Here is a 144,179-nt window from a genome sequence, read left to right as displayed (position 1 = left end):
TGCACACAATCTACATATTTCACAACTGCACTTTAGTGTCAATGCCTGACTCATTTAATCAACACATAAGCAAAGACTGGCTTCTAATGCTACTAAAACTTGACAACATGACAAGTTTTAAAACAGTTTTCTGTCAGCAAATACACTATGTTACCAAACGCTTCTCTGACAGTGGTTTCCAAATGTAGACAGACTCACAGTGTGATTCTAGACAAGCACCAGTATTCCTAGGAGTTTACCAAAACTCATTCACTACACTGGAAGTGATAAGGGAACTGCACACAATCTACATATTTCACGACTGCACTTTAGTGTCAATGCCTGACTCATTTAATCAACACATAAGCAAAGACTGGCTTCTAATGCTACTAAAACTTGACAACATGATAAGTTTTAAAACAGTTTTCTGTCAGCAAATACACGATGTTACCAAACGCTTCTCTGACAGTGGTTCCCAAATGCACACAGACTCACAGTGTGATTCTAGACAAGCACCAGTATTCCTAGGAGTTTACCAAAACTCATTCACAAGTCTGGAAGAGTTAATGGTACTGCACACAATCTACATATTTAAGTACAGTACATCAGTGTGAAAGCATGACTCATTTAATCAACATATAAGCAAAGACTGGATTGTAATGCTACTAAAACTCTCAACATGACAGATTTTAAAACAGTTATCTGTCAGCAAATACATGAAGTTACCAAGTGATTCTCTCACAGTGATCCCAAATACACACTAACTCACAGTATGATTCTAGACAAGCACCACTATCCCTATGAGCTTACCAAAACTCATTCACTACAGTGCAAGTGGTAAGGGAACTGCACACAATCTACATATTTCACGACTGCTGTTTAGTGTCAATGCCTGACTCATTTAATCAACACATAATCAACGCATAAGCAATGACTGGCTTCTAATGCTACTAAAACTTGACAACATGACAAGTTTTAAAACAGTTTTTTGTCAGCAAATACACAATGTTACCAAACGCTTCTTTCACACTGGTTCCCAAATGCACAAAGACTCACAGTGTGATTCTAGACAAACAACACTATCCCTAGCAGCTTACCAAAACTCATTCACTACACTGGAAGTGATAAGGGAACTGCACACAACCTACATATTTCACGACTGCTGTTTAGTGTCAATGCCTGACTCATTTAATCAACACATAATCAACGCATAAGCAATGACTGGCTTCTAATGCTACTAAAACTTGACAACATGACAAGTTTTAAAACAGTTTTCTGTCAGCAAATACACAATGTTACCAAACACTTCTTTCACACTGGTTCCCAAATGCACAAAGACTCACAGTGTGATTCTAGACAAGCACCAGTATCCCTAGGAGTTTACCAAAACTCATTCACTACACTGGAAGTGATAAGGGAACTGCACACAATCTACATATTTCACGACTGCTCTTTAGTGTCAATGCCTGACTCATTTAATCAACACATAAGCAAAGACTGGCTTCTAATGCTACTAAAACTTGACAACTTGACAGGTTTTAAAACAGTTTTCTCTCAGCAAACACACGATGTTACCAAACGCTTCTCTCACAGTGGTTCCCAAATGTACACAGACTCACAGTGTGATTCTAGACAAGCACCAGTATTCCTAGGAGTTTACCAAAACTCATTCACTACACTGGAAGTGATAAGGGAACTGCACACAATCTACATATTTCACGACTGCACTTTAGTGTCAATGCCTGACTAATTTAATCAACACATAAGCAAAGACTGGCTTCTAATGCTACTAAAACTTGACAACATGACAAGTTTTAAAACAGTTTTCTGTCAGCAAATACACTATGTTACCAAACGCTTCTCTGACAGTGGTTCCCAAATGTAGACAGACTCACAGTGTGATTCTAGACAAGCACCAGTATTCCTAGGAGTTCACCAAAACTCATTCACTACACTGGAAGTGATAAGGGAACTGCACACAATCTACATATTTCACGACTGCACTTTAGTGTCAATGCCTGACTCATTTAATCAACACATAAGCAAAGACTGGCTTCTAATGCTACTAAAACTTGACAACATGATAAGTTTTAAAACAGTTTTCTGTCAGCAAATACACGATGTTACCAAACGCTTCTCTGACAGTGGTTCCCAAATGTACACAGACTCACAGTGTGATTCTAGACAAGCACCAGTATTCCTAGGAGTTTACCGAAACTCATTCACAACACTGGAAGTGATAAGGGAACTGCACATAATCTACATATTTAACGACTGCTCTTTAGTGTCAATGCCTGACTCATTTAATCAACCCATAAGCAAAGACTGGCTTATAATGCTACTAAAACTTGACAATATGACAGGTTTTAAAACAGTTTTCTCTCAGCAAATACACGATGTTACCAAACGCTTCTCTCACAGTGGATCCCAAATGCACAAAGACTCACAGTGTGATTCTAGACAAGCACCAGTATTCCTAGGAGTTTACCAAAACTCATTCACTACACTGGAAGTGATAAGGGAACTGCACACAATCTACATATTTCACGACTGCACTTTAGTGTCAATGCCTGACTCATTTAATCAACACATAATCAACGCATAAGCAATGACTGGCTTCTAATGCTACTAAAACTTGACAACATGACAGGTTTTAAAACAGTTTTCTCTCAGCAAATACACGATGTTACCAAACGCTTCTCTCACAGTGGTTCCCAAATGCACAAAGACTCACAGTGTGATTCTAGACAAGCACCAGTATTCCTAGGAGTTTACCAAAACTCATTCACTACACTGGAAGTGATAAGGGAACTGCACACAATCTACATATTTCACAACTGCTCTTCAGTGTCAATGCCTGACTCATTTAATCAACACATAAGCAAAGACTGGCTTCTAATGCTACTAAAACTTGACAACATGACAGGTTTTAAAAGAGTTTTCTCTCAGCAAATATACGATGTTACCAAACGCTTCTTTCACAGTGGTTCCCAAATGCACAAAGACTCACAGTGTGATTCTAGACAAGCACCAGTATCCCTAGGAGTTTACCAAAACTCATTCACAACACTGGAAGTGATAAGGGAACTGCACACAATCTACATATTTTACGACTGCTCTTTAGTGTCAATGCCTGACTCATTTAATCAACACATAAGCAAAGACTGGCTTCTAATGCTACTAAAACTTGACAACATGACAGGTTTTAAAACAGTTTTCTGTCAGCAAATACACGATGTTACCAAACGATTCTCTCACAGTGGTTCCCAAATGCACAAAGACTCACAGTGTGATTCTAGACAAGCACCAGTATTCCTAGGAGTTTACCAAAACTCATTCACTACACTGGATGTGATAAGGGAACTGCACACAATCTACATATTTCACGACTGTACTTTAGTGTCAATGCCTGACTCATTTAATCAACACATAATCAACGCATAAGCAATGACTGGCTTCTAATGCTACTAAAACTTGACAACATGACAAGTTTTAAAACAGTTTTCTGTCATCAAATACACAATGTTACCAAACGCTTCTTTCACAGTGGTTCCCAAATGCACAAAGACTCACAGTGTGATTCTAGACAAGCACCAGTATCCCTAGGAGTTTACCAAAACTCATTCACAACACTGGAAGTGATATGGGAACTGCACACAATTCACGACTGCTCTTTAGTGTCAATGCATAACTCATTTAATCAACACATAAGCAAAGACTGGCTTCTAATGCTACTAAAACTTGACAACATGACAGGCTTTAAAACAGTTTTCTCTCAGCAAATACACGATGTTACCAAACGCTTCTCTCACAGTGGTTCCCAAATGCACAAAGACTCACAGTGTGATTCTAGACAAGCACCAGTATTCCTAGGAGTTTACCAAAACTCATTCACTACACTGGAAGTGATAAGGGAACTGCACACAATCTACATATTTCACAACTGCACTTTAGTGTCAATGCCTGACTCATTTAATCAACACATAAGCAAAGACTGGCTTCTAATGCTACTAAAACTTGACAACCTGACTGGTTTTAAAACACTTATCTGTCAGCAAATACACGATATTACCAAATGCTTCTCTCACAGTGGTTCCCAAATGCACACAGACTCACTGTGTGATTCTAGACAAACAACACTATCCCTTGCACTATATGAAAACACATTTCTTCATCTAGAAGTAGTACTACATTTTAGTATAGAAACATAACATAACTCATTTCACAAATTCATAAACAATGACTGGTTTCTAATTCTACCAAAATATAAAAACTGCACAGTTATCTCTCTACAAACACATGAAAAACACAAATGCCAATCCCAGAATGGTTTCTACATGCACACACATTGTAGAGAAAAAAAGTACTCCGTACACTTTAGCAGGAAAAATACATTAGTCTGATTAAAATCAAAATAGTCCACATACATCCCCTCACAATTAAATAACTCATCTTTCAAGTTCTTTTCTAGATTAAGGAGTATATCAATCACTCACCATATTTTCTTTTACAGAATCTCTACACTGTGCACCTCTCAGCAAAAGCAAAGAATGGAAAAGTTTCCCTTTCATTTTCCACACATATACATGTAATCACAATCCTTCACACATAAACTCAAAAGCAAACACACATTTCTATTGGTTAAACATCGCAACCCTTTCCAACTGAAATACATTTCAACTCTTCCCCCAATCTGCCTTCTGCCTGTTACCATAGAAACAGGTCATGGAACACTGCACTGAGCTCACAGGTCACAAGTTCAGCACACAATGTTCCTACACAAGACAGGAAGTGTGCTTGACTTTTCAACATATCAGCTTATCAAAAATATATAGGGTAGGAGCGGAGCGGAGCTGGCCAAAAGTTTGGAGAATTTCGTGAAGATTCGTCAATCGGCGCCAAATAAATTCCCAATAGAATGTTGCGAATCTCCTATGGAAAATAGGTCCTAACTATAACTATCTACTGGCGACCGCCAGTAGATAATATATATAGATATATATATATTCACTTAAAAAAACATAGGTTTCACACACGTTATAATTCTCCAAACTTTTGGCCAGCTCCGCTCCGCTCCTACCCGCTCCTACCCTGAAAGTTTCGTGGTGATTCGTCAAGCGGGGGCCGAGAAAAAAGGGGGGTCCCAAAACGCGTTTTCCCCATGCAATTTCCCATAGGATCTGTTGTCGCAGCTACAGCCCAAACCGCTGAACGGAATGACACCAAATTTGGCAAAGAGGTAGTCCTCAGTTCGGACTCGTGCCTTTTGCATATTTGGTGTGAATCTGTTCAGTAGTGGTGTCTTTAATAAAATCCAGATTTTCTGGTCAACAAAGTTGGGGAAAATCTACATTTTATGGCAAGACCGGAGGCTAATCTTATTGCAAGTTTAAAGCCTTTTCAATAGACATGGAGCAGCGTTCTCAATAGGTCTAAAATAAAACTTGCAAAAAAACCATATCATTTGACCAATCAGCACATTTAAGAATATTGTTCAATGAACCTCCATGGAGAAGGGCTTGAGAAGCAGAGGCACCACGGATAGAGTGAGCGTCAAACATGCTAACATTAACATCAGACATTCTTCTCACTTCTTTAACCCATCTTGCTAAAGTTGAAGGTGATACAGCTTTATGAGGTTTCCTGAAAGAAATCAGTAACTGTGTGATGTTGGATCTTAAAAGAGACGTTTTTAGTTCATATTCGTTAACACATCTGACAACACATAAATTAACATAATCATCGAAATAAGGATAGAAAATTTTGAGAATTAGTCTTTGTTCTATTATTTCAATAAAAACATATACCTTCTGGAGAAAAAACTCTGTTTGAAATATCTAAGGCTTTAACATCGGAGACTCTTCTAAAAGAGACTAAACAGAGAAGTGTTGTCAGTTTTGAGGAAAGCAGTTTAAGGGAAAGAGAATCATTTGAATCCAGGCTGTCTATAAGTTTTAAAACTTTAGAAACATCCCACAGGGAATTGTATCTAGAAATGGGTGGTTTTGAAATTCTGATACTTCTTGAAAGTCTTTTAATAAACATTTTGACCTACTGAGTAGCCATTAACCAAAACATGACCAGCAGCAATAGCAGAGCGATGAACATTGATAGTTCTGTAAGCTAGGCCTCTTCCAAACAATTCTGATAGATAGTTAGCTGCCTCCACTACATCCACCGAATGGGATCAGAGTTCCTTTCAATATACCAGCAAACCCATTTATGCCAAGCCAATCGATAGATTTTATGTGTTCCTGATGCCCAAGACTGTTTAATAAGGTTTGATGCTTCTTCAGAAAGTCCTGGCACTTTCCATAGATTCCTGAAATATTCCAGGCCATAATTCTCAGTTCCCCACCTAGAACTATATCATGCAGTTCTCCTGAAGGGCCTAGAAGAATTTCCGGGAATATCGGAAGTAAAACCGGGTAATCCACTAACATTCCTAACAACATAGGGTACTACACTTGAAACTTCCAAAGGGGGGTTACAAGGATCAGAGAGACCTTCCATTTGGAGACCATTGCAGCTACTTGGGTAATCATCGAAAAGGGAGGAAAGGCATATCCTTTCAGAAACCTCCAATCTTGTCTGAAAGCATCGACACCTGTGGATTCTGGATCCGGGTGCCAACTGAAGTAAGTCTTTAGTTGGGTATTTAATCTGTCTGCAAAAAGATCTACCTGGCAAGGACCCAATATGTCCATCAGAGCTAGAAAGACTTCTCTGTTCAGGCGCCAATTGCTTGAATCTATGTGGTTCCTTGAAAACCAGTCTGCTTCCATATTGTTCAAGCCAGGAATGTATTCTGCCTGAACTACAATTTTCTGTTTCAGACAATAGTCCCAAAATACTTTGGCCAAGTCTGCTAGATCTTTCGATTTCGGACCCCCGAGCTTGTTGACATATCTGACCGCTGAGACATTGTCCATTCTTAAAAGAATGGAGCATTTTGCAGAATTCTTGGTAAAGCTTTTTATAGCAAAGGAGCCTGCTAGAAGTTCCACACAGTTTATATGTAAAGTACTTTCTTCCTCCTTCCAGAAGCCACCAGTAGAAACTGAGCCACAGTTGGCTCCCCATCCTGACAAACTCTCATCCAATTCTATCACCAGGTCCGGGAGAGACCCAAAAATTGCTCTCCCATTCCAGGCTTCTATATTTTTTAACCACCAGACTATTACTTCCCTGGCTTCCTGGGTGAGAGATATTTCTTGCGAATAGTTCAAGCCATCTCTTAGGTTTTTGCTCTTTTAACTTGGGAGCACCCGATAGTTCAAAGGACCAAGAAAAATGGCTTGAATCGTAGAGGAAAGTAGGCCTATGATCCTTGCTAGCATTTGAAGGGAGATCTTGTCCAAGGATAGTACATTTCTTAATTCCTTTTTTATACGTTTTGTTTTTCTCTTGGACGTTTGAGTTGACCTCGGATAGTGTCTATCATGAAACCTAGAAATTGAGTGGTTTGGTTTGGAATTAAGCAAGACTTTTGTCTGTTTACCACAAAACCTAGATCCTCTAAAAGGTTTATTGCCAAAGTGGTGTGCTCTATCACTATCGATTTGACTTGATCCATTATGAGAATGTCGTCTAGATAGATAATTAGAAGTACCCCTCGTTCCCTCAAATAAGCTGCCACTGGCCTGAGGACCTTGGTGAAACACCAGGGGGCTGAAGAGAGGCCGCAGGGTAGGCAAACGAACTCCCATATTTTTCCAGCCCATCTAAAACGGAGATATTTTTGGTGATCTTTGCAAATAGGAATTGTTAAATAAGCATCTTTTAAGTCTAATCTTGTTAGCCAGTCCCCGGGTTGTAGGATATCTTTTATTAGGTGAAGACCTTCCATTTTGAAGTGGTGGTACTCCACCCAATCGTTGAGGTTCCTTAAATTTATAACTGGTCTCATACCTTTCTCTTTTTTCTGTACCAAAAAGACATTTCTTATAAAACCTTTGGTGGACTCTAGACATTCCCTGATGGCACCTTTCTCTAGATGGTCTTTTACCTCTTGATCTACTAATTTTGATAGATCATCATCAAACCTTATGATTTCTGGGATATGATCTTGGAGAGCTTCCCCCACAAAATCTATCTGATATCCCAAAACAGTCTGCAACACCCAAGGGTCTTTTGTTATTGATAACCAATTTCCTGAGAATTGAGCTAGTCTCCCACTTATCTTTATAGGGGTAACAGAAGGGTCTAGACTTACCTGTGCCTCTTGAACGACGGTCTCCTCGAGTGCCTCGTCCTCTAAACCCTTGTCTCTGAGGGTAGAACTTGAGTAGGAATATTGGGACTGGTAGAGGTTTGGTCTAAAAACTCTCTGAAACAAGGTCCTTGAAATAGCTTGTCCTCGGCTGGGAAATCGACCTCTTGATTGCCCGGCCCATCCAAAAACACGCCTGTCGAATACCTTTTAAATGTCTCTTTGGGATCTTTGAATTGAGCTAAAAGCTCCAACGTATTTAGACATTTGTTTTATAAAGTCATCCCCGAAGAGTAAACCATTAGCCTCCTGTCCTCCTTCATTATTAGAAAGTTCCACCAGTTTGGGGTTTATTTTAAGGAGGATACTTTTTCTTCTTTCGACATTTAAGGCAGTGTTAGCGTTACCTAGGAGGCAAACTGCTCTTTGTATCCATTGTCTTAGTTCTTCGACATAAAGGGGTGAGTTGTTAACAAAGGCATCTTCAGTTAAATCAAAGATTTTTGTGAGGCGACCGGAGAGATCGAGGAGTCTGTCCTGAAACATCCGAAGACCTTTGTCCAGGCCTTTCCTGGGGTCTCTTCCACCTTTAGAAATAAATGCGATTATCTTTGGGTCCAGATCTGGCATTTGAGTAATCTTATTAGGGAGGGAGGGTCTAGGACATTCGGATCTGAGGCGTAGTCAGACCTCCTTAGGTATGTGTTTCCTGAGCCAAAACTGCATATAGTTGGCCACATGTGCAGCTGGAGTCCATTCAGGGGATAAGGGGTGTTTAAGTAAGGAAGGATCGCACATCAGTTCTCCGAAGGGCTCAGTAAGTTCCCCTAAGTCTTCATCCTCCAAAATAATGAGTTGTTCGTTGTCCTTTGGAGGTAGGGGATCAGAGGCATCTGAATCAAAATCAGAGGAACAGCTCAGTTCCACCTCAGCGCTCCCCGAGGAGTCGTCACATTGCACAACCTTATGTTTGCGAGCGTTTAGTTGCACTTCTGATTCATTAGATGGACCCATCCCATGGTCCCCTTGTGTGTCCTCTACACTACCAGTATTCATGTGCACAGATATTTTCTTTGAATCAGATAGCTTACCCCTTTTATACCTAGGACCAGCTGGTTGTAAGTTTTTGCGCTTCCTGTCAGTCTTACCTGCCAGCTTATTAAGTGGGTCTTCATTGGCAGACCAAAAGCTCTCTTCGTTCGAGTTTCTATTTTTATCTAAGGATATATTTTCTAACTTTTAATCCATTTTCTTTTCAAGGTCCCTTGAAAAAGTTTCAAACATTTGTTTTAATTTGTCCTCAAGGGACTGTTGGGAGGTGGAGGGGGTAGCCAGACTTGGTAAGTCATGATGGTCCATGTTAATAAGCAAAAAAGTCTAGAGAAAAGCAACAAGTAGAAAAGAGGGGGTTAAAAACGGCTGGCAAAATGTAAGAAACGCTATGAGGGTTTAACTGTAACAGCTGATCAACTGTCAGTTTCATTTGAAAGGGGGAAGGGCGTGCGATGGTTAGGAGTCAATGAAAAGTATCCCAAAGGGTTAAAATGGCCGCCACTATGTAGGCACGTAGAGTCCTACAACTCTTTCCCTTGTAGAAGGATATTAGCAGTTGTCCTACAACTATTTCTACGCTTTTTAAATATTTTTTTGTTGCAGGTGAGATGCAGGCGTGAAGAGAGAGAGAGGCGAAGCGGTCGAAAAGATTCCTCTCAGACGGAGAAGGAAAAGGGGAGTGGAAACTGGATTGCTGCACTGCCCGGCCGGGCAGGAGGCAGGCGATCACACGTCCACATTCGGAGCATTATTGTAGCACCTAGCAACGTGGGCGTGTTGCGCAAGGGTAACCTAGGAGGTTACGATGGTGCGCAGTCACGTTGTTAGTCCGGTAAGATATTTAAAGCGGGTCTAAGGGTCACCTTGCTACGGGGAGTGAAACAATGGGGGGGGGCACAATAACATAGAAAGTGAGTTAAGGGGGTACTTAAGCAAGAAATAGGAAATAGTCCGTGAGTGTGTCTCCATAAGTACGGTAGTTTGTCAACAAGAGCGATAGTAAGAAACAAAGGATAATAAGGTACAATAAGACCAAGAGAGGCTCACAATTAGAGGGCAAAGGTATGCATCAAGGCGGAAAGCGGAGAGATAAAGTTAAGCATGTGTAAGGCAAGGAAAAGCATCGTAAAACAGAGAGTTTAAGAGGGTACTTATCTCAGCTGCGGTAGCCAAAAAAAGAAGGATGAGTTACTAGTGTTCTGACCTTTAACCCCTTCAGTGCCCATGACGAGCTGGACTCGTCATGGGCTGCGGTGGCGCTGTGCCCATGACGAGTCCAGCTCGTCATGAACTCCGCCCGCTAATGCAAAGCGCGGCACTGGGCGGGGAAAGGGGCAGGCATGCAAGGGGTTAATTGGGTTAGAATTTCTTTGTGTCACAATGCTCTATGTTCTTTGAAGTGGCTGTAGTATGCTAATTAAAAGAAGATTGCAATAAGATTAGCCTCCGGTCTTGCCATAAAATCATTTAATTTGTTTTTTACAATGGTAGTTTTTAAACAGTTATTTTTGGCATTATTAATTAGATTAAATAATAATATTTTTTTATAATATTATTTAATAGGTTTAATATTTTACACATATATTTTTTTTTTTACATGTTAAACATTGTTATATTGTTTGCATGTTAACAATATTAATTTGGTATATATAAGCCCTAATCTGCCCGCCACCATAGCGGAAAATGGGACCGACTGCCAGAGTTGCGGAGGTAGAGAGCAAAGAGGAGGGGAGAGAGTGGACACTCCTGTATCGTGCCCTGCTGAATGAAGAAGGGGGTAGATGTGTGACTGTTTACTCAGACAGTCGCTAACGGTCTGCCTAGCTACTGAGGACCTAGCTCAAGAAACTTGCGGGGAAGCCAAAATGATTCAGGGTCTCTTCTACATAGGGCCAATTGAAGTGACCACAAATACCAGTTGAGGGTAAAGGAGTGGAGTTTATTACCGCTCATCTAAACAGCTTCCAGGGAATGACAGCAAATAACATTCCACAGTTTGAACCTATACATTCCATCCCCAAGCCGATATCAGAACCCTCAGTCTGTGATGACATAACAACCCAAGATATTACAATATCTCCCTTTCTCACAGAATTATTAAGGAAAGAAGCAGTCCTTGAATAAAGAAAATTGCATAAAGAATTAACTGCACAATACACAAGAAAACTCAATATAATGATCAGCAAATAAAACATAAAACATGAAGACCTTAAAAATTAAATGAAAACTGAAAATTCTGCAAATGCACTTCATACATCCATAGATTAAGAACAAGTCTCGACTCCCCTGTTCCACTTCATAAATCCATGCGTTTGGGAACAACTCTTTTGCGATTACTCTTCCTCACTGCTGGAGTGGAGATGTTAAAAGCAGTTTCCGCACTCAAATTAATTACCCCACCATCCAAACCCATTTGATGTACCAAATGATCCGGCATTCTATAAATCCTGGAAACATTCCACCAATTCTTCCCATTGACTCTCACAGCATAACGTGACACCGCATCAACACACATCGGTTGACCATATTTTGAGAGACCTTTGGGTACATTATGTGGGTTTTTAATTTTGACCCAATCTCCTACCCTAATTTTGTGAGACCAATCTTCTTTGTGACCCTTTTTGTCCTTTTCTTTCACAACCGTCAACCCATATGTAGAAGGGTGTGTCTTACTTTCTACCCCTTTTAAAGAAAACGTCTCACTCTCAACACTTTCTTGTACATCAGAAAACGACGACTTAGACAATAGTCCCCACTGTCTCATCCAAGCTGGACACATGTTGAATGTAGCAACTCTCCCTCTCAATAGCTCAAAAGGACTTTTCCTACCCTCAGCACCCGGTGTGGTGCGATGAGCCCACAACATACTCTGGACCGCTCCCTTAATATCAATCTTACTGGAAATGGCCCATTGCACACAATCCACCAAAATACGGTTCATGCGCTCAATGAAACCATTACCTTGTGGGTGGTAAAGAGCTACACGCAGATGGTTAATACCAGACTGATTCAGAAAACTTGACATTTCTTTGGAGACAAACTGTACTCCATTGTCTGACACCAACTCCTTAGGAAAACCTTCCCTGGCAAAAAGACTCCCTAGAAACTTTGTAACTTCATTCGTGTTGGGATCAGACATGAAACAAACCTCCCACCATTTACTATAGTAATCTGCAACTACCAATGCAAACCTATATTTGTTGGGCAAAGCATTAAACGGCCCAATAAAATCCAATGCCAATTTCATCCATGGACCAGTAGGTAAGTCAACTCTCATTTTGGGAGGAATAATAGTCTTGATAACTTTGTCACTTGTACAACAAGTTAAGCAACTCTCAACCATTTTCTCAATATGACGATCCATTGAAGGCCACCAGTAAATTGACCGAATTCTACGTTTGGTACAAGTTTGACCCAGATGCCCTTCATGTCCAGCCATAATTATACGGTCTCTCAGACTTGTAGGCGGTATAAATCTATCACCACGTAGAATCATCTCCCCACCCTCTAAAGACAACTCATCAGCCACTTTCGAAAACGGTTGTATTTCACAATCCAAATGCTTTTCCTTTGGCCAACCATTTATGATGTACTTTCGCACTTCTTTCAGAACCAAATCGGAATGTAGAGCATCAAACCACTCTTCCTCCTTGAAGCATCCATCTTTGCACGCATCAATACATGCAATCAAACATTCCTCATCCTCATCTCCAGTGATTTCCTTTCTATCATCCGGTATCGGTAATCTAGAAAGGAAATCCGGTCTGATGTTTTTTCCTCCAGGAATGTGTTCAACAACAAAATTATATTGCAAAAGTTTAGAACTTAATCTAGTAATCCTGGGAGTGTGGTCCTTCACCACCACGCCATTGAGAATGGGAATAAGGGGTTTGTGATCAGTTAATAACCTGAACGATCTACCCCAAAGAAAACTTTTGAACCTTTCAATCGCCCAACAACCAGCAAGAAGCTCTCTTTCAATGACCGAATAGTTCTTCTCACTAGGACGTAGTGAACGAGAAATAAAACCAACTGTATGTTCAATATTGCCCTTCATTTGAGTCAACATACCACCGAGACCATCTAAACTTGCATCCACCGATACAATAGATTCAAGAGAAGGGTCAAATGGAGTCAAAATTTTGCAAGCACCAAGTTCACTTTTGATATTATCAAAATCTGTTTGGCATCTTTGATCCCATACAGACATTGATCCTCTCTTCAAAAGTTCTCGTAAATGAGATGTTCTAGCAGCAAAATTAGAAATGAATTTTGAATAAAACTCACACATCCCCAAGAAAGAGGAAACCTGCTCTTTAGTCTTGGGAGATGGAACCTTGACAATTGACTCAATCAGGCCTACTCTAGGAAGAATGCCCTTGCCTGATATACAATGTCCTAAATAGTCAATAGAATCCACACAAAAAACACACTTACTCAGGTTACCTACAATACCCTTTTCTTGTAGTCTATTCAAAACCTCTTCCAAACTCTTGTCATGTGATGATTTACACAATCCTGCCACTAAAATGTCATCTTGAAAGACAACTGTGTTTTTCACACCCTTCAACACTTTTTCCATGATGCGTTGAAACACAGAAGCAGCCGAAGCTAGCCCAAACGGCATTCTTCTGAATTGGAAAGTCCCAGAAGGGGAAACAAAGGCTGTTAAATGTTTAGATGAAGGATCCAATTCAACTTGGTGGTAAGCCGAAGATAAGTCTATCTTCGAAAACCATTTAAACCCTTGGAACTTGGCTACGATGTCATCAATGCGGGGTAGAGGGTGTGAATCCACCCATATATTTTTGTTGAGACAGCGTAAATCGATGCAGACCCTGAGATTCCCATTTTTTTTCCTTGTGACCACTAAAGGACTCAACCAGAGTGAGGACTCAATGGGCTCAATCACGCCTGTTTCACACATCTTCTCCAACTCTTTCGATAGATCCTCCCTGACACTCAAAGGTACATTCCGCAATTTATGTTTAGTTGGAATAGATCCCTCTTTTACTTTAATAAGGTGTTTAAAACCCTTGATTAAACCCAGTGTATCACTGAAAACCTTTTTAAAAGTAATTCCCCAGTTTGAAAATTCTTCATGACCTGTAACTTCATTAACAATTGAAACAGGTTCCTTTGTGCCAGGTCTAAGGGTAATTCCAAATAAACCTTGGTGGTACCACCCTAATATGTTTAACCCCTTTATGGCAACATATATCTTCCCAGTGATAACTCTCTCTTTGAAAGCCAACGTGGTTTCAAAAAAACCCTTAAGTTGGATCTTCCTTCCTTCGTATGACACAGGACTTCTGTCCGGAGGTTCCAGGTGCCTATCACCCCACACCGACTCAAACAACTCTTCAGTGATCATTGTCATACGTGCCCCTGAATCGGCCAGTAATTTCAAGCATTTACCATCAACTATAATGTCAGCCATGGGATCCACGCACTCCTCACCTTCATCTTTGACCACTAACATTAGATCACTCATAGAACTTACAACTTCTGTATCACATTGCTCTCTGTCATTTTCTTCCCATACAACGTTTATGTTCCTCTTAGCAGTGCACATTTTTGCAAAATGACCCAATTTCCCACAATTTCTGCAGGGAGCATTTCTGGCATATTCGTGAATTTGGAAAATGTACAGGAAAACCACATTTGGGACATACATTTTTCTTTTGACTAAAAGACTGTCTTTTATCTTGTCTAACTACAGACGGTTTCCCTTTCATGTCATTGCCATTTTTCCCAGTGCCAACATTTCTCTCTAACCCATTTTTCTCTTCATTTACAACACCAACAGTTGACTTATCTGACCTAAGCTCATTAGACGATGTCTGAGATAATTCAATACTTTTGACAACAGAGACTGTTTCCTCTAGAGACGGATTTTTTAGGGTTAATAATTTCTGTTGAACTTTTTTATCTCTGCAACGTACAACAATCTGATCCCTGATAAGTTGAGATGTAAAATTCTCGAATTCACATTCAGAAGCTAAAATACGCAATGAAGCTACATATGACACTATACTTTCTGAAGTTTGTTGTTCTCTTGTAAAGAATTTGTGTCTAGCAACAACCAGACTCTTCTCAACATCAAATTGTTTTTCTAACATAAAAATAGCTTGGTCGAAGTCATTCAAAGGTTCATCACCCTCAGCTACTACCGGTAAAGGTAGATGCTCCAACACCGCCTGACCCTCGAAACCTAGGTTGTGTTCAAGGATGAACCTCTTGCGTTCAGCGCTAAATCTAAGACCACCAATGGCCCCTAGATATTTAGTGAATGCCCTGTACCACACTTTCCACTCCACTGGCGGATCCCCTGGAAGCTGAAGAAAAGGAGCAGGTGCTTGTACACTCTGCATGGTAAGTATAAACAATTACCAATACTTGGAGTAAATAACTACCCTTAACTCTTCCCCACCTAATGTTATACTGAAAAACTTTCCCTTCTTTCTGATTAACCAAAATTTGTAGAAATTTCCCTATATGTACTAGATCTGAAAAAGCATATGGACACTTTATGCACAATCCTCACAATAGAATAAAAGAAAAGGAAATCTGATTGATTAACCAAAATTTGTAGAAATTTCCCTATATGTACTAAATCTGAAGAAGCATATGGACACTTTATGCACAATCCTCACAATAGAATAAAAGAAAAGGAAAACTTTATGCACAATCCTCACAATGGAATTAAAAGAAAAGAAAAAAAACTAATATCTTATTCCACTAGATGGCGCTCTAACATTACTATTATGTCAGCTGGACTGAAAGCACTCGTTGTTATAACTTTACAGAGACGAAGAAAATAAGTAACTGACACGTAAAAAAAATACTTGGACAAACTCTCGATGTCACATGAGCAACAATAGGACATAAGTCAAGAAGGACTGTCCTCAGCCTCAAAAATCGGATACGATCACCAAAACAGGAACAGAATCAGCGTGACAGACTTCACCACATAGACTTCGCTGAAACTGACGCTTGACACCGTGATCGCCGATAAAACTCCAACGTTGACAGTCACACACCCGACTTGGCCAGCTGCCTGACGTAGAGACGAACACCACCGGAGTGACGTTGACGCTCACGCTTCTAGAGTCACCAATACCCCTTGGACATTCCACTGCGTCATCAAAGACAGAAATGCCTCACTGGGGAAAGAGCTCCGTCCGCCAACGATCACCACAGGCTTCTCAACCGGAATTCTGCTGCGGAGAAACACCCAATCATTGACAGAAGCCCATCGCCACCAATTTCACAGCAGGCATCATCAGAACAGCAAGATACTCCGAATCAGGCGCCTCGGCATCCAGAGTAGAGCAGGTAGGACGTCGTTCCTTTGGTTTTTTTTTCCTTTTAACATCGATGTTCGTTTTGCCAGGAGGTGCTGATGGCAATTCTTCTTCGGCTTTTTTTTTTTTTTTAACGTAAGCTTGTCCCAGAGTATTTGATTGTCGTTGAGCTCCGCCAAAGAATGTCTCTTGTAGCCATAAAAAGGGTGACGTTCCTCTTTTGAGAGAGAAAAAAAAAATAACTTTACTCCATCCAGTCTTAACTCCTACACGCATGGGTTTTTAGATGAGCGAAGAATCCCATACCGTCGCCAATTGAAGTGACCACAAATACCAGTTGAGGGTAAAGGAGTGGAGTTTATTACCGCTCATCTAAACAGCTTCCAGGGAATGACAGCAAATAACATTCCACAGTTTGAACCTATACATTCCATCCCCAAGCCGATATCAGAACCCTCAGTCTGTGATGACATAACAACCCAAGATATTACACCAATGCACCAGATTAAACGTCTGTTTGGCATTGATAGAAGGGATCATGCGCTCATTGTCAAAGCGCTGTGCTTTATCAATCATATGAGGTAAACGCTTTGTATTATCAGAGCATTGTCAGTTGGGCACAAAACCCACATGGGTCTGGGTCTATCAGCCTCGGAAGGAGGGGGGACAGGCGTGATGCGAGAATCCTGGTAAAAAGCTTGAGGTCCACATTAAGGAGGGATATTGGCCTGTAGGAGGCACACTGATGCCCTTCTTTGCCTGGCTTTGGTATTGCAACCACTGAGGTTTCAAGCATAGTTGGAAGGAGTGAGGATGAAGTTCCTACGGAGTTATATACTCCAGTGAGAACGGGGGCCAGTATAGAAACGTTATAAGTATTTCGGACAACTAATTAGGTTGATCTCCGGAATTGCAGCTTGTGAAACAGGTCAAAATTTCTTTGGGATAAATACTAAAAACACAGTTGGGTTTCACACCATAGTCGCATCCTACAAAATACATGAAGAAGCAGGATCGGGCACCATCACGAGTACTAAATCTTGTTTAGTAAGCCTTGAGGAAGTCACTGGATGTGACGAAACACGTGTCGGCTGTTCTCGCGCATCTTGATCAAGACTGTGTAGCTTTGAATTTTCTGTACAATATCTCCCCATTTGTATGTTCCTTGTAACAGAGGTTTTTACAGTCTTGAGTGAAATTGTTATGTTTTAAGAAATCTGCATAAATTAAAGTAAAGAAAGTATTCTGCATGAACTCATCTTTGTTGTTTGCCAGTGACATATTGGTGATGCAATTTTGTGAAGTTAACGTACTAAGGTTCCACATTAGAAGGGATATAACTTTTAGAGTGCCGGGGTATAACTATGTTATATATTACTCCTGCAGTCTTGGTGGGTTGGGAGGAAAAGAGCTAATAGAGAATTGCTTTGGAGTGAAGCCTGCGAGTGTCGCCCAAAAGGAGGTGGGTTTCTTGAAGGAGGCAGATATGTGCTTCCGTGTTTTTGAGATAGGACAGTATGGCATGCCTTTTGACTGGGTTGTTGAGGCCCTTGCCGTTCAGTGAGACTATTTTAAGAGGTTGGGTCATATAGATAGTCTCCTGGAGATGGCTATGGAAGGTCCTGAGGGGAGGGTGAGTCAGGGGCTACAACTGTAAGGTGAGAGAGAGGGCACCTGGGGCCAATGACATGCCAGGGAGGTGGGGTTAGTCTAGTGATATCTGGGAGTGGAGGAATGTCCTTCAAACCCAATTCAAAACACCAAACAAATACCAGTACTTGAGAAACATTGTTAATGTCCAGGGCATTGTAACCCATGAAAGAGGGGTGGAAGAGGCCAGCACTGCCTGTCCCGCTGCCGGCCCCACCCAGGCTTACCCCCAGCAGACAACAGAACATTTAATGGCAGGACCATTAAAGCAGCTCTAGTCCAGCCCCAACCCAACTCCTGACAGCAGAATATAGTTCTTTTCATGCTGGACCAACAGTATCTTCTTGTAGGAAGGCTAAGACCACCCTGCCGTTACTGGCAATTGTCTCTGGATCCGGGTGAAGTCGTGTCGAGGAGCGAACCACCGTCATCCATGTATGAGTCACAGGGTATCAGCCGGAAAGGATGGCTTTCCACATATGAGGCAATGTTCTGGCCCTCAGCTTTGATTTGAGATTCAAGAGTTTTGCAAGTAAGGTTGGGAGGGAATACATCAGGTTGGTCAGTGAGAGGATCTCGTCATCTGCATAGAGGCTAATTTTATGGGAGTCCTTCCCATATTTAATACCCTCAATTCTTGGGTTGTCTCAAATTTTTTTATCCTTCAGATAGAGAGCAAAAAGAAGAGGAGACAGGGGGCAGCCCTGACTCGTGACTTGGGGGATTGGGAATGAGTCAGATGACGGCCTGTTAATTTGAACGAAAGCCCGTGGAGCATAGCAATTGGAGCTGACCCACCATATGAAACCATCTCCGAACCCGAAGTGACGCAGTGTCTCGAAGAGGTACTTCCAGCGAACCCTGTCAAACACTTTTTCTGCATCTATTGACAGGAAGAGTACCTCTTTGCGTGATCTGTGGATCCCATCCATGAGGTGTAGTATAAAGCCTGCTTGATCTGCGTCCACAAGCCGAACCATCAGCTGATTTAGCCAAGCCGCTAGTATTTCGGTGAACAGTTTTGCATTGAGTAAATAGATAGGCTGATAGGATCCACATTTACACGGGTCTTTATCCGGCTTGAGAATTACTGATATTGAAGCTTCTAACATGGAGTCCGTAAGCGTGCCTGTTTCCAGGAACTAATTGCAACAATAGTGTCAGCAGCAGTGCTATTTCCTGGCAGAAGGTTTTATAGAAGTGAGCCCGGGAATCTGTCTGGGCCCGGGGCCTTCCGGTTTTTGAGGCGGGCTATAGCTGAAATGATTTCCTCTATATGTATCAGGTGATCAAGCTAGGCTGCAATCGATTCCGGGATACGGGTCACCAAGCAATCTTGGAGGTATGTATGGAACTGTGGGATAGGAGGGTCTGTGTCAGAATAAAGTGTTTGGTAGAATGTTTTCAACGTCTCTACTATCTGTGCATCGAAGTGAACTTCCTCCCCGTTAGGCCGCTTTATTGAAGTTATGGTGTTCACCATCGCTTTAGCCCTGAGTCTTTGCGATACCAGTATGCCACACCGGTCACTACTGGTGAGGAGAGGCGAGAATATTTGAGAGGGTTCTTGGTGAGTGTTCAGGGCATAATATTAGCTAATGTGAAATATGTGGATCCCCATTGCACTCTAACCGCTAACATACGTCCCTTTACCTCTAGTGATGTTGTGCCTACCTTGCCCTGGAAGTTTGCTCCTAGAAGGATAGCGACTCAGTTTTTTTGGAAGGACCTAAGGACTAATATTGCTGTGGGAAGCGTCAGCATGTGTGCTGTATCCCTTGACAACAGGTGTGTTTCCTGAGGGAGGCATAAATCCCCCCCAGAATTCTTGAGAAGGGAGAGGAGCGCTGCACGTTTTACAGGATGGTTAAGGCCTCTAACGTTGAGGATATGATTTTCAGGTCTTTACCTATATTGCATCTGGGGGGAGGTTGGAGCTATAGTGGTGTCTAGGCTGGGAGTGGCTACAGGTGGTAGGCAGCCGCGCTGTAGTATCATCGCATCGCCATTTAAGGCTATTGTTAGGGGTTGGTTTGAGAGTGTTAGTTCGTGCCATTTGACTATTGGTGCAGGAAAGGCCCATCTCCCCCTGAAAAACCTCAATTAAACTACAGAAAATAAAAAAGGCAAGCAAGAAACGACAACAGTTCATCAAGGTGCGACATGCCATCGGGGACCTCAGCCCATGGCCTTCTGGGCATCTGTGGGAAGTTCTCTGCCCTGGTGTATTCACCCATGGTCTCAATTTGTGTGTGAAAGAAGCCAAGGAGCCCATCAAGCTCTTCCCTGGATATGCTCCCCACGCGTTAGTCCAGTTACCATCAGGTGGAGACTGTTTGCCCCACCTCTCTAGCTAGGGAATGGATGACCGCTTCTCTTTCTTTCGCTATTGTGTCGCAGTCTGACAGAGGGCTTTCCCACCTTTTGCCATCTGTGGGGTCTGAATCTAGAGCTGTTCGTGCGATTTCTCCCATCGTTTTGGGTATTGGGTTCTGGCAGTCTCAGGAGATCATGTGCCTCTTTCAGCAAGCGGAGTTGTCTCGTCTGGCCTTCATATCAGAAGGTGATCTGGAAAGGGTGCCCCCATGAATATGCAATTCCTTTTTCTCTAAGCGGCCATCATTTTGCCTATTGTTTTCTGTATGAGTCTGGGGGGGCCTCCCGCCTCAGCCTCAGCATGGCGGATGTTGTTGTGCCAAATGTGATCTGCCATTGGATGTGCTCTGGATGGTTTTGTTGTTTCTGTGCTAGAGTATGTGTGTGACCCTCTTGGGGTTCAAGCCCTCTGCCACAATCAAAGGTTTATGGATGTGCTGGGCTGTTCAACACTACTAGGGGGCCAGAGCTGAATGGTTTGGGCACTGGGGCACCCTCCTGAGTCAGCGAGTACTCTTTCATCCTCTAGTATAGGGTGTGACCGTGATGCCCCTAGCAGGGTGTTGTGACTCCCTGGCTCCCCTACATGTGCCCCAGCTGTGGCAGATACTCAGCTACCTGTTTATCCCTCCCTGGGGGGGCAATAGTGTGTCTCTGCTCATGTACTTCTCAGGGCACAGGGTAGCACATCCTATTCCCAAGCAGGTGCCTGTTCACGCTGATAGCACACTGTAGGCCTCAGCTGTCTGCCCTCCCGCTTGTCAACAATAGCAGGCCCTCTCGGTACAGGCTGTGGGTTGAGAGTACACCTCAGGCTGTGTAGGGTCGGCCGCACACCCAGAATCCTCTCTTCTCCCATGCCATGGGCCCTCCACAGATGCTGTAATTGGGTCCTCGCCTAGGTCCCAGAGGGTGCACTCTGCTTCACTCCGAGCCAAGCCCTGTCCTGTCGTTTCTGGGCCCTTCCACCACCACCATGCTCTCCATGCCATTGGAGTCAGCTATCCTGGCTGATGAGGGGTGAAACCCCGAAACCGGTTCTAGGATGCTTGTTTCCAGCCCAGGGAGGACCTGGCCTTGCAGTTTGGGCTGGACTGTTCCCATTGGGCACAGGGTCAAGACTGATTTGCATATGGCTGGGTTCAAACTGGAATGGAATGGTGAGCAAAAAAATGATGGATTTAGGCCCAGATCTCTGTACTGGGTTGACTATATGACATTGTTCTGCATTCTGTCCATCAATTGTTCTTTTTGAATTTGTCACGCCGAGTGGGACGGATATGCCCAGACATGGGTCCCGTGCTCTCCATGCCACTGGAGTCAAGCTAACCTGGCTGATGAGGGGTGAAACCCCAAAAACAGTCCTAGGATGCTTGTTTCCTGTCCATCAATTGTTCTTTTTGCACCTTTCACTGCCCCTGCCAGCTTCACCCATCTCCAACACTAACTGCATGGGGCTAGCGTCCCCTGGGTCTCTCCAGTGCCTCTGGTGTTTCGGGCATCAGCGCCCCCCTCTCTGGGGCCGATGTAGGCCCAATGGCTCGCCACAGTGTGGGCATGATTCTTTGCTCCGCTGCACAGACTGCTGGGCAGCGACACTCCACTTCAGGTCCAGCTCCAGCTGTGCTCCCACCCCCGCTACTTCTGTGGGACAGAGGCCCAGAACAGGTCCCAGCTGGCAGTGGGTGACACCGGAGGGGCCAGGGTTTTCCAGGGTAACGTGGGGGCCCCCACCAAGGGTCGGAGCCCACCTCTGTCTCACTGCAGGCCCCTTACTTAGCATTGCCTGCTGCGGCCCTCACCTCACCCGGTCAGGCTGGCTCCCCTCGATCCATCTCTTGCAGGGGTTCACTTCAGTGGTCCTGCCACTCTCAGCAGTCCCCCAGGGGGTCGCACTGGGCTCAGGATCAGGTCTGCAAGCACCTCCACCAGCAAGATTCCGTGGGGAGACACAAAAGCATGACTCATCCGACTGCCATCTTGGCCATGCCCGAGGTGTTTTTTTTAAAGCAAAGGAAATTGTATTTACTTTCATTGAAACTATTTACGTTTTTATTTTTCCTTTTATGTTTCCGTTTTCTCAGAGCATTTCTATTTTTTTTTAAACTATTTTTGGGGTTTCTGAGGGTTTTATTATTGAGAGTATTGCATCGATCAATTCTTTTTCCTACGGTTGTATTTTTCCTTTTTTCTTTTTAGCTTCACTATTTTGATGGATTTGTATTTGGTTCAAGATAGATTTTTAGGACGATCTACTGCTACAAAACTGTAAGTAATCTTTAATTACTATGGGTGGGAAATGTTTCTGTTTATGATTTATTTTGATGATTGTTTTTTAAATTTAATAGTTAGGTTATGTCATATGATTTTGTGTAAATAGTTTTAGGTAAAATGACATAATTATAATTATTAATATACAAAACTAGTTATAGGTTATTTGCTAAATTTGTTTATTTTTATTAGTGTATTGTGTTTGGAGTGTAATGATTTTTATAGTATAGAATTGGCTATTGTATCTAGATATTCGAGGCCTTGGGTGTTTGGTTATAGTCTATTTTTGTATAGTATGTGTTCGTACATTGTTTTAGTTTGTTTACTAAGTTTAGGACCTATTTTAGTTATGGATTGCTCTAGCCTTAAATCTTGGTAGCTTTGCTCGTTTTTGATAGATTCAATTAGTTTGTGTAGAGTTGGCTGTATTCTTCCTACTCTGGCTTGGAAGGCATTATGCCATCCTTCTACTGCATTATTTGTTTTAGCTTTTTCTGCTAGGGTGGTTTCATAGACATTCCACCAGGGGATGAGTAACTTGGGTTGTCTTCGGTTTCCTGATCTATGTAGTCTCCCTACCCATGTATCTTCGAAATAGTCGAGCAAGGCTGTTAGTTTGGTTTTGTTGGCTTGGTAAAAAGGAGTTTCTATGAGTAAATTGTAGTAGTATCCTACCTCTGTTGTGGGTACATAGCCTATGGCTATTAGTTTTTTTATTCGGTATGCAAAGTTGCTGCTTGTTGAATATTCTACACTTAGAGGCCTATTATTATGTCGGGCGGAGACACCGTCTCGGAAATGGGACCGACCGACCTCCGGCCAGCAGTCCGCCCTCCTGATTAGGATGCGATTGAACACTGTCCGGTCGCATTCTGACATTTCCCGAAGGGAGCATGTGCTACAGGCGTAAACCGCCCGTAGTACATGCTCCCACAGGGAAATGAGAGATGGCGTTAATCCATGCACTCCATGGTAAGCACCTCAAGGTGCCTGCCACGGAGTGCAGGGATTAACAGGGGGTACCATAGGTGCCCCCTCTGCCCCCAACCGGAGGTCGCAGAGGCTAGGGGGCCCTGCTGGGTGCCCCCATGCTCGCTCCCTGACATGCTTGCCATGTCAGAAACCCTGCCTGAGGTACAACATGGTTTTGATTTTTGGATGTTGGTATTGGTGGAAATGTTGAGAGTTTGTTTTGTCTATTGTCATAAAGAATGAATTTTTCATCTTTGTGTGTGACTGTATATTCTGGAAGAATTTCTATGTCAGAAAAATATTTGGGGGCATGGTCTTTGAGTGCTTGATGTTTTTGTTCTGGCTAGGAGGTGTTTTAGGGTTGGGATGGAAGGTAATTGTCCAGTTACTTGTTATGGGACATGGATTAGGACATGTTTTAAGATTTGTGTGCTAGCTTGCTGTGAGCAGCTGCTTGCCTCTTTCATGTTTTGTAAAACTCCCCTAAACTCTATTTCTGTAATGTTAGGGGGGTGGTTCTGTTCTTTGACATTAATTACTGTTCTTTTTCTGGTGGTTTCTCTCCTATAGCAAGACGTGGAGTAGTATTTAGTACATTTGCAATGTATATTATTGTTTGATATTTTTTCTTGTGTATAACTGTTGCAAATGTAAGACAGTAATGAAGAAATAAATGTAGCTCTTTCGGTTATTTTCTTTGTATTTCTGTGAACACATTTTTCATAATACTTATATGTAGGTTGTTTTTAGGCTTCTGATGCTTTTTCGATATTTTTTTGTGGTTTTACCTGATTTCATATTTTTGGATATTTTTATTAAGGTGTTATACTTTTTGGGAAGTTTAGTTCAGTTCATGTCTATTTGTTATGGTAGATTCAGTTGATTTTTTTGATGTTGTTTTCATTAGGAACTTTTGTAGGCTGTAGAAGGGAAATAAAAAGGAAAATATCTGTTAGTTTATTTTGTTTGTTAGGATTGTATTTACATATATTTATATAAGGCTTACAAATCGGGCTATACTTACTTGATTTTTTGTTAATGTTGATTTTCATATTTTTCGGGGAACCAATGCTGCACAGGAAATTTCTTTCTAGTGTAGACTTTTGGTTATGTTTGTAAATCTGGAATATGAATGGAAAGAAAATGCATTTGTTTATTAGGTTCATCTGTTTCATTAGTTTTGATTTCAGTTAGGGTGATTTAGTTATTTAAAAAGTTTGTACTAACTTTGAATAAGAGTTTTCAGGTTTAGTAGTATTTGTAGATTTTTTTAATTGGGTTGTTAGTCTACCAGAGTGTCGTTCTTCTCCAATGTTTGAAGAATTTGAGGTAATTTTAGGTTAATTAATTAGTTACTTTCATAGTTCATAGTGTTAGTTTAAATAGTTGCAGCTTCTATTGGTGTTTGTTGTTGTAGTTTAAATGTATTGGTTGGATCAAAGTCAGTTTGATTATTTTGCTGGTTATAATTTAATTTCTTTTAATGTTTAATGTAATTTGAATTTTCATCTATAAATAGTTTAGTCTTTTGTAGTTGTTAATATTTTTTGATGAATATTTTGTTGTTTGAAATGTTTATGTTTTTATTGTATTTTCTAGGGGTAAATATATTTATGTATAATGTTCAAAAGTTATGTTTAGGTTGTATTAAAATGTTGTCGATATTTTGTATGTCGATGTTTTTGCTGGATTATATGTTATTTTACATTTTGCAATATTTTTGTGCAGCTACATATTGTAGTCAATATTTTTGTGGTCAATATAATTTTAGACAATTTTTTTAAATCTATATTTGTGCATTTTTACTTTGGGGCTAGGTAGTTGATATTTGTATAGGCGGTATTAGTGAGTCGATAATTTTGAAGCTCGATGTTTTGGGGGTCGATATTATGAAAGTGAACCTTTGGGGTACAATAAATGGAAAATTTAGTTTCCACAGCAAATCTTGCCCAAGTAGATTTACTGGACTAGAGTTACATACTGCAAACTTATGAAAATCTCCATATGTCCCAATCTGTAAGGAGACAGGTTTGATCACTGGACTGAACATTAATCGATTTGAAACTCTTGCAACTTGGATTCTGTCTCCAAAGACGGGTAGGTTTGCAACTTCCATTGTTCTCACAGTGGAATAGGTAGCACCAGTGCCAACAAGAAATAAAACAGTAGTCCCGTTTACCTTGCCATCAACATAGGGAACACTCTTGTCTGCTTCTAAGGATGCGCCAAGCATGCATTCTTTCTCCCCCATCAGGCACCGTCATTGTGACAAATCTGAGTCTGCGTCATCAACTTGAATCAAATATTGTGGGCAACATTGGGATTGGAATCAACCTGTGCATTTGTGTGAAATCCCTTATTTATATTATATCTCTGCACCTGACCATTCATATGAGCCATCCGGGCTTGATGCATATTTAGGTTTAGATAATTCTGTCTTTCAGACTGCTGATTCTGCATCATATCGTTCACCTGTGACTGTGCATTCCTACTCTATAATGCCTGTCCATTCATTTGATTTAGTGGTTTAAATTGACACTCGTGTTCCCAATGCCCAAACTTACTGTGAATAGAAACACCTGTACCTCAGCCCTGAGTCAATACACTCTGTTGCTTTCCACTTCCTACTCCTCGCATGCCAGTAATCACTTGACCATTGCACTGTACCAGCACAAACGTAACCTCTCTTTACACCCTTCATTTAAGCCTACACCAGCTTCTCTTTAAGTCTCTTATGTTTAATCTAATTCATCTCTACAATATTTGGCATATCGGAAAATTTTGTCTATTGGTTTGCTTTGCCAGCAAATTAAATGGGATTGTATCATAGCGCTAATTTCAGGTCTCAATCCATACACAAACTGATATACAAAATGTCTGATGTCCTCTCCGATCACATTTTCCATTCCACTGAATTGTTTGAATGTATGCAAAAGTTGTTCATAATATGTACGCATCCTCTCCTTCAATTTCTGTGCCATCCTGTCAATCATTACCCAATCTATTTCCTTAGGAGACATTTTTCCTTTCAAACAGTTGATTGCTTGATTGTAGTTTTTCATTACCTCAGGTGATGGTGCACCAATTTGTCGATGCCTACAGGCAGGTTCAGTCTTGGGCCAATCAATAGCAATTTTATATTCGGCCCATAAATACCAAATAAAGTATCCAAATCATTCATGCCCTCATTGTCCTTATCACTGAAATCCAGTCAATGAGTTTTCTGTTGTGATTTTGTTTTTGTATGTCCATCCTATATTTTTGTGATAGTTCAGATAACTTATCATGGGTATTTTTAGCTCATCCAGTGATGTCCTTGCATACACATAACTATTTGTCATCCTGATAGTTGACAATTCTAGCAGGACTAATAGTACCCAGTATCACCTCTTCCAATTCCACTTTATCTTTGGCTATATCAAGTGACTTCTCCCTTTGATTGCTTGGAACAATAGTTCTCTGAGCATCTGTGTTTTTGCAATGGTGGATGGAGCTATTTCCTTAATCCAATCATAACTTACTTGTGGAGTAGAACCTATCCATCTTTCTGGTGTATTCCTGTGCAATCCTTCACTTGGTCCCTCAAGACAAGGGATAGAAGGCAATTCAGAATCTTATGTGCCTAACTGTAGAGTTCTCCCTGTCAAAATCTGTGTTCTTTTGCTTGATGTTTCTGTTTTTCTTTCAACCAAATCTGAACTTGGGGTTGGTCTTAATTGACTATTTGATATATTTGGCTGAACTAAATTCACACTTGATTCTAATCCTATTTCTCTAGGGTCAATATCAGAATTTGGAATCATCGGTATCTGATATGATTGTCTCACACTCAAGTTCATAGGAATGGTACCTATTCTAATCCTCCCCGTAGGAATGGTCAAAAAGGTTATATGCTGTCCTCTATTCCCAGACTGATAAAGTTGGACTTCCAGGTCCTATTGTTACTGGAACTGAAAGGGCATCAGGAGTATTCAATGACGCAGGATTGTTAGGTTCTATTTCTCTTGGAGTCTCTATTCCCAATAGAAACGGATTTCATGGATTGGGACTTTTAAGCATAGTAGGTGCATCTGGTACTATTCCTGTAAATAAATATGGTATGCTCTAAGGCTGATCCTCATTATTTGGAGGAGGACAAGTTAACAATATCTCATTAAAAGATTTGTCATCTATTTCATTCTAACTCTCATCAGTCAATGGCAATGCTTGAGAGTCCTCAAGATGTTTTTTCTTTATCTTGCACTTCTATCCTTCTCCCTTCTCTGCAACTAATACAGGATACACATGTGTTCCTTTTCCAATGTCTGTTCTCCAAGCTTTCTGTTGTGCATCCCATCTAGTCTCAGCATACCTATTTAAGGTGTTCTTGTACCTTGCTTTTTTGTTTGATTGGCAACATGTTGTCATTCTGCTACAGCTTTAAATTATATACGTCTTGGGGTGGTTTAATTTCATACAGCTGTCTCCTCAATTTGTCAAGAATTTGAATGTTAAACGTTCCACACCATGGAAAAGCTAAAGGTCAATTTTTTTCTATATATTTAATCCAATTCTCTAACCATGTACATGTATGATAACCTCTCTCTTGAGTCATATATAAAGCTGGTGTACCTCTGGTGCTATCAGTACCCCTTTTGCTTGTGGGTACCGGCACATCTCCTTGTAATAGAGTTTTTATCTTTTTAATTTTCTTTAAAAAATGTTTGATATTGTATACAAAATCTGTCTCAATAGCTCCAAAGTATATTCTTTTATTTTTGTCCAAACAACCTATCCCAGCGTGGCTTCACATTAGCCAACCAATAGTACCGTGACACTCTGTGACGTCACTCAACTCCCTTGCAGCAATCCCCCCATCTTTTTAATGTCTCCAGCACGTACTTCACCCAGCAATAATGTTATCAAAGCAGAATGTCATGAAAAGATGTTACAAAGCAGGAGTAAAAAAAAACCTTACAATATAAACTCTTGTCTGCTTCACTAAAAGAAATGTAGGCTTTCACTCACTCAAAAAGTATCTATCACACACTTCCAAGCAAAGCCTCGACCAGCGCAACCTCACTTGAATTCTTACAGTTCTTCTCTGTGCACTGAGAACAACTGTAATGACTGTATTTCTTCACCCTCAAAAGATCTCTTCTCTCGTGGCACTGCAGATGAAGTCTCACACACAGCACCTTCAAACCAAAGCAGAAAATCTAACTCAGCATATTCCATACTGAGGCCACCCTTAGGTGTATATCCCGGGCTCTTAGGCCATTTCGGACCTGATAACCACTTAAACTTAGCAATAAATGTACTTTACTTAACCATAAGCAGTCAAACCATAATCATATTACTGCAATCTAAGCTTTAAGCAACAGTAACGAGCAAACCCTATTTCTACTCACCCACTGTTTTCGTTGTTTGACCATACTTCTTCAAGACTGGCACTTGATCACCTTTACTGAACTTGGACTTTGGGTCAACCCTATGGGAATCTCAGTAGACACTCCCCTTATATCCTAAAACAGTATACCATCCGGCACTCAACCAAAATTACTGCAGTAATGTTTACTAGGTCCTTTACTTTTTCTCTTACCATCAATTGGTGCTATGATGGATTTTGCTCTGTGCTGAATGGGGTTGGATATTCAGGGAATAGGCATTTACCCAATGAGGACCAGGAATAGGATAACTGTATCTACAAACTTGAAATTATGATCACTACAAACCCAAATCTCCTAAAGCATCATAGGGAGGTAGGGATTATACAGACCAGAAATTCTGTTATAGCTAAGAGCAATAATAGCATCAGAATTTGGTGATCAGAAACTGCCCTATTGCATTTCTTTTTATTATTTGGTTTATAATATTAAATGTAAACATGATTTACATTTAATAAATCTATCATTCAGCTTTAAATTTAGTTATATTAGGAAAGGTAAGAATTCGAAGAGGAGAAATCCATCTAAGCTAAGAGAGACCCCCATGTGCACACATCGTATGCATCAGTCTGGATAGGTAGCCAGGAGAGCCTTCTGCAAAGACTATCAGGAAAGTTCAGTAGCCATTTCGGTCCGATAAGACAGAAATCTGTCTTGTTTGCCACCGTAACAGCAAGGGTTGCAGCAGCACGGAAGAAACGTCTCCAAATTCCCTTAGGATAGGCAATTATACTCCTGGGGGGCATCACCACAGTTTGTCAGACTACTCAGTCCATTGGTGAGAACATATAGGATGAGTGTGTTGTGACAGTAAAGAAGACACAAATCTAGAAAAAGAGGTAGATTGTTTACTCAGTTCCTCAAGTTATTCAATCATGTGTCACAGTGAACAATGCGGAACAAAAGGGGGTGGTTATGGACGGAGCATCAGAACCAATCAAACACTCACACCCAGTCAACAGATCTGGGTTTGATCCATCACCGTTCTTTAGCCCACTCTGCCACCCCAGTTCAGACTGAAACCGGTCCTAGGAAGCTTGTTTCCGGTCCAGGGAAGACATGGCTTGGCAGTTCGGGCTGGACTGTTCCCATGAGGCACAGGGTCAGACTGATTTGCATATAGCCATGTCTGAACTGGGGTGGCAGAGTGGGCTAAAGAACGGTGATAGATCAAACCCAGATCTGTTGACTGGGTGTGAGTGTTTGATTGGTTCTGATGCTCCGTCCATCACCACCCCCTTTTGTATCACAGTGAACAATAGCACATTTGAGAGAGAGGCATTACAGTTTGAAAGGTCACTTTCCCAGGCAGCGGTTCCAGAGTGTAGCAAAAATTGTAACAAGTGCGCTGCTCAGTACAGGAGATGTCAAAGAAAACAAATATTATTTCATTACAGTTGGCAATACAGTAGAATGTCCTCATAGGCTTTGGTATTACCAGTCCATGATTTCACTGTAAGAATAAGGCCTGCATGACTATAAGGTATTATATGCAAGATTATTGTTAATTATTAATCACACATTAAAAGGGAAATTAAGCATATATGTTAAAATATATGCAATTGATGCATCAATAATCATTTGCAGAGAGGTGTGGTGCGGTGTGGTGCAGCGACCAGGGCAGCTGACTTCAGAGCACAGGGTTTACGGTTCAATCCCTGGCGGCAGCTCAGCACCGTGTGACTCTGGGCAATACTTCACTTAATTTCCACGACGGCCCCCAGCACCTTGAGACCCATAAGGGTGAGTAGTTCATGCTTCACAAATACGAATTTCAATATGGTTGAAATTAATATATGTAAGTATAAGGTACTCATAAAATTGTGCAAGCACCATTGTGTACATATAACTGATAATCTATCTAATAATTTTCATTTATGGGTTAATCTACTAATCCATATGTAAAATACATGCTGTAGAAATTTAGTTAGGTGTGAATGTGTAACACCTATGTTATAATCTACTTATTGGTATATTCCGTTTTCCCTCTGTTCTGCCTATTTTAGAATGTTCCATACCCTTTGTTCAGAAGGTTCTACAGCTGCCTCCAGGTAACTGGAATCTGGGGTGGTGAATGGAAGCAATAAAGAATCCTTAACCTTTTTCCAGTGATGTCTATTATAAGACTGGCGGTGATCGCTGTGTGGGGACAGCTTCACCCTCACCACTATCTTATTCTCCAGTTGCAGCAGTTTCTACTTAGATCCTTACCTTTGTTGTGACATTACCTGTTCTATTCATCAGAGACCTTCCTCCTTGTGACATTACTTCAAATGTGTGGCTGGAAAGTGGTCGTTTGTGTTCCTGGCTGGGCCATGAAGGATTCTTGCGTGTTTATTTCCTACACATCAGCGCTATCCACCTCTACTGTGCGGCGCTACCGCCACAGTCCATCTTTTTGTCTGTTCAGAGGGTGCATGGTAGTCCTTGGGTACTGTGCCATGGCATTTCTTGAGTTTGTAGTCCCTCTACTTTTCCTCACTAGTTCAGCTGCCTGTGACGCATTTCCCAGCCATTTGGGATTGTGCTTGAACTCTCCTCAGCTCTTGCTGAGATCATTCCTGGTAGTCTTTGAGTCCTGTGCTGTGGCCTCCTCAGCATTTTGTTAGGAGGATTTCAACTGCTATGACTCTTTCCCTGTGCAGTTTGGGAATACGCTGTATTCTTCCTCAGCTCCTTCTGAGATCGTGCCTGGATGTTTGCAGTGGGCGTTCCATGCCTCAGATTGGCTCCAAAACATCCTAGGTGTGCCTCAGCGGATAGGAGCTGTCTCCCCTGATCCTGCCACGCCTCATGGCATCTGAACTGCTAACTCTAGCACCATGTCATCTTCACCTCAAGGCAAAGGAATAATTTTCTCCACATTCTAGTTGCACTTAGGTGTTGAGAGGCACAGCAGTTCAGAGTGGCCTGTCAACTTTAAGTTTAATACTGCCATTCTTCTGCATCTTGCTGATAGGCACAGCTCTGGGTGTCGCCTGTCAGTTACCCTGCCCTCATTTGATTCCCTCTCCAGTTCTTCAGTCTTGCGCTGATAGGCAAAGCTTTTGGCATCTACTTGTTAGTTCTTTGTCTTACGCCTGTTCATTTTCCTACTTCCCTGCCCACACCGATAGGCACAGCTGTTGGTAATTTCCTGCTAGCATCTTCAAGTGTGTTTTTCTGCTGCCTTTCCACTGCTGGCATTTCCTGCTGGATCTGACCACCAAGGTATCATTGTGACAAACTCTCAGCAACCCAGGTATTCTGTACAATTTTCATTTTCTGTCCTTATTTAAGTTTTTTTTCTAGTGTCTCATAATTGTGCATTCAGTGAATTCTTCTACTTATTTTAGTATTTTTCTGACTTTATCTGCACTCTTCCGTGGTGTTGTGAGTTACGTATTTGTGGTGTTCTCCATGTTAGCTTTAATTCCTCTTATTTTCATGACTGCAACTAGTATGTCACAACCACCTCCTTTCTCGAATGATGTAGGAGAACCTAATCTACTTTGGAAGCAATGGATAGGTTTGCTAGAATCACATCTCATTGTTATAGGGAGGGGACATTCTACCCATTGTGCAAACTACACACTTTACTCCATAATTTAAGTGTTGAGGGCCGCAAGACATATGACAAAATCTCTGTGTCTTCCCAAGGCAGAGATGACAGTGATGAGAACAAAAATGTGCTTCATGTTGCGGTAAACAAATTGGCAAGAAACTTAATGTGGTGTTAGAGAGGCACAAATTATTTCCTAGAATACATGGAAAAAATGAGAAGGTGAAAGTGTACACCACAGTCCTGAGGGGATTAGCTAACACTTGTGAGTTTGAGATCTTAACGGACTCGCTAATCAGAGATCAATTAGTCAGATGTATCAACAATTCAAAAATTCAAGAGAAATAACTAGTAGTAAATCCAGACCCTAAAGAAGCCATTGATATTGCAGTAAGGATTGAGCACACTTCTGACTACATCAAGGAAATGAAATAGGGTGGTGACGTCAATACCGAGGCCAATATCATAAGTAAACAAAGTGCCAGCAGGGATATAAGAAAGAAAAAAACTGGACAATTGTCTCATACAGGAAAACCCAAATGTTATAGATGTTGGAGCCCCAACCATCTTGCCAACAGTGTGTCTTGTCAATCTAGAACAGTTATATGCCACAAGTGTGGGAAGAAAGAGGATTTAGCGAGGGTTAGCTAAGAGCAGCGTTCTAAATCTGTATTAGCTGTAGAACAAGAATAATCTGAGGGGGATAAGTTTGTATTCCAGCTACAAGATGTTAACAGTACTACGAGTTTTCCATCATGCAGAATCACTCTTGACAAGAAGCCAGTCACAGTATTCATGGACTTGTGCTCACCCTATACCCTAGTGAACAAGAATGTGTTCTTCCACATGTTTCCTGACTTCCAACATAATTTAGAAACTCCTTGTATTATGCTGGGAGGTTACAATGGTGATCCAATACCGTCGTTAGACATAAGTACCATGCACATTGCGTTCAAAGGTTGAAACACTGTCGGGAAGATTTACATAACCCAGAAAGGGTCAAATTTGTTGTGATGGGGCGACATCAGAAGGAACTCAGGATCAAGATAGACCCTAACTGTCCTGATCAAGTGCTGCTGGTAGATCCATCTATGTGTGGTATTGATGTGTGCAGTGACTTTCCTAAAGTGTTCATGGAAAAATTGAGATTATTGAAAAGTTATCAACATTGCATCAACTTAAAGTCTAGAGCCAAACCGGTAGCTCATTAAGCTAGACCCATTCCTCATATGATGTTTGCTCGGCTTAAGGCAGACCTAGACAGATTTTTAGAGTTGGCTGTAATTGAGCTCATAGAGAGCTTGCAGTGGTTAGCTCCAGTACTCCTAGCAACCAAAGCTTCTAACAGAGAAATCAGATTATGCAACGGGATCTTAATGCAAATATTTGGGTTGATAGACATCCCCTACCATGCATTCATGAGGTACTCACTTTGATTAAGAATGCCAGATGCTTTAGCATGTTGGATTTATCCTCTGATGCCCACCAGGTGTAGTTGCATCCAGAATCCCGCCACCTCACCTCTTCTGTTACTGGGCTGGGGGCTTTCCAATAATTATGCATGCCTTTTAGTTTAACGTCCACTGTGGCCGCTTTCCAGAGAATCATGCAATATGTTTTAAAAGACAAACCTGGGAAGCTATGTTTCCAGGATGACATTTTAATCCATGGAAAGGATGTGATTGAGCATAATGATATGCTTATGAAGGTGATTTACGTAGGGCAGGTCTTACTCTTAAAAAGGAAAAATGTTGTATTGGGAAGGTGCAGTAGAATACCTAGATCACAATATATCCCAGGATGGCATCAAACCTAAGTTAAACCTGTTGGAGGCTATTCAGAGCACAGCTGAGCCTACCAAATTGAATGAACTCAAGTCCTTCTTAGGGCTTTTGGAGTATTACTTTAAATGCATACAGAACTTCGCTAGCATTGTAGAGCCATTACATAAACTACTCAAAGTTAAGACTCAGTTTCTATGGGACAAATAATTTCACTGTGCTTTTTTTTCAGTAAAAGTGTTAATTGTATCAGCCCCTGCACTGGGTATATTTGACCCCACCAAATCCACCGTTTTGTGCACTGATGCAGGCAACAAGGGCTTGGGGCAAGTTTGACTCAGAAGGTTGATGGTCACACACAGGTGGCTGTGTTTGTTTCCAGAGCGCTCAAGGGGGCTGAAAAGAACTATTCTGTGATGGAAAAAGAGGCTCTTGCTTGTTACTGGATGGTCAGGCATTTAAATGTTTTCTATGGGGCATACCCTTTACTATTAAAATCATAAGCCTTTAATGTGTGCCTCTATCCTTAAGGGTTCTGCCAGGACTACACCTAGAATCTCTAGATGGATTTTGGGTTTGGAAGGCTATAATTTTAATGTACAGTATCTGCCTGGTGAATAAAATGTTGTGGCGGATTTTCTCTCCTGCACACCGTCAGAATTTGAAGGAGACAGCGATATCGAAGAAGACAAAGAAATTGTACTCAAAGTGTCAAGCGTGAATAAACCTGAGTGGGAGGAGTGTTTGTTATGTGACTGTGAGATGAGTTCTTTCAAGGAATACATAACCAATGGCTGGCCAGCTAACGGAGGAAGCGTTGTGCAACCATTGTCCAGGTACTGGGAGGTCAGGTTGGAATTAACTGTGAATGACGGCACTGTTTATTAGAGGAGAGAAAATGATTATCCCAGAGAAACTTAAAGAGAAAATCATTGATATTGCACACAAGGGACATTTGGGGAGCAGTCTTACCAAAAGTAAATTACGTCAGGATTATTGCTGGCCGAATATTGATGCTATGGTGGACTGTAGAGTGAGAGAATGTCTAGAATGCATTAAAAGTGACAAAATGTACCAAAGTCAGGAAGCCTCCTCTTTCTCCCGTGGAGGTTGCTAATACCGTTTGGACCAAGTTAGCACTTGACATAATTGGTCCTCTCAATCTCAATCTCAATCTGTTGAATGAAAGGTTTATCCTTGTATTAGTAGACTACTACACACATTGGGTGGTCTCAAAATGTGTCCATAACATCGACACTAACTCCCTTATCAATTTTCTAGAAAACGTATTTTGGTAAGTGACAACGGCGTGCAGTTCTCCTCTGATTGCATGAAAGAAATCTTAAAGGATCGCTAAACACAGCAGCACAAAACTGCCCTTTATTGTAATTGTGCAAATGGTTTGGTTGAAAGAATGTATCGTATGATTAAGGAATGTTTGCATTGAGCAGAAGTAATGGGCATACTCACTAAAATAGCCCTTTAGGATACATTATGGGCTTGCCGCACTGCACCTAACAGCATCAAATGAGTCAATCCTTTTACATCCTTAAAGGGCAGAATTCCTAAAACCAAGTTATCCTCTACTTGGCTAAAAGAGGAGAGTAGATGTGTGATGACTATGAATGTCATATCCAAGAGAATTCTTGAGCACCAGGATAGGTACAAAAACAGGTATGACTCCAACAATCATGTAAAGTCTGCTAAGTTTTGTGAAGGACAGTGGGTCCATATTTATCTCTCTAAATCATGCAGAAGGGACGTGTCCAGGTACTTGGAGCCTCTCAGAATAACTAGAGTGGGACAACATGTTGTATTGCTGGAAAATGGTCAAACTTGGGGTTTGGACAAAATAGTGCCACACAAGCTTATCTGTTGACACATCATGGACTTTAGTACTGAGAAAGTCCACATGGGTGCTCAGCCACAGGTTCTCTATAGATCTCAGAGTACTAGAGTTCCTCCTGTTTGGCAAAGTGATTTTAAAGCCAAATAGATTTACGTAAAAAAATGTCTTATTCTGATTTTGTCATGGACTTTGCCATGGTTTACTTGCATTTCATGTTTCTCCTTTTTTCTTTTTTCCATTCCTTCTTTTCCCTCTCTATCTCTTCTCCAACCTGGCATGCTTTCCCTCATCTTTAGTTCTCCACCAGTGTTGGTCCTCCTTCTATTTTCCTTTTGTTTCCCTGGCCAAGGAGATGTGTTATTGGTGTATTCCGTTTTCCCTTTGTTCTGCCTATTATAGAATGTTCCTTGCCCTTTGTTCCGAAGGTTCTACAGCTGCCTCCAGCTGACTACAAGCAGTGATGGTGAATGGAAGCAATAAAGAAACCTTAACCTTTTTCCAGAGTACGGCTTTTTATAACAACCTACTTATCTTTTGTCATTTTCGGTATACACGTTATTACATGAAATTACATTTAATTGATTTTCACATTAAAGTTGATTTATATTGTTCAAATTTTAGACTTATAAATGTTCGCACATATGAATTTCAAATTGATTCATCAATAAACGTCATAACATGGACATCTATCATTCTAAAAAATTCTAACATATTTTAATAAATATGACATATTTTTAATAATGAAATCACAACTATATTATTCAAATGTCTATATATATATATCTATTCTTCCTTTTTTCTTCATTCTTTAACGATGCAGTAAGTACATTTCATATTGTCCTAAGGTGTGACTTGCACACGTTTGTCATTTTTCTCACGAAAGAGTGTCATAAATCATCTGTTTGTAATAAAATCCTTTTGATGTAATCTCTGCTCTATCAGTATGCTGATACTGATGAGTGTGTAGACCAAGAAGGCTGCCTTCTGCTCTTTGCTGGGCTCTTTTTCTTGTATTCCCTTCTTTCAAGTTTGACAACGTTTTGGTTTTGTTGTGACATTGTCCCACGAGATGGTTATCTTCTATGTTAAGAAAGTTTGAGGTTTCCCTTCTGGTGGACTTGTAGCTGATGCACCAGGTGTTGGAGATGAAGCAGTTCTCATGCAGGGAGGAGTTTGCGCCTCCCTCACACATTGTAGGTTACTTAATGCGATATAGGCTTACACTAGAGTAATATCCTCAGTTCTTGTTAATATGTTCCCTTTCATCCTGTACCTAGCTGCTCAGCCAGAGTGAGTGTTCCGTGTAGAATGTTAGTGTGAGTGGAATGCTTGGGTGCCTGTGTGTGTGTGAGACAGTTGGGAAGATGGGCTGAGCAGCTGGGAGGCTGCTCCTGGTGGGGCTGTTCTATGGATCTTAATAACTTGATAAATATCATAAAGACATCTCTCGGCTACGTCTGCTGTGTCACCTTTATTCATGGAACCAGCATACTACAACTAGTTACAGGGATATCTTAAATTTCCAAGCACAGAGAATGAAGTTAGCCCTTGCCACGTATTTCATACTCTTGTATTCACCAGAAAGGCAAATGAGCCAATTGCGATGCGGCTCGAAAGGCTCTAACCGATGGTCGGAGCCTTACAAACCGCATCATAATGGGCTGTTCAGTTTACTTTACAACCACCTAATAAGGATCAAGGCGGTCGGAAAGTAAACCAGACAGTCATTCCAGCTGGTTTCCGGCTGGCTTCCGACAGGCTCGTAGAGCCTGTTGCGAAGTTGGAATCCAGCCATTATTCTCAAGGGCGAGCCCTTCCGCCCTTGAGATTACAGTTCATGGTTTCAGACATAGTTTCCATGCCGGCCTGTCTGACATGGAAACCATGTAAGAAAGCATGTTTGGGGTTCCTCGGCAGGCCCCCTTAGGTGCACGGCCTCCGGTTGGTCACCAAGTGTGACCCCCTATTGATCTCTTTTGGTGCCTGCTACAGGATGCAGGGATGAACCACGGGAAACAGCCACTACAACGCGGCCATTTCCACGCATAACAGTAACCACGCATGCATTACAACGCATGCGTGGTTACCACAATAGCCTTTCCCATGCATACTTTTACTACGAGATATGTAGTAAAGGTATGTGTGGTAAAGGTAACGGGGCTTGAGGAGGTCTCCCCCAAAAAAATAAATGGGAGAAAAGGGGGTTTGGGGCGGTCTCCCCCCCCCACAAAACAAACTCACCAGTTGAAGTCCCGATGTGGAGGCAATCGGCGTCGTTAGAGGAACCGGATAGACACTTCTGGTTCCTCTTTATGACGTGCAACATGACATCAGAAGAGCTTGGAGAGGTAAGGGGGATATTAGTATTTAATTTAAAAAAAGGGATGAGGGGGTTGTGTAGAGAAGGGATAAAATATTAGGGTTAAAGGGAGGGGTATTTAAAAAAAGGGTTTGTGGGTGGGAATCAGAGCAGTATATGGAAAAGGGGAAAGGATGGGAAATAACCTTTAGCAAGAAAATGCAATTAACATGCATGGTTTAACAACGAAAAATTTTGTAAAAGCATGCGTGGTAAATGCATTTTCGAGGAAAAGGTAATGCGTACTAATGGCATTCTCGTTGTAACGCATGCGTGGTAAAGGCATGCGCTGCAACGGAATGCGTTGTAAAATCATACAACCATGAACCACACCTCCCATTTCACTATTGGAGCATGCATTATGGCCGGTTTGCGGCCGTAATGCATGTTGCCGTAGGGAAATATAGGAATGCAACCAAACAGTGTTCATTCGCATTCTAATGAGGCGGTCAGGACCGCCGACTGGGTGTCGGTCCCAGGACCGATTCGGTGTTGGGTGAAAGTAATTACATCCGAAATCGATAATCAGCTCCTTAGTGTTAAGAAAGTGATGCGGCCAAAATTATTCAAATTGTGTTACATATTCGTACAACTTAGCTTATATCACATTGTGACATCACAGCTTACAGTACTGAAGGACTCCTATTATCCTTATGGAATTCACAAAAAACGCACTGATATCTACATTAAATTTGCATCAAGACAATATAACCTCAAATAAAATGTGTTAAATTGTATTTGGGCCCTCTCTATAATTTATTGTTTTAGATAACCTTTGAAATCTACTTGAATTTCTCACACTTGTTGGTCCATCTGTGTTATAGCATTCTCTGCATTTGTGTTTCCCCAACTTTAGATGCAATAAGCAAAGTGGGCTCTGGTGGCCCAGGGTACCCACCTTTCTGAGAGCCCCATTATTATGCTTTGAGAATAGTTCCAGAGAGTGGCATAATGCAAACAATGATTGGGCTCTCTGTAAAATATTAAAGGGCACTCCCAGCTCTTCAATATCTCATAAATATTCAATGGCTTTGCACTGAATGGAGGCCTCCTGAACACTGGGGACCGCTTAATGTTTTGGGGGCCAACAAAGAGGCCTGTCAATGATCAGATAATAGTTGCTGCGGCATGAATGAGCTAGCAAGGGATAATTAATTCAGAGTTTATCCATGCGGGGGTGCCCAAATTATGTTTGGTCCAAATGGTCCAATGGTACAAATACCATGTGTATTAAGCTGAAACAAGATTTCTACAGAAGTAATGTTGAAACCTACCATGTTATATCAGGAGCACCTCAAACCCCTAATTACCACATTATCAATTTCATTCAGTTTTCATGAGCACAAATCATTTTCTCAAACACAAATTGGAGGTAAATCAAAAATATATGAAGTGTTAAACATTTTACTCATCAATTCTTAGAAGAGGGGAGAATCCTTTAATGATCAATACACACAAAAGAAATGTTAGAAGTAACGCCCACACGCAAGTAATGAGCGAGAAGGTGTTTATTCTCCAGAAGCAACTGACAAGTGAAGCACACCAACATTCTAAGGTGAGCTTCACTCAAAGATTCGACTCGTGGAATGTACCGTTGGGAGGAAGGTAAAGGGAAGGAAATGGGTGAAGGAAAAAAGGGAGGACAGGGTGAAGGAAGGGGACACTGGAAGGGTTAAATACATAGTTACAACAAGAAAATGCATAGAATGTATGGAAATCTCACTGTTAATGCAGAGTTGTACTTTGAAACTGTAAGGAAACAGAGCTTGCAGTTGTATGTCACAATATTGTAAAACATATTATCTGAAATAAATCAAGTGATCTAACCATCTTTTCTAAAAATGGTGCTCTACTGGAGGTAGATTCTCTAATATAAACTTCCATGGGGCCACATTTCTGTATAGGACAAGGTATTTTTAACAAGTTATATTTATGCTTTCAAAGTCTTGTACCATACTCTTACTAGTCTGTGCACCTGGCCCATGCCATTCCCTGCATACTATGTCTGAAAAAACAAATATTTCTGGATATGGATCTTACTTATAGACTTTCAGAGGTGGAGTAAAAATTTGAGGATGCAAGTAAAGACACAGATTTCTAGGTCTGAAATCAAGAAACTGAAACAAAAATAGGAAGATTTATGGAATTGGCAATTTAAGATTTGTTGATCTTCCTGAAGATTTTGATGGTGAAAAACAACATTGTCAAACATTGAATGATTTGATAACAACTACTGTCTTAAAATGTAATTAAGAATGTGACCTATCTGTTATCATGTTACACCTGTTTTCTGTTATCAGGTTACATCAGGTTACATGGAGTTCCTTTTCATAAAGCTACATTTATCTACAACCGCAAACAGTCCTTGCCTTTTTTTATAATTATAAAACCAAGGAGGAGATTTTGGCCAAGGAAAGAACTGAACAGTTATTTATATAAAACTCTGAAATTGGTTTTAGAATGTTTCCTGATATGGATTCTAAGACTATGCAGTTGATTCCAGCTAGTGGGAAGCAGTTTGCCTGTTACAATGACAATATACATGGCAAAGCTTTTATTGATCCTGTAAGGGACGTGTGAGCAACACATGATGGAATCCCATCTCCTAGAATGAAGAGCAAAGTCTGAGTCTTTAAGCCATTAGACTCATTTCACAGGATCCAGTTTTGGACCTTTGCAAGACAATAAGTAGTCCCCTCAGTAACAGAAAATATGGGTGCTATGTGTGCTTTTACATTTAAAAGAAATATCATTTGATTTTTAGAAAATGCTTCTTTTTTATGCAATGTTTGCCTTCATACAAAACGAATTGACCATTATAAAAGATATTAGCAAAACCCAAGGGCAACAGCCAACACCATACCTATTGGCTTGGCCAATGCTTGTTTGTAATAATTGCCCTTGCTTCTTCTTCATTTAATTTTGCAGATACTCAACTGTTGCTTTGTTCCTTTCACTCCACTCATAATATTTTAAAAGTGTTTCCATTTTCTATGAAATAAATGTCTGCATTTAATAATTATCTCTATTAGTTTTTTTATTTATTCCTTAAGCTAATTGGGGACAATCAATCATTCAGAAAAATATTTATATGCCCAATAATGCACAGAGGATAATGAATCATAGTTTTAAAATATGATGTTTATTTTGCTTCACCCCCTGACATAACTAATAATAATATAAGGATATCAACTTCATGAACATTAGAGAAATGCTCTTATGAGGTCACTGCCTGACCCTGTCATGTGCCCTTTTCCTATATTTTTACCTTTACCCTTTTCTTACACAGCCACCTTTTCTCATCATTACCAAGTTACCTCCCTACCACCCCTTCATCCCCTTCTATTTCCTTCGCTACTCTTTTCCATTGATTCTTCAGCAACTTGTTTCTTGGGCTAGTCACCACCGATTGGTTTACTAACACCATTTGGTTCCTCTATGGATGCTGGTTGCATTTCTACATATTCTTGATTTAGTGATGATTCTTCTACTACATATTACTCTTGTGGTGTGGATGTACTGCTTATTGCTGATTTGGTGATGGTTCTCCTACAGCATATCCCTCTTTTGGTGCTGCAGTCTGTACTCCATTTTGCTGACTCGGTGATGGTTCTTCTACTGCATATCCCTCTTTTGGTGCTGCGGTCTGTACTCCATATTGCTGATTCTGTGATGGTTCTACTGCATATTCCTCTTTTGGTGGTGGTTTATGTACTGCATATTTCTCCTTTCGCTCTGGTTTCTCTTCTTTAAATTTCCTTTTGTGTGTTGATGCCCCTTTACCTTCATGTTTACCCTTGTGAGGCGCTCCACCCTCGGATTTCTCCATCAATGTGGGGTCTTCTGAAAGAAAGAAATAAAGCCAATCAATCTCCCGCTAGGATTAATGTGTGTCACCTTTACGAAGATAGCCAGCCCTGTACTCTGGTGCTTAGTCGCATGCTCCTATTGCCCCTGCATGTAGATTCCCTTGTTCAGACACCTGTCGTCTGTAATATACCCAGCAATTCAGCAAGTCCCATCACGTAAACATCTACATTTCAGCCTCCTTATCCCAACACAGCAATACTATGAGTGCTCAATAAAACAATATCACATTATAGCATTGACAATATTCTTCAGTCAATCCAACAAAATTGCCTACTTGCCCTGACACCCTATGTTGTTTAGTATGCAGGTCCACATGGAGTCTGCCTCACAAGATGGTGGTTTCCCAGCTTTTATAGTGGCTGTTTTTTGGATGAGTGCTGTTGTTGGGTGTTTCAGTGCTGCTATTTTATTTTAGCTTCCCAAGAAGGATGCTTACAACAATCAATCAATTCTGGGCAAAGACTTCATCTTTACAGAGAGCTGTAAAGATCCTCGGCTAAGATTACAAATGCACATACTTACATGATTGTAGTGGGAGCTAAATACAAGGCAAGAAAATACTCTAAACTCATTCCCATGATGCACTGAATAAACAACTCTAGCCAGTGGGACAGACCTCCTGGAGGCGGCTTTGGTAGAATCTATTCCAGTTCTGTTTGCTCTCTTAGTGTGGACAGCATTGTATACAATACTTCACAGAACCAATCCTCATGATTCAGTGGCTTTTATGTGAATCCCATTTGCATTACTCTTATTTGTGGCTTTCTTCCCATTTTATGTTTGACCTGCCCACAGGAGTTTTTTGTTTTTGTCATTGATAGATTCATCATTGGTCTTGCTCCAGATGCAGCAATGTATTTATGAAAACAGAGCCCATTAAAAGCTAGCTCGCTGCATCTCAGTGCCAGCTTAATGTCTCTAAACAAACTCCAAAAGAAATGTGGAAGATAGAACCTCATCTTTACAGACATTAAAGACCACTGTAGAGAAGCATTGGGGATGCCCAACGGGTTTTGCTTGCACATACATGTAAATGCGACTGATTAGCATTGACAATGTGTGTGTTAAAAATGAGGTCAATAAATTAATATTACTACACTCATTTCCAATTCTGTAAAAGCTGTGGTTTTCATAGACAGTTAAGCAGTTCTGGAAAGGAACACAGTTTCAATAGTTCAGGGTCATGAGCATTTATTCTCTTTAGGACTAAAACATGCCTGTGGCAACAGGACTATTTCCTGGTAGAATGCAAAAAGAACAGATGATGGACAGAACGCTGCATTAATCAAACATTAACCCCCAGTCACTGATCTGGGTTAAATCCATCATTTGTTTGCATGCCATGCTATTCCAGTTTAGACCCAGCCATATACAAATCAGTCTTGATCCTGTTCCACAAACTGAGGTGGAATAGTTAGCAAAAGAACTATGGATTTAACCCAGATCTCTTGACTGGAGGGTGAATGTTTTTATTTGTTCTGAATTCTGTCCATCATTTGTTTGTCTTTTGTTTTCATGGTTGAATGGGCAGGTCATAAAAACAAATGGTTCGTAGCCTCCTGAGCAGTTTTCCTGAGTGCCATAGGGCCAGTCCAACCTCCATGTAATTAGAATGTGTACCAGAGTCACCCAGACAGCAGCAAGCATGGTCAAGATCTGGAAAGCTTGCTTATACCTCTCAACAATCCCATCTGCAATCTACTCCCTCTAACATGCCATGTAACTAATATGTGGTCGATGATGCTGTCCTTCAAAAGCTCAGAGTGAATCTTTTTGCCCCAGGGCCCTTCTTCATACATCATATATACTTAGTCAAAAGATCTTGGTAGTGTGAGCTCTTAGAGTTTACTGCAGCAACTCAGATGTCTACACTCGAGAGGTCTGTCACAAAACGGTTAGATACCGGAGGGTCAGAGGGAACATTTTTAAAGACCGCACAGGATTATATCCCCAAACAAAGTATTAAAGACACTGAAAACCCTGAGGTCTGAGATAGCAAAGAAGAAAGATAAAAAGGTGGTGTGTGAAATGAGAGACAAAAACCTAATGTACGTGGTGAAAGGGCAATCCCTAAGGAACGTAATCACTCACTCACCCCGGGTAACAAACCCCATCACATGGGATTTTCATCCCAAAGAAAAATCTCCTACTCTCAGGGGGCCGCTGGCCCCTCTACGAGAGGTAAGAGCTCAACGATGTTTAAGTTTTGCACTGAAAAGTGGACTGAATCCACAAATGAAGAGCAGGGTGTGAGTAGGGGATGCAGTGCTGATGAAATAATAGTGCAATAAGAGTGTGTTAAAACTAGTTACGGGACGGCAAGGAGGAATCTCTTAGACACCGCCGTACCGATGCTAGATTAAAAAAGTGAGAGCCCCACTAGTTCAATATAACCAATGGAGCAATATATGAGACAATGGTCAACATGTTTCAGCCAAGGCGCCTAACTAGGCTCGGCTTTCATCAGGACCTGGTTAGCTACTGCAAAAATGAAAGAATAACGTATCAAAGGATATCGTGGGCACCCCAAAGTTGCTTGTAGGGTGTACGGCTCCTCAATGATTCAGACATCACCTAAACAAAAAAGATACAGTGTAAGAATGTTGGTCCCAAATGCTGAGTAGTAACAGGTGTGAAAGTGTAAACTATAAGCAAGGACCACTCACCCGTGAAAACTGGGTGGAAAATTGACCTCCACCTGGCTATCGCTGAGGAAGGAACACCGCTCTGAAAAAAAGATGTAAGACTACTGAGGAATGGGGTGCTTACATGTCATGAGCGAGTGTGAGAAACGTGAGTAGGTCATCTAAAAGCGAGGGAAACTGACAAAATCGGTGAATGCACAGTATGTTTATAGATACAGAGATCACCGTTTAACAACAGGTGTTGAAACCGTAATCTCTCCTGTTTAAATCGGTCTAAACAATAACAAGTTGAAAATGACTGTACAAGTGTACAGCAATGTCATGATGTGTGCCCAGACATATCGATGAAAGGTGGGAGATTAGCCGCCTTCATAAAAACATAATTGAACTAAAAAAGAATTAGAAAAGAGAGACGGTGTGAGCCCAGCGTCAGAAATCCTACCTCTCCGTCGGGGAACCGGGCTGGAATGAGCCTGCAGCCGGAGGTCCCGCGGGGTTGGACGGAGAAGGATTAAGAAAGAATGTGTCATAACACATAAACCAATCAGGGGACTAGTTTCACATGCTGTGAGTGGGGAGAACCAATCAGAAGTGCTGATGCACCTGAGTGGCAGTTGCCAAGGAAACAGGTATGCAGCTGACGGGTTGGAATTACGCTGTCAAAAAACCAAAGGAATGCGCGCCACGATTAATTAGGGAAAAAGGTGGGGGCGCTCCTTCACAGGGTGTGCGGGTTAATTAAGGGAATCTAGGAATTAGAGGCGTAACAATGCCTCGAAGACGCATGGAGATGCATATTGGGCAAAATAAAGTAAGCACATGCTGAGTAATTAAAACGGAGATACGCTAGTTGAAACGGCACTAGCTCCAAAAGCGCGGGTCGCTCCGTGAGTGTGAACTCGCAGGGATTGGTGTGAACTGATGCTAAAACACCGGATTAGACAACGCGGTCGAAACTAGTTAAGAGTGCACTAGGTTCGCCGGGAAATAGATAACCAAATGAAATTAAAAGCTCTCGATATGTAGGGAGGGCAAAACAAAAAGAAGACTGTCAGAATGGAAAGAGAGTACAGTCGGTGGTTGGCCAGCAGCCTGGGAAAGTGCATGCCATTATGCGGAAGCCCAGCAGAGCAACCGCAAAATGTGTACAGTAGCAAAAAGTTAATAAATATACTTGATGGGTGATGCCCATGAGCACGGTGTGAAACAAGGGCCAGAAGGTTAGCTCAAGCCATGAAAATTACAAGGATAGCCATGGAATATCGTCGTTCAGTCCCTGAACGTGTGTCTTCAGTTTGTACACCCACCTTTGCTCACGTTTGAATAGAAAGGAAGAGCTATCTGTAAGATGTGGTGGTATGTAGGGTTTATCAAGGACTGTCCAGTGTAGGTCATTGGGAGCATGATTGACCTCTAGAAAGTGGTTGGTGAGTTTGGTAGAGGAACGACCACACCGTATCGTGCTTTTGTGTTCCAAAATACGAGTTTTAATACGACGGGTGGTCATTCCAACATATCTCAACCCGCACGGGCAGGTTATAAGGTAGATCAAATTTGAGCTATTGCAATTACTGTGGCTTCTAAGAGTCCACGGTCTGCCAGTGCCAATGTCTATCTCTTTGGTCACCGAGGTGTGGCTGCATGCCGCACAAGAACCACATGGATAGTGGCCCACAACTGGAGGTAGACCCCACAGGGTATGTTGGGTGCCTGTTTGGTTAGTGCGTGGGCGAGTGTGCACCAACTGGTCTCTGATGTTACTGCTGCGTTTGAACGCAATAAGGGGTCTAGGCAGCCCTACATCGCCTATGTTCAGAATTTTCCAGTTAGATAAAATGATTTTTTTGAGTTGGTTGGAAAATTGACAATAGGTGTGCACGCAGGTGAGTCTGTTCTCAGGTGTCTTGGGGACCTTAGGTGCCAGAAGAGTCTCCCGATTGTTATTCGCGGCGCGTTTGGATGCTCTGCGGATCAAATATTTAGGATAGTCTCTGGCCAATAGTTGTTTAGATAAATTACTAGCATGTTCCTTGTACTTATCAGTTGAGGAACAATTCCTTTTGAGGCGTAGAAACTGGCCGAAAGGCAGATTGTCCCGCAAAGCCCGTGGGTGAAAGCTATCATACTTCAAAAGTGCGTTCACCGCCATGGGTTTCTTGTATAGCTCAGTACTCAAGCCGCCATCAAACGGGGTTATCAAAATGTCAAGGAATGGTAGCTGAGTCTTAGAGTACTCACAGGTGAAGTTCAAAAAGGGGTCACAGTTGTTAAGCCAGTTCTTGAAAGACAAAAGTGAGGAAAGGGGTCCCTGCCAAAGTACGAACACGTCGTCTATGTACCTCTTCCATATCTTGATTTGATTTCTGTATGGATTGTTGGTACTAAGCACATGTTGTTCCTCAAAGACATGCACGTACAGATTTGCCAGGCTGGGAGCAAAAATGCTCCCCCTTGAAGTGCCTGACACTTGCAAAAACAACTGTTCCTCGAATTGAAAAAAGTTCTCTTTCATGGCGAGCTTCGCACATGACATGATGAATGAGACAGGAGTGATGGAGTCTGGTGGATTAGCCAACAGGAGAGATTCGATGACATCTAAAGTTTCATCCTGCGGAATGCATGTGTACAATGACTCTACATCAAATGAGACTAAGAACTCTGTTTCACAATCAAAAGACAAGTCTTTGAGTAGGATCAGGATGTCCTTGGTGTCCTTGAGGTACGTTGGCATTTTAGCCACAAAAGGGCGTAAGAAGTGGTCTGCAAATGCCGACAGTGGTTCCAATAGGGACCCTAGTCCTGAAATTATGGGGCGGCCAGGGGGAGGATTCACATTCTTATGTACCTTGGGAAGAATATAGAAATAAGGTACAATGGAAGTGGTGTTAACCAAATATTGAGCTTCATTGGAAGTGATCCAACCATTGGTGCTGGCTTCATTCACTAGGATCTGAATGATCTTTAGTAAGCGTTTAGTGGGATCTTGAGCAAGAGGTTGATAGAAGTTGGTGTTGCCCAACTGTCGCAAGCATTCGGAGCGATAAGCGGTGGTGTCCATGATAACGGTGGCACCACCCTTATCAGCCGGCTTGATCATGATGGAGTCATCAGACGTGAGGGAGCGTAAGGCTAGGCGCTCTGACTTGGTCAGGTTTTGATATTGGCGGTTTTCTGAAGCACAGGAGGAGGATACCTGTGAGGTCACCGCTTTCTCGAACGTGAGTACCTGTGGAGGGACTTGACTGGGCAAGGGATTAAAGGTGGATTTATTGCGCAAGCCCGTATTCAAGTCATGGTCATCGAAAGAGGTACTGGGTTCAGCACGAAAAAAGAAATTCAAGCGAATCTTTCTGAAGAAATGAGCGAGTTCTTGATTTATGGAGAACAGATCTCCTTTGAAGGAAGGAACAAATCCTAATCCTTTGTTCAGGAGGGACCTTTCATCCTGTGTTAGAACTCTGCTGGATAAATTGATGACTAGGTTGTGCTCGTGCTCGTGCTCGGGACCACTGGAGTGTCCCTTGAGCTCGATGACGGAGTTACTTGTTGTTGATCTGCCCAATGGACTTGGTTCCGTCTCCTTCCCCTTGACCTTCCTCGGCCAAACCCTAAAAAAGGCTGACTGGAATACATCTGTGGAGGAGGGGGATAAGGACAAGGTTGTCCAAAGGGAGGGGGTTGTCCAAACGGAGGAAAGGGGGGATAGTTGAAAGGGGCAGGCGGCCATCATTGAGAAGGATACATAGGGTTAGGTACGCCTCTCAGGTTTCTCCTGTTGCCCCTGCCTCTCCTTTTGTTACCTCTCAGCGAGGAATCTTCACCCGAGGCAGTGTCTGACCCACTTGACCAATCATCACTGCCTGATGTAGAGTAGTCGGACCCATACCTGCGGCCCTGGCGATTGAGTTGAGGCGGCACGTAGTCAGCACTAGTGTATGGGTACACTTTCTCTAGTGAAAAACGGGCCAAATCTTTTTTAAATTTGGTAATCTTAGTCATCAGTACCGAGTCCTTGAATTCTTTGTTGTGTTTATTGGATTCCTCTTGTTGTTTCTTGAAAAGAGCGCCAGTGAGTGTCACTTTAATTTGTGATTCCAGTGCCTGGATCTCAACTAACACAGCATCGGCAACTCGTTTGGCAGTGCTTATGATGAGGATTAGCCAATCTCTGGTACACTTCCAAGCTATTAGGGACCAATCATTGAGAAAAGTTTTGTCGTCCAGAAACAATCTGGGAGCATTTGTCACAATGAGTCCTGTAGGGGCACAATTGGCTCTCAAATATTCGGTCATAATAGCTCCGTGGATGTATACTCGTGAATGTGATTTTTTTAAAGTTAAAACCTTAGTCCAATCAACCTCAGCGCTGATTGAGGGGCCTTGAAAGGTATCCATGATACTTGGTGTATCTAAAATGGCCTGAGCTATGGTATCATCAAAGGTTAAACCAAGGCGTTCTGCCATGATTGTAAGAATAGCTATTAAGTGCAAACAAGGTAAAGTCAGTCTCAACCAAGGAATCAGAAGAAAAGAACCCACAGGAAGGAATATATATGTGTGCGAACTGCGCACACCGGGAGAAGAAATCAACCTGCAGAAAAGACTTATTTCGCAAAACAGTTAAGGCACTAACTATGTGCCGTACTAAAGACCCACAGCCATAAGCTGTACATGAAATCTGTCACAAAACGGTTAGATACCGGAGGGTGAGAGGGAACATTTTTAAAGACTGCACAGGATTATATCCCCAAACAAAGTATTAAAGACACTGAAAACCCTGAGGTCTCAGATAGCAAAGAAGAAAGATAAAAAGGTGGTGTGTGAAATGAGAGACAAAAACCTAATGTGCGTGGTGAAAGGGCAATCCCTAAGGAACGTAATCACTCACTCACCCCGGGTAACAAACCCCATCACATGGGATTTTCATCCCAAAGAAAAATCTCCTACTCTCAGGGGGCCGCTGGCCCCTCTACGAGAGGTAAGAGCTCAACGATGTTTAAGTTTTGCACTGAAAAGTGGACTGAATCCACAAATGAAGAGCAGGGTGTGAGTAGGGGATGCAGTGCTGATGAAATAATAGTGCAATAAGAGTGTGTTAAAACTAGTTACGGGACGGCAAGGAGGAATCTCTTAGACACCGCCGTACCGATGCTAGATTAAAAAAGTGAGAGCCCCACTAGTTCAATATAACCAATGGAGCAATATATGAGACAATGGTCAACATGTTTCAGCCAAGGCGCCTAACTAGGCTCGGCTTTCATCAGGACCTGGTTAGCTACTGCAAAAATGAAAGAATAACGTATCAAAGGATATCGTGGGCACCCCAAAGTTGCTTGTAGGGTGTACGGCTCCTCAATGATTCAGACATCACCTAAACAAAAAAGATACAGTGTAAGAATGTTGGTCCCAAATGCTGAGTAGTAACAGGTGTGAAAGTGTAAACTATAAGCAAGGACCACTCACCCGTGAAAACTGGGTGGAAAATTGACCTCCACCTGGCTATCGCTCAGGAAAGAACACCGCTCTGAAAAAAAGATGTAAGACTACTGAGGAATGGGGTGCTTACATGTCATGAGCGAGTGTGAGAAACGTGAGTAGATCATCTAAAAGCGAGGGAAACTGACAAAATCGGTGAATGCACAGTATGTTTATAGATACAGAGATCACCGTTTAACAACAGGTGTTGAAACCGTAATCTCTCCTGTTTAAATCGGTCTAAACAATAACAAGTTGAAAATGACTGTACAAGTGTACAGCAATGTCATGATGTGTGCCCAGACATATCGATGAAAGGTGGGAGATTAGTCGCCTTCATAAAAACATAATTGAACTAAAAAAGAATTAGAAAAGAGGGACGGTGTGAGCCCAGCGTCAGAAATCCTACCTCTCCGTCGGGGAACCGGGCTGGAATGAGCCTGCAGTCGGAGGTCCCGCGGGGTTGGATGGAGAAGGATTAAGAAAGAATGTGTCATAACACATAAACCAATCAGGGGACTAGTTTCACATGCTGTGAGTGGGGAGAACCAATCAGAAGTGATGATGCACCTGAGTGGCAGTTGCCAAGGAAACAGGTATGCAGCTGACGGGTTGGAATTACGCTGTCAAAAAACCAAAGGAATGCGCGCCACGATTAATTAGGGAAAAAGGTGGGGGCGCTCCTTCACAGGGTGTGCGGGTTAATTAAGGGAATCTAGGAATTAGAGGCGTAACAATGCCTCGAAGACGCATGGAGATGCATATTGGGCAAAATAAAGTAAGCACATGCTGAGTAATTAAAACGGAGATACGCTAGTTGAAACGGCACTAGCTCCAAAAGCACGGGTCGCTCCGTGAGTGTGAACTCGCAGGGATTGGTGTGAACTGATGCTAAAACACCGGATTAGACAACGCGGTCGAAACTAGTTAAGAGTGCACTAGGTTCGCCGGGAAATAGATAACCAAATGAAATTAAAAGCTCTCGATATGTAGGGAGGGCAAAACAAAAAGAAGACTGTCAGAATGGAAAGAGAGTACAGTCGGTGGTTGGCCAGCAGCCTGGGAAAGTGCATGCCATTATGCGGAAGCCCAGCAGAGCAACCGCAAAATGTGTACAGTAGCAAAAAGTTAATAAATATACTTGATGGGTGATGCCCATGAGCACGGTGTGAAACAAGGGCCAGAAGGTTAGCTCAAGCCATGAAAATTACAAGGATAGCCATGGAATATCGTCGTTCAGTCCCTGAACGTGTATCTTCAGTTTGTACACCCACCTTTGCTCACGTTTGAATAGAAAGGAAGAGCTATCTGTAAGATGTGGTGGTATGTAGGGTTTATCAAGGACTGTCCAGTGTAGGTCATTGGGAGCATGATTGACCTCTAGAAAGTGGTTGGTGAGTTTGGTAGAGGAACGACCACACCGTATCGTGCTTTTGTGTTCCAAAATACGAGTTTTAATACGACGGGTGGTCATTCCAACATATCTCAACCCGCACGGGCAGGTTATAAGGTAGATCAAATTTGAGCTATTGCAATTACTGTGGCTTCTAAGAGTCCACGGTCTGCCAGTGCCAATGTCTATCTCTTTGGTCACCGAGGTGTGGCTGCATGCCGCACAAGAACCACATGGATAGTGGCCCACAACTGGAGGTAGACCCCACAGGGTATGTTGGGTGCCTGTTTGGTTAGTGCGTGGGCGAGTGTGCACCAACTGGTCTCTGATGTTACTGCTGCGTTTGAACGCAAAAAGGGGTCTAGGCAGCCCTACATCGCCTATGTTCAGAATTTTCCAGTTAGATAAAATGATTTTTTTGAGTTGGTTGGAAAATTGACAATAGGTGTGCACGCAGGTGAGTCTGTTCTCAGGTGTCTTGGGGACCTTAGGTGCCAGAAGAGTCTCCCGATTGTTATTCGCGGCGCGTTTGGATGCTCTGCGGATCAAATATTTAGGATAGTCTCTGGCCAATAGTTGTTTAGATAAATTACTAGCATGTTCCTTGTACTTATCAGTTGAGGAACAATTCCTTTTGAGGCGCAGAAACTGGCCGAAAGGCAGATTGTCCCGCAAAGCCCGTGGGTGAAAGCTATCATACTTCAAAAGTGCGTTCACCGCCATGGGTTTCTTGTATAGCTCAGTACTCAAGCCGCCATCAAACGGGGTTATCAAAATGTCAAGGAATGGTAGCTGAGTCTTAGAGTACTCACAGGTGAAGTTCAAAAAGGGGTCACAGTTGTTAAGCCAGTTCTTGAAAGACAAAAGTGAGGAAAGGGGTCCCTGCCAAAGTACGAACACGTCGTCTATGTACCTCTTCCATATCTTGATTTGATTTCTGTATGGATTGTTGGTACTAAGCACATGTTGTTCCTCAAAGACATGCACGTACAGATTTGCCAAGCTGGGAGCAAAAATGCTCCCCATTGAAGTGCCTGACACTTGCAAAAACAACTGTTCCTCGAATTGAAAAAAGTTCTCTTTCATGGCGAGCTTCGCACATGACATGATGAATGAGACAGGAGTGATGGAGTCTGGTGGATTAGCCAACAGGAGAGATTCGATGACATCTAAAGTTTCATCCTGCGGAATGCATGTGTACAATGACTCTACATCAAATGAGACTAAGAACTCTGTTTCACAATCAAAAGACAAGTCTTTGAGTAGGATCAGGATGTCCTTGGTGTCCTTGAGGTACGTTGGCATTTTAGCCACAAAAGGGCGTAAGAAGTGGTCTGCAAATGCCGACAGTGGTTCCAATAGGGACCCTAGTCCTGAAATTATGGGGCGGCCAGGGGGAGGATTCACATTCTTATGTACCTTGGGAAGAATATAGAAATAAGGTACAATGGAAGTGGTGTTAACCAAATATTGAGCTTCATTGGAAGTGATCCAACCATTGGTGCTGGCTTCATTCACTAGGATCTGAATGATCTTTAGTAAGCGTTTAGTGGGATCTTGAGCAAGAGGTTGATAGAAGTTGGTGTTGCCCAACTGTCTCAAGCATTCGGAGCGATAAGCGGTGGTGTCCATGATAACGGTGGCACCACCCTTATCAGCCGGCTTGATCATGATGGAGTCATCAGACGTGAGGGAGCGTAAGGCTAGGCGCTCTGACTTGGTCAGGTTTTGATATTGGCGGTTTTCTGAAGCACAGGAGGAGGATACCTGTGAGGTCACCGCTTTCTCGAACGTGAGTACCTGTGGAGGGACTTGACTGGGCAAGGGATTAAAGGTGGATTTATTGCGCAAGCCCGTATTCAAGTCATGGTCATCGAAAGAGGTACTGGGTTCAGCACGAAAAAAGAAATTCAAGCGAATCTTTCTGAAGAAATGAGCGAGTTCTTGATTTATGGAGAACAGATCTCCTTTGAAGGAAGGAACAAATCCTAATCCTTTGTTCAGGAGGGACCTTTCATCCTGTGTTAGAACTCTGCTGGATAAATTGATGACTAGGTTGTGCTCGTGCTCGTGCTCGGGACCACTGGAGTGTCCCTTGAGCTCGATGACGGAGTTACTTGTTGTTGATCTGCCCAATGGACTTGGTTCCGTCTCCTTCCCCTTGACCTTCCTCGGCCAAACCCTAAAAAAGGCTGACTGGAATACATCTGTGGAGGAGGGGGATAAGGACAAGGTTGTCCAAAGGGAGGGGGTTGTCCAAACGGAGGAAAGGGGGGATAGTTGAAAGGGGCAGGCGGCCACCATTGAGAAGGATACATAGGGTTAGGTACGCCTCTCAGGTTTCTCCTGTTGCCCCTGCCTCTCCTTTTGTTACCTCTCAGCGAGGAATCTTCACCCGAGGCAGTGTCTGACCCACTTGACCAATCATCACTGCCTGATGTAGAGTAGTCGGACCCATACCTGCGGCCCTGGCGATTGAGTTGAGGCGGCACGTAGTCAGCACTAGTGTATGGGTACACTTTCTCTAGTGAAAAACGGGCCAAATCTTTTTTAAATTTGGTAATCTTAGTCATCAGTACCGAGTCCTTGAATTCTTTGTTGTGTTTATTGGATTCCTCTTGTTGTTTCTTGAAAAGAGCGCCAGTGAGTGTCACTTTAATTTGTGATTCCAGTGCCTGGATCTCAACTAACACAGCATCGGCAACTCGTTTGGCAGTGCTTATGATGAGGATTAGCCAATCTCTGGTACACTTCCAAGCTATTAGGGACCAATCATTGAGAAAAGTTTTGTCGTCCAGAAACAATCTGGGAGCATTTGTCACAATGAGTCCTGTAGGGGCACAATTGGCTCTCAAATATTCGGTCATAATAGCTCCGTGGATGTATACTCGTGAATGTGATTTTTTTAAAGTTAAAACCTTAGTCCAATCAACCTCAGCGCTGATTGAGGGGCCTTGAAAGGTATCCATGATACTTGGTGTATCTAAAATGGCCTGAGCTATGGTATCATCAAAGGTTAAACCAAGGCGTTCTGCCATGATTGTAAGAATAGCTATTAAGTGCAAACAAGGTAAAGTCAGTCTCAACCAAGGAATCAGAAGAAAAGAACCCACAGGAAGGTATATATGTGTGCGAACTGCGCACACCGGGAGAAGAAATCAACCTGCAGAAAAGACTTATTTCGCAAAACAGTTAAGGCACTAACTATGTGCCGTACTAAAGACCCACAGCCATAAGCTGTACATGAAATCTGTCACAAAACGGTTAGATACCGGAGGGTGAGAGGGAACATTTTTAAAGACTGCACAGGATTATATCCCCAAACAAAGTATTAAAGACACTGAAAACCCTGAGGTCTCAGATAGCAAAGAAGAAAGATAAAAAGGTGGTGTGTGAAATGAGAGACAAAAACCTAATGTGCGTGGTGAAAGGGCAATCCCTAAGGAACGTAATCACTCACTCACCCCGGGTAACAAACCCCATCACATGGGATTTTCATCCCAAAGAAAAATCTCCTACTCTCAGGGGGCCGCTGGCCCCTCTACGAGAGGTAAGAGCTCAACGATGTTTAAGTTTTGCACTGAAAAGTGGACTGAATCCACAAATGAAGAGCAGGGTGTGAGTAGGGGATGCAGTGCTGATGAAATAATAGTGCAATAAGAGTGTGTTAAAATTAGTTACGGGACGGCAAGGAGGAATCTCTTAGACACCGCCGTACCGATGCTAGATTAAAAAAGTGAGAGCCCCACTAGTTCAATATAACCAATGGAGCAATATATGAGACAATGGTCAACATGTTTCAGCCAAGGCGCCTAACTAGGCTCGGCTTTCATCAGGACCTGGTTAGCTACTGCAAAAATGAAAGAATAACGTATCAAAGGATATCGTGGGCACCCCAAAGTTGCTTGTAGGGTGTACGGCTCCTCAATGATTCAGACATCACCTAAACAAAAAAGATACAGTGTAAGAATGTTGGTCCCAAATGCTGAGTAGTAACAGGTGTGAAAGTGTAAACTATAAGCAAGGACCACTCACCCGTGAAAACTGGGTGGAAAATTGACCTCCACCTGGCTATCGCTCAGGAAGGAACACCGCTCTGAAAAAAAGATGTAAGACTACTGAGGAATGGGGTGCTTACATGTCATGAGCGAGTGTGAGAAACGTGAGTAGGTCATCTAAAAGCGAGGGAAACTGACAAAATCGGTGAATGCACAGTATGTTTATAGATACAGAGATCACCGTTTAACAACAGGTGTTGAAACCGTAATCTCTCCTGTTTAAATCGGTCTAAACAATAACAAGTTGAAAATGACTGTACAAGTGTACAGCAATGTCATGATGTGTGCCCAGACATATCGATGAAAGGTGGGAGATTAGCCGCCTTCATAAAAAAATAATTGAACTGAAAAAGAATTAGAAAAGAGGGACGGTGTGAGCCCAGCGTCAGAAATCCTACCTCTCCGTCGGGGAACCGGGCTGGAATGAGCCTGCAGCCGGAGGTCCCGCGGGGTTGGATGGAGAAGGATTAAGAAAGAATGTGTCATAACACATAAACCAATCAGGGGACTAGTTTCACATGCTGTGAGTGGGGAGAACCAATCAGAAGTGCTGATGCACCTGAGTGGCAGTTGCCAAGGAAACAGGTATGCAGCTGACGGGTTGGAATTACGCTGTCAAAAAACCAAAGGAATGCGCGCCACGATTAATTAGGGAAAAAGGTGGGGGCGCTCCTTCACAGGGTGTGCGGGTTAATTAAGGGAATCTAGGAATTAGAGGCGTAACAATGCCTCGAAGACGCATGGAGATGCATATTGGGCAAAATAAAGTAAGCACATGCTGAGTAATTAAAACGGAGATACGCTAGTTGAAACGGCACTAGCTCCAAAAGCACGGGTCGCTCCGTGAGTGTGAACTCGCAGGGATTGGTGTGAACTGATGCTAAAACACCGGATTAGACAACGCGGTCGAAACTAGTTAAGAGTGCACTAGGTTCGCCGGGAAATAGATAACCAAATGAAATTAAAAGCTCTCGATATGTAGGGAGGGCAAAACAAAAAGAAGACTGTCAGAATGGAAAGAGAGTACAGTCGGTGGTTGGCCAGCAGCCTGGGAAAGTGCATGCCATTATGCGGAAGCCCAGCAGAGCAACCGCAAAATGTGTACAGTAGCAAAAAGTTAATAAATATACTTGATGGGTGATGCCCATGAGCACGGTGTGAAACAAGGGCCAGAAGGTTAGCTCAAGCCATGAAAATTACAAGGATAGCCATGGAATATCGTCGTTCAGTCCCTGAACGTGTGTCTTCAGTTTGTACACCCACCTTTGCTCACGTTTGAATAGAAAGGAAGAGCTATCTGTAAGATGTGGTGGTATGTAGGGTTTATCAAGGACTGTCCAGTGTAGGTCATTGGGAGCATGATTGACCTCTAGAAAGTGGTTGGTGAGTTTGGTAGAGGAACGACCACACCGTATCGTGCTTTTGTGTTCCAAAATACAAGTTTTAATACGACGGGTGGTCATTCCAACATATCTCAACCCGCACGGGCAGGTTATAAGGTAGATCAAATTTGAGCTATTGCAATTACTGTGGCTTCTAAGAGTCCACGGTCTGCCAGTGCCAATGTCTATCTCTTTGGTCACCGAGGTGTGGCTGCATGCCGCACAAGAACCACATGGATAGTGGCCCACAACTGGAGGTAGACCCCACAGGGTATGTTGGGTGCCTGTTTGGTTAGTGCGTGGGCGAGTGTGCACCAACTGGTCTCTGATGTTACTGCTGCGTTTGAACGCAAAAAGGGGTCTAGGCAGCCCTACATCGCCTATGTTCAGAATTTTCCAGTTAGATAAAATGATTTTTTTGAGTTGGTTGGAAAATTGACAATAGGTGTGCACGCAGGTGAGTCTGTTCTCAGGTGTCTTGGGGACCTTAGGTGCCAGAAGAGTCTCCCGATTGTTATTCGCGGCGCGTTTGGATGCTCTGCGGATCAAATATTTAGGATAGTCTCTGGCCAATAGTTGTTTAGATAAATTACTAGCATGTTCCTTGTACTTATCAGTTGAGGAACAATTCCTTTTGAGGCGCAGAAACTGGCCGAAAGGCAGATTGTCCCGCAAAGCCCGTGGGTGAAAGCTATCATACTTCAAAAGTGCGTTCACCGCCATGGGTTTCTTGTATAGCTCAGTACTCAAGCCGCCATCAAACGGGGTTATCAAAATGTCAAGGAATGGTAGCTGAGTCTTAGAGTACTCACAGGTGAAGTTCAAAAAGGGGTCACAGTTGTTAAGCCAGTTCTTGAAAGACAAAAGTGAGGAAAGGGGTCCCTGCCAAAGTACGAACACGTCGTCTATGTACCTCTTCCATATCTTGATTTGATTTCTGTATGGATTGTTGGTACTAAGCACATGTTGTTCCTCAAAGACATGCACGTACAGATTTGCCAAGCTGGGAGCAAAAATGCTCCCCATTGAAGTGCCTGACACTTGCAAAAACAACTCGAATTGAAAAAAGTTCTCTTTCATGGCGAGCTTCGCACATGACATGATGAATGAGACAGGAGTGATGGAGTCTGGTGGATTAGCCAACAGGAGAGATTCGATGACATCTAAAGTTTCATCCTGCGGAATGCATGTGTACAATGACTCTACATCAAATGAGACTAAGAACTCTGTTTCACAATCAAAAGACAAGTCTTTGAGTAGGATCAATGATTGGTCCCTAATAGCTTGGAAGTGTACCAGAGATTGGCTAATCCTCATCATAAGCACTGCCAAACGAGTTGCCGATGCTGTGTTAGTTGAGATCCAGGCACTGGAATCACAAATTAAAGTGACACTCACTGGCGCTCTTTTCAAGAAACAACAAGAGGAATCCAATAAACACAACAAAGAATTCAAGGACTCGGTACTGATGACTAAGATTACCAAATTTAAAAAAGATTTGGCCCGTTTTTCACTAGAGAAAGTGTACCCATACACTAGTGCTGACTACGTGCCGCCTCAACTCAATCGCCAGGGCCGCAGGTATGGGTCCGACTACTCTACATCAGGCAGTGATGATTGGTCAAGTGGGTCAGACACTGCCTCGGGTGAAGATTCCTCGCTGAGAGGTAACAAAAGGAGAGGCAGGGGCAACAGGAGAAACCTGAGAGGCGTACCTAACCCTATGTATCCTTCTCAATGGTGGCCGCCTGCCCCTTTCAACTATCCCCCCTTTCCTCCGTTTGGACAACCCCCTCCCTTTGGACAACCTTGTCCTTATCCCCCTCCTCCACAGATGTATTCCAGTCAGCCTTTTTTAGGGTTTGGCCGAGGAAGGTCAAGGGGAAGGAGACGGAACCAAGTCCATTGGGCAGATCAACAACAAGTAACTCCGTCATCGAGCTCAAGGGACACTCCAGCGGTCCCGAGCACGAGCACGAGCACAACCTAGTCATCAATTTATCCAGCAGAGTTCTAACACAGGATGAAAGGTCCCTCCTGAACAAAGGATTAGGATTTGTTCCTTCCTTCAAAGGAGATCTGTTCTCCATAAATCAAGAACTCGCTCATTTCTTCAGAAAGATTCGCTTGAATTTCTTTTTTCGTGCTGAACCCAGTACCTCTTTCGATGACCATGACTTGAATACGGGCTTGCGCAATAAATCCACCTTTAATCCCTTGCCCAGTCAAGTCCCTCCACAGGTACTCACGTTCGAGAAAGCGGTGACCTCACAGGTATCCTCCTCCTGTGCTTCAGAAAACCGCCAATATCAAAACCTGACCAAGTCAGAGCGCCTAGCCTTACGCTCCCTCACGTCTGATGACTCCATCATGATCAAGCCGGCTGATAAGGGTGGTGCCACCGTTATCATGGACACCACCGCTTATCGCTCCGAATGCTTGCGACAGTTGGGCAACACCAACTTCTATCAACCTCTTGCTCAAGATCCCACTAAACGCTTACTAAAGATCATTCAGATCCTAGTGAATGAAGCCAGCACCAATGGTTGGATCACTTCCAATGAAGCTCAATATTTGGTTAACACCACTTCCATTGTACCTTATTTCTATATTCTTCCCAAGGTACATAAGAATGTGAATCCTCCCCCTGGCCGCCCCATAATTTCAGGACTAGGGTCCCTATTGGAACCACTGTCGGCATTTGCAGACCACTTCTTACGCCCTTTTGTGGCTAAAATGCCAACGTACCTCAAGGACACCAAGGACATCCTGATCCTACTCAAAGACTTGTCTTTTGATTGTGAAACAGAGTTCTTAGTCTCATTTGATGTAGAGTCATTGTACACATGCATTCCGCAGGATGAAACTTTAGATGTCATCGAATCTCTCCTGTTGGCTAATCCACCAGACTCCATCACTCCTGTCTCATTCATCATGTCATGTGCGAAGCTCGCCATGAAAGAGAACTTTTTTCAATTCGAGGAACAGTTGTTTTTGCAAGTGTCAGGCACTTCAATTGTGGAAATATGGATTTTTATGATCAGTTATGTCCCCTATCTTGGACCCCAACGGTTTCATGTATAGATCATAAGTACATGTATGTTTCCTCCAGTTCCAGTTATGAAGACGCAAACACATGTGCGTCCACCGTCAACATGTCCTCTTTCAGACCCGCCATGAATGGGCCGGATACTCTATTCCTAAGTATGAAAGGCCACCGGCTTTATATGGTTCACTTCCCACATTTCTTACAGTCCAGGCGAGTAGGCCCTGATTCTGCCATCAAGCCTTTTCTGCCTTCTGCCTCTGAAAGCTCCAGTCTGAGCTCGCATCTGTATCCATGAACTTTGTCCTACTCCCTGTGCGGCTAACGGTGCCTGACTCGACCTGTCTGCTTGCCAAAAACTGCGTTTCACCTTCAAGATTATCTGCTCTGCTCCGCTCTTCACCCAATGCATTCCTGTCTAGTAGTTTAAGTAAACATTCTTTCAGCTACCGAGCAAAAGGCCCGGCTTCTCTGTCTTTATGCAAGTAATTCATAGCCCTGTTACTATGGAAGATTTTCTACCCTCGCATCTAGTGTAGACACTTAGACGCTTGTACACGCACTAACAGTCAGTATAGTCAGTATAGAATAAGATTCTATCCTAAGAGACCTTTCTTTTTGGATAACACAGTTCTTTAAACATAGGATGTTAGATATGATTTGGGATTAGGTTGACATAACCCCAGACTTCTGTCTCCACATGTAGAGCTAAATGTCAAGTCCCTTTCACCCCCTAGTTGCTCGTCAATCACACGTCATGCTGCTGCGCGCGCATCTCTGCCAAGTATTTCTGCTGACATTGCGAAATTCTTCCGTGGAACCACCCATTTATGACATCATATCCAATGACGTTCTTTAAGTTACGCCCAGTTACACCTATTTTAGTTACGCATGTATGTTCTTATCTTTATTATCAACTGTTACGCCTCCTGCATCTGTTTCACTGTAATGCCTATTGTATAAAAATGATTACTTGTCAATAAAGTTGGTTCTTCACTTCCTGAACCTTCGTGGTGATGGAATATGGAGTCCATCGATTCGAATCGATTTTGGAATAAAGCCCGTTCCGAACCTCTAATACCACGGATTCTGCCTCTTATTTTACTGAGCTATTATTATAGATTTTCCGCATCAAATTAAGTCCCGGTAATTAAATTATTTACCACATAAATGGCGCCCGAACAGGGACACTTTCTCATCTCACGCGCCGGAGGTGCGTTGCAGGCCCGGTCTCCTGTCACAGCTGGACGGACAACAACGCGTACCCACAGGATTTCCTGTATCTCCCTCCTGCCGAGCGGGGGTAACTGAGGCTGCGATCAACACCCAGACGAGGCGGTGAGAAGTGCGAAGTATCCCGACCAGAGCCTAGCTGAGAGAGCAAGATCCGAGGTATACAGAGGCCCACCAGGTTCCGAAGTTCCGAAGTTCCGAAGTTCCGAAGTTTCGAGTCGAGTCCAGTCCGGTCCGAGTCCAGTTCAGTTCAGTTCCGAGGCCTTCCGTTCCGAGCTACCCGGTGAGTACCATTGTCGGGGAGGCGTTCTGACGTGCACATAGGTTGTGCCGGTCAAGACGGGTTTGGGTACACAAATCCGGTCTGCACTGTTTCAGCAGTGTATCTGTACTGTTTAGCAGTATATCAAGTATGTCTAGTATATAATCCAGAATTACCTAGTTAGTGCCGAGTATCATGTTTAGTGACTAGTTCCTCAAATGACCATCATTGCTGTTCATTAAATGTTAAATGTTAAAATGTTTTAAATACGTTCTGCATATTGTGGTGTGAATGACTGTTCATTATTGTGCTTTGCTGTATTAAACGTGTTCAGAATTAGGTATCAGATCAGATCAGTTCTCAAAAATGCCGCTCTTTTCGAAATTAAGACAGATAAAAACTAGAAAAGGGGTACTCGAAGAAGCTGTTCCCATTCCTCCTAGGGACACTCCAGGGTACTTCATGTATCATAAACATGGCCTAGACGCCATATTATTTCTTGATTTATGGGTAGACTACACCAAGGAATTACCAGAAAGTCAGAGGTGGCCCGCAGCTGGGACCTGGGATGCAGATTGCATCGTGAAAGTAGAGGAAGAATTATGGAAAAAGAAAGCTAGACAATCACAGAAAGATGCCATTGAATTATGGCGTAAAGAATCGTATAGACGTACAGAAAAAGCACGTAGACAGGAAGAGAAGAGTAAGGAGAATTCAAATAAAGTTCGAGAAAATCTATTAATTGAAGAAGGTACTCGAGTAAAATCAGAACAAGTAGACAGACAACGAAATGCCCTTATGAATGGTATGTATCCTCTTTTGGCCGAAGGGTTACCTAAGGCTACTCCGGAGATACCAAAAGACTTGCCACCCCCATTGTTCCCGATAAAAGTACATCCCAAAGGGCATCCCAGAACCGCAGAAGATGTTTTTCTTTCCTCTTATTTAGACGACGCAGCTCCCGAGTATGCTAGTGCTGCGCCACATAGACCGCCTGCCGAGGGGGTTCAACGCCAAGACCCTCCTCCGTCTGTACCTCCGCAACAACAAACTCCGACACAAGTTCCGGCAAGCACATCTGTTTCTACAGCTGTACCCACATCTATGGTTGCCATATCACGTTCAACGAATCCTTTCACATCCAGCACCCCAGGTGGTGCTAAAGGAGGTACAACAAACATTTTTTCCACGCCACCCAGAGTAAATAAACTTTCCTTTCAAGAATTAGCCCACCAACGTACGCCCAAACTAGTAACTCCCGACGCGCTTAAGGAACTTCTAATAGATTGTAGATATGACCCGGTGCCCGGAAAAGGGGACGAAATGCTGCTGGCATCATTACGTATCCGACGAGCTGCAATATATTTAGGGAGGCTACCAGGAATGACTACACATTTAGAAAATATATATCACTTTGTCCAGTCAGGACGAGATTCCGAAAGTATTAATAGAGCCTTGGAGTACCAGAAAGTGGAGATACAGGGGGAACTGTTACGTTTCCTCATAAATTGTGTGATCAGAAATCAAGACCGACCAGGGGTAAATCCGGAAGAAATGCAAATTCTTACCACCTGGAGTCGGAATATATCAGAGGGGAGACATGATAAACGATCATGTATAGTAGCTATGTGCCGCAAGATCCGCAAAGAAGTAGAACGAATACACGAAGAAAGATTAGCAGTAGACGAGCCTGAACAAACCGAGGAGGAGGAAGAATTAGAACTGCCCACAGGACAGTTAGAAACTATGGCCTATGTAGGTGGAGGGAAATATTGTAATAATACTAGATGCTTTACTGATCCGATACGTCCGATACGTCCAGATAATAACAGAAACTTCCAAAACCCAATAATAAATATAAGGTCCCCCGAACATTCGTTCCAAGCCGCTGACAAATTGCTCCGAGAACGAAGGGGTTATCATATACTTGATTCTATGGACGAACAAGAATTAGCCAGGTCAGCCGTTCATTGGGTTGACAGTCCCGGAAAATATAGTGATGATACACTAGCACACACGTTTTTGAACCTCACCCCAGATGAACAACGTTTAGCTGGTATCTATATGGTTCAACAACTCCTTATATTATATAAAAGCCAACACTCCGATCCTGGTCCATTACCTAATATATTGACTGAATTACTCACAAATAAATGGAGAGGTTCAGGTACTGAGTTAATTAGAGAAATACTAGAATCCAGAAAGCAGTATATTCTTTTTGTATGCCCCGAACATGTCTCACTGCCCATCAAGGAAAGAACGACGTACTATATGGATAGACAGAATCCCTTACGCGAAGTGCACCCGATAAAAGGTGATGACAATCAGTTTAAACGTGTGTTTGTATACACACCCATATCTAAAATAGAACTATTAGAAATGAAGAAAGTGGTACCCAGTCATGACAAAGACCCAGCGGGTTTCCACCGTGAAATTAAAGACATGTTGCTCATGGGAGAGTATACCTATCCAGACATTATGACGATATTGAAGGTATTAATGCCTGCGGGCATTTACGAAAAACTCAAGGAAAAGGACTGGGAGGTGGGAGACCAGAAGATAGATTGGACAGCATTAGAAAACGAAGAAAAAGCTCGAGGTCCAGGTTCAGGGCTTGGGGAAAAGACCAAAATACTACCAGGTTTACTAGTACAGGTATTGCCACGTTTACTAACTACGAAAAAGGAAGACTGGGGTGCAATTTCAGCCTGTAAACAAAAGCAAGATGAAGACACTAGTGATTTCTATGCCCGATTCGAAAAATGTTTTGGTATAAATAGTGGAATAAAAGCAAGTAGCGAATCTTATCCACATCTGTTTGTGACAAAATTAGTTGAAAATGCCCTGCCCCAAGTTAAGAATAGAGTATTAAAATTCGAGAGTACCTGGCAAGGTAACTCTCCGTCACAAATGTTACAAATGCTACAGTACCATCACAATAGAATTAGAGAGGAACAAGAACATGAACAAAGACGCATGAAAGACACGAAAATGAAAATGCTAGTTTCCCAGACAGTTCCAGCTGACGGTCATAAAAAGGGTATGACACAGTCCAGTGTTTCAACAGGTCCTGTAAAAGGGACATGCAACTATTGTAAACAGCCAGGCCATTATGTACACGATTGTCCAGTTTTAAAACATAATATCGCCATAGGTAATACTAAAGAAAGACCACGGCCACTTAGACAGGATCAGAACCAACAAGGAGCTCCGCAGCATGCACAGGCCATGCCAGCTCCGCAACAGTCTATGCCAGCTCCACCACCGCAGCCTATTGCTGCTACACCAACAACGACACGACAGATGTACCAGACTGCACAGTATGATTATCCTGATTATCAACGATACTCATGAAACAGCCTAGAGAGGGAAGTTGGCTTACCCCTTATCGAGGTCCCTGTAGATCAAGAAGGACCTTATGTACACAGTGAACTATTAGGCCAAGATAGAAAATTTTTACTTGATACAGGGGCAAGCCGAACAACAATAAAACGTAGTGAAGTTCCAGGGGCACCCCTCTCAGGCTCACAGAATATTTCCCTTGGGTTTTCAGGAAAACCTATCATTAACGAAGTATCACAGCCTCTTCCCCTTACGATTGGTCCTTTGACACGAACTACAGATTTATTGCTTACTAAATCATGTCCAGAAAACCTGTTAGGTATCAAAACATTGAAAGCTCTAGGAGCTATAATATGTTGTTCTCCGGAAGGAGTAAGATTGTTTTTACGTGATTTCAAAGGGCACTATGTGTCCCGAGACATGGATCCCCGACTGCAGACTTTACCCACACATTTATGGGCACAAGGCCCTACAGATGTTGGTTGCATGAACATTACACCATATCGAGTCACACTAAAGGCAGGAGTGGTACTACCACGAATGCGACAATACAAGTTACCCCCAGATGCTGTAGTGGCTTTACTGCAAATCATTGACGAGCTTATTGGCCAAGGAGTGGTTGTGGAAACCGACTCCAATGTATGTAATTCCCCGATAATCCCGATTCTTAAACGAACTGATCCAAAAGCCCCGTCAGTATATCGATTGGTTATTGATCTGCGCGAATTAAATAAATGTATTGTACCACAATACCCCGTAGTTCCAGACATTTCTTCATTACTGACAGCCATTGATTCCGAAGCAACATTCTTTACTGTAATTGATCTCAAGAATGCCTTTTTCAGCGTCCCAATAGATCCGGAAAGCCAATACTTGTTCGGATTTAGTTTAAATGGACGAAGCTTTAAATTCACACGCGCACCTCAAGGATTCACAGAAAGCCCCAGCATCTATAGCCAAGCACTGAAACGAGAACTTGACAGTATCCACATGCCAGTCAACACTGCCCTGCTTCAATATGTCGATGATCTGCTGATCACCGCCCGAAGCGAACCTGAATGTGAAAAAGCCTCACTGACGGTTTTACATTTTTTGGCCGAAAAGGGGCACAAGGTGTCCCCTTCTAAGCTGCAATTCTGTGTCCAGCGAGTTGTTTACCTTGGTCACTCGCTGTCCAAGGAGGGAAGGCAGCTTACACCCGACCGCATACAGTTAATTGATAACATGTCAGTACCCAAGACACAAAAGGAGGTGCGGGCTTTTATAGGCCTCACTTCATATTGTAGGCAGTGGATCCCTCAGTATGCATTTCTAGCAAAACCACTCATTCAGTTGACAACACAGGAGGCAGCCACATCGACTGTCCTCCCTTGGACTCAGGAACATACACACGCCTTTGAAAGTTTAAAGAAAGCTTTATGTCAAGCACCTGTCCTAGCAACACCATGTTACAGCAAACAGTTTACGCTCTTTGTTACAGAACGCGAAGGTACTGCTTTGTCAGTACTCACACAGGAACAGGCAGGATCACACAAACCATGTGCTTATTTTTCTAGTACATTAGATCCCGTAGCTCAGGCTCTGCCTGCGTGCCTGAAGTCAGTGGCAGCGACAGCTTTAGCAATCAGACAAAGCGATGCCATAGTGTTAGGACATCCATTGACAGTACAAGTACCACACGCAGTAGAGGTTCTCTTGAACCGCACACAAACACAACACTTGACTATAGCGAGACTCACCGGTTACGAATTAACATTGTTTCAGCCACACATAGAAATCAGACGTTGTAGTACATTGAATCCTGCCACTCTTTTGCCAGTAAACGGAACAGACCCATTAGCACATGATTGTATTGAAGTTATTACTATCACGACGAAACCCAGACAAGACTTGACAGACGTCCCATTGACAGATTCAGACCTGACGTTGTATGTAGATGGTTCATGTATGAGAACAAGTACAGGAGAGCTAGTGGCCGCGTATGCAGTCACAACAGACACTGAAGTCATTGAAACAAATCGTATTAATACCTTGTCAGCTCAAGCAGCAGAGCTCATCGCTCTGACACAAGCCTGTATTCAAGCCACAAATAAGAAAGTCAACATATACACAGATTCACGTTATGCATTCGGAGTCGTCCATGACTTCGGCGTGCTGTGGCGAGAGAGAGGTTATTTAACTTCTCACGGTGCCCACATTCAGCACGGACCCCTCATTCATGCCCTATTAGATGCAATACATCTACCCGCTGCAATATCAATTATGAAATGTAAAGCTCATACGAAAGTTACTGATATCATTTCCCAAGGCAATGATCTAGCTGACAAAACAGCTAAACAGACTGCTCAAACTCACACATCTGACATGACAAAGACAATAGTTCAGACACCAACACATTGCATGATGGTTAAGGATCCCGCTCTTGACGTAATTGACATACAGACACATGCTACACCAGAAGAAATAAAGAAATGGACTGAATTAGGAGGGATCCAAACTGATCAGGGATGGATGACGAAGGAAAAATCTATATGGTTTCTTCCCGACTCAATGGTCCAAGTTATCATAAATACAATACATAGTCCTGCCCACTTAGGAGAAAAAGCTATGCTAGACAGCATTCAACACATTTGGTTCAACAAACATTTACGAGCAGCAGCTAAACAAAAAGTCCGTACCTGTATGATCTGTTGTCAGTTTAACCCAGGTAAAAGCATTCCCGTAGAACAGGGTGGATTTCAGCCTCCCGATCACCCTTTTGAAGTCCTCCAGATGGATTATATCCAGATGGAACGATGTCGAGGATTCAAATACGTTCTTGTAGTTGTTTGTGCTCTTTCCCGTTGGACAGAGGCATACCCGGTTTCAGATTACACTGCCCCGACTACTGCCAAACAGTTAGTTCGAGAATTCTTCCCACGGTACGGTTTACCACGTGCTGTCTACTCAGATAACGGCCAGCCGTTCTCATCCGAACTAATGAAATACGTTTCACTTTTGTTAGGTTATCAATGGAGATTTCACTGTGTCCGACACCCCGAGGCAGCAGGTCTCGTGGAACGACATAATCAAACTCTGAAAATTAGATTGTCCAAAATATGTAGAGAGAAAGGTGTCGACTGGGTAGTAGCCTTACCAGTTGCACTCTTTTACATGAGAATGGTAGCGCACTCTCGAACAGGGCTATCCCCTTATGAGGTGATCTTCGGTAGACCACCAAATATGTGGGGGACGCCTATACCTCGTAAAATAACTGACGTTGACTGTAATATGCTGACAGATTACCTGGCTTCCTTGATGTCTGCACTACAATCTTGTCGTTCACAGGTAGCTGCAGCCTTTCCCGACAACACCGAGGTGAAACCCCATGACGTGGTTCCTGGTGACCTGGTGTTAGTGCGGAATTTTGATCGGAAGTCTCAGCTGGATCCTAGGTGGAAATCGCCTCAACTCGTACTGTTAACCACGAGGACAGCCGTGAAGATCGAAGGTCAAAAAGGCTGGATACATTCAAGTCATATCAAGAAATTTCATGGACTACCATCCGATATAGAGACTAAACCCTGTATTTCCTCAAAGACAGACTCAAAGCTTCCTTTGGTTGAACAAACAAACTCAGAACAATATAGACTAAAACTACGGTCCAATAAGTCAGACAATTTGATTGTTTAAGTCCTCTCCAAGGTGAATCGGTTGAATTTGTCTCTGACATGTATCCTCTGGACCGGAATAGAGAAGGAGATAATCAAATCCAGTTGAAAAAGCATGCGTACTGTAAATCACTGCGTAGTCATTGTACAGTGACGTTATTAATTTTGTTTTTCTTATGTCTTTTAATAATAGCTGCAAGTATATTGTTGCACATATATTATCCTATTTCTAAACATGTTTATAATGTTACTGCTGAACATTCTTTTAGTGAATTTCCCCCGCATGAGTTGTCATATAGATTTGCGCTGCGCAATAACACTTTTATTAGTATGTTACATCATTCCCATCAGGCTAGCAATGCTACAAATTGTTGGATATGTGGCCGACTCCATCCCTATCAGAACTATAATGGAATTTTGCCTCTCTTTCCATATCCGTTCACACACAATGGCTCCTGTGGAGCATGGTTTAGTTTAATTAATTCCCTAGATTCGAATTCCGCAGTTTATCAAGACAACTGGGTTTGGGGAAACCTGAACTTAGTCTTGCTTAAAGCCTGTTACCCTAACAAGGAGGGACTTCCCAAAAGAACAGGAACTGATCTAGAAAATGAAGTATATGGATTAGGTAATTTCACGCTTAATCTCATGATCCTGAATGTCGAATCCGAAGCTGCACCAATTTTGCCCGCTATGTCAGTATTTCCAGTTAAAGGTGAACTGTGTATAAGAAAGAATGGCTCCATACACATGGGCCATAGTAAATGCATCACTGTAATAGAATTCAGTGATCAAGACAAGTCTACATTTAGAGCTTCTCGCCATTCCTACTTTGTATGTGGTCAGACTGCATATATACGTCTGCCTCTAGATTGGGATGGTACCTGTTACATCGGATTTCTTTTGCCACCTGTTTTCCTAGCTCCTCCTGATTATCATAGAAATACTCATTTAGTACACAATAGAGAACAGAGAGATCTCCCAATAGTCGATTATACTGAAACAGCATGGGAGAAATACACAGATTTCAATAAAGGTTTCTTTCCTTATATAGGTACAGTCACTAATAGTAAGCTGATACGTAGATTAACCAGAACCCTTGAAGCAGTAGTAAACGAAACTATTTCCGCCTTAGGCAATTTAACAGAAGAACAGTCTGCTATGCGGATTGTTGTGCTTCAAAATCGTCTTGTCCTTGACGTCATCCTGGCCGATAGGGGCGGAGCTTGTAGGGTCATCGGATCAAGCTGTTGCATTTTCATACCAGAAAATTCGCCATCTGTATATAAAGCCATAACTCGCCTTCATAAGATTGTAAGCCAGATACACCAGAATCCAGGCACCTGGACTTGGTCCGGTTGGTTTTGGAGTGTATTATCTACCTTTGGATGGAGGGTCCTATCCTTCCTAGGTATTGGCCTTCTCATACTATTCAGTTGCTGCTTATGCCTACAATGTGGACCAGCGATTTGTGGTCTATGTGCCACCTCGTGTATCCCACATCCAAGTTTTCATTCAAGATTCCGGAAGAAGAAAGAAGAACAAATGATGTTATATGAACAAATCAACGGATTGATGAAGATTGATATCTCTTAAGGGCAAGTAGGGGACAAGGAGGGAATGTGGAAATATGGATTTTTATGATCAGTTATGTCCCCTATCTTGGACCCCAACGGTTTCATGTATAGATCATAAGTACATGTATGTTTCCTCCAGTTCCAGTTATGAAGACGCAAACACATGTGCGTCCACCGTCAACATGTCCTCTTTCAGACCCGCCATGAATGGGCCGGATACTCTATTCCTAAGTATGAAAGGCCACCGGCTTTATATGGTTCACTTCCCACATTTCTTACAGTCCAGGCGAGTAGGCCCTGATTCTGCCATCAAGCCTTTTCTGCCTTCTGCCTCTGAAAGCTCCAGTCTGAGCTCGCATCTGTATCCATGAACTTTGTCCTACTCCCTGTGCGGCTAACGGTGCCTGACTCGACCTGTCTGCTTGCCAAAAACTGCGTTTCACCTTCAAGATTATCTGCTCTGCTCCGCTCTTCACCCAATGCATTCCTGTCTAGTAGTTTAAGTAAACATTCTTTCAGCTACCGAGCAAAAGGCCCGGCTTCTCTGTCTTTATGCAAGTAATTCATAGCCCTGTTACTATGGAAGATTTTCTACCCTCGCATCTAGTGTAGACACTTAGACGCTTGTACACGCACTAACAGTCAGTATAGTCAGTATAGAATAAGATTCTATCCTAAGAGACCTTTCTTTTTGGATAACACAGTTCTTTAAACATAGGATGTTAGATATGATTTGGGATTAGGTTGACATAACCCCAGACTTCTGTCTCCACATGTAGAGCTAAATGTCAAGTCCCTTTCACCCCCTAGTTGCTCGTCAATCACACGTCATGCTGCTGCGCGCGCATCTCTGCCAAGTATTTCTGCTGACATTGCGAAATTCTTCCGTGGAACCACCCATTTATGACATCATATCCAATGACGTTCTTTAAGTTACGCCCAGTTACACCTATTTTAGTTACGCATGTATGTTCTTATCTTTATTATCAACTGTTACGCCTCCTGCATCTGTTTCACTGTAATGCCTATTGTATAAAAATGATTACTTGTCAATAAAGTTGGTTCTTCACTTCCTGAACCTTCGTGGTGATGGAATATGGAGTCCATCGATTCGAATCGATTTTGGAATAAAGCCCGTTCCGAACCTCTAATACCACGGATTCTGCCTCTTATTTTACTGAGCTATTATTATAGATTTTCCGCATCAAATTAAGTCCCGGTAATTAAATTATTTACCACACAATGGGGAGCATTTTTGCTCCCAGCCTGGCAAATCTGTACGTGCATGTCTTTGAGGAACAACATGTGCTTAGTACCAACAATCCATACAGAAATCAAATCAAGATATGGAAGAGGTACATAGACGACGTGTTCGTACTTTGGCAGGGACCCCTTTCCTCACTTTTGTCTTTCAAGAACTGGCTTAACAACTGTGACCCCTTTTTGAACTTCACCTGTGAGTACTCTAAGACTCAGCTACCATTCCTTGACATTTTGATAACCCCGTTTGATGGCGGCTTGAGTACGGAGCTATACAAGAAACCCATGGCGGTGAACGCACTTTTGAAGTATGATAGCTTTCACCCACGGGCTTTGCGGGACAATCTGCCTTTCGGCCAGTTTCTGCGCCTCAAAAGGAATTGTTCCTCAACTGATAAGTACAAGGAACATGCTAGTAATTTATCTAAACAACTATTGGCCAGAGACTATCCTAAATATTTGATCCGCAGAGCATCCAAACGCGCCGCGAATAACAATCGGGAGACTCTTCTGGCACCTAAGGTCCCCAAGACACCTGAGAACAGACTCACCTGCGTGCACACCTATTGTCAATTTTCCAACCAACTCAAAAAAATCATTTTATCTAACTGGAAAATTCTGAACATAGGCGATGTAGGGCTGCCTAGACCCCTTTTTGCGTTCAAACGCAGCAGTAACATCAGAGACCAGTTGGTGCACACTCGCCCACGCACTAACCAAACAGGCACCCAACATACCCTGTGGGGTCTACCTCCAGTTGTGGGCCACTATCCATGTGGTTCTTGTGCGGCATGCAGCCACACCTCGGTGACCAAAGAGATAGACATTGGCACTGGCAGACCGTGGACTCTTAGAAGCCACAGTAATTGCAATAGCTCAAATTTGATCTACCTTATAACCTGCCCGTGCGGGTTGAGATATGTTGGAATGACCACCCGTCGTATTAAAACTCGTATTTTGGAACACAAAAGCACGATACGGTGTGGTCGTTCCTCTACCAAACTCACCAACCACTTTCTAGAGGTCAATCATGCTCCCAATGACCTACACTGGACAGTCCTTGATAAACCCTACATACCACCACATCTTACAGATAGCTCTTCCTTTCTATTCAAACGTGAGCAAAGGTGGGTGTACAAACTGAAGACACACGTTCAGGGACTGAACGACGATATTCCATGGCTATCCTTGTAATTTTCATGGCTTGAGCTAACCTTCTGGCCCTTGTTTCACACCGTGCTCATGGGCATCACCCATCAAGTATATTTATTAACTTTTTGCTACTGTACACATTTTGCGGTTGCTCTGCTGGGCTTCCGCATAATGGCATGCACTTTCCCAGGCTGCTGGCCAACCACCGACTGTACTCTCTTTCCATTCTGACAGTCTTCTTTTTGTTTTGCCCTCCCTACATATCGAGAGCTTTTAATTTCATTTGGTTATCTATTTCCCGGCGAACCTAGTGCACTCTTAACTAGTTTCGACCGCGTTGTCTAATCCGGTGTTTTAGCATCAGTTCACACCAATCCCTGCGAGTTCACACTCACGGAGCGACCCGCGCTTTTGGAGCTAGTGCCGTTTCAACTAGCGTATCTCCGTTTTAATTACTCAGCATGTGCTTACTTTATTTTGCCCAATATGCATCTCCATGCGTCTTCGAGTCATTGTTACGCCTCTAATTCCTAGATTCCCTTAATTAACCCGCACACCCTGTGAAGGAGCGCCCCCACCTTTTTCCCTAATTAATCGTGGCGCGCATTCCTTTGGTTTTTTGACAGCGTAATTCCAACCCGTCAGCTGCATACCTGTTTCCTTGGCAACTGCCACTCAGGTGCATCAGCACTTCTGATTGGTTCTCCCCACTCACAGCATGTGAAACTAGTCCCCTGATTGGTTTATGTGTTATGACACATTCTTTCTTAATCCTTCTCCGTCCAACCCCGCGGGACCTCCGGCTGCAGGCTCATTCCAGCCCGGTTCCCCGACGGAGAGGTAGGATTTCTGACGCTGGGCTCACACCGTCCCTCTTTTCTAATTCTTTTTTAGTTCAATTATGTTTTTATGAAGGCGGCTAATCTCCCACCTTTCATCAATATGTCTGGGCACACATCATGACATTGCTGTACGCTTGTACAGTCATTTTCAACTTGTTATTGTTTAGACCGATTTAAACAGGAGAGATTACGGTTTCAACACCTGTTGTTAAACGGTGATCTCTGTATCTATAAACATACTGTGCATTCACCGATTTTGTCAGTTTCCCTCGCTTTTAGATGACCTACTCACGTTTCTCACACTCGCTCATGACATGTAAGCACCCCATTCCTCAGTAGTCTTACATCTTTTTTTCAGAGCGGTGTTCCTTCCTGAGCGATAGCCAGGTGGAGGTCAATTTTCCACCCAGTTTTCACGGGTGAGTGGTCCTTGCTTATAGTTTACACTTTCACACCTGTTACTACTCAGCATTTGGGACCAACATTCTTACACTGTATCTTTTTTGTTTAGGTGATGTCTGAATCATTGAGGAGCCGTACACCCTACAAGCAACTTTGGGGTGCCCACGATATCCTTTGATACGTTATTCTTTCATTTTTGCAGTAGCTAACCAGGTCCTGATGAAAGCCGAGCCTAGTTAGGCGCCTTGGCTGAAACATGTTGACCATTGTCTCATATATTGCTCCATTGGTTATATTGAACTAGTGGGGCTCTCACTTTTTTAATCTAGCATCGGTACGGCGGTGTCTAAGAGATTCCTCCTTGCCGTCCCGTAACTAGTTTTAACACACTCTTATTGCACTATTATTTCATCAGCACTGCATCCCCTACTCACACCCTGCTCTTCATTTGTGGATTCAGTCCACTTTTCAGTGCAAAACTTAAACATCGTTGAGCTCTTACCTCTCGTAGAGGGGCCAGCGGCCCCCTGAGAGTAGGAGATTTTTCTTTGGGATGAAAATCCCATGTGATGGGGTTTGTTACCCGGGGTGAGTGAGTGATTACGTTCCTTAGGGATTGCCCTTTCACCACGTACATTAGGTTTTTGTCTCTCATTTCACACACCACCTTTTTATCTTTCTTCTTTGCTATCTCAGACCTCAGGGTTTTCAGTGTCTTTAATACTTTGTTTGGGGATATAATCCTGTGCGGTCTTTAAAAATGTTCCCTCTGACCCTCCGGTATCTAACCGTTTTGTGACAGATTTCATGTACAGCTTATGGCTGTGGGTCTTTAGTACGGCACATAGTTAGTGCCTTAACTGTTTTGCGAAATAAGTCTTTTCTGCAGGTTGATTTCTTCTCCCGGTGTGCGCAGTTCGCACACATATATATATACCTTCCTGTGGGTTCTTTTCTTCTGATTCCTTGGTTGAGACTGACTTTACCTTGTTTGCACTTAATAGCTATTCTTACAATCATGGCAGAACGCCTTGGTTTAACCTTTGATGATACCATAGCTCAGGCCATTTTAGATACACCAAGTATCATGGATACCTTTCAAGGCCCCTCAATCAGCGCTGAGGTTGATTGGACTAAGGTTTTAACTTTAAAAAAATCACATTCACGAGTATACATCCACGGAGCTATTATGACCGAATATTTGAGAGCCAATTGTGCCCCTACAGGACTCATTGTGACAAATGCTCCCAGATTGTTTCTGGACGACAAAACTTTTCTCAATGATTGGTCCCTAATAGCTTGGAAGTGTACCAGAGATTGGCTAATCCTCATCATAAGCACTGCCAAACGAGTTGCCGATGCTGTGTTAGTTGAGATCCAGGCACTGGAATCACAAATTAAAGTGACACTCACTGGCGCTCTTTTCAAGAAACAACAAGAGGAATCCAATAAACACAACAAAGAATTCAAGGACTCGGTACTGATGACTAAGATTACCAAATTTAAAAAAGATTTGGCCCGTTTTTCACTAGAGAAAGTGTACCCATACACTAGTGCTGACTACGTGCCGCCTCAACTCAATCGCCAGGGCCGCAGGTATGGGTCCGACTACTCTACATCAGGCAGTGATGATTGGTCAAGTGGGTCAGACACTGCTTCGGGTGAAGATTCCTCGCTGAGAGGTAACAAAAGGAGAGGCAGGGGCAACAGGAGAAACCTGAGAGGCGTACCTAACCCTATGTATCCTTCTCAATGGTGGCCGCCTGCCCCTTTCAACTATCCCCCCTTTCCTCCGTTTGGACAACCCCCTCCCTTTGGACAACCTTGTCCTTATCCCCCTCCTCCACAGATGTATTCCAGTCAGCCTTTTTTAGGGTTTGGCCGAGGAAGGTCAAGGGGAAGGAGACGGAACCAAGTCCATTGGGCAGATCAACAACAAGTAACTCCGTCATCGAGCTCAAGGGACACTCCAGTGGTCCCGAGCACGAGCACGAGCACAACCTAGTCATCAATTTATCCAGCAGAGTTCTAACACAGGATGAAAGGTCCCTCCTGAACAAAGGATTAGGATTTGTTCCTTCCTTCAAAGGAGATCTGTTCTCCATAAATCAAGAACTCGCTCATTTCTTCAGAAAGATTCGCTTGAATTTCTTTTTTCGTGCTGAACCCAGTACCTCTTTCGATGACCATGACTTGAATACGGCTTGCGCAATAAATCCACCTTTAATCCCTTGCCCAGTCAAGTCTCTCCACAGGTACTCACGTTCGAGAAAGCGGTGACCTCACAGGTATCCTCCTCCTGTGCTTCAGAAAACCGCCAATATCAAAACCTGACCAAGTCAGAGCGCCTAGCCTTACGCTCCCTCACGTCTGATGACTCCATCATGATCAAGCCGGCTGATAAGGGTGGTGCCACCGTTATCATGGACACCACCGCTTATCGCTCCGAATGCTTGCGACAGTTGGGCAACACCAACTTCTATCAACCTCTTGCTCAAGATCCCACTAAACGCTTACTAAAGATCATTCAGATCCTAGTGAATGAAGCCAGCACCAATGGTTGGATCACTTCCAATGAAGCTCAATATTTGGTTAACACCACTTCCATTGTACCTTATTTCTATATTCTTCCCAAGGTACATAAGAATGTGAATCCTCCCCCTGGCCGCCCCATAATTTCAGGACTAGGGTCCCTATTGGAACCACTGTCGGCATTTGCAGACCACTTCTTACGCCCTTTTGTGGCTAAAATACCAACGTACCTCAAGGACACCAAGGACATCCTGATCCTACTCAAAGACTTGTCTTTTGATTGTGAAACAAAGTTCTTAGTCTCATTTGATGTAGAGTCATTGTACACATGCATTCCGCAGGATGAAACTTTAGATGTCATCGAATCTCTCCTGTTGGCTAATCCACCAGACTCCATCACTCCTGTCTCATTCATCATGTCATGTGCGAAGCTCGCCATGAAAGAGAACTTTTTTCAATTCGAGGAACAGTTGTTTTTGCAAGTGTCAGGCACTTCAATGGGGAGCATTTTTGCTCCCAGCCTGGCAAATCTGTGCGTGCATGTCTTTGAGGAACAACATGTGCTTAGTACCAACAATCCATACAGAAATCAAATCAAGATATGGAAGAGGTACATAGACGACGTGTTCGTACTTTGGCAGGGACCCCTTTCCTCACTTTTGTCTTTCAAGAACTGGCTTAACAACTGTGACCCCTTTTTGAACTTCACCTGTGAGTACTCTAAGACTCAGCTACCATTCCTTGACATTTTGATAACCCCGTTTGATGGCGGCTTGAGTACTGAGCTATACAAGAAACCCATGGCGGTGAACGCACTTTTGAAGTATGATAGCTTTCACCCACGGGCTTTGCGGGACAATCTGCCTTTCGGCCAGTTTCTGCGCCTCAAAAGGAATTGTTCCTCAACTGATAAGTACAAGGAACATGCTAGTAATTTATCTAAACAACTATTGGCCAGAGACTATCCTAAATATTTGATCCGCAGAGCATCCAAACGCGCCGCGAATAACAATCGGGAGACTCTTCTGGCACCTAAGGTCCCCAAGACACCTGAGAACAGACTCACCTGCGTGCACACCTATTGTAAATTTTCCAACCAACTCAAAAAAATCATTTTATCTAACTGGAAAATTCTGAACATAGGCGATGTAGGGCTGCCTAGACCCCTTTTTGCATTCAAACGCAGCAGTAACATCAGAGACCAGTTGGTGCACACTCGCCCACGCACTAACCAAACAGGCACCCAACATACCCTGTGGGGTCTACCTCCAGTTGTGGGCCACTATCCATGTGGTTCTTGTGCGGCATGCAGCCACACCTCGGTGACCAAAGAGATAGACATTGGCACTGGCAGACCGTGGACTCTTAGAAGCCACAGTAATTGCAATAGCTCAAATTTGATCTACTTTATAACCTGCCCGTGCGGGTTGAGATATGTTGGAATGACCACCCGTCGTATTAAAACTCGTATTTTGGAACACAAAAGCACGATACGGTGTGGTCGTTCCTCTACCAAACTCACCAACCACTTTCTAGAGGTCAATCATGCTCCCAATGACCTACACTGGACAGTCCTTGATAAACCCTACATACCACCACATCTTACAGATAGCTCTTCCTTTCTATTCAAACGTGAGCAAAGGTGGGTGTACAAACTGAAGACACACGTTCAGGCACTGAACGACGATATTCCATGGCTATCCTTGTAATTTTCATGGCTTGAGCTAACCTTCTGGCCCTTGTTTCACACCGTGCTCATGGGCATCACCCATCAAGTATATTTATTAACTTTTTGCTACTGTACACATTTTGCGGTTGCTCTGCTGGGCTTCCGCATAATGGCATGCACTTTCCCAGGCTGCTGGCCAACCACCGACTGTACTCTCTTTCCATTCTGACAGTCTTCTTTTTGTTTTGCCCTCCCTACATATCGAGAGCTTTTAATTTCATTTGGTTATCTATTTCCCGGCGAACCTAGTGCACTCTTAACTAGTTTCAACCGCGTTGTCTAATCCGGTGTTTTAGCATCAGTTCACACCAATCCCTGCGAGTTCACACTCACGGAGCGACCCGCGCTTTTGGAGCTAGTGCCGTTTCAACTAGCGTATCTCCGTTTTAATTACTCAGCATGTGCTTACTTTATTTTGCCCAATATGCATCTCCATGCGTCTTCGAGGCATTGTTACGCCTCTAATTCCTAGATTCCCTTAATTAACCCGCACACCCTGTGAAGGAGCGCCCCCACCTTTTTCCCTAATTAATCGTGGCGCGCATTCCTTTGGTTTTTTGACAGCGTAATTCCAACCCGTCAGCTGCATACCTGTTTCCTTGGCAACTGCCACTCAGGTGCATCAGCACTTCTGATTGGTTCTCCCCACTCACAGCATGTGAAACTAGTCCCCTGATTGGTTTATGTGTTATGACACATTCTTTCTTAATCCTTCTCCGTCCAACCCCGCGGGACCTCCGGCTGCAGGCTCATTCCAGCCCGGTTCCCCGACGGAGAGGTAGGATTTCTGACGCTGGGCTCACACCGTCCCTCTTTTCTAATTCTTTTTTAGTTCAATTATGTTTTTATGAAGGCGGCTAATCTCCCACCTTTCATCGATATGTCTGGGCACACATCATGACATTGCTGTACACTTGTACAGTCATTTTCAACTTGTTATTGTTTAGACCGATTTAAACAGGAGAGATTACAGTTTCAACACCTGTTGTTAAACGGTGATCTCTGTATCTATAAACATACTGTGCATTCACCGATTTTGTCAGTTTCCCTCGCTTTTAGATGACCTACTCACGTTTCTCACACTCGCTCATGACATGTAAGCACCCCATTCCTCAGTAGTCTTACATCTTTTTTTCAGAGCGGTGTTCCTTCCTGAGCGATAGCCAGGTGGAGGTCAATTTTCCACCCAGTTTTCACGGGTGAGTGGTCCTTGCTTATAGTTTACACTTTCACACCTGTTACTACTCAGCATTTGGGACCAACATTCTTACACTGTATCTTTTTTGTTTAGGTGATGTCTGAATCATTGAGGAGCCGTACACCCTACAAGCAACTTTGGGGTGCCCACGATATCCTTTGATACGTTATTCTTTTATTTTTGCAGTAGCTAACCAGGTCCTGATGAAAGCCGAGCCTAGTTAGGCGCCTTGGCTGAAACATGTTGACCATTGTCTCATATATTGCTCCATTGGTTATATTGAACTAGTGGGGCTCTCACTTTTTTAATCTAGCATCGGTACGGCGGTGTCTAAGAGATTCCTCCTTGCCGTCCCGTAACTAGTTTTAACACACTCTTATTGCACTATTATTTCATCAGCACTGCATCCCCTACTCACACCCTGCTCTTCATTTGTGGATTCAGTCCACTTTTCAGTGCAAAACTTAAACATCGTTGAGCTCTTACCTCTCGTAGAGGGGCCAGCGGCCCCCTGAGAGTAGGAGATTTTTCTTTGGGATGAAAATCCCATGTGATGGGGTTTGTTACCCGGGGTGAGTGAGTGATTACGTTCCTTAGGGATTGCCCTTTCACCACGTACATTAGGTTTTTGTCTCTCATTTCACACACCACCTTTTTATCTTTCTTCTTTGCTATCTGAGACCTCAGGGTTTTCAGTGTCTTTAATACTTTGTTTGGGGATATAATCCTGTGCAGTCTTTAAAAATGTTCCCTCTGACCCTCCGGTATCTAACCGTTTTGTGACAGATTTCATGTACAGCTTATGGCTGTGGGTCTTTAGTACGGCACATAGTTAGTGCCTTAACTGTTTTGCGAAATAAGTCTTTTCTGCAGGTTGATTTCTTCTCCCGGTGTGCGCAGTTCGCACACATATATATATACCTTCCTGTGGGTTCTTTTCTTCTGATTCCTTGGTTGAGACTGACTTTACCTTGTTTGCACTTAATAGCTATTCTTACAATCATGGCAGAACGCCTTGGTTTAACCTTTGATGATACCATAGCTCAGGCCATTTTAGATACACCAAGTATCATGGATACCTTTCAAGGCCCCTCAATCAGCGCTGAGGTTGATTGGACTAAGGTTTTAACTTTAAAAAAATCACATTCACGAGTATACATCCACGGAGCTATTATGACCGAATATTTGAGAGCCAATTGTGCCCCTACAGGACTCATTGTGACAAATGCTCCCAGATTGTTTCTGGACGACAAAACTTTTCTCAATGATTGGTCCCTAATAGCTTGGAAGTGTACCAGAGATTGGCTAATCCTCATCATAAGCACTGCCAAACGAGTTGCCGATGCTGTGTTAGTTGAGATCCAGGCACTGGAATCACAAATTAAAGTGACACTCACTGGCGCTCTTTTCAAGAAACAACAAGAGGAATCCAATAAACACAACAAAGAATTCAAGGACTCGGTACTGATGACTAAGATTACCAAATTTAAAAAAGATTTGGCCCGTTTTTCACTAGAGAAAGTGTACCCATACACTAGTGCTGACTACGTGCCGCCTCAACTCAATCGCCAGGGCCGCAGGTATGGGTCCGACTACTCTACATCAGGCAGTGATGATTGGTAAAGTGGGTCAGACACTGCCTCGGGTGAAGATTCCTCGCTGAGAGGTAACAAAAGGAGAGGCAGGGGCAACAGGAGAAACCTGAGAGGCGTACCTAACCCTATGTATCCTTCTCAATGGTGGCCGCCTGCCCCTTTCAACTATCCCCCCTTTCCTCCGTTTGGACAACCCCCTCCCTTTGGACAACCTTGTCCTTATCCCCCTCCTCCACAGATGTATTCCAGTCAGCCTTTTTTAGGGTTTGGCCGAGGAAGGTCAAGGGGAAGGAGACGGAACCAAGTCCATTGGGCAGATCAACAACAAGTAACTCCGTCATCGAGCTCAAGGGACACTCCAGTGGTCCCGAGCACGAGCACGAGCACAACCTAGTCATCAATTTATCCAGCAGAGTTCTAACACAGGATGAAAGGTCCCTCCTGAACAAAGGATTAGGATTTGTTCCTTCCTTCAAAGGAGATCTGTTCTCCATAAATCAAGAACTCGCTCATTTCTTCAGAAAGATTCGCTTGAATTTCTTTTTTCGTGCTGAACCCAGTACCTCTTTCGATGACCATGACTTGAATACGGGCTTGCGCAATAAATCCACCTTTAATCCCTTGCCCAGTCAAGTCCCTCCACAGGTACTCACGTTCGAGAAAGCGGTGACCTCACAGGTATCCTCCTCCTGTGCTTCAGAAAACCGCCAATATCAAAACCTGACCAAGTCAGAGCGCCTAGCCTTACGCTCCCTCACGTCTGATGACTCCATCATGATCAAGCCGGCTGATAAGGGTGGTGCCACCGTTATCATGGACACCACCGCTTATCGCTCCGAATGCTTGCGACAGTTGGGCAACACCAACCTCTTGCTCAAGATCCCACTAAACGCTTACTAAAGATCATTCAGATCCTAGTGAATGAAGCCAGCACCAATGGTTGGATCACTTCCAATGAAGCTCAATATTTGGTTAACACCACTTCCATTGTACCTTATTTCTATATTCTTCCCAAGGTACATAAGAATGTGAATCCTCCCCCTGGCCGCCCCATAATTTCAGGACTAGGGTCCCTATTGGAACCACTGTCGGCATTTGCAGACCACTTCTTACGCCCTTTTGTGGCTAAAATGCCAACGTACCTCAAGGACACCAAGGACATCCTGATCCTACTCAAAGACTTGTCTTTTGATTGTGAAACAGAGTTCTTAGTCTCATTTGATGTAGAGTCATTGTACACATGCATTCCGCAGGATGAAACTTTAGATGTCATCGAATCTCTCCTGTTGGCTAATCCACCAGACTCCATCACTCCTGTCTCATTCATCATGTCATGTGCGAAGCTCGCCATGAAAGAGAACTTTTTTCAATTCGAGGAACAGTTGTTTTTGCAAGTGTCAGGCACTTCAATTGTGGAAATATGGATTTTTATGATCAGTTATGTCCCCTATCTTGGACCCCAACGGTTTCATGTATAGATCATAAGTACATGTATGTTTCCTCCAGTTCCAGTTATGAAGACGCAAACACATGTGCGTCCACCGTCAACATGTCCTCTTTCAGACCCGCCATGAATGGGCCGGATACTCTATTCCTAAGTATGAAAGGCCACCGGCTTTATATGGTTCACTTCCCACATTTCTTACAGTCCAGGCGAGTAGGCCCTGATTCTGCCATCAAGCCTTTTCTGCCTTCTGCCTCTGAAAGCTCCAGTCTGAGCTCGCATCTGTATCCATGAACTTTGTCCTACTCCCTGTGCGGCTAACGGTGCCTGACTCGACCTGTCTGCTTGCCAAAAACTGCGTTTCACCTTCAAGATTATCTGCTCTGCTCCGCTCTTCACCCAATGCATTCCTGTCTAGTAGTTTAAGTAAACATTCTTTCAGCTACCGAGCAAAAGGCCCGGCTTCTCTGTCTTTATGCAAGTAATTCATAGCCCTGTTACTATGGAAGATTTTCTACCCTCGCATCTAGTGTAGACACTTAGACGCTTGTACACGCACTAACAGTCAGTATAGTCAGTATAGAATAAGATTCTATCCTAAGAGACCTTTCTTTTTGGATAACACAGTTCTTTAAACATAGGATGTTAGATATGATTTGGGATTAGGTTGACATAACCCCAGACTTCTGTCTCCACATGTAGAGCTAAATGTCAAGTCCCTTTCACCCCCTAGTTGCTCGTCAATCACACGTCATGCTGCTGCGCGCGCATCTCTGCCAAGTATTTCTGCTGACATTGCGAAATTCTTCCGTGGAACCACCCATTTATGACATCATATCCAATGACGTTCTTTAAGTTACGCCCAGTTACACCTATTTTAGTTACGCATGTATGTTCTTATCTTTATTATCAACTGTTACGCCTCCTGCATCTGTTTCACTGTAATGCCTATTGTATAAAAATGATTACTTGTCAATAAAGTTGGTTCTTCACTTCCTGAACCTTCGTGGTGATGGAATATGGAGTCCATCGATTCGAATCGATTTTGGAATAAAGCCCGTTCCGAACCTCTAATACCACGGATTCTGCCTCTTATTTTACTGAGCTATTATTATAGATTTTCCGCATCAAATTAAGTCCCGGTAATTAAATTATTTACCACATAAATGGCGCCCGAACAGGGACACTTTCTCATCTCACGCGCCGGAGGTGCGTTGCAGGCCCGGTCTCCTGTCACAGCTGGACGGACAACAACGCGTACCCACAGGATTTCCTGTATCTCCCTCCTGCCGAGCGGGGGTAACTGAGGCTGCGATCAACACCCAGACGAGGCGGTGAGAAGTGCGAAGTATCCCGACCAGAGCCTAGCTGAGAGAGCAAGATCCGAGGTATACAGAGGCCCACCAGGTTCCGAAGTTCCGAAGTTCCGAAGTTCCGAAGTTTCGAGTCGAGTCCAGTCCGGTCCGAGTCCAGTTCAATTCAGTTCCGAGGCCTTCCGTTCCGAGCTACCCGGTGAGTACCATTGTCGGGGAGGCGTTCTGACGTGCACATAGGTTGTGCCGGTCAAGACGGGTTTGGGTACACAAATCCGGTCTGCACTGTTTCAGCAGTGTATCTGTACTGTTTAGCAGTATATCAAGTATGTCTAGTATATAATCCAGAATTACCTAGTTAGTGCCGAGTATCATGTTTAGTGACTAGTTCCTCAAATGACCATCATTGCTGTTCATTAAATGTTAAATGTTAAAATGTTTTAAATACGTTCTGCATATTGTGGTGTGAATGACTGTTCATTATTGTGTTTTGCTGTATTAAACGTGTTCAGAATTAGGTATCAGATCAGATCAGTTCTCAAAAATGCCGCTCTTTTCGAAATTAAGACAGATAAAAACTAGAAAAGGGGTACTCGAAGAAGCTGTTCCCATTCCTCCTAGGGACACTCCAGGGTACTTCATGTATCATAAACATGGCCTAGACGCCATATTATTTCTTGATTTATGGGTAGACTACACCAAGGAATTACCAGAAAGTCAGAGGTGGCCCGCAGCTGGGACCTGGGATGCAGATTGCATCGTGAAAGTAGAGGAAGAATTATGGAAAAAGAAAGCTAGACAATCACAGAAAGATGCCATTGAATTATGGCGTAAAGAATCGTATAGACGTACAGAAAAAGCACGTAGACAGGAAGAGAAGAGTAAGGAGAATTCAAATAAAGTTCGAGAAAATCTATTAATTGAAGAAGGTACTCGAGTAAAATCAGAACAAGTAGACAGACAATGAAATGCCCTTATGAATGGTATGTATCCTCTTTTGGCCGAAGGGTTACCTAAGGCTACTCCGGAGATACCAAAAGACTTGCCACCCCCATTGTTCCCGATAAAAGTACATTCCAAAGGGCATCCCAGAACCGCAGAAGATGTTTTTCTTTCCTCTTATTTAGACGACGCAGCTCCCGAGTATGCTAGTGCTGCGCCACATAGACCGCCTGCCGAGGGGGTTCAACGCCAAGACCCTCCTCCGTCTGTACCTCCGCAACAACAAACTCCGACACAAGTTCCGGCAAGCACATCTGTTTCTACAGCTGTACCCACATCTATGGTTGCCATATCACGTTCAACGAATCTTTTCACATCCAGCACCCCAGGTGGTGCTACAGGAGGTACAACAAACATTTTTTCCACGCCACCCAGAGTAAATAAACTTTCCTTTCAAGAATTAGCCCACCAACGTACGCCCAAACTAGTAACTCCCGACGCGCTTAAGGAACTTCTAATAGATTGTAGATATGACCCGGTGCCCGGAAAAGGGGACGAAATGCTGCTGGCATCATTACGTATCCGACGAGCTGCAATATATTTAGGGAGGCTACCAGGAATGACTACACATTTAGAAAATATATATCACTTTGTCCAGTCAGGACGAGATTCCGAAAGTATTAATAGAGCCTTGGAGTACCAGAAAGTGGAGATACAGGGGGAACTGTTACGTTTCCTCATAAATTGTGTGATCAGAAATCAAGACCGACCAGGGGTAAATCCGGAAGAAATGCAAATTCTTACCACCTGGAGTCGGAATATATCAGAGGGGAGACATGATAAACGATCATGTATAGTAGCTATGTGCCGCAAGATCCGCAAAGAAGTAGAACGAATACACGAAGAAAGATTAGCAGTAGACGAGCCTGAACAAACCGAGGAGGAGGAAGAATTAGAACTGCCCACAGGACAGTTAGAAACTATGGCCTATGTAGGTGGAGGGAAATATTGTAATAATACTAGATGCTTTACTGATCCGATACGTCCGATACGTCCAGATAATAACAGAAACTTCCAAAACCCAATAATAAATATAAGGTCCCCCGAACATTCGTTCCAAGCCGCTGACAAATTGCTCCGAGAACGAAGGGGTTATCATATACTTGATTCTATGGACGAACAAGAATTAGCCAGGTCAGCCGTTCATTGGGTTGACAGTCCCGGAAAATATAGTGATGATACACTAGCACACACGTTTTTGAACCTCACCCCAGATGAACAACGTTTAGCTGGTATCTATATGGTTCAACAACTCCTTATATTATATAAAAGCCAACACTCCGATCCTGGTCCATTACCTAATATATTGACTGAATTACTCACAAATAAATGGAGAGGTTCAGGTACTGAGTTAATTAGAGAAATACTAGAATCCAGAAAGCAGTATATTCTTTTTGTATGCCCCGAACATGTCTCACTGCCCATCAAGGAAAGAACGACGTACTATATGGATAGACAGAATCCCTTACGCGAAGTGCACCCGATAAAAGGTGATGACAATCAGTTTAAACGTGTGTTTGTATACACACCCATATCTAAAATAGAACTATTAGAAATGAAGAAAGTTGTACCCAGTCATGACAAAGACCCAGCGGGTTTCCACCGTGAAATTAAAGACATGTTGCTCATGGGAGAGTATACCTATCCAGACATTATGACGATATTGAAGGTATTAATGCCTGCGGGCATTTACGAAAAACTCAAGGAAAAGGACTGGGAGGTGGGAGACCAGAAGATAGATTGGACAGCATTAGAAAACGAAGAAAAAGCTCGAGGTCCAGGTTCAGGGCTTGGGGAAAAGACCAAAATACTACCAGGTTTACTAGTACAGGTATTGCCACGTTTACTAACTACGAAAAAGGAAGACTGGGGTGCAATTTCAGCCTGTAAACAAAAGCAAGATGAAGACACTAGTGATTTCTATGCCCGATTCGAAAAATGTTTTGGTATAAATAGTGGAATAAAAGCAAGTAGCGAATCTTATCCACATCTGTTTGTGACAAAATTAGTTGAAAATGCCCTGCCCCAAGTTAAGAATAGAGTATTGAAATTCGAGAGTACCTGGCAAGGTAACTCTCCGTCACAAATGTTACAAATGCTACAGTACCATCACAATAGAATTAGAGAGGAACAAGAACATGAACAAAGACGCATGAAAGACACGAAAATGAAAATGCTAGTTTCCCAGACAGTTCCAGCTGACGGTCATAAAAAGGGTATGACACAGTCCAGTGTTTCAACAGGTCCTGTAAAAGGGACATGCAACTATTGTAAACAGCCAGGCCATTATGTACACGATTGTCCAGTTTTAAAACATAATATCGCCATAGGTAATACTAAAGAAAGACCACGGCCACTTAGACAGGATCAGAACCAACAAGGAGCTCCGCAGCATGCACAGGCCATGCCAGCTCCGCAACAGTCTATGCCAGCTCCACCACCGCAGCCTATTGCTGCTACACCAACAACGACACGACAGATGTACCAGACTGCACAGTATGATTATCCTGATTATCAACGATACTCATGAAACAGCCTAGAGAGGGAAGTTGGCTTACCCCTTATCGAGGTTCCTGTAGATCAAGAAGGACCTTATGTACACAGTGAACTATTAGGCCAAGATAGAACATTTTTACTTGATACAGGGGCAAGCCGAACAACAATAAAACGTAGTGAAGTTCCAGGGGCACCCCTCTCAGGCTCACAGAATATTTCCCTTGGGTTTTCAGGAAAACCTATCATTAACGAAGTATCACAGCCTCTTCCCCTTACGATTGGTCCTTTGACACGAACTACAGATTTATTGCTTACTAAATCATGTACAGAAAACCTGTTAGGTATCAAAACATTGAAAGCTCTAGGAGCTATAATATGTTGTTCTCCGGAAGGAGTAAGATTGTTTTTACGTGATTTCAAAGGGCACTATGTGTCCCGAGACATGGATCCCCGACTGCAGACTTTACCCACACATTTATGGGCACAAGGCCCTACAGATGTTGGTTGCATGAACATTACACCATATCGAGTCACACTAAAGGCAGGAGTGGTACTACCACGAATGCGACAATACAAGTTACCCCCAGATGCTGTAGTGGCTTTACTGCAAATCATTGACGAGCTTATTGGCCAAGGAGTGGTTGTGGAAACCGACTCCAATGTATGTAATTCCCCGATAATCCCGATTCTTAAACGAACTGATCCAAAAGCCCCGTCAGTATATCGATTGGTTATTGATCTGCGCGAATTAAATAAATGTATTGTACCACAATACCCCGTAGTTCCAGACATTTCTTCATTACTGACAGCCATTGATTCCGAAGCAACATTCTTTACTGTAATTGATCTCAAGAATGCCTTTTTCAGCGTCCCAATAGATCCGGAAAGCCAATACTTGTTCGGATTTAGTTTAAATGGACGAAGCTTTAAATTCACACGCGCACCTCAAGGATTCACAGAAAGTCCCAGCATCTATAGCCAAGCACTGAAACGAGAACTTGACAGTATCCACATGCCAGTCAACACTGCCCTGCTTCAATATGTCGATGATCTGCTGATCACCGCCCGAAGCGAACCTGAATGTGAAAAAGCCTCACTGACGGTTTTACATTTTTTGGCCGAAAAGGGGCACAAGGTGTCCCCTTCTAAGCTGCAATTCTGTGTCCAGCGAGTTGTTTACCTTGGTCACTCGCTGTCCAAGGAGGGAAGGCAGCTTACACCCGACCGCATACAGTTAATTGATAACATGTCAGTACCCAAGACACAAAAGGAGGTGCGGGCTTTTATAGGCCTCACTTCATATTGTAGGCAGTGGATCCCTCAGTATGCATTTCTAGCAAAACCACTCATTCAGTTGACAACACAGGAGGCAGCCACATCGACTGTCCTCCCTTGGACTCAGGAACATACACACGCCTTTGAAAGTTTAAAGAAAGCTTTATGTCAAGCACCTGTCCTAGCAACACCATGTTACAGCAAACAGTTTACGCTCTTTGTTAGAGAACGCAAAGGTACTGCTTTGTCAGTACTCACACAGGAACAGGCAGGATCACACAAACCATGTGCTTATTTTTCTAGTACATTAGATCCCGTAGCTCAGGCTCTGCCTGCGTGCCTGAAGTCAGTGGCAGCGACAGCTTTAGCAATCAGACAAAGCGATGCCATAGTGTTAGGACATCCATTGACAGTACAAGTACCACACGCAGTAGAGGTTCTCTTGAACCGCACACAAACACAACACTTGACTATAGCGAGACTCACCGGTTACGAATTAACATTGTTTCAGCCACACATAGAAATCAGACGTTGTAGTACATTGAATCCTGCCACTCTTTTGCCAGTAAACGGAACAGACCCATTAGCACATGATTGTATTGAAGTTATTACTATCACGACGAAACCCAGACAAGACTTGACAGACGTCCCATTGACAGATTCAGACCTGACGTTGTATGTAGATGGTTCATGTATGAGAACAAGTACAGGAGAGCTAGTGGCCGCGTATGCAGTCACAACAGACACTGAAGTCATTGAAACAAATCGTTTTAATACCTTGTCAGCTCAAGCAGCAGAGCTCATCGCTCTGACACAAGCCTGTATTCAAGCCACAAATAAGAAAGTCAACATATACACAGATTCACGTTATGCATTCGGAGTCGTCCATGACTTCGGCGTGCTGTGGCGAGAGAGAGGTTATTTAACTTCTCACGGTGCCCACATTCAGCACGGACCCCTCATTCATGCCCTATTAGATGCAATACATCTACCCGCTGCAATATCAATTATGAAATGTAAAGCTCATACGAAAGTTACTGATATCATTTCCCAAGGCAATGATCTAGCTGACAAAACAGCTAAACAGACTGCTCAAACTCACACATCTGACATGACAAAGACAATAGTTCAGACACCAACACATTGCATGATGGTTAAGGATCCCGCTCTTGACGTAATTGACATACAGACACATGCTACACCAGAAGAAATAAAGAAATGGACTGAATTAGGAGGGATCCAAACTGATCAGGGATGGATGACGAAGGAAAAATCTATATGGTTTCTTCCCGACTCAATGGTCCAAGTTATCATAAATACAATACATAGTCCTGCCCACTTAGGAGAAAAAGCTATGCTAGACAGCATTCAACACATTTGGTTCAACAAACATTTACGAGCAGCAGCTAAACAAAAAGTCCGTACCTGTATGATCTGTTGTCAGTTTAACCCAGGTAAAAGCATTCCCGTAGAACAGGGTGGATTTCAGCCTCCCGATCACCCTTTTGAAGTCCTCCAGATGGATTATATCCAGATGGAACGATGTCGAGGATTCAAATACGTTCTTGTAGTTGTTTGTGCTCTTTCCCGTTGGACAGAGGCATACCCGGTTTCAGATTACACTGCCCCGACTACTGCCAAACAGTTAGTTCGAGAATTCTTCCCACGGTACGGTTTACCACGTGCTGTCTACTCAGATAACGGCCAGCCGTTCTCATCCGAACTAATGAAATACGTTTCACTTTTGTTAGGTTATCAATGGAGATTTCACTGTGTCCGACACCCCGAGGCAGCAGGTCTCGTGGAACGACATAATCAAACTCTGAAAATTAGATTGTCCAAAATATGTAGAGAGAAAGGTGTCGACTGGGTAGTAGCCTTACCAGTTGCACTCTTTTACATGAGAATGGTAGCGCACTCTCGAACAGGGCTATCCCCTTATGAGGTGATCTTCGGTAGACCACCAAATATGTGGGGGACGCCTATACCTCGTAAAATAACTGACGTTGACTGTAATATGCTGACAGATTACCTGGCTTCCTTGATGTCTGCACTACAATCTTGTCGTTCACAGGTAGCTGCAGCCTTTCCCGACAACACCGAGGTGAAACCCCATGACGTGGTTCCTGGTGACCTGGTGTTAGTGCGGAATTTTGATCGGAAGTCTCAGCTGGATCCTAGGTGGAAATCGCCTCAACTCGTACTGTTAACCACGAGGACAGCCGTGAAGATCGAAGGTCGAAAAGGCTGGATACATTCAAGTCATATCAAGAAATTTCATGGACTACCATCCGATATAGAGACTAAACCCTGTATTTCCTCAAAGACAGACTCAAAGCTTCCTTTGGTTGAACAAACAAACTCAGAACAATATAGACTAAAACTACGGTCCAATAAGTCAGACAATTTGATTGTTTAAGTCCTCTCCAAGGTGAATCGGTTGAATTTGTCTCTGACATGTATCCTCTGGACCGGAATAGAGAAGGAGATAATCAAATCCAGTTGAAAAAGCATGCGTACTGTAAATCACTGCGTAGTCATTGTACAGTGACGTTATTAATTTTGTTTTTCTTATGTCTTTTAATAATAGCTGCAAGTATATTGTTGCACATATATTATCCTATTTCTAAACATGTTTATAATGTTACTGCTGAACATTCTTTTAGTGAATTTCCCCCGCATGAGTTGTCATATAGATTTGCGCTGCGCAATAACACTTTTATTAGTATGTTACATCATTCCCATCAGGCTAGCAATGCTACAAATTGTTGGATATGTGGCCGACTCCCTCCCTATCAGAACTATAATGGAATTTTGCCTCTCTTTCCATATCCGTTCACACACAATGGCTCCTGTGGAGCATGGTTTAGTTTAATTAATTCCCTAGATTCGAATTCCGCAGTTTATCAAGACAACTGGGTTTGGGGAAACCTGAACTTAGTCTTGCTTAAAGCCTGTTACCCTAACAAGGAGGGACTTCCCAAAAGAACAGGAACTGATCTAGAAAATGAAGTATATGGATTAGGTAATTTCACGCTTAATCTCATGATCCTGAATGTCGAATCCGAAGCTGCACCAATTTTGCCCGCTATGTCAGTATTTCCAGTTAAAGGTGAACTGTGTATAAGAAAGAATGGCTCCATACACATGGGCCATAGTAAATGCATCACTGTAATAGAATTCAGTGATCAAGACAAGTCTACATTTAGAGCTTCTCGCCATTCCTACTTTGTATGTGGTCAGACTGCATATATACGTCTGCCTCTAGATTGGGATGGTACCTGTTACATCGGATTTCTTTTGCCACCTGTTTTCCTAGCTCCTCCTGATTATCATAGAAATACTCATTTAGTACACAATAGAGAACAGAGAGATCTCCCAATAGTCGATTATACTGAAACAGCATGGGAGAAATACACAGATTTCAATAAAGGTTTCTTTCCTTATATAGGTACAGTCACTAATAGTAAGCTGATACGTAGATTAACCAGAACCCTTGAAGCAGTAGTAAACGAAACTATTTCCGCCTTAGGCAATTTAACAGAAGAACAGTCTGCTATGCGGATTGTTGTGCTTCAAAATTGTCTTGTCCTTGACGTCATCCTGGCCGATAGGGGCGGAGCTTGTAGGGTCATCGGATCAAGCTGTTGCATTTTCATACCAGAAAATTCGCCATCTGTATATAAAGCCATAACTCGCCTTCATAAGATTGTAAGCCAGATACACCAGAATCCAGGCACCTGGACTTGGTCCGGTTGGTTTTGGAGTGTATTATCTACCTTTGGATGGAGGGTCCTATCCTTCCTAGGTATTGGCCTTCTCATACTATTCAGTTGCTGCTTATGCCTACAATGTGGACCAGCGATTTGTGGTCTATGTGCCACCTCGTGTATCCCACATCCAAGTTTTCATTCAAGATTCCGGAAGAAGAAAGAAGAACAAATGATGTTATATGAACAAATCAACGGATTGATGAAGATTGATATCTCTTAAGGGCAAGTAGGGGACAAGGAGGGAATGTGGAAATATGGATTTTTATGATCAGTTATGTCCCCTATCTTGGACCCCAACGGTTTCATGTATAGATCATAAGTACATGTATGTTTCCTCCAGTTCCAGTTATGAAGACGCAAACACATGTGCGTCCACCGTCAACATGTCCTTTTTCAGACCCGCCATGAATGGGCCGGATACTCTATTCCTAAGTATGAAAGGCCACCGGCTTTATATGGTTCACTTCCCACATTTCTTACAGTCCAGGCGAGTAGGCCCTGATTCTGCCATCAAGCCTTTTCTGCCTTCTGCCTCTGAAAGCTCCAGTCTGAGCTCGCATCTGTATCCATGAAGTTTGTCCTACTCCCTGTGCGGCTAACGGTGCCTGACTCGACCTGTCTGCTTGCCAAAAACTGCGTTTCACCTTCAAGATTATCTGCTCTGCTCCGCTCTTCACCCAATGCATTCCTGTCTAGTAGTTTAAGTAAACATTCTTTCAGCTACCGAGCAAAAGGCCCGGCTTCTCTGTCTTTATGCAAGTAATTCATAGCCCTGTTACTATGGAACCCTCGCATCTAGTGTAGACACTTAGACGCTTGTACACGCACTAACAGTCAGTATAGTCAGTATAGAATAAGATTCTATCCTAAGAGACCTTTCTTTTTGGATAACACAGTTCTTTAAACATAGGATGTTAGATATGATTTGGGATTAGGTTGACATAACCCCAGACTTCTGTCTCCACATGTAGAGCTAAATGTCAAGTCCCTTTCACCCCCTAGTTGCTCGTCAATCACACGTCATGCTGCTGCGCGCGCATCTCTGCCAAGTATTTCTGCTGACATTGCGAAATTCTTCCGTGGAACCACCCATTTATGACATCATATCCAATGACGTTCTTTAAGTTACGCCCAGTTACACCTATTTTAGTTACGCATGTATGTTCTTATCTTTATTATCAACTGTTACGCCTCCTGCATCTGTTTCACTGTAATGCCTATTGTATAAAAATGATTACTTGTCAATAAAGTTGGTTCTTCACTTCCTGAACCTTCGTGGTGATGGAATATGGAGTCCATCGATTCGAATCGATTTTGGAATAAAGCCCGTTCCGAACCTCTAATACCACGGATTCTGCCTCTTATTTTACTGAGCTATTATTATAGATTTTCCGCATCAAATTAAGTCCCGGTAATTAAATTATTTACCACACAATGGGGAGCATTTTTGCTCCCAGCCTGGCAAATCTGTACGTGCATGTCTTTGAGGAACAACATGTGCTTAGTACCAACAATCCATACAGAAATCAAATCAAGATATGGAAGAGGTACATAGACGACGTGTTCGTACTTTGGCAGGGACCCCTTTCCTCACTTTTGTCTTTCAAGAACTGGCTTAACAACTGTGACCCCTTTTTGAACTTCACCTGTGAGTACTCTAAGACTCAGCTACCATTCCTTGACATTTTGATAACCCCGTTTGATGGCGGCTTGAGTACTGAGCTATACAAGAAACCCATGGCGGTGAACGCACTTTTGAAGTATGATAGCTTTCACCCACGGGCTTTGCGGGACAATCTGCCTTTCGGCCAGTTTCTGCGCCTCAAAAGGAATTGTTCCTCAACTGATAAGTACAAGGAACATGCTAGTAATTTATCTAAACAACTATTGGCCAGAGACTATCCTAAATATTTGATCCGCAGAGCATCCAAACGCGCCGCGAATAACAATCGGGAGACTCTTCTGGCACCTAAGGTCCCCAAGACACCTGAGAACAGACTCACCTGCGTGCACACCTATTGTCAATTTTCCAACCAACTCAAAAAAATCATTTTATCTAACTGGAAAATTCTGAACATAGGCGATGTAGGGCTGCCTAGACCCCTTTTTGCGTTCAAACGCAGCAGTAACATCAGAGACCAGTTGGTGCACACTCGCCCACGCACTAACCAAACAGGCACCCAACATACCCTGTGGGGTCTACCTCCAGTTGTGGGCCACTATCCATGTGGTTCTTGTGCGGCATGCAGCCACACCTCGGTGACCAAAGAGATAGACATTGGCACTGGCAGACCGTGGTTCTTAGAAGCCACAGTAATTGCAATAGCTCAAATTTGATCTACTTTATAACCTGCCCGTGCGGGTTGAGATATGTTGGAATGACCACCCGTCGTATTAAAACTCGTATTTTGGAACACAAAAGCACGATACGGTGTGGTCGTTCCTCTACCAAACTCACCAACCACTTTCTAGAGGTCAATCATGCTCCCAATGACCTACACTGGACAGTCCTTGATAAACCCTACATACCACCACATCTTACAGATAGCTCTTCCTTTCTATTCAAACGTGAGCAAAGGTGGGTGTACAAACTGAAGACACACGTTCAGGGACTGAACGACGATATTCCATGGCTATCCTTGTAATTTTCATGGCTTGAGCTAACCTTCTGGCCCTTGTTTCACACCGTGCTCATGGGCATCACCCATCAAGTATATTTATTAACTTTTTGCTACTGTACACATTTTGCGGTTGCTCTGCTGGGCTTCCGCATAATGGCATGCACTTTCCCAGGCTGCTGGCCAACCACCGACTGTACTCTCTTTCCATTCTGACAGTCTTCTTTTTGTTTTGCCCTCCCTACATATCGAGAGCTTTTAATTTCATTTGGTTATCTATTTCCCGGCGAACCTAGTGCACTCTTAACTAGTTTCGACCGCGTTGTCTAATCCGGTGTTTTAGCATCAGTTCACACCAATCCCTGCGAGTTCACACTCACGGAGCGACCCGCGCTTTTGGAGCTAGTGCCGTTTCAACTAGCGTATCTCCGTTTTAATTACTCAGCATGTGCTTACTTTATTTTGCCCAATATGCATCTCCATGCGTCTTCGAGGCATTGTTACGCCTCTAATTCCTAGATTCCCTTAATTAACCCGCACACCCTGTGAAGGAGCGCCCCCACCTTTTTCCCTAATTAATCGTGGCGCGCATTCCTTTGGTTTTTTGACAGCGTAATTCCAACCCGTCAGCTGCATACCTGTTTCCTTGGCAACTGCCACTCAGGTGCATCAGCACTTCTGATTGGTTCTCCCCACTCACAGCATGTGAAACTAGTCCCCTGATTGGTTTATGTGTTATGACACATTCTTTCTTAATCCTTCTCCGTCCAACCCCGCGGGACCTCCGGCTGCAGGCTCATTCCAGCCCGGTTCCCCGACGGAGAGGTAGGATTTCTGACGCTGGGCTCACACCGTCCCTCTTTTCTAATTCTTTTTTAGTTCAATTATGTTTTTATGAAGGCGGCTAATCTCCCACCTTTCATCAATATGTATGGGCACACATCATGACATTGCTGTACGCTTGTACAGTCATTTTCAACTTGTTATTGTTTAGACCGATTTAAACAGGAGAGATTACGGTTTCAACACCTGTTGTTAAACGGTGATCTCTGTATCTATAAACATACTGTGCATTCACCGATTTTGTCAGTTTCCCTCGCTTTTAGATGACCTACTCACGTTTCTCACACTCGCTCATGACATGTAAGCACCCCATTCCTCAGTAGTCTTACATCTTTTTTTCAGAGCGGTGTTCCTTCCTGAGCGATAGCCAGGTGGAGGTCAATTTTCCACCCAGTTTTCACGGGTGAGTGGTCCTTGCTTATAGTTTACACTTTCACACCTGTTACTACTCAGCATTTGGGACCAACATTCTTACACTGTATCTTTTTTGTTTAGGTGATGTCTGAATCATTGAGGAGCCGTACACCCTACAAGCAACTTTGGGGTGCCCACGATATCCTTTGATACGTTATTCTTTCATTTTTGCAGTAGCTAACCAGGTCCTGATGAAAGCCGAGCCTAGTTAGGCGCCTTGGCTGAAACATGTTGACCATTGTCTCATATATTGCTCCATTGGTTATATTGAACTAGTGGGGCTCTCACTTTTTTAATCTAGCATCGGTACGGCGGTGTCTAAGAGATTCCTCCTTGCCGTCCCGTAACTAGTTTTAACACACTCTTATTGCACTATTATTTCATCAGCACTGCATCCCCTACTCACACCCTGCTCTTCATTTGTGGATTCAGTCCACTTTTCAGTGCAAAACTTAAACATCGTTGAGCTCTTACCTCTCGTAGAGGGGCCAGCGGCCCCCTGAGAGTAGGAGATTTTTCTTTGGGATGAAAATCCCATGTGATGGGGTTTGTTACCCGGGGTGAGTGAGTGATTACGTTCCTTAGGGATTGCCCTTTCACCACGTACATTAGGTTTTTGTCTCTCATTTCACACACCACCTTTTTATCTTTCTTCTTTGCTATCTCAGACCTCAGGGTTTTCAGTGTCTTTAATACTTTGTTTGGGGATATAATCCTGTGCGGTCTTTAAAAATGTTCCCTCTGACCCTCCGGTATCTAACCGTTTTGTGACAGATTTCATGTACAGCTTATGGCTGTGGGTCTTTAGTACGGCACATAGTTAGTGCCTTAACTGTTTTGCGAAATAAGTCTTTTCTGCAGGTTGATTTCTTTTCCCGGTGTGCGCAGTTCGCACACATATATATATACCTTCCTGTGGGTTCTTTTCTTCTGATTCCTTGGTTGAGACTGACTTTACCTTGTTTGCACTTAATAGCTATTCTTACAATCATGGCAGAACGCCTTGGTTTAACCTTTGATGATACCATAGCTCAGGCCATTTTAGATACACCAAGTATCATGGATACCTTTCAAGGCCCCTCAATCAGCGCTGAGGTTGATTGGACTAAGGTTTTAACTTTAAAAAAATCACATTCACGAGTATACATCCACGGAGCTATTATGACCGAAAATTTGAGAGCCAATTGTGCCCCTACAGGACTCATTGTGACAAATGCTCCCAGATTGTTTCTGGACGACAAAACTTTTCTCAATGATTGGTCCCTAATAGCTTGGAAGTGTACCAGAGATTGGCTAATCCTCATCATAAGCACTGCCAAACGAGTTGCCGATGCTGTGTTAGTTGAGATCCAGGCACTGGAATCACAAATTAAAGTGACACTCACTGGCGCTCTTTTCAAGAAACAACAAGAGGAATCCAATAAACACAACAAAGAATTCAAGGACTCGGTACTGATGACTAAGATTACCAAATTTAAAAAAGATTTGGCCCGTTTTTCACTAGAGAAAGTGTACCCATACACTAGTGCTGACTACGTGCCGCCTCAACTCAATCGCCAGGGCCGCAGGTATGGGTCCGACTACTCTACATCAGGCAGTGATGATTGGTCAAGTGGGTCAGACACTGCTTCGGGTGAAGATTCCTCGCTGAGAGGTAACAAAAGGAGAGGCAGGGGCAACAGGAGAAACCTGAGAGGCGTACCTAACCCTATGTATCCTTCTCAATGGTGGCCGCCTGCCCCTTTCAACTATCCCCCCTTTCCTCCGTTTGGACAACCCCCTCCCTTTGGACAACCTTGTCCTTATCCCCCTCCTCCACAGATGTATTCCAGTCAGCCTTTTTTAGGGTTTGGCCGAGGAAGGTCAAGGGGAAGGAGACGGAACCAAGTCCATTGGGCAGATCAACAACAAGTAACTCCGTCATCGAGCTCAAGGGACACTCCAGTGGTCCCGAGCACGAGCACGAGCACAACCTAGTCATCAATTTATCCAGCAGAGTTCTAACACAGGATGAAAGGTCCCTCCTGAACAAAGGATTAGGATTTGTTCCTTCCTTCAAAGGAGATCTGTTCTCCATAAATCAAGAACTCGCTCATTTCTTCAGAAAGATTCGCTTGAATTTCTTTTTTCGTGCTGAACCCAGTACCTCTTTCGATGACCATGACTTGAATACGGCTTGCGCAATAAATCCACCTTTAATCCCTTGCCCAGTCAAGTCTCTCCACAGGTACTCACGTTCGAGAAAGCGGTGACCTCACAGGTATCCTCCTCCTGTGCTTCAGAAAACCGCCAATATCAAAACCTGACCAAGTCAGAGCGCCTAGCCTTACGCTCCCTCACGTCTGATGACTCCATCATGATCAAGCCGGCTGATAAGGGTGGTGCCACCGTTATCATGGACACCACCGCTTATCGCTCCGAATGCTTGCGACAGTTGGGCAACACCAACTTCTATCAACCTCTTGCTCAAGATCCCACTAAACGCTTACTAAAGATCATTCAGATCCTAGTGAATGAAGCCAGCACCAATGGTTGGATCACTTCCAATGAAGCTCAATATTTGGTTAACACCACTTCCATTGTACCTTATTTCTATATTCTTCCCAAGGTACATAAGAATGTGAATCCTCCCCCTGGCCGCCCCATAATTTCAGGACTAGTGTCCCTATTGGAACCACTGTCAAAATTTGCAGACCACTTCTTACGCCCTTTTGTGGCTAAAATACCAACGTACCTCAAGGACACCAAGGACATCCTGATCCTACTCAAAGACTTGTCTTTTGATTGTGAAACAAAGTTCTTAGTCTCATTTGATGTAGAGTCATTGTACACATGCATTCCGCAGGATGAAACTTTAGATGTCATCGAATCTCTCCTGTTGGCTAATCCACCAGACTCCATCACTCCTGTCTCATTCATCATGTCATGTGCGAAGCTCGCCATGAAAGAGAACTTTTTTCAATTCGAGGAACAGTTGTTTTTGCAAGTGTCAGGCACTTCAATGGGGAGCATTTTTGCTCCCAGCCTGGCAAATCTGTACGTGCATGTCTTTGAGGAACAACATGTGCTTAGTACCAACAATCCATACAGAAATCAAATCAAGATATGGAAGAGGTACATAGACGACGTGTTCGTACTTTGGCAGGGACCCCTTTCCTCACTTTTGTCTTTCAAGAACTGGCTTAACAACTGTGACCCCTTTTTGAACTTCACCTGTGAGTACTCTAAGACTCAGCTACCATTCCTTGACATTTTGATAACCCCGTTTGATGGCGGCTTGAGTACTGAGCTATACAAGAAACCCATGGCGGTGAACGCACTTTTGAAGTATGATAGCTTTCACCCACGGGCTTTGCGGGACAATCTGCCTTTCAGCCAGTTTCTGCGCCTCAAAAGGAATTGTTCCTCAACTGATAAGTACAAGGAACATGCTAGTAATTTATCTAAACAACTATTGGCCAGAGACTATCCTAAATATTTGATCCGCAGAGCATCCAAACGCGCCGCGAATAACAATCGGGAGACTCTTCTGGCACCTAAGGTCCCCAAGACACCTGAGAACAGACTCACCTGCGTGCACACCTATTGTCAATTTTCCAACCAACTCAAAAAAATCATTTTATCTAACTGGAAAATTCTGAACATAGGCGATGTAGGGCTGCCTAGACCCCTTTTTGCGTTCAAACGCAGCAGTAACATCAGAGACCAGTTGGTGCACACTCGCCCACGCACTAACCAAACAGGCACCCAACATACCCTGTGGGGTCTACCTCCAGTTGTGGGCCACTATCCATGTGGTTCTTGTGCGGCATGCAGCCACACCTCGGTGACCAAAGAGATAGACATTGGCACTGGCAGACCGTGGACTCTTAGAAGCCACAGTAATTGCAATAGCTCAAATTTGATCTACTTTATAACCTGCCCGTGCGGGTTGAGATATGTTGGAATGACCACCCGTCATATTAAAACTCGTATTTTGGAACACAAAAGCACGATACGGTGTGGTCGTTCCTCTACCAAACTCACCAACCACTTTCTAGAGGTCAATCATGCTCCCAATGACCTACACTGGACAGTCCTTGATAAACCCTACATACCACCACATCTTACAGATAGCTCTTCCTTTCTATTCAAACGTGAGCAAAGGTGGGTGTACAAACTGAAGACACACGTTCAGGGACTGAACGACGATATTCCATGGCTATCCTTGTAATTTTCATGGCTTGAGCTAACCTTCTGGCCCTTGTTTCACACCGTGCTCATGGGCATCACCCATCAAGTATATTTATTAACTTTTTGCTACTGTACACATTTTGCGGTTGCTCTGCTGGGCTTCCGCATAATGGCATGCACTTTCCCAGGCTGCTGGCCAACCACCGACTGTACTCTCTTTCCATTCTGACAGTCTTCTTTTTGTTTTGCCCTCCCTACATATCGAGAGCTTTTAATTTCATTTGGTTATCTATTTCCCGGCGAACCTAGTGCACTCTTAACTAGTTTCGACCGCGTTGTCTAATCCGGTGTTTTAGCATCAGTTCACACCAATCCCTGCGAGTTCACACTCACGGAGCGACCCGCGCTTTTGGAGCTAGTGCCGTTTCAACTAGCGTATCTCCGTTTTAATTACTCAGCATGTGCTTACTTTATTTTGCCCAATATGCATCTCCATGCGTCTTCGAGGCATTGTTACGCCTCTAATTCCTAGATTCCCTTAATTAACCCGCACACCCTGTGAAGGAGCGCCCCCACCTTTTTCCCTAATTAATCGTGGCGCGCATTCCTTTGGTTTTTTGACAGCGTAATTCCAACCCGTCAGCTGCATACCTGTTTCCTTGGCAACTGCCACTCAGGTGCATCAGCACTTCTGATTGGTTCTCCCAACTCACAGCATGTGAAACTAGTCCCCTGATTGGTTTATGTGTTATGACACATTCTTTCTTAATCCTTCTCCGTCCAACCCCGCGGGACCTCCGGCTGCAGGCTCATTCCAGCCCGGTTCCCCGACGGAGAGGTAGGATTTCTGACGCTGGGCTCACACCGTCCCTCTTTTCTAATTCTTTTTTAGTTCAATTATGTTTTTATGAAGGCGGCTAATCTCCCACCTTTCATCGATATGTCTGGGCACACATCATGACATTGCTGTACACTTGTACAGTCATTTTCAACTTGTTATTGTTTAGACCGATTTAAACAGGAGAGATTACAGTTTCAACACCTGTTGTTAAACGGTGATCTCTGTATCTATAAACATACTGTGCATTCACCGATTTTGTCAGTTTCCCTCGCTTTTAGATGACCTACTCACGTTTCTCACACTCGCTCATGACATGTAAGCACCCCATTCCTCAGTAGTCTTACATCTTTTTTTCAGAGCGGTGTTCCTTCCTGAGCGATAGCCAGGTGGAGGTCAATTTTCCACCCAGTTTTCACGGGTGAGTGGTCCTTGCTTATAGTTTACACTTTCACACCTGTTACTACTCAGCATTTGGGACCAACATTCTTACACTGTATCTTTTTTGTTTAGGTGATGTCTGAATCATTGAGGAGCCGTACACCCTACAAGCAACTTTGGGGTGCCCACGATATCCTTTGATACGTTATTCTTTCATTTTTGCAGTAGCTAACCAGGTCCTGATGAAAGCCGAGCCTAGTTAGGCGCCTTGGCTGAAACATGTTGACCATTGTCTCATATATTGCTCCATTGGTTATATTGAACTAGTGGGGCTCTCACTTTTTTAATCTAGCATCGGTACGGCGGTGTCTAAGAGATTCCTCCTTGCCGTCCCGTAACTAGTTTTAACACACTCTTATTGCACTATTATTTCATCAGCACTGCATCCCCTACTCACACCCTGCTCTTCATTTGTGGATTCAGTCCACTTTTCAGTGCAAAACTTAAACATCGTTGAGCTCTTACCTCTCGTAGAGGGGCCAGCGGCCCCCTGAGAGTAGGAGATTTTTCTTTGGGATGAAAATCCCATGTGATGGGGTTTGTTACCCGGGGTGAGTGATTACGTTCCTTAGGGATTGCCCTTTCACCACGTACATTAGGTTTTTGTCTCTCATTTCACACACCACCTTTTTATCTTTCTTCTTTGCTATCTGAGACCTCAGGGTTTTCAGTGTCTTTAATACTTTGTTTGGGGATATAATCCTGTGCAGTCTTTAAAAATGTTCCCTCTGACCCTCCGGTATCTAACCGTTTTGTGACAGATTTCATGTACAGCTTATGGCTGTGGGTCTTTAGTACGGCACATAGTTAGTGCCTTAACTGTTTTGCGAAATAAGTCTTTTCTGCAGGTTGATTTCTTCTCCCGGTGTGCGCAGTTCGCACACATATATATATACCTTCCTGTGGGTTCTTTTCTTCTGATTCCTTGGTTGAGACTGACTTTACCTTGTTTGCACTTAATAGCTATTCTTACAATCATGGCAGAACGCCTTGGTTTAACCTTTGATGATACCATAGCTCAGGCCATTTTAGATACACCAAGTATCATGGATACCTTTCAAGGCCCCTCAATCAGCGCTGAGGTTGATTGGACTAAGGTTTTAACTTAAAAAAAATCACATTCACGAGTATACATCCACGGAGCTATTATGACCGAATATTTGAGAGCCAATTGTGCCCCTACAGGACTCATTGTGACAAATGCTCCCAGATTGTTTCTGGACGACAAAACTTTTCTCAATGATTGGTCCCTAATAGCTTGGAAGTGTACCAGAGATTGGCTAATCCTCATCATAAGCACTGCCAAACGAGTTGCCGATGCTGTGTTAGTTGAGATCCAGGCACTGGAATCACAAATTAAAGTGACACTTACTGGCGCTCTTTTCAAGAAACAACAAGAGGAATCCAATAAACACAACAAAGAATTCAAGGACTCGGTACTGATGACTAAGATTACCAAATTTAAAAAAGATTTGGCCCGTTTTTCACTAGAGAAAGTGTACCCATACACTAGTGCTGACTACGTGCCGCCTCAACTCAATCGCCAGGGCCGCAGGTATGGGTCCGACTACTCTACATCAGGCAGTGATGATTGGTCAAGTGGGTCAGACACTGCCTCGGGTGAAGATTCCTCGCTGAGAGGTAACAAAAGGAGAGGCAGGGGCAACAGGAGAAACCTGAGAGGCGTACCTAACCCTATGTATCCTTCTCAATGGTGGCCGCCTGCCCCTTTCAACTATCCCCCCTTTCCTCTGTTTGGACAACCCCCTCCCTTTGGACAACCTTGTCCTTATCCCCCTCCTCCACAGATGTATTCCAGTCAGCCTTTTTTAGGGTTTGGCCGTGGAAGGTCAAGGGGAAGGAGACGGAACCAAGTCCATTGGGCAGATCAACAACAAGTAACTCCGTCATCGAGCTCAAGGGACACTCCAGTGGTCCCGAGCACGAGCACGAGCACAACCTAGTCATCAATTTATCCAGCAGAGTTCTAACACAGGATGAAAGGTCCCTCCTGAACAAAGGATTAGGATTTGTTCCTTCCTTCAAAGGAGATCTGTTCTCCATAAATCAAGAACTCGCTCATTTCTTCAGAAAGATTCGCTTGAATTTCTTTTTTCGTGCTGAACCCAGTACCTCTTTCGATGACCATGACTTGAATACGGGCTTGCGCAATAAATCCACCTTTAATCCCTTGCCCAGTCAAGTCCCTCCACAGGTACTCACGTTCGAGAAAGCGGTGACCTCACAGGTATCCTCCTCCTGTGCTTCAGAAAACCGCCAATATCAAAACCTGACCAAGTCAGAGCGCCTAGCCTTACGCTCCCTCACGTCTGATGACTCCATCATGATCAAGCCGGCTGATAAGGGTGGTGCCACCGTTATCATGGACACCACCGCTTATCGCTCCGAATGCTTGCGACAGTTGGGCAACACCAACTTCTATCAACCTCTTGCTCAAGATCCCACTAAACGCTTACTAAAGATCATTCAGATCCTAGTGAATGAAGCCAGCACCAATGGTTGGATCACTTCCAATGAAGCTCAATATTTGGTTAACACCACTTCCATTGTACCTTATTTCTATATTCTTCCCAAGGTACATAAGAATGTGAATCCTCCCCCTGGCCGCCCCATAATTTCAGGACTAGGGTCCCTATTGGAACCACTGTCGGCATTTGCAGACCACTTCTTACGCCCTTTTGTGGCTAAAATACCAACGTACCTCAAGGACACCAAGGACATCCTGATCCTACTCAAAGACTTGTCTTTTGATTGTGAAACAGAGTTCTTAGTCTCATTTGATGTAGAGTCATTGTACACATGCATTCCGCAGGATGAAACTTTAGATGTCATCGAATCTCTCCTGTTGGCTAATCCACCAGACTCCATCACTCCTGTCTCATTCATCATGTCATGTGCGAAGCTTGCCATGAAAGAGAACTTTTTTCAATTCGAGGAACAGTTGTTTTTGCAAGTGTCAGGCACTTCAATGCGGAGCATTTTTGCTCCCAGCCTGGCAAATCTGTACGTGCATGTCTTTGAGGAACAACATGTGCTTAGTACCAACAATCCATACAGAAATCAAATCAAGATATGGAAGAGGTACATAGACGACGTGTTCGTACTTTGGCAGGGACCCCTTTCCACACTTTTGTCTTTCAAGAACTGGCTTAACAACTGTGACCCCTTTTTGAACTTCACCTGTGAGTACTCTAAGACTCAGCTACCATTCCTTGACATTTTGATAACCCCGTTTGATGGCGGCTTGAGTACTGAGCTATACAAGAAACCCATGGCGGTGAACGCACTTTTGAAGTATGATAGCTTTCACCCACGGGCTTTGCGGGACAATCTGCCTTTCGGCCAGTTTCTGCGCCTCAAAAGGAATTGTTCCTCAACTGATACGTACAAGGAACATGCTAGTAATTTATCTAAACAACTATTGGCCAGAGACTATCCTAAATATTTGATCCGCAGAGCATCCAAACGCGCCGCGAATAACAATCGGGAGACTCTTCTGGCACCTAAGGTCCCCAAGACACCTGAGAACAGACTCACCTGCGTGCACACCTATTGTCAATTTTCCAACCAACTCAAAAAAATCATTTTATCTAACTGGAAAATTCTGAACATAGGCGATGTAGGGCTGCCTAGACCCCTTTTTGCGTTCAAACGCAGCAGTAACATCAGAGTCCAGTTGGTGCACACTCGCCCACGCACTAACCAAACAGGCACCCAACATACCCTGTGGGGTCTACCTCCAGTTGTGGGCCACTATCCATGTGGTTCTTGTGCGGCATGCAGCCACACCTCGGTGACCAAAGAGATAGACATTGGCACTGGCAGACCGTGGACTCTTAGAAGCCACAGTAATTGCAATAGCTCAAATTTGATCTACTTTATAACCTGCCCGTGCGGGTTGAGATATGTTGGAATGACCACCCGTCGTATTAAAACTCGTATTTTGGAACACAAAAGCACGATACGGTGTGGTCGTTCCTCTACCAAACTCACCAACCACTTTCTAGAGGTCAATCATGCTCCCAATGACCTACACTGGACAGTCCTTGATAAACCCTACATACCACCACATCTTACAGATAGCTCTTCCTTTCTATTCAAACGTGAGCAAAGGTGGGTGTACAAACTGAAGACACACGTTCAGGGACTGAACGACGATATTCCATGGCTATCCTTGTAATTTTCATGGCTTGAGCTAACCTTCTGGCCCTTGTTTCACACCGTGCTCATGGGCATCACCCATCAAGTATATTTATTAACTTTTTGCTACTGTACACATTTTGCGGTTGCTCTGCTGGGCTTCCGCATAATGGCATGCACTTTCCCAGGCTGCTGGCCAACCACCGACTGTACTCTCTTTCCATTCTGACAGTCTTCTTTTTGTTTTGCCCTCCCTACATATCGAGAGCTTTTAATTTCATTTGGTTATCTATTTCCCGGCGAACCTAGTGCACTCTTAACTAGTTTCGACCGCGTTGTCTAATCCGGTGTTTTAGCATCAGTTCACACCAATCCCTGCGAGTTCACACTCACGGAGCGACCCGCGCTTTTGGAGCTAGTGCCGTTTCAACTAGCGTATCTCCGTTTTAATTACTCAGCATGTGCTTACTTTATTTTGCCCAATATGCATCTCCATGCGTCTTCGAGGCATTGTTACGCCTCTAATTCCTAGATTCCCTTAATTAACCCGCACACCCTGTGAAGGAGCGCCCCCACCTTTTTCCCTAATTAATCGTGGCGCGCATTCCTTTGGTTTTTTGACAGCGTAATTCCAACCCGTCAGCTGCATACCTGTTTCCTTGGCAACTGCCACTCAGGTGCATCAGCACTTCTGATTGGTTCTCCCCACTCACAGCATGTGAAACTAGTCCCCTGATTGGTTTATGTGTTATGACACATTCTTTCTTAATCCTTCTCCGTCCAACCCCGCGGGACCTCCGGCTGCAGGCTCATTCCAGCCCGGTTCCCCGACGGAGAGGTAGGATTTCTGATGCTGGGCTCACACCGTCCCTCTTTTCTAATTCTTTTTTAGTTCAATTATGTTTTTATGAAGGCGGCTAATCTCCCACCTTTCATCGATATGTCTGGGCACACATCATGACATTGCTGTACACTTGTACAGTCATTTTCAACTTGTTATTGTTTAGACCGATTTAAACAGGAGAGATTACAGTTTCAACACCTGTTGTTAAACGGTGATCTCTGTATCTATAAACATACTGTGCATTCACCGATTTTGTCAGTTTCCCTCGCTTTTAGATGACCTACTCACGTTTCTCACACTCGCTCATGACATGTAAGCACCCCATTCCTCAGTAGTCTTACATCTTTTTTTCAGAGCGGTGTTCCTTCCTGAGCGATAGCCAGGTGGAGGTCAATTTTCCACCCAGTTTTCACGGGTGAGTGGTCCTTGCTTATAGTTTACACTTTCACACCTGTTACTACTCAGCATTTGGGACCAACATTCTTACACTGTATCTTTTTTGTTTAGGTGATGTCTGAATCATTGAGGAGCCGTACACCCTACAAGCAACTTTGGGGTGCCCACGATATCCTTTGATACGTTATTCTTTCATTTTTGCAGTAGCTAACCAGGTCCTGATGAAAGTCGAGCCTAGTTAGGCGCCTTGGCTGAAACATGTTGACCATTGTCTCATATATTGCTCCATTGGTTATATTGAACTAGTGGGGCTCTCACTTTTTTAATCTAGCATCGGTACGGCGGTGTCTAAGAGATTCCTCCTTGCCGTCCCGTAACTAGTTTTAACACACTCTTATTGCACTATTATTTCATCAGCACTGCATCCCCTACTCACACCCTGCTCTTCATTTGTGGATTCAGTCCACTTTTCAGTGCAAAACTTAAACATCGTTGAGCTCTTACCTCTCGTAGAGGGGCCAGCGGCCCCCTGAGAGTAGGAGATTTTTCTTTGTTATGAAAATCCCATGTGATGGGGTTTGTTACCCGGGGTGAGTGAGTGATTACGTTCCTTAGGGATTGCCCTTTCACCACGTACATTAGGTTTTTGTCTCTCATTTCACACACCACCTTTTTATCTTTCTTCTTTGCTATCTGAGACCTCAGGGTTTTCAGTGTCTTTAATACTTTGTTTGGGGATATAATCCTGTGCAGTCTTTAAAAATGTTCCCTCTGACCCTCCGGTATCTAACCGTTTTGTGACAGATTTCATGTACAGCTTATGGCTGTGGGTCTTTAGTACGGCACATAGTTAGTGCCTTAACTGTTTTGCGAAATAAGTCTTTTCTGCAGGTTGATTTCTTCTCCCGGTGTGCGCAGTTCGCACACATATATATATACCTTCCTGTGGGTTCTTTTCTTCTGATTCCTTGGTTGAGACTGACTTTACCTTGTTTGCACTTAACAGCTATTCTTACAATCATGGCAGAACGCCTTGGTTTAACCTTTGATGATACCATAGCTCAGGCCATTTTAGATACACCAAGTATCATGGATACCTTTCAAGGCCCCTCAATCAGCGCTGAGGTTGATTGGACTAAGGTTTTAACTTTAAAAAAATCACATTCACGAGTATACATCCACGGAGCTATTATGACCGAATATTTGAGAGCCAATTGTGCCCCTACAGGACTCATTGTGACAAATGCTCCCAGATTGTTTCTGGACGACAAAACTTTTCTCAATGATTGGTCCCTAATAGCTTGGAAGTGTACCAGAGATTGGCTAATCCTCATCATAAGCACTGCCAAACGAGTTGCCGATGCTGTGTTAGTTGAGATCCAGGCACTGGAATCACAAATTAAAGTGACACTCACTGGCGCTCTTTTCAAGAAACAACAAGAGGAATCCAATAAACACAACAAAGAATTCAAGGACTCGGTACTGATGACTAAGATTACCAAATTTAAAAAAGATTTGGCCCGTTTTTCACTAGAGAAAGTGTACCCATACACTAGTGCTGACTACGTGCCGCCTCAACTCAATCGCCAGGGCCGCAGGTATGGGTCCGACTACTCTACATCAGGCAGTGATGATTGGTCAAGTGGGTCAGACACTGCTTCGGGTGAAGATTCCTCGCTGAGAGGTAACAAAAGGAGAGGCAGGGGCAACAGGAGAAACCTGAGAGGCGTACCTAACCCTATGTATCCTTCTCAATGGTGGCCGCCTGCCCCTTTCAACTATCCCCCCTTTCCTCCGTTTGGACAACCCCCTCCCTTTGGACAACCTTGTCCTTATCCCCCTCCTCCACAGATGTATTCCAGTCAGCCTTTTTTAGGGTTTGGCCGAGGAAGGTCAAGGGGAAGGAGACGGAACCAAGTCCATTGGGCAGATCAACAACAAGTAACTCCGTCATCGAGCTCAAGGGACACTCCAGTGGTCACGAGCACGAGCACGAGCACAACCTAGTCATCAATTTATCCAGCAGAGTTCTAACACAGGATGAAAGGTCCCTCCTGAACAAAGGATTAGGATTTGTTCCTTCCTTCAAAGGAGATCTGTTCTCCATAAATCAAGAACTCGCTCATTTCTTCAGAAAGATTCGCTTGAATTTCTTTTTTCGTGCTGAACCCAGTACCTCTTTCGATGACCATGACTTGAATACGGGCTTGCGCAATAAATCCACCTTTAATCCCTTGCCCAGTCAAGTCCCTCCACAGGTACTCACGTTCGAGAAAGCGGTGACCTCACAGGTATCCTCCTCCTGTGCTTCAGAAAACCGCCAATATCAAAACCTGACCAAGTCAGAGCGCCTAGCCTTACGCTCCCTCACGTCTGATGACTCCATCATGATCAAGCCGGCTGATAAGGGTGGTGCCACCGTTATCATGGACACCACCGCTTATCGCTCCGAATGCTTGCGACAGTTGGGCAACACCAACTTCTATCAACCTCTTGCTCAAGATCCCACTAAACGCTTACTAAAGATCATTCAGATCCTAGTGAATGAAGCCAGCACCAATGGTTGGATCACTTCCAATGAAGCTCAATATTTGGTTAACACCACTTCCATTGTACCTTATTTCTATATTCTTCCCAAGGTACATAAGAATGTGAATCCTCCCCCTGGCCGCCCCATAATTTCAGGACTAGGGTCCCTATTGGAACCACTGTCGGCATTTGCAGACCACTTCTTACGCCCTTTTGTGGCTAAAATGCCAACGTACCTCAAGGACAACAAGGACATCCTGATCCTACTCAAAGACTTGTCTTTTGATTGTGAAACAGAGTTCTTAGTCTCATTTGATGTAGAGTCATTGTACACATGCATTCCGCAGGATGAAACTTTAGATGTCATCGAATCTCTCCTGTTGGCTAATCCACCAGACTCCATCACTCCTGTCTCATTCATCATGTCATGTGCGAAGCTGGCCATGAAAGAGAACTTTTTTTCAATTCGAGGAACAGTTGTTTTTGCAAGTGTCAGGCACTTCAATGGGGAGCATTTTTGCTCCCAGCCTGGCAAATCTGTACGTGCATGTCTTTGAGGAACAACATGTGCTTAGTACCAACAATCCATACAGAAATCAAATCAAGATATGGAAGAGGTACATAGACGACGTGTTCGTACTTTGGCAGGGACCCCTTTCCTCACTTTTGTCTTTCAAGAACTGGCTTAACAACTGTGACCCCTTTTTGAACTTCACCTGTGAGTACTCTAAGACTCAGCTACCATTCCTTGACATTTTGATAACCCCGTTTGATGGCGGCTTGAGTACTGAGCTATACAAGAAACCCATGGCGGTGAACGCACTTTTGAAGTATGATAGCTTTCACCCACGGGCTTTGCGGGACAATCTGCCTTTCGGCCAGTTTCTGCGCCTCAAAAGGAATTGTTCCTCAACTGATAAGTACAAGGAACATGCTAGTAATTTATCTAAACAACTATTGGCCAGAGACTATCCTAAATATTTGATCCGCTGAGCATCCAAACGCGCCGCGAATAACAATCGGGAGACTCTTCTGGCACCTAAGGTCCCCAAGACACCTGAGAACAGACTCACCTGCGTGCACACCTATTGTCAATTTTCCAACCAACTCAAAAAAATCATTTTATCTAACTGGAAAATTCTGAACATAGGCGATGTAGGGCTGCCTAGACCCCTTTTTGCGTTCAAACGCAGCAGTAACATCAGAGACCAGTTGGTGCACACTCGCCCACGCACTAACCAAACAGGCACCCAACATACCCTGTGGGGTCTACCTCCAGTTGTGGGCCACTATCCATGTGGTTCTTGTGCGGCATGCAGCCACACCTCGGTGACCAAAGAGATAGACATTGGCACTGGCAGACCGTGGACTCTTAGAAGCCACAGTAATTGCAATAGCTCAAATTTGATCTACTTTATAACCTGCCCGTGCGGGTTGAGATATGTTGGAATGACCACCCGTCGTATTAAAACTCGTATTTTGGAACACAAAAGCACGATACGGTGTGGTCGTTCCTCTACCAAACTCACCAACCACTTTCTAGAGGTCAATCATGCTCCCAATGACCTACACTGGACAGTCCTTGATAAACCCTACATACCACCACATCTTACAGATAGCTCTTCCTTTCTATTCAAACGTGAGCAAAGGTGGGTGTACAAACTGAAGACACACGTTCAGGGACTGAACGACGATATTCCATGGCTATCCTTGTAATTTTCATGGCTTGAGCTAACCTTCTGGCCCTTGTTTCACACCGTGCTCATGGGCATCACCCATCAAGTATATTTATTAACTTTTTGCTACTGTACACATTTTGCGGTTGCTCTGCTGGGCTTCCGCATAATGGCATGCACTTTCCCAGGCTGCTGGCCAACCACCGACTGTACTCTCTTTCCATTCTGACAGTCTTCTTTTTGTTTTGCCCTCCCTACATATCGAGAGCTTTTAATTTCATTTGGTTATCTATTTCCCGGCGAACCTAGTGCACTCTTAACTAGTTTCGACCGCGTTGTCTAATCCGGTGTTTTAGCATCAGTTCACACCAATCCCTGCGAGTTCACACTCACGGAGCGACCCGCGCTTTTGGAGCTAGTGCCGTTTCAACTAGCGTATCTCCGTTTTAATTACTCAGCATGTGCTTACTTTATTTTGCCCAATATGCATCTCCATGCGTCTTCGAGGCATTGTTACGCCTCTAATTCCTAGATTCCCTTAATTAACCCGCACACCCTGTGAAGGAGCGCCCCCACCTTTTTCCCTAATTAATCGTGGCGCGCATTCCTTTGGTTTTTTGACAGCGTAATTCCAACCCGTCAGCTGCATACCTGTTTCCTTGGCAACTGCCACTCAGGTGCATCAGCACTTCTGATTGGTTCTCCCCACTCACAGCATGTGAAACTAGTCCCCTGATTGGTTTATGTGTTATGACACATTCTTTCTTAATCCTTCTCCGTCCAACCCCGCGGGACCTCCGGCTGCAGGCTCATTCCAGCCCGGTTCCCCGACGGAGAGGTAGGATTTCTGATGCTGGGCTCACACCGTCCCTCTTTTCTAATTCTTTTTTAGTTCAATTATGTTTTTATGAAGGCGGCTAATCTCCCACCTTTCATCGATATGTCTGGGCACACATCATGACATTGCTGTACACTTGTACAGTCATTTTCAACTTGTTATTGTTTAGACCGATTTAAACAGGAGAGATTACAGTTTCAACACCTGTTGTTAAACGGTGATCTCTGTATCTATAAACATACTGTGCATTCACCGATTTTGTCAGTTTCCCTCGCTTTTAGATGACCTACTCACGTTTCTCACACTCGCTCATGACATGTAAGCACCCCATTCCTCAGTAGTCTTACATCTTTTTTTCAGAGCGGTGTTCCTTCCTGAGCGATAGCCAGGTGGAGGTCAATTTTCCACCCAGTTTTCACGGGTGAGTGGTCCTTGCTTATAGTTTACACTTTCACACCTGTTACTACTCAGCATTTGGGACCAACATTCTTACACTGTATCTTTTTTGTTTAGGTGATGTCTGAATCATTGAGGAGCCGTACACCCTACAAGCAACTTTGGGGTGCCCACGATATCCTTTGATACGTTATTCTTTCATTTTTGCAGTAGCTAACCAGGTCCTGATGAAAGTCGAGCCTAGTTAGGCGCCTTGGCTGAAACATGTTGACCATTGTCTCATATATTGCTCCATTGGTTATATTGAACTAGTGGGGCTCTCACTTTTTTAATCTAGCATCGGTACGGCGGTGTCTAAGAGATTCCTCCTTGCCGTCCCGTAACTAGTTTTAACACACTCTTATTGCACTATTATTTCATCAGCACTGCATCCCCTACTCACACCCTGCTCTTCATTTGTGGATTCAGTCCACTTTTCAGTGCAAAACTTAAACATCGTTGAGCTCTTACCTCTCGTAGAGGGGCCAGCGGCCCCCTGAGAGTAGGAGATTTTTCTTTGTTATGAAAATCCCATGTGATGGGGTTTGTTACCCGGGGTGAGTGAGTGATTACGTTCCTTAGGGATTGCCCTTTCACCACGTACATTAGGTTTTTGTCTCTCATTTCACACACCACCTTTTTATCTTTCTTCTTTGCTATCTGAGACCTCAGGGTTTTCAGTGTCTTTAATACTTTGTTTGGGGATATAATCCTGTGCAGTCTTTAAAAATGTTCCCTCTGACCCTCCGGTATCTAACCGTTTTGTGACAGATTTCATGTACAGCTTATGGCTGTGGGTCTTTAGTACGGCACATAGTTAGTGCCTTAACTGTTTTGCGAAATAAGTCTTTTCTGCAGGTTGATTTCTTCTCCCGGTGTGCGCAGTTCGCACACATATATATATACCTTCCTGTGGGTTCTTTTCTTCTGATTCCTTGGTTGAGACTGACTTTACCTTGTTTGCACTTAACAGCTATTCTTACAATCATGGCAGAACGCCTTGGTTTAACCTTTGATGATACCATAGCTCAGGCCATTTTAGATACACCAAGTATCATGGATACCTTTCAAGGCCCCTCAATCAGCGCTGAGGTTGATTGGACTAAGGTTTTAACTTTAAAAAAATCACATTCACGAGTATACATCCACGGAGCTATTATGACCGAATATTTGAGAGCCAATTGTGCCCCTACAGGACTCATTGTGACAAATGCTCCCAGATTGTTTCTGGACGACAAAACTTTTCTCAATGATTGGTCCCTAATAGCTTGGAAGTGTACCAGAGATTGGCTAATCCTCATCATAAGCACTGCCAAACGAGTTGCCGATGCTGTGTTAGTTGAGATCCAGGCACTGGAATCACAAATTAAAGTGACACTCACTGGCGCTCTTTTCAAGAAACAACAAGAGGAATCCAATAAACACAACAAAGAATTCAAGGACTCGGTACTGATGACTAAGATTACCAAATTTAAAAAAGATTTGGCCCGTTTTTCACTAGAGAAAGTGTACCCATACACTAGTGCTGACTACGTGCCGCCTCAACTCAATCGCCAGGGCCGCAGGTATGGGTCCGACTACTCTACATCAGGCAGTGATGATTGGTCAAGTGGGTCAGACACTGCTTCGGGTGAAGATTCCTCGCTGAGAGGTAACAAAAGGAGAGGCAGGGGCAACAGGAGAAACCTGAGAGGCGTACCTAACCCTATGTATCCTTCTCAATGGTGGCCGCCTGCCCCTTTCAACTATCCCCCCTTTCCTCCGTTTGGACAACCCCCTCCCTTTGGACAACCTTGTCCTTATCCCCCTCCTCCACAGATGTATTCCAGTCAGCCTTTTTTAGGGTTTGGCCGAGGAAGGTCAAGGGGAAGGAGACGGAACCAAGTCCATTGGGCAGATCAACAACAAGTAACTCCGTCATCGAGCTCAAGGGACACTCCAGTGGTCACGAGCACGAGCACGAGCACAACCTAGTCATCAATTTATCCAGCAGAGTTCTAACACAGGATGAAAGGTCCCTCCTGAACAAAGGATTAGGATTTGTTCCTTCCTTCAAAGGAGATCTGTTCTCCATAAATCAAGAACTCGCTCATTTCTTCAGAAAGATTCGCTTGAATTTCTTTTTTCGTGCTGAACCCAGTACCTCTTTCGATGACCATGACTTGAATACGGGCTTGCGCAATAAATCCACCTTTAATCCCTTGCCCAGTCAAGTCCCTCCACAGGTACTCACGTTCGAGAAAGCGGTGACCTCACAGGTATCCTCCTCCTGTGCTTCAGAAAACCGCCAATATCAAAACCTGACCAAGTCAGAGCGCCTAGCCTTACGCTCCCTCACGTCTGATGACTCCATCATGATCAAGCCGGCTGATAAGGGTGGTGCCACCGTTATCATGGACACCACCGCTTATCGCTCCGAATGCTTGCGACAGTTGGGCAACACCAACTTCTATCAACCTCTTGCTCAAGATCCCACTAAACGCTTACTAAAGATCATTCAGATCCTAGTGAATGAAGCCAGCACCAATGGTTGGATCACTTCCAATGAAGCTCAATATTTGGTTAACACCACTTCCATTGTACCTTATTTCTATATTCTTCCCAAGGTACATAAGAATGTGAATCCTCCCCCTGGCCGCCCCATAATTTCAGGACTAGGGTCCCTATTGGAACCACTGTCGGCATTTGCAGACCACTTCTTACGCCCTTTTGTGGCTAAAATGCCAACGTACCTCAAGGACAACAAGGACATCCTGATCCTACTCAAAGACTTGTCTTTTGATTGTGAAACAGAGTTCTTAGTCTCATTTGATGTAGAGTCATTGTACACATGCATTCCGCAGGATGAAACTTTAGATGTCATCGAATCTCTCCTGTTGGCTAATCCACCAGACTCCATCACTCCTGTCTCATTCATCATGTCATGTGCGAAGCTGGCCATGAAAGAGAACTTTTTTTCAATTCGAGGAACAGTTGTTTTTGCTAGTGTCAGGCACTTCAATGGGGAGCATTTTTGCTCCCAGCCTGGCAAATCTGTACGTGCATGTCTTTGAGGAACAACATGTGCTTAGTACCAACAATCCATACAGAAATCAAATCAAGATATGGAAGAGGTACATAGACGACGTGTTCGTACTTTGGCAGGGACCCCTTTCCTCACTTTTGTCTTTCAAGAACTGGCTTAACAACTGTGACCCCTTTTTGAACTTCACCTGTGAGTACTCTAAGACTCAGCTACCATTCCTTGACATTTTGATAACCCCGTTTGATGGCGGCTTGAGTACTGAGCTATACAAGAAACCCATGGCGGTGAACGCACTTTTGAAGTATGATAGCTTTCACCCACGGGCTTTGCGGGACAATCTGCCTTTCGGCCAGTTTCTGCGCCTCAAAAGGAATTGTTCCTCAACTGATAAGTACAAGGAACATGCTAGTAATTTATCTAAACAACTATTGGCCAGAGACTATCCTAAATATTTGATCCGCTGAGCATCCAAACACGCCGCGAATAACAATCGGGAGACTCTTCTGGCACCTAAGGTCCCCAAGACACCTGAGAACAGACTCACCTGCGTGCACACCTATTGTCAATTTTCCAACCAACTCAAAAAAATCATTTTATCTAACTGGAAAATTCTGAACATAGGCGATGTAGGGCTGCCTAGACCCCTTTTTGCGTTCAAACGCAGCAGTAACATCAGAGACCAGTTGGTGCACACTCGCCCACGCACTAACCAAACAGGCACCCAACATACCCTGTGGGGTCTACCTCCAGTTGTGGGCCACTATCCATGTGGTTCTTGTGCGGCATGCAGCCACACCTCGGTGACCAAAGAGATAGACATTGGCACTGGCAGACCGTGGACTCTTAGAAGCCACAGTAATTGCAATAGCTCAAATTTGATCTACCTTATAACCTGCCCGTGCGGGTTGAGATATGTTGGAATGACCACCCGTCGTATTAAAACTCGTATTTTGGAACACAAAAGCACGATACGGTGTGGTCGTTCCTCTACCAAACTCACCAACCACTTTCTAGAGGTCAATCATGCTCCCAATGACCTACACTGGACAGTCCTTGATAAACCCTACATACCACCACATCTTACAGATAGCTCTTCCTTTCTATTCAAACGTGAGCAAAGGTGGGTGTACAAACTGAAGACACACGTTCAGGGACTGAACGACGATATTCCATGGCTATCCTTGTAATTTTCATGGCTTGAGCTAACCTTCTGGCCCTTGTTTCACACCGTGCTCATGGGCATCACCCATCAAGTATATTTATTAACTTTTTGCTACTGTACACATTTTGCGGTTGCTCTGCTGGGCTTCCGCATAATGGCATGCACTTTCCCAGGCTGCTGGCCAACCACCGACTGTACTCTCTTTCCATTCTGACAGTCTTCTTTTTGTTTTGCCCTCCCTACATATCGAGAGCTTTTAATTTCATTTGGTTATCTATTTCCCGGCGAACCTAGTGCACTCTTAACTAGTTTCGACCGTGTTGTCTAATCCGGTGTTTTAGCATCAGTTCACACCAATCCCTGCGAGTTCACACTCACGGAGCGACCCGCGCTTTTGGAGCTAGTGCCGTTTCAACTAGCGTATCTCCGTTTTAATTACTCAGCATGTGCTTACTTTATTTTGCCCAAAATGCATCTCCATGCGTCTTCGAGGCATTGTTACGCCTCTAATTCCTAGATTCCCTTAATTAACCCGCACACCCTGTGAAGGAGCGCCCCCACCTTTTTCCCTAATTAATCATGGCGCGCATTCCTTTGGTTTTTTGACAGCGTAATTCCAACCCGTCAGCTGCATACCTGTTTCCTTGGCAACTGCCACTCAGGTGCATCAGCACTTCTGATTGGTTCTCCCCACTCACAGCATGTGAAACTAGTCCCCTGATTGGTTTATGTGTTATGACACATTCTTTCTTAATCCTTCTCCGTCCAACCCCGCGGGACCTCCGGCTGCAGGCTCATTCCAGCCCGGTTCCCCGACGGAGAGGTAGGATTTCTGACGCTGGGCTCACACCGTCCCTCTTTTCTAATTCTTTTTTAGTTCAATTATGTTTTTATGAAGGCGGCTAATCTCCCACCTTTCATCGATATGTCTGGGCACACATCATGACATTGCTGTACACTTGTACAGTCATTTTCAACTTGTTATTGTTTAGACCGATTTAAACAGGAGAGATTACGGTTTCAACACCTGTTGTTAAACGGTGATCTCTGTATCTATAAACATACTGTGCATTCACCGATTTTGTCAGTTTCCCTCGCTTTTAGATGACCTACTCACGTTTCTCACACTCGCTCATGACATGTAAGCACCCCATTCCTCAGTAGTCTTACATCTTTTTTTCAGAGCGGTGTTCCTTCCTGAGCGATAGCCAGGTGGAGGTCAATTTTCCACCCAGTTTTCACGGGTGAGTGGTCCTTGCTTATAGTTTACACTTTCACACCTGTTACTACTCAGCATTTGGGACCAACATTCTTACACTGTATCTTTTTTGTTTAGGTGATGTCTGAATCATTGAGGAGCCGTACACCCTACAAGCAACTTTGGGGTGCCCACGATATCCTTTGATACGTTATTCTTTCATTTTTGCAGTAGCTAACCAGGTCCTGATGAAAGCCGAGCCTAGTTAGGCGCCTTGGCTGAAACATGTTGACCATTGTCTCATATATTGCTCCATTGGTTATATTGAACTAGTGGGGCTCTCACTTTTTTAATCTAGCATCGGTACGGCGGTGTCTAAGAGATTCCTCCTTGCCGTCCCGTAACTAGTTTTAACACACTCTTATTGCACTATTATTTCATCAGCACTGCATCCCCTACTCACACCCTGCTCTTCATTTGTGGATTCAGTCCACTTTTCAGTGCAAAACTTAAACATCGTTGAGCTCTTACCTCTCGTAGAGGGGCCAGCGGCCCCCTGAGAGTAGGAGATTTTTCTTTGGGATAAAAATCCCATGTGATGGGGTTTGTTACCCGGGGTGAGTGAGTGATTACGTTCCTTAGGGATTGCCCTTTCACCACGTACATTAGGTTTTTGTCTCTCATTTCACACACCACCTTTTTATCTTTCTTCTTTGCTATCTCAGACCTCAGGGTTTTTTACACTCGAGAGGCAGCATCACACAAGCCCACAGAGTATTTGTTAATTCATTTTTTGTTTTTTTACTGGGGCATATTTGTGGCCTTAGAGCACTATCAGACCACTTAGACACTTCTACAATATAAGACAATGTGCAGACAATTCTGGTGCGATGCATAGTATTGTGAAAAGAGTTGAGTTATGGTCAGTATAGCAAGGTCCAACGTAGCAAGGAAGGCTTCAGATATAAACATTATTTTTTACCTGTCGAAATATAGGTCTGACTTGACAACACAGCTATTGAAGAACTATTGTGACTAATGCTTCAAAAATATATATAGTCTGGGGCAGATTTACAACTTCTGGCGCATCTCTGCAAATCAGCAGGGATGCGCCAGAACAGATGCGTCACGTAATCCCCCCCTTGTGCCATCACAGATGCGTCGCATTTACAATGTGGTGCACCATGGTGCAAGGAGGGGAAGATGCATGACGCATCTTGTGGCGTATGGGTGGCGCATTGCTGGAGTTGCGTCGCAAGCTTGATGCAACTCCTGCAATGCACAGGGGCCGCCCATACTTCATGTGGTGCGTCACTCCTTACGCCTGCTTGAAGCAGGCGTAAGGATTTAACGCAGCAGCATCGTAAAACTAACTCAGTGAAATCTAGTAGATTTCACTGCATCACTTTTACGAGGCGTACCTGCAAGGGAACGCCCACCCTGCGCTGGAACGCCCACATGAAACCTGACGCAGGTTTCATGTGGCGCAGGGATTTACAACGTGATGCATCTCCCCAGATGCGTCACGTTGCAAATACGGCGCAACATGGCGCATGATTTATGCCACCGCTGCGTCACAGAAGTGACGCAACGGTGGCGTAAATGTGTCGCAAGGGGCTTGTAAATCTGCCCCTTTGTGTTTAGTCTCCACCCAGAGTAGTATTATTCTTTCACCTCACTCTGCTGTCTATATCATTGATATATAATTTCTTTAAAGTGCTCCATAGTACACAAGGAAGAATATTTTACATCTTAGTAAGGGGCAGATGTACTCAACAATGGTTGCAAAAAACTGGTCGCAACTTGCACCAGTATTTTTTGTGACTGGTGTTAATTTTTTTTAAATACAGAATGATAGTGAGTCACAATTCAACCTACCTCATGAATATTAATGAGGTCGGTCACAAGTTTTTGACCGACTACAACTCGCTGCCATCACAGGGAAGGCAGCTTTGCTGTGATTGCTTTTAAATAAAGCAGTAATGTTTTAAAAGGCATCCTGTTTTCCTTAAAGGAAAATGGGATGAATACAAAAAAATTAAAAAATGTTATTTTGTTTTTTAAGTAAGCAGTGATCTATGGGACCAGTTACTAAAATTACTCTAAAAACATAATTTTGTCGACATCACTATGTGGACCCCTTCCTGTTTGAAAATGCCTTAACATTACCTTTGTAAGTAAAATATCAATGTTTTGCGACCTGATGTCATTTGCAAAACATAAAAACAAACCATAAGAAACCAGTATTAGAAAAGATAGCCTATTAGAAAAGATGTCCTAAACACACCCCTTCCAAATACCAATTTCGTATGGTTTTCTAAACCTATTTACAGATTTGGAAAACCTTTTTCTGAATCATTAACTAGGCTTAGTACTTTGGAAAAAGGGTTTTATTGTTTAATGAATTATCTACCAAATCATAGGGTTTGTAAAAGCTAAAACACTGGCCCTAAATTTTTTATCTTGTACATGCATTGTACAGAGATAGAGATTGTGTAGAAAAAGAAATCCTTTTTCTTAGTACAGGCAGTTTTTGTCTATGTTTTTGTAAGCAATTAAGTGTGAGTCACACTTACATTCAAACTTATGTGTAAACGCACACACTAGCATAAGGAATGACAATAAAGCTGCAACCCCAATGCATCTAGTTTTGATGAGGGAGAATATGAAGACAAAGGCATGCACACATTATGTGGCATGAGTTGGTGCATTGAAACCAAATTTCTTGGCTCTGCCAATGTTTGTTTGAAAGGGTAGTTAGTTGTGAAGCTAATGGGTTACATAATGTGCTGGGAGATGGATATTGAAACTGTGGGGAATGAACTGTTGGCAGGATGGTCATTTAGAGTCTGGTGCAAAGAATGCCCACATGAATACAACAATGCAAATAGTTTGTGCCTGGGGTTTTGGGGGTTTCCCCCTCATTTACTTACCAGCATAATAACGCCATATAAGGCTTACATGTGAGACTTGAACACACCCTTTTTGCCAACTTTACTTTTCTATTTTTTTGCAGTTAATGCTACAATCAGGTGGTAAGTGTAAGCTGGAGCCGTCAGCACAATTGGGTTACTGCTCCCATGGACTCTATAGACTGTGGGGAATATTTGATAAGATCTCCCGCAATGCAGCACAGCAAGAAAGGTTGTTGCGTTGCATTGCATGGAAGAAAGAGAGCTGAGCTGCGCTATATATTGAGAGATTTGGCGCAGTTCAGTCCTCTGGCAATCAATCAATCAATCATAGCATTTGTAAAGCGCACTACATACCCGTGAGGGTCTCAAGGCACTGGGGGTGGGGGGGGGGGGATGCTGATATTGTTCGCAGAGCCAGGTCTTGAGGAGTCTCCTGAAGGAAAGAAGGTCTTCGGTCTGCCGTAGGCGGATGGGCAGGGTGTTCCTTGTCTCGTGCTTGTCTAGCGCCAATTCAGACACCCTTGCACAATGGGGGAGGGTGCCTGCATTGTAGCCAGGATTGTTTTTGGGCAGGTAGGGATACTTTCCTGCACGAACTCAGTCCTAAGAGGAGTTTTATTCTTTCTAAGTGTAATGCAGAATTCACACACTTAGAAAGAGGAAATAACAGGAAGAAATAAACATATTTCCCCTCACTATGCCATGGTCGGTGTGGCGTTCCATTCTGGTACCATTCCAGGTTTACTGCCTGTATGTAGTAAATCTGAGATTGCATCATATTCCATTGGTGCACGTAGAGGAAAGCCATGCTCCACCCATGGAACACCAGCCACTACATAATGTAAAGCAAAGCATGTGCCTGGCTTTGTAAATCTCTCTTAAGCTTTTGCCATTTTTTTTTAATCAGAGTTTTTATATAAGCGTGAGCTTGACCCGAAGGTATCAGTATCAGAGCGCTTTACATGAGCACCAGTCATGTTACAGAAGGACACACATTCGGTTTTTGTTAGGCACGGGGAGATTAAGTGATATTTGCCCAGAATCACAGGCTGTTTAGCGTTGTTGCTGAGTCTCGAACCTAGTTCTCCAGATTTGAGGTCGACCACCCTAGTCATTAGTCCTTGCATCGCCATATGCAAGTCTATATCAGCACAAAGGCTTAGTAAATCTAGGCCTGTATTTTTAACCATGAATCATGCATCTGTGGGAGCTATATGTATGCATTCATTCCACACTATGGTGTTTGACCTTTGAATTTCAGCTGCAGGTGATCTTTGTTTGTGTGCCGACCTCTCGTTCCTCAATGGTATGTAAGGGCTAGGTTATGAATGTACCGTGGGCCTGTTTCACAAAATGCCTCATGCATGGAGCAGACAATGGCTCAATATATGGGGCACACATTGGTCTTGTTTGTAGCATGCTCAGTGCCATCCATCTGCTAGAATGAGCATCTTCCAAATCTGCACAATAATTCAAGATTGACCTGCACATGTCTATGCTTGATCCACAATGAACACTGCACAAAACAATCCTCCTCCCTTTAGAAATGAATTCAGCATTCAAAAATAAGAGTGCAACCACATTAACCTTCTCCCCAGAACCTACTGATCACTAAAATTCCTTATCACAATTGATGGTGGTGGTTCAATCCCAGGCCTGGCACCGGGTATCTTGAGTGTTCTTCCTTCAATTATTCGGGTAATGGAAAACCAATGGCAAGTTTGTCGAATATATCTCAAAGCATATATTTCCTAGCTCCCTCTCTTTTACCATTGCCCCCCCCCCCACCGACCTCAGATTTCCAACCACTTTACTTCTGGACCCATTACCGTCCCTGAAAAACAATTCCTCTGCCAGGAGACATTGTTGCGAAATGAGACCGTCTGTTCTGTGCCAGGAATAAGTGCCATCCCTCTGCTGTCCCCAGGCATGGCTGAACTCGGTCTACTGTCGGGTGTGCATAGAGCTCAGATAAAATAAGAGGAAGCAGAAGCAACACATCTGGAAAACATTTGTTTTTGCATATTAATTTGTGAACAAAAGATGTTTGCCCACAGTAAGGCTTAATGAGGGAGGTACATTTACATATTACACTTTGGTCCACCAGATATGGAAAGAATATAATCTGCAGGTTGAATAGACATAACAAAAGATATCCTATTCCTGACTGGGTTTGGACAGTGCATATTCATCTAATGCCTTCAGGGCAAGGTTGACCTCTTTAACATTGAATTTGTGTCATTTGTTCAAGACCAAAGGTCATTGTTGCGTGGGAGGTTTGTATGGGGGACCATAATAAGGGTAAAATAGTGGGTAAAGGGGTATTCATACCATGTAAAGTTAAGCTGATTAGTAGATGTATCATGCAAGATGGGGTACACCAACTTGAAGGAAAGAGGACATGGGCACAAGGGAAGCGATAATAGTGCTTTCCAACACAAAGGATTGGGAACCCCCGTGAGCACTTGTAACACCTGAAAATGCCAACCCCTATCAAAGCTGCCTGTGTCCTTCACTGAGGTTGGTGAAGATGTGTTTTGAGTGCCCGGAATGGTTAGGGCTTCACGTGAGATGCTCGTTAATGTGGACCCTACTATTCTGTACGTGAGGCTCTGGTCCACAAGGAGGCACATTGGATTACCTGGAATAAAGCTGATTGTGTATGTAGGGATCCTGGCTTTGGGCTCCTTAGTCACATTACCAGACTCAACATAATCCCCTCCCAACTCAATTTTTTGATCACATTGGTTACAGCACCCTTCTACAGTCAGACAAATAAAGAGGGATATGTGCAGCCTTGGCATTGAGAGCGGTCACTGTAAGAGTTTGAAACAAAAAGAAAATAGTAAATTCTCACCAAACATCGGCTTTATGCACCTCTTGCCACACATGGTCTGGCAGCACTTCCACATGCCATCGCAGTCCATGTCCATAGAGCAGTTCTGAAATTTAGAGAAGTCCAGCAGATGCCAATGCTTGGGCTTCCCATGAGGGAAGTGGCCATCTTTCTTGTAAGGTTTGGCCCAGCCTTTCTTCTGAGGTGGAGCTCTCCTTGGAGGTGCATTGTGGCCAAAGGGCTCATCAGATGATTCAGATGATTCTGTCATCTTCTGTTTAAACAATTCAAGTGCTTCTGGGTGCTTTGTGAAAAATTCTTCCAAACACATCCCCGGTTTCTCTTCATCACCTATGTAACCTAAAGCAGGTTAATACAAAGAAGATTGTGTTGGTACTCACAGGTAACTACCTAAGTTAACAATGCCTTAACATGTCAGAGCATCTTCTCTGTGTTCTCTAGACTATAGCTCATGTTTAGGTAAATCTGAAAATTATCCCCTTCTTTCTTGTCACACTTCTTTTCAACATCTGATATGAAGGACTTCACCCCATCTGCATCTTCCTTGAAACACATAAATGAGTGACTGAATACTGAATTAATTATATTAATTGTTTGATTTGTTGCTGGGTTGATAGACTGCTGAATAATTGACAGTTCTTGCACATTGCATTACACTCTATGAGGCTCTCTGTAGGTCATGCAGTTTTTTGTGGCGTAATACCGCAACAGGGAAATATTGATACCATGAGATAATGTTTGCAAGCAACGCTTCTGACATGATTATGCCATGCTGTGCATTAGGAGGGTCAGAGTGTATTGCTGGTAATGAAGTTTATGAATAGGTTCAGACAGGTAAAAGCAAAAACAACTTTGGTTGCTTTGGAGAAGAAGGCAAATGATGGATATGGAAAAGTGGAAGATAGGAAACTAACGACAACCAGACCTAATTACTAAAGGTGATACCATAGAAATGTATAGCTGTAACCACTGGTGACCTTTCATTAATATCTATAAGCTGAACACAACATCCCTGTCAATTGCAGCAACAACTCTACTGATACCTAGTGGTATGGGGAGCCAGGGGCTGATAATGATCAAATGAGGAGTTTAGGAAGTATGTTTCTACCCATCTGTCTCTGTATCAGTTAACCAACATACTCAAAGATATTTCTTTACCTCAGATCTCTCTGAAAAGGACATAACATCAATTGCTACTAAAGGATAACAAAATAAAAAAATGGCTCCCAAATAAACTATAAGGCAAAACAAAATCATAACTAAGCAACTTGTATTTAGTCAGTAACACACCTTGTCTACCATGGTCTTTCTCAAACAAGTAGGCCTGTGCAAAGGCTTTTTTATGCTGGTATAATCTCATGTAATTCCTGAGTTTCATGTTTTCACCATTTCGCATGACGCACAGTTTCGCATGATTTTTTGCTTCTGACAGCCTGGTTCATTTAGAAAACTTTCAGCCAAGAACAAGAGATTTTCTCCTTTAACCAGTATTCTGCTGGTATCTTACTTTACTTTTTTTTGCAAAAAAGTCACCTCTACAAATAAGTTAATCATAAAAATTAATATATGTAATACACTGTATACAATGTAATACACTGTGGCGGTTCCCACTGTATACTTATAGTAAGGTTGGACTTTCAATAGGAAGAGTGTTTTTTGTTTCACAAATAGTTTTGCCACATTTGACTAATCTTCATTAAACTTTCCTCAAAAAGTTAATCCACCCCATCTCCTTTCCTAGAAAGTGTATGCGGGATTAGTTAAGAGGAGGCATAGAAAAAAAGAGGGCCCAAGGCATTTGAAATTTTAGGACGCACTACAGAAAAATTAATTGAATGGAAGTACACCACATTTGGCAAAAACAGATCTTTACTCAGAAAGCGTGCTTTTCGTGATTGGTGTAGGCTCATTCAGCCGTTTCTGAGAAAATTGTGTTTAAAGAGGCACTCTGGTGGTAATGAAGGGGAGTGCTCTGATTGGCCACTCTAAAGAAGACTGGTCAATCCTGATTGGTTGGTTGCAAACTAAACAATATGGTGTGGCAGCTGTTAAAGAATCCATGGACATGGTCCCTGAATCTTGAAAATGAATTAAAAAAATACATAAGGGGGCAGAGTGAGCACACCTTTAACCCAAAGGGTCCCATTATTGGATGTTAAAACATTGACAACATGCATATATGCCAACATTTTCAATCTAGGAAGTGGGAGATTTTATTTTCCCCTTTGGTTTATGTTGAAGCAGATGTCAAGTTATGACCTGGTCATCTAAGGTTATGCCAAGTTTGGCTTCAAAACTCAAGAGTCTCCCTAAATCAGGTCTATTGGCATGTATGAACATGTTGTGACAGCCATTACAAACGTTGGGAACGTGGTCCCCTTTTAAATGCATTGCAGTGAATGGCAGGTATTGAAGCTCACACAAAGGAGCACATAAAAAGGTAGGAATTAACTACAAATATAAATCATTTGTTTATGGTTCCATTTTATTTTAGGAACTGTGGTCAGTTCTAAGGAATCTGTGAAAAATGCTGACCTTCTTCTGGGATTTGATGAAGCATGTTTGAAATAAAACAGTCTTCTCTCATTAGTTTTCCAATACAGGGTATGGAAGGTGCACAGAAAGCAAAAAAGAGAGTATATTTTACACTATCTTTCTCAGCCACGTGAGAATAAAGTCTAATATTGTGAGCAAAACCCGTCCTTCCGAGAGCAGCAGCAGCCTAATGGGTGAAGCATTTCACAACATCTAGAACATAAAGATATATGTGACAGCACCCACATTTAGTAGAGATTATGCAATTTTTACTGGTATTTTGGTATATGGGAAACTTAATGTCTCTATAAACAATATTGCAGTAAGTAATTTATTGAACCTTGAATGCCGTTCAAAAGAGTGTTTGGTCCTTATTTACCTCAATGAGATGTACCTGTTAAATGCCTAATCTGACATATAATTTTATGTCAACTGCTTCACATCTATACTTTAGCCACTGATAAGTCATGTGTGTAAAAATATGTTACACATATTCTTGAAATGAAAAGAATGATGTACTTCATTACAATAACGGTTACATTCATTTTACAACTTGAACCATTTGTGAGTCTATCATAGATTATACATTCTTCAACAATGTAAAATCTTTTAGAAGTTTCACTGATCTTCCGGAAATAAATATATGTATCTTATAAATAAGTTTAAATAGAAATTGTTGATAGCACATAACAGCTCATTATGTAAGCAAATGCACAGAAATCCACAGGTGAGTAATGTATTCTATAAATAAGCTTTAGTTTCTCTCTCATATTTTGGCAAAAAGACTTTGACTTAAGCCACAACCTTTTGGTAACATACTTGTGCAACTCACACTAGTTGCAGTGAGTCTCTACTTCTTGAAAAGAAGTACTGCATGCTCTTGAAATGTTACTAGCTGTTAAAATGTGCACCATATAAATGATACCATACTGAATCATTCTTGTCTCCACGACTACACTGTTTCTATTTCATAGATGCACACATGTGAATACAGTCAATGTATGTTGTATATGTTTGTGGGCCCTTTACAGCATACTATCTTTTCTTAAATGATCTGTAGCTTGGATGATGTCATCAAGGATATCATCAGTGAGGTCATTTTTTAATTTATTTAGCAGTATTTATAAAGCGCAATCCCTCACCCCTAAAGGGATATCACAGCACTGTGACTGCCATGTGTAGTGTTTTCTAATTCACTGGGTGAGGGACAATATTAAATAAGAATAGTTCATCTGAAAAGAGCTGCGTTTTGAGCTTTTTCCTGAAACAGGTACTCATTTGTGAGTTGGAGGTCTAGGAGTAGCAGATTCCAGTGGGCTGCAGCAAGATGGGTGAATGATCAGCCTCTGACTTTTTTGAGACATTTGGACTTGGCTAAGGCTAGATTAGCAGATCTCAGACTTCGAGGGTGTGTAGAACTCCATGTTAGATCAAAGGGTTGCAGGACCTGAGTTAAGAAGAGCCCTGTGAGTGTGACAAAGAAGTTTGAATTTTGCCCTCTTTCTGATGGGTAGCCAGTGATGGGTGTTTAAGCAGGCCGAATCAGAGTTGTACCTGTCTTTATTGTAGATGAGTTTTGCAGCCAAATTTTATATCACCTGCAGGCGGGTATAAAAGTAATCAGCCGTCCCAAAAATGGGGTGTATCCATCCTATCTAGTGGACACCTACAAATAATAGAAATTGTGATTTTTTATCACTTAGTTTTAGATGGTGTGCCCTCATCCAGCTGACTTACTCAGCAAGGCATCTAGAAAGGTCCTGTCTAGTTTCTTCATGTTTCCCCCCAATACAGATGACCAATAGATTGCCATTGGCATATGAGCAGATCTTGAATTCCTACATGCAGACCAGCTCAGCAAGGGATGCAACATACACATTGAAAAGGGTAGGGCTCAAAGAAGAGCCCTGCGTTACCTCACACTTGGAGGTCTGGGGAGAACAGCTCATTAAATTGAACTGGACAGATTGGGTCCTTTTACTCAGGAATGAAACAAACCAACATTTCAAATAAATGTCAACAATAAATGTAATTTAAGATGTCACCAGTGATGTAATCAATTATGTAATTTACCATGTCATGAATGATGTAATATGTGAGGGCATAAGCGGTGCATGGCAGAAGTAAGTCATAGGCCCACTGAACTACCGAATTTTCATTTTGGATTGTTTTTTAAGCATTGTTTTTCAACTCATTTCATTACGTGACTATAATGATGCCTTAACATTTGCCTATTTCAGTGAATTATAAGAGTTTGTTTAATGTAAGCTAAAATCTTATTACCATACCTAACTACAACAGCACTTTAAACCTTTAACATTTGGTTAAGTACAACTTGCACTGCTATGATGCACTACTTATGACCTCACATATTTCATTACTGACAACATTTCAAATCTGTGGCAGGGCAAGCTCTACTTATGTCAGTTATGGGTCAGTGTTTTTGATTCTAAATTAGAATTTTTTTATTATTACAAGACCTATGTATACTCCACTTTAATGTTTATCATGTTCTGTGAATTGCTAAGCTAATATTAATTAAAATTTTACCACCTTACTTACAATTCCGCTTTAACCTTTGTTTTTCTTCAGGGATTTCTTTTTTTTCGCGTCCAGGCCCTGAACCCAACCCCCCATGGGCGGGAAAGTTGCAGAATCCTTAATGGTAGCCACAACATTTTTCTTCATTGTGGCCAGCCAATGGTGTCTATCGGTCCAAAGGGTAGCCAAAGGGACCATCCAATAAGAATCAATTTTTAATCATTTATTCCCACAGGAGTACCGTGACAATGGATATCACTATTTGCTAATTTTTAAACAATCTAGAATGGCTGAACAGATTTACACTAAATTATGAAATGTACACATTCTGAGTAAATGTGGGGGAAAACTCTGTTTAGCAATTTTTTCTATGAATCACTGTTCAATTGTCCCTTTGGAAATTGCATGGGCACGAAAGAGTTTCGGAAACTTGTTTCTTTCAGCGCCCACTGACCGATAACCCCAAAACTTTCCAAGTGGTGATTGTGGATGAACTTTTTTTGGGACAGTTTTGTAATGAAACACCACCAAAAGTTTTGGCATGAAAGCACTCTTCCCATGGAAACTCTGACACACATATAACTATGTACGTACGTGTTGATAAATTTACTTAACGCTTGCCTGTGTCAAAGATTTCACCCAAACACCCGCCAAAAAGAATACGAAGAGGCTTCCAAACATGATACAAACTTGTTCTTGGTAAGAATATGCACAGAGCAAGTGAGTATTGAATTGTCTTTGACGATAAATACTGTTTTGCAATACTCATTGTGTGGTTTAATGGTGGGGTTGCGGTTAGAACTCTCCATCTAAGTTGTGTCAGATATGCCAGTGACTGTCATTGATTGGGTCCTGTGCTCCACTGTATACAGTTTGCGTCGGTCTTCTCAGTGGCATGTTTGTGACTCTACTGAGTTCTATTTCAGCTGTTTGTTTTTGAGCTTTGTTCTAATAATGACAGTGCTTTCTTGACTTCTTGTTTATTATCCTCCTTATAATCTCTCTTTCCTTCACCTTTCAAGTCAACTTTTGCCCAAATTATATCCCATTGCCATTCTGAGAAGCATTTATGTACAGCATGAATACAGAGCCAAACCTATTGGCTTTGCCAATGTCGTTTGTTTTCTGAAGGCTACTACAAAGCAAGTCTTCTCAGGCCCCTTCCACCTGACCTTAGAAGGCACTCACTAAAGATCAATTTAATTAAAGGAAGCATGCAGCTCATAGGCTTGAATATAGTGACCAGAGTTTGCTTCCTACTGGTACTATCTACTCTAAGTGATGCTGATACACAGGTACATATGCTGAGGAGTGATTCATGGAACACAGTTCATATATGAGGAGAGTCTTGAACACTGAGGCTCCACAGTAGTCTACATAAATATTCTAAAGATAGTATTAGAATCATTAATGTTCAGATTAAGACACTATGGCTATTCAGATTGTGTGACAGACTGCCCTGAATCTGAGAACTTACCTTCAGGTAACACATGGGCACTTGCCAGGGCCAGCAGCACAGAAAAAATTAGGAGCCTCATCTTGGTTGAGTGCCGGGCACAGTCTGAGTGTTTGTAGCCGGCAAAGGGAGGAACTGAGCTCCTTCCACTAACGATGAAGACAGATCACCCACTACTTATAGGACTCCAAGAGTTTCAAGATAGCCAAATTGGAAGAGGTCCAGTAAAGGATTATATGATATCCGGCCCAGCAAAGGATTATAGGATTATTCCAGATCACTACATTCAAACTACAAGTTGTGATTGTTTCATTGTCTACTGGATGTATGCATGTAACCTTTACAGCTGTTTCAGTTGCAGGGAAGTGTGTGGTACACAATATCAGTAGTCATAGTACAAGGAAATGGAATAATGGTAGAATGTTGCAAATGGAATGTAATAATGGTAGAATGTTGCAACTGTTGTCATATTATTCTCACTATGCTCTGGAAGTTTGGGTGCAGGTTTTATGTACTTTGGGTTTTATGTTATTGTTTTTATTAGAGATTGTCAGCTGGCATTCACAGAGAGGAGCATGGCAGGAAATAGCTAGAACAAAAGACTGTGGGGCTCATTTATGAGCCCCTGCGTCACTTTTGCGCCACCGGTGCGTCACTTTTTGTGACGCACCAGTGGCGTAAAACATGTGCCATGATGCGCCATATTTACAAAGTGACGCAACTACCTAGATGCGTCACTTTGTAAACCCCTGCGCTACATTATACCTGCGTCAGGTATAATGTATGCAGGGTGGGCGTGCCCACGTAAGTAAGCATCGTAGAAGTGATGCAGTGAAATCTACGAGATTTCACTGCACCACTTCTAGGGTGCAAATGAGTCAATATCTTGCGCCTGCCTCACAGCAGGCGTAAGGCTGACGCAGGCCCTTTCACATGGGGCTTGCCCCATGTGAAAGGACACATTGCTGGAGTTGCGTCACTTTTGTGACACACTCCAGCAATGCGTCACTTTTGCGCCTACAGATACGTCAGAAATACTGACGTATCTGTGACTCCTTGCAACATGATGCATCATACTGTAAATATGACGCATCATTGGAGTCGCAGGGAGGGCGCAGTGAAAAGTGACGCATCACTGTTTTCACGCAGTGATGCGTCACTTTTCATAAATGAGGCCCTAAGAATTTCCCAAATATTACCCACAACATTTTAATACTCATAAGGAGCTCTCAAAAAAGATTTCACAGTTTATCAAAGCTTCTAGAATACTTTATTAGCCTACTATGAAACAACCCCAACTTCTAAACATTATTATTTATGTAAATGGTATTTTACCTTACATTATTATAGTTTTTATGTAGCACCAATGCAAATCAAAGTAAGAATAAGAGTGGGAAGTGGCTATGGTCAAAATGGTTGAGGAAATTGCCACAGTAGCCAGGGCACTTGGAGTTTGCTGGGATTGTGTTTGACCTCTTCTGTGGCTGTAATTCTTCCAGTCGAAGAACTACATGGACCATATCCTAGGTCTTTCAGAGTTGAGTATTGCTTTTAATTAATTCCCTCAATGTACATAAATGAGTACCAGAGGCAGAGGTGTTATGAATCTGCAACTATCCTGAAAGGTGTTTCACTGGGTGTATGGGCAAAGTGCTCGGTAGCCCCAATTGCATTGCTACTAGATTCATCACCTTTAATGCATGTATGATCTGATGTACTTGTGATGAAACTTCAGTCTTTACATTTGGTGGATATGTTTAGTTGAAAGTGCATCAAGGTTGTGACATTTTTGGGGTGTAGACACGAAGCAAAATACTTTTTGCCATGTACTAAGCCACATAAATCCTCTATATGTTTATGTAATTTTCACCATGGAGGCAGCAGAGACAAACGTTTAGTCTGTGTTTCGACAGAAGTAACGACCCTAATGGCGCAAAAAAAAGCCACAACCGTTGGTTTAGCGTCTTTGGGTCCTTACTTCTGTTGGCTTGTCATGGTCCTTTGTGAAAGCAATTGCTGAGCTTGACTGTCATCCGGCAGCTTTTCCCTCTTGATTTGGTAGTTGGAGTCTTCGGTGCATCAGTTAATTGGATTTTTACTTGGACCAGTTTGGCAATCAATATATTCTTGAAAATTGACAGTGTGGCTTGGCAATTACTTTAAACTGATTTCTGGGTGGAAGAAAGGTGCTATATTGTGTATACCAGTTGAATATATTGGTAGTTGTACATTGTTTTTAGCCTTGAAAAAGTCCTGTGGATGAAACACGTGTCGGCTGCCTCTACAGTCAAAGCTACTTATACAGGATTTTTATGCAAATAAACAGACGAATTTGACATGCATCTGCACACATATTGGCTTTCTTATCAAGAAATCTTCAAGAAACAGCAGAGTGTGTGCTTTGGTGTCTGTGATTGCCTTCAAATAAGTATATCTTTTTATTTTTAAAATGCACCCTGTTTTCCTCAAATGTTCCAGGGATGCATTAAAAAGAAATGTACTCATTTAACCTTTATTGGGGAGGACCACCTTTAACCCTCCAACAAACTTTTTTTATATTCACATTGCTTTTGCGGATGGCTTACCAGCCTAAGACTGGTCAATGTTTTCCCCCTCTAATTTCTTCTAGCATACCAATCTTGTGCACAAGGTCCTCCTAGCTTTTTTGCTGTTTTATATAGCATGAACGCACTTCACATGAGCACCAGTCACATAAGGACACATTCATGTTTTTTAAGCAAAGGAAGATTAAGTGATTTGCTTAGAATCACAGGATGTCGAGCCAACACAGAGACTCAAACCTGGTTCCCCAATCACAAAGTTGGCAGCTCTGGCCGTTATGTCACATCCTCTAGCTCAGGGTTCTCCAATGGGGGTACTGGAGGGCCATATGCATGCCACATTTGTAAGATAACAACATTTATCTAAATGTGAATATGCTAAAAAACTGACATGGATCTGGCCCTCCAGGACTGACCATGAAGAACCCTGCTCTAGCTTGTAACTCCAACTGACAATCATCACTCCCACTTCTCTTAATACTTGTGTGGGAGGCTTCTATACCCAAACATCATTCTTTATAATACTAACCGAAACTATTCTTCGCTGTAATGACTCTCCCTTTCCTCGAGCATGTGGAAAATTAAAATGATAATAGCTATCTAGCTGGATCAGGTTGATCCCATTTTAAGTGCCTTTTGATTATCTGCTACTTTATCCCTAGCTAATTAACCTAGGTAAACCTAAAGCTGGAGGTGCTATGAAGTACTTGGAGTTTCATGACAATATTTGGTGTTAATGACCACCATAGTAGGATTTTTAAGCAAGTTTCTCTTTTAAGTGTGTTGAGGCAAGCTGTGATCCCAGATGATTCTTCCTTAGGCGGTCTGTCACATCCTAAACACTGTCTCATTTGAGCACAGGGACCACATTTACCAACACTTTCCTCAGCACCTGAACTCCAGGTCCAACATCACCTGCACTCCAACTGCACCTAACAATACCAGCAACACCCCACAGGAAATACCACCTCACATACCCACCAGGATCACAGATCCACTGGCCTTTTCCATACCCATCCACATCCCACATTACAAATCCCACATTCCACATACTACATCACACATCACCTAACCTTCTTCCTCACACCTCTCAACATCACTAACCATCTGACGTTATGAGGGACGAAGCTGATAATTAAGTTTCCCTTTAACAAACCTGCTCCACTTTGTTATTCTTTGCTCAGGTTTGTATGAATAACTGGGCTAAAGCCAGAAGTGCTTCCTATGTTATGGTTTTATGCCAATAACAACGATATTTAACTACAAGGAATAATGTGCAGCATTGTTATTGATGTACTAATCTGGGTTCATAAACATTGTGGGCTTTATTGACCATTCTTGCAGAACGCAGGGATGGGAGATAAGATCAGAAGAACCTTGGCAAGAACAGAGTCAAATATTTTGTTTACATTTGACGACATTTTAAGATACATCTTATCTTCAGTCATTTACTGTTTCCTGGGCATCAGCCATATTTATCAAATACTGCCTGCGTGCCGTGGACCCCTTTGCCTTCATTATATTTTCAAAGCTATGGATGCAAGCAAGGCACAGGTAAATGTGTTAAGCCCATTCACCATCCATTTTTTTAAAATTACCATAGTGGGAGCTTGTTGTTGAAAAATGAAACACATTGGTCTTGAATCTGAGGATAATTTCTCCCAGCTCACAGGGGCCACTGTTTTCACTGCCTACATTAAACATGCCACACACTGCAGAGTTGGAAAGCAAAAATATTTGTTGGAAGCCCTGCCTTAGTTACAGCATGGTTACTGTCGAAGTTTTCTGGCAGCAGATTAAGGTGAGACTTTGGCAGGAAACCAAGTGGTCTGCTTGACTCCAAATGTGGTGAGATTGGCAGGGCAGGAGATTCCCCGATTTAGGAGGCCCTTTCTCTTCTCAACCTGTAGTGACCAGTTCACCAGTTACTATGATATTGCAGGATGCAAGCTAACTCAATCTTTAAATGGTGGTGTAGACATGCACAGTCAGACCTCCTCTGCGTAAGCCATATGCAAACATAATTTACTTAAATCGAGTAGACTTACACATTTTGCAATTCTTTTGACCACTATTGTTTTTTTATGGACGGTGAATCTTTGGGTTAATATGATTTATTGTAGAGTGAGCCCTGAAATGTTATCTCAGCCTGTAGGAAAGTAGGATCTGCTTTCATGATTACCCCTACTTTTTGCTGGTGTTATTCTGTTTTCTGACTAGTCTAACTGGGATCCTGCTAATCAGGACCCCAGTCATTGTTCTTTCTCTCTAAATTTGACTATGGAAGCACCTTGGTACATTCCCAATTGGCTACTGGTGTACCCTTCTAAGTCACTAATACATGGTGCTAAGGCATCCAGGGCATAGGTACACCAGGGGTCTCCCATGGGCTGATGCGTGTATTATGCCACCCATGAGAGACCACTCAAACTGTGACTACGGGCTTGCCATTGCAGCCTATGTAAGCTGGAGCTAGCACCACTCACCACGGATATAAGTTTCCTTATATCTAAGGTCACTGCACTCAAAACCTATAAGTCACCCCTAAGGCAGGCCTTTCAATCCGGAAGGCAGGGTGCTAGGTTATAAGTGTGAGGGAGCCATGCATGAGCAGGACACCCCTTGCAAACCCAGGAGTCGATTCTCCAGGCTTTGTAAGTATGGTCAACCATTTAATACATATAGGGGACATCAAGTCAGTAACAAGATGTCTAGCTATATATTGGCTGCACCAAAACCGGTCATATTTGGTATCAACCATGTTGGGATCCTACTCCAACACTGACTCCAGTGTTGGATATAGGATCCCATGTAATTAGGGGCTCCCCTAGGTAGCACCCCTGTATTTCCGGTACCAGCCTTCCAGGGTCTAACATCAAGCTAGTGCTGCTGGAGACCACAGACATGATTCTGCCCTCCTGCGGCTGAGCTAAGCTCGAGCAGGGGAAGGTATAACAATAGGTTTCCTTTCTCAGGGAGGTGTGAACTCCTCTCAGACAGGAGTAGTGTATTGAGCTGGGGTGGGGGACCTCGATAGACATGAAAGAAACCCAAAGTAATCTCCCTTGGAATGAAGGAGTCACTCCCCCGCATCAGCAGGCACTGCAACAAAGCTGACCGGTCTGCTGTTCCTGAGGTCCCATGGACTCTGAAAGACTCAGCAACACAGGTGGTGGTTCTGCAACTCCCCCAAGGCCTGCACTGTCTTCGCAGCAAGTTTGAGGCCAGTATCCCTCGTCAGAACCCCTGGAACAGAACCCCTGTGCACTGTGTCAACTTGTCATTGCCAAGGCTTGTTGACTCTGTCCTTCAGAGATCTGTGGGCTACAAGAATCTCCAGCCTCCAGTATCTCTTGCTACCAATATCTTCATCCTCACTACATCCTCTGCACAGTGGGCCTGCATCCTTGGTGAGCTGCTCGAGTTCCTCTCACGACTCCTGTGCCTTCGGCCTGTGGGTCCTCTTGATGGCCTTCTTTGGCTTCAGTGGGCTCCCCTGCTTGTTCGGGGCCTGCTCTGACTCTCCTGCCTTTGGTAAGTCCTCTGGACGTTGCTGGTCCCGACACTGCACCTTGTTCGTTTACCACACCTATTGCTGCTGCCAAGGCTTGTTGGGGCTCCAGCCAGACAATGACCCCATGGTTCTCGACGTCAGACGTTGGACAGCTCGTGAATGGCTCCTGGTCTTCCACAGCACCACCTGGTCCTCGCAGCTGCAGCGACAAAGTCACTGTCAACTCTTCTGCATCATCCATCATCGGTAGTCATTGGTTTTCCGTGCCTCCTGGTCTCTCCCGAGTGGCATAGACTCTATCCCCTCTGCTTGCAGGTACACCTCTTCAAGAATCCATCCTTGGATTCCACCAGACTCTTTCACCTTCTTTGCCAGAGGCATCTTCACTGAAGTCCTCCATAGTGGTCTACAACGGTTTTCAACTCCACTTCGTGCCTATCCAACCAGCTTCCCATGTGTAGGTATCCTGGTTCCTGTGGTATCCACGGGTGGGGTAACTCTCCAACCTTCCATCTTCTATGGGGTTTCTTCAGGGTCCACTAGGAAGGGTTCTACTTCGAAACTGCAAATGCGACTTCCCTGTTGACTTACATTGAGTACGCAGTTCTGTTTTCACTCTTCACAGAGCCTCCTTGGGGTTCCTGGGTACTTACGTTGGGTGATTCCTTGGGTTCCCAGCTCCTCAAAGTCTTCTGAGCCAAATCTTAACTTTGGTCGCAGTTTATATTCCACTTCTTTAGTATATGGTTTGGTCTCCCCCTGGAGACCACTATATATTTGTGCTTACTTACCTGTTTCCTTTTGAAATATTGTGTGCATTGTTTTGATATATCCGGGTAGGAGATTTACCAAGGTGATAGTGAGTGTGTATTATAAATATAACTATTTTTGTAACTACACTGTGTGGTTCTTTTCCATTTAACCTACACTACATGAATAGTTCTGGTAAAACAAGCTGCTTTACACTCCTTCTGGACTAAGCCTGAAGGCTGCTCTCCACAGCTACCACTTAGAGAGCTTTCTATGCTTGTCTAAGACCATTAACCTCTTCAATGCCCATGACGAGATAGTCTCGTCATGGAGCACGGTTGCGCTGTGCCCATGACGAGACTATCTCGTCATGGACCCCGCCCGCTAATGAAAGGCCCGGCACAGGAGGGGGAAAGGGCGGGGCACTGAAGGGGTTAAAATCACTATAAGCTTTGCCTGGATTAGTGCGGGGTGCTTCACATAAATAAGTGTGCACCTTATACCAAGCCAGCCTCCTACACAGCATGAGCAACATTCTGGCCCTCTTCACATCGGTTTGTCCTTAATCCTCTAGAGAAACAATATTAGAGACTGTGACTTCGAATAACATGGTAGATATCCCACTCCGTGCTGACCTCCTACTCTGCAAGTCCAAAGTGGTCCGGGGCTATGGTGTCCCTATCTCCTTAAGAGCAGTCACTATTCTCTAGGTTTGGTTGCCTTCTCTCTCAGTTGTGGACCACTGTAAAAACCTAAAACCGAGGATTTCTATTAAAATGATTTGCTTTCACCAATATGCCTTTCATCCAGACATCCACTTTTGTTGACAAGCATTGCTTTGATTACACTTCTGATCAAACACTTCGGTCCCCAGAAATGCTTTTTAATTTGAACATCAAATAGGTTTAAAGTGTCCTTTCCAGGGTCTTCACCTGACCCAGTCTTAGAGTAGGTGTATACTTCTCACAGCAGGATTGTCTCTTTCCTGAACAACCACACAACACAGGTACACAGAGCTCTGGCGTCTAGCCCTTGGCCGCCCTCAGCCCAATACTTAAGGGTCGGCCTCACAAACAGGCAGTCACCTCTCACAGCATAGCTTCAAGTCCCACTCCTAAAACCCTAATATTCCAAAAAGCCATTTTTCTCTTAAACCCTAACCAGCAACTTGTTTATGAGGAAAAGGTCTCAAAGATTATTTGACCTCACCTCACCCCACCTTTATTTAGGAAAGTCAGAAATACATTTCTAGTCCATATGACACAAAAGGCAAGCCCCTTTATAGCTACAATCCATTTCGCCGCCTTCTTTTATTATGATTTGGGCACACCATCCATGTGTCATGCAGCTTACATACTCAAAAACTCACAACAAGCACTGCAGCAAACATTGAGTTAAGTTTTGCCTGGGCACTTTGGCATCGCTAGTGGTAGTATATGTTTACTTTCCATTCTGAAGGCCAAGGGCACAGCTTTAAAGTACATTGCGTCACACGAGCGCCTGCACAAACGTTACTAAATGATTGCCTGTGTATGTGCCCCCGAGGAGCTGGCAAAGCACATACATTTCAAAGTGTAAAATGTGAGCCGGGAGGTCATGAGTAGGGGTGTGCGAAATTGCATAATTTAATATTACGCTATTATGCGCAATTTCGGCAAAACTGTGTGAAATTATGCATAACTATGCCATATCCAAATCTATCAATTGTAATATATTTTCGAGCAAAAAAAGGCAACAAAACTAAAGCCAACAAGCCACAGCCCAGTCACTCTTGTTTTGTTGTTCGCGATTTGCTGGACATTTTTTTGACTGCAAATGGCACATTCACAGTGTATTTGTATAGTAAATGGTGGGCAATTATGCTAAGTGGTGGAATCCAAAATGCAAAAAAAAACTTTTAGAAATAGGGCAAGCAGGGACCCTTCCTTCTAGTCAGTATAAGGGGATTACACAACTATGATAACCCTTGCTCACCTACTTGGTAGCTAGGCACAAGCAGTCGGGTTTATCTCAGAGGCAATGTGTAAAGCATTTGTACATAAATGCACAGTAGCACAGAGCAAACACTACAAAATGACAACACACCAGTTTAGAAGAATAAGCAATCTTTATCTAAACCAAACAAGACCAAAACGACAAAAATCCAACATACATAAATCAAGAATATCACTTTAAGATTTAAAACAGTTCAGTCCACATAAAACTATCCATACATCACTTTTTACACAGAGTACCTGTGATGCGTCAGAATTAAAGACAAGAAACAGACACAGGGGAGTGAGGCACCGGAAAGCAAGCAATGCATCGGTTCCTTACTCACAGGGAAGGTGATGCATTGGTTCCTTGCTCTAGAGAGGTGATGTGTCGGTTCCTTACTGCTATGCAGGGCAGGTGATGCGTCATTCCTTACTGTTAGAGGAGGTAATATGTTGCTTTCTCACTGCACAAGGAGGTGATACGTCAGTTTCTTACTGAGAGGGAAGGTGTTGCGCCGGGTCTCCAGACACACAGCCTCAGTTCCTTATTGAAGCCCAACGTCAATGTAGACTTGGCACCTAGGTGCGATGCATGGAAAATCGAGACACGCTGGGGTCGATGCAGCAGCAGGTGATGCCTTGATTCCTTCAGCTACACAGCTAGGCCTGCATCTGAGTCAGAGTGGGAGACTCAGATGTCGGCGACGATGCTCCGGGCTCGGCTGTAGCAATCTTGAAGAAGCGCAAATTTGCACCGCGGATATGCATTGTTTTTTCGCCTGCTGTGGTGGGGAATACAGGCGCTGAAGGGCGATGCATGGATTTTCAGCTCCTAAAGTAGCCAAACCACTTCCAAAGGCCCGAGACTGAAGTTAGCACCACTTGGCAGGCCAGAACTCCTAGCAGAGTAGTTCAGGGGGGCTGCAGGTAAAATCTGTGCTGGATCTGAGACTTCCAACAGAAGGCAAGCACACACAAGCCCTCGGAGAAACTTGGAAAGTAGGAATTCAGAAAGCAAAGTCCGGTTCTTTCATTGCTCAATGATAGAAGCAGCAACTGCAGGATAACCAAGCAAAGCAATACAGCAAAGGGGCAAAATTCCTCCTGACAGCTCTTTAGCTCTTCTTCTTCCTTAGTCCAGAAGCGTTCTAAAAATGTCGGGTTACAGCCCCAAACGTATACCCTTTTAGAAAGTTTTCCTTTTGCCCTGTTCACCACCATTTTTTGCTGAATGATACTGGTTTTACCTGACTCTGACTGTGCCCTTCGGCGCTGCAGGCAGGCCCAGACCAGGGCTATGTATAAAACACAGCACTTGTTTAGTGTACAAAATGCACAAGGGTACACTTACAATTGGCCTGACAGACCCTATAAGTCCCTAGTAAATAATTGTGTATGGAGCTTTAGAAGCTCAACAGATTTGATGCACTTTGCATGTGTGCACTGCTGAGTGGCTGCCTGACATTTTAAATGCAGCCTTGCCTTGCAGTCCGCCTTTAAGAGCAAATTCTCACAATTGGTATTGACAGGCCCTGAAAGTCCCCGGTATAGATTAGGGCTAGGGGGCTCAAACTGCATATAAGTCTGGTGGCCGAGTGGACTAATGCACCCACTGCAGGGGCCTGTGTTCGACCTCATGGTCACAGGTTCAAATTCCGGCAGGTACACTCAGCCATTCATCTACCTGAGGTCAATAAAATGAGTAGCATTGAGTTGGGTAACATCTGTTATGCAGCGCCAAGATGCATGTTAAGTCCCTAATATGTAACAGGCCATTGATGTTTAGAGGCCCAGCACTTGCATGTGTGCAATGCTGAGTGCCTGCTGTCATTCTAAAGGCATACTGACTTTAAATGTAGATTGCGTTCAAACTCGACTTTGGTGTGTGGACAATTAAAACATGATAATCTACCTTATCTTTACATATTAGGTACCACCAGGCTTCCCCTAAGTGTCCCAGAATTGGGGAGTCATGGACCTATAAGCAGAAGCTTAGTAAAAAATATATTTTCACAAAACAAAGTCAACACCCTTCCAACCACACACTACCCTATGTAGCATAGCCTTGCAGCCTATATAGGAAGCGCTTCAGTGCCCCATATAGGGGCGGTAGGCACTATACATGTGTGCAATACAATGCAATATAATATTTATCATTTATGCATCACCACGATTGTTTGATCTGATTAAAATATTTGTTTCCATCAAACTTCAGAACTTTAAAACAAAACTGCTTTTATATGTTGAAATATTTCTACAATTCATTTACAGGTATTTATATATGTTTGTGAATTAGAAACAAATTGGCATCCTGCAGTATTCACGTTTGCACTCCCTCTACGCAAGGACACTGGAGTTATGTTATTCTGCGGCTGTGGTGTTTCCTACACAATTATGATTTTGTCACATTTTCCACATAAGCCATCATCTGCTCTATAGTCTGCACTTTTTAACGAAAACATATTTTGTTCTAGCTCAAACTGATCAAAATATACTAAAAATGTGACAGCACATGCTGTCATGCAATGGAAGGTCCTTGACTAAGGTTGACTGGTCACCTTTTAGTTACTTACAGCTGTATTTGGATGTGGAGCTGGTACTAATGAAGTGAAACCTTTGCTGAGAAAGTGATAATGTAAAAAAAAAATGAAGTGATACTATCTTAAAATGTGCTGCATTGAGCTGCATAATGTGGGTTTTCTTGCCACATAAATTAGTCAACAGTGCCCCCTAATTAAGGCCTCCGCTGTCGCATAATTTTAGTGGCCCTGTCTGTACCCCAGAGAGGTTTTCACACAGTTCCCTTTACAAAATCATCTCAGTTTGCAGTCAAAGAAAGACAAGAAAACAACATCTCCACATTAAAAGAATAAGCAGCAATTTAAACAGCCTGACATTATTTAACCTGTCTTGGGACATGCAGCACATGTAACAAGATACAAATAAAACTCAATATTGTGCCAGCTACCTCAGTCATATGCGGGATGGGGGTACAAAGATTATTATAGGTTGGCCTGGTTCTCAAATGCCTCCCCTATCCCAACCCCCCTGTGCTGAACGGGCCTGAAAGGAGGAGTGCCCACTGTCTTAGAGGAAGGGTCTTCAAAGACTTTCCATGCAAATAATGTAGCTATGGTGTGATCCCTATACTTGGGATGTCCCTCTTTTATTTATTTAATCATAACTCTTTTTCAGATTCCCTCTTAAGTCTAGGATTTTCTATTGATAGGTATGATGTAACAGAGTATGGATTGTTTGTCAGCTCTTGAGAATTGCATTTTGTGCTACCACACAAGTGATAGTAATGTTTTATTTAATTCGTCCAGAGTGCTCCAAAAATGTGTTCTTCTCTCATATATATTTATGGACCTTTCTAAGTTTCTGTTCCTTTGTTATGTGTACCATAGTCCATGTATTAAAATCTAACAGCAGGTTGTACACTCTTGGAGATATAATATTATTTCGCCCATAACTCATCCAGTGGAGTTATATCAGTGCTTTAAAGTTGCAATTTATGATTTTAATGTATAAAGCTGTATGTGAAATCTATATGTTACTCATGGGTTGTGCAGAACCACATTTGTTTTAGGACTGTAAGGCAAAAACACATGATTTAAAAAGCAGAAGGAAGACAAAAATTGCCATCACTAGCAAAGATTATCAATTGGTGAAAGGGGCTGTACTTGGTCCTGTTTTTGGAACCATACAAGGACCAATCCTAGCACATCGGAGTCAAAGCTCCACTCCATCCAAGGGTGAGACTAAGTAGGTCCTGCCTGCCCATGCCCCCCCCCCCCCCAAATGGAGCCCGACAAATTTTGTACCTAAAATGTTGGGTCATTCCCATGTAGGGAGAATCTTACAATCTACTTCTATTGGCTTTTAATTTTTACATTGCTACATTTAAAAAAAAATATTTTATAACTACTTTTTAAAAGACAAAATGAACATGAAAACAACTAATACAAATACTTCACCCACATTTAATGTAAAAATAAATGAAAAAAAGATTAGTACATAACAACAATTTTTGTCTTCAAGATCAGAGGTGTTGTTCCCTCAATTCTCCCAGCCATCTCAGGGCCAATGACTGCTGACACATGGTCCTCAATGTCTTGACCTTCCTAGTCGCCATTACATCCTTCAGATCAGCTTTCCCGTAGCTCTGTGCTTGTAGTCATGCCACATTTTCTTAAACTCCTCAACAGTCCTGCAAGTTGGCACTACAGTATTGACTTTGTCAACAATCCCTCTTCTAAAAATAACCTTCTTAGCTAGTAGGTGTTGTGAGGTGAGGAGCAGATCTTTTTCCTGCTTTCTCATCTCACTGTTCAAAATCTAAAAACTCCTCCTAGATAAACCTAGGCTTCTTCTTTCTCGTACTCTTCTGAGTAAATCTTCCTTGTTGCTGTGTAAGCTTCAGGTTCGTAAGCCATTCTTGGCTTGCCATCGTCCTTCTTCAAACAATATAGAAAAGTTGCATTGTTTCAGGAAGGGTATAATGAGGCACTCAGTCAGTCAATATGTTTATCTATGATTCGGAACTCCAATGAGTTCCACATAAAAATGTACAACAAAAAAAAAATTTTTTGAATGTGTTATATTATGGTATTCATGATAACAGAATAAGGTGCAATCAAAAGCATAACAATTATAATTTCACTATAAGTGGGGTTAAAAGCAAACGTGACTCCATATAATCACAGCCTAAAATATGAAGTGCGTATGCGCATATACATAATACATAATAATACATGAATA

At 43.1% G+C, this 144,179-nt stretch overlaps 1 protein-coding gene across 1 annotated transcript; it reads right to left on the bottom strand.

The window, feature by feature from the left end:
* Positions 1–42,299: 42,299 nt before the first annotated feature.
* On the bottom strand, positions 42,300–130,699 carry LOC146813066 (uncharacterized). The gene is made up of 3 exons (XM_085615254.1): positions 130,639–130,699; positions 124,086–124,424; positions 42,300–42,619 (listed from the first exon to the last, which is right to left on the bottom strand). Exons 1-3 carry the CDS (start codon positions 130,697–130,699, stop codon positions 42,300–42,302), a joined length of 720 nt encoding a protein of 239 aa, XP_085471380.1.
* Positions 130,700–144,179: the final 13,480 nt, after the last annotated feature.

Source organism: Triturus cristatus, chromosome 7 (assembly GCF_964204655.1).
Source record: "Triturus cristatus chromosome 7, aTriCri1.1, whole genome shotgun sequence".
Classification (NCBI taxonomy): Eukaryota; Metazoa; Chordata; class Amphibia; order Caudata; family Salamandridae; genus Triturus; species Triturus cristatus.
Note: the sequence above shows the minus strand (reverse complement) of the source record. Positions and strands in the feature narration are given on the sequence as shown.

What these genes read in the sequence shown, in the direction of transcription:
- LOC146813066 (XM_085615254.1), bottom strand. Translation starts at nt 130,699, where the DNA reads ATGAGGCTCCTAATTTTTTCTGTGCTGCTGGCCCTGGCAAGTGCCCAT. An exon ending in TGCCCATGTGTTACCTGAAG is followed by an intron (nt 124,425 to 130,638) that starts GTAAGTTCTCAG and finishes AACCTGCTTTAG; the next exon opens with GTTACATAGGTGATGAAGAG. An exon ending in GTGCATAAAGCCGATGTTTG is followed by an intron (nt 42,620 to 124,085) that starts GTGAGAATTTAC and finishes TCTTTCTTTCAG; the next exon opens with AAGACCCCACATTGATGGAG.